Source organism: Cervus elaphus, chromosome 32 (assembly GCF_910594005.1).
Source record: "Cervus elaphus chromosome 32, mCerEla1.1, whole genome shotgun sequence".
Lineage (NCBI taxonomy): Eukaryota > Metazoa > Chordata > Mammalia > Artiodactyla > Cervidae > Cervus > Cervus elaphus.
The window spans coordinates 28,494,425-28,638,603 of NC_057846.1; the positions used below are offsets into that span (position 1 = coordinate 28,494,425).

At 38.1% G+C, this 144,179-nt stretch overlaps 1 protein-coding gene and 1 long non-coding RNA gene across 3 annotated transcripts; one reads left to right on the top strand and one right to left on the bottom strand.

Annotated features, from left to right (window-relative positions):
• The first annotated feature begins 39,209 nt into the window (after positions 1 to 39,209).
• Positions 39,210 to 115,380, top strand: MSR1 (macrophage scavenger receptor 1). Of its 2 annotated transcripts, XM_043893853.1 has the most exons (10): positions 39,210 to 39,338; positions 47,932 to 48,038; positions 49,078 to 49,191; positions 55,036 to 55,445; positions 61,838 to 62,024; positions 65,622 to 65,702; positions 68,444 to 68,533; positions 74,702 to 74,755; positions 101,396 to 101,584; positions 114,599 to 115,380. In XM_043893853.1, exons 2-10 carry the CDS (start codon positions 47,936 to 47,938, stop codon positions 114,730 to 114,732), a joined length of 1,362 nt encoding a protein of 453 aa, XP_043749788.1. In that variant the 5' UTR covers positions 39,210 to 39,338; positions 47,932 to 47,935; the 3' UTR covers positions 114,733 to 115,380. The 2 variants fall into 2 exon arrangements, with proteins under 2 accessions (XP_043749788.1, XP_043749789.1); XM_043893854.1 differs by lacking the exons at positions 101,396 to 101,584; positions 114,599 to 115,380 and adding an exon at positions 78,817 to 79,879.
• On the bottom strand, positions 60,196 to 115,804 carry LOC122688047. Its single transcript, XR_006339315.1, has 4 exons — positions 115,615 to 115,804; positions 96,015 to 96,166; positions 68,437 to 68,556; positions 60,196 to 60,439 (listed from the first exon to the last, which is right to left on the bottom strand). It is a non-coding gene; the product is annotated as an uncharacterized LOC122688047 (long non-coding RNA).
• Positions 115,805 to 144,179: the final 28,375 nt, after the last annotated feature.

The window sequence follows — 144,179 nt, forward strand, 5'->3', positions numbered from 1 at the left end:
TGAACTGAACTGATATCCCCACTGGACATTTTTCATCATTAGTAACAGGATTTCATATTAATGTCTATAAGACTGAAAGGTACAATTGGGCAAATGTGTTGTTCAGTCACTAAGTCGTGTGCCACCTCTTTGCAACACCATGGACTGCAGCGCACCAGGCTTTCCTGTCCTTCACTTTCTCCTAGAGTTTCCTCAAACTCATGTCTGATGAGTCAGTGGTGCCATCCAACCATCTCATCCTCTGTCTCCCCTTTCTCCTCCTGCCCTCAATCTTTCCCAACATCAGGGTCTTTTCCAGTGAGCTGATTCAAGTGGCTAAAGTATTGAAGCTTCAGCTTCAGCATCAGTCCTTCCAATCAGTACTCATGGTTGGTTTCCTTTAAGGAAGGACTGGTTTGCTCTCCTTGCAGTTCAAGGGACATATAGTTTAATTTCTTTCCCTGGAAAATTTGGTGCTTCCCACCAAGTTTGAATGTCTTCTTCTGTGTAATGCAGTGTACTGTGACATTACAGAGGAATGCTAAGTACCATGGGGAGACTGAAACAAATATGGTGCTGCTAATATCAGCAATGCTGAAGTCCATGTTTATCCTTTTATCTCCGAGGTGTTTACAGTCTGCAGATGTAAATGTACATTTTATCCTATGGGTAGAATTTAATGCTATTGAAATGGATTCTATAAAGTTAGAAAATTATAAAAAGCAGGGCTTGAGAAACTTGAAATTGAGATACTAGATAAAAGATGAACTGGAAAAGGAGACCAGTAAAAGGGGACCAAGATTACTGATGAAACCTCAGAGAATACAGAATCACAGAAGTCAGTGGTCATGTTAAAAGCAGTAAACTGTGTGAAATATTCTAAATTATAAGTCTAATAATGATTGGAGCTTTTGGATAGGATTTGTGGTAGGTAGGCCATTGGTGACACTGACAGGAAGTGCTTTGGTGAACACTGAGGACAAAATCAGACTGGAGTGGGCTTCAGTGTGAGTTGTAGGTGAGAAGGTAGAAGGTGTGCTTGTGCCTTCAACTCTTTTGAGTAGAGTCTCAATTGAAGCAGAAAGCAGGGACATGACAGCAAAGAATGCAGAGTTAAGAAGAGCTTCCAATTTCATTGCAACAGTCAACAAACCTGAGTTAAGTGATTCTGTGGTCCAGGTCCTCTTCCAAGTAATGGGACCACAACACTGCCCAAGACTGAGAAAACCTGGCTTCTCATGGAGCTAACATCCCAGTGGTGGAAGACAGAAAATATTCTCGATAATTAAGTATAATGTCTAATGTATTACCTGGTGATAAATACTAATGAGAAAAATAAAGCAGAAAATCAGAGATGGGCTATATAAAATGACAGGTGAAATTGGAGACAGGTCTCACTGAGAAACAGGGCTTTTGAGTAAAAAAGACCTAAAGGGAACGAGAGAGCTACCTTGTGACTTTTCAAGAAGGGCATCTCAGTGAGAAGGAAATTCATGTACAAAGTCTCGGAAGTGAGAGCGTGTCTGATGCCTTCCACCTACAGAAGTAAAAGCTGCTGTAGCCAAATGAGGAAGAATAAAACTAGAGAAAATCAGACAGATACCAAGGTAGGGAACACACACATTCTAGCATCCCGGGGAGTCACTGTGGAGAATGTGTCATTTACTCTGAGACAGGCAGACACTGGGGAAAGGACAGGCCAAGACTCACGTTTTAACAGGATCCCAGTGACTGTGGTGCTGTGAACACTCTCTGGAGCCAAGGCAGAAGTCAGAAGATCGGTCGGGAGCCTATTTCAATAACTGAGGAGAGGATATGGTGCCAAGATCAGTGCAGTGCCTGCTGGGTTCGTCCTGACTTGTGATAGAATTCTGTGTTTCTTTTTAAGGAAGAGCAGATAGGATTTGCTCATGGAGCAGATGAGGCTTTAGCTGGGAAAGGAGGAGTCGAAGGTGAGCAGAAGTTTTGAACATCAGAAAGGGAAAGAATTGATTGCTATTAAATGAGATGTGGATGGCTGAGAGCAGCAAAGTTCTGAAAGAGAACAGGGAAAGGATGTCCCTTAGACATGCATGTGGAGACACCAGTTAGACTGTTACAGGACATGCAGAACAGACCGGAAGTTCAGGAGAGACATAAGAGCTGCAGGTATAAATGGAGGAGTTATCAAGTTATAGATGAGAAGCAATGAGATTGGATGAAATCTCTTAGGGGATCACCGTACATAGGAAAGGAAAGAGCTCGGTAACTGAGACTAGGGTTACAGACTTAGAGGTTAACACATGAGAAGGAAATAGGAAATGAGTCAATAGGAATAACCAAAAAAGTAAGAAGAAACCTAGGTGATAGGATACCCTGTGAAGGAGGTATGTCAAAAGGGCCAGAAGATCAATTTTTCCAAATGTTGCCACATTAGATAAGATAGAGACCCCCTGAAAAGTTCAGTCAGTGTTAATTAAGTGCAGCAGAAAAAAGTCAACATGGCAAGGAGATGAAGAGAGCCTGAGAAGTCAGGGCTGGGAAGACCTCTTCTAGAGCAGCTGTCAGAGAGTCCTCATGTGGAGTGAAGCCTGAGTGAGGGAAAGGAACCAGGCCTACAAAGATGCGGGAGAAACGCAACTCGGACAGAGGGATGTAAAGAAATGTGGCCAGAATTGGCTTGGCAAACTCAGGGAATGGTAAAAAGCCTTATGGCTAGAGTAGTCTTAGTGGCAACAACCAGGGTAAAGGGAAACACCACCGGAATGGATTGTGTGGATATTATTGACCTGATTTATAACTAGGAATATGTCTCCACTGCAGCGAGAGGCCACTGAAGACTTTTAAGTAGGGAAATAATATGCACAGCAGAGACTCTAAGGGCAAAAAAAGAAGGGAAGGAGTTCCATAGTCTCATTTTTAGAAGGGAATATTGGTTAGTGACAACAAATCCCGATTTGTAAGGAATTTTCCTGGTTTATCCATGTTATCCCAGAAAAATTACTGATATTTTCCACATTGGATGGTAAAGTTTCTGGTCTTTCTAATATCAGTTCATATAGTAGCAAAATTTTCTAAAATATTTGTTAAAACATCATGACACAAAGTATTTTCTTTTCCTTCTATTTTGCAAATGATAGAGAATAATTCTGATGAGAATGACTGAGGCATCACTCCACCCAAATAGCACATGAGGCTTCTTACTGGACTCCTTCCTTGTTTCCACTCCAGGATTTGATGAATTGTATTATTTCACATTAGGTTGAGAATTATGATCCTGTTCTAAACCTGCTTCAAGAAATTATCCAAATGGATTGTAAATCATCTTTTTATTATCCCCCCAGTTGCTGCTGAATTGTTTAGATAGGAAAGAGGTTATCAAACTCTTTTATTAACTTGGACAAAAGTGGAAAAGCAATAAAACGCCCAGAAAATTGCCACACAGGGGCAATAAAGTTGTGATAAAAGTGACTAGGATTTTGTTATTCATATTTGCTGTTTGGCATCCAGTGCTTAGAAAGAGAGAAGGGGGCCTTATTTTATGGTCAATAAATTATTCAAAGCCTTTGGGTTGTAAAGTTAAGGCAGTTGAAATACTAAGTATTCTTTCTGGTCTGTTCTTTCCTGCTTTCCTTCATTACTATGTAGCTAGGCTTTATTTAAAATGGAATCTGAGAAGGAAAAACAAAGCATGAGGCAGCTTACTTCCTCCAGAACAATGAAAGGCAACAAAACTGTAGCATTAAAATGTAAAGTATTTAAAAACCTCAGAAATCCAATCCAACTGAAGTTTTCTAGGAACCAAGCCACATGCTCTCTCTTGGCAGTTTTAAATGTTTTGCTACCGCAGTCAATGCGACATAACTTTTCTTCTGAGTTTTTAATATTTTATTTTTATTGTTACAAAGAGTCTAAAGTATAAACCTCATTGATGTAGGGTCTAAAACACAAGTTATATGGAAATAAACTGTGAACATAATTGTAAACAAAAGGAAAAAAATGTAAATATCCCAGCTTACACATTCAGCAACTAACCCTTGGGTTTTCTTGGAAATGTTTTATTCCCACTTTTGATCTGTGGGCACCACCATTTGGCTTCTTCCCTGTAGGTTTTGTGGTAAGTTAGCATTAAGAAAATCACTGACAGTCCACAGTTCCTTTTGGAGATGTCAACGTGAAGTAGAAATTACTTTCCCGAAACTTTTTTTTTCAATCAGGTCGTTGCCCTCATTAAACAAACAGACAAACAAGCAACCAAATAATCTCAATAATACAGTTATCCACAATGTAAAACCTCTCAGCACATGGTATATTGTACACATGTTATTTCACAGACCAGTCATTCTGTCTTTAGCTTCTACCATGAGCCCCACAATCAACTCTCAGTTCAGAGTCAGGCATTTTGCATAATTCATACTTCTGCTCATTTTATTTCTCTTCTGATGCTTTGTTTTTAAGACCATATTAAGTGCCTTCCTTTCTTTGAAGCTTTCTGTGACTGTGACCCCCTGGGAAGGAGAATCTCTCTCCCTGCCATTTTCCGTGGCACCCAGTTTGAGGGTGGCGGTGCTAAGCTGTTTTGAGCACTCTTCCTGGGTGGGTGGCTTCAGCCTTGTGACGGTGTTAATCCTCAGGGCCACACTGTGTGGAGTAGATGTTGTTTCTGCCTCCTTGCGCTTAAAGCCACTGAGACTCAGAGACAGACAGGGAGCATTCATGAAGTGAAGCACAGCCCTTGGGAGGGACACCCATCATTCACTGCCCGTTTTGACTGGTCCCACACCCATACCATCCCCTGCCCGATAGGGATGGCATGATAGTAGTCCTACCCTCTCATCTTTTATTATGGTTATTTTTCCAGTCACTTCGGTAGGCTCACTTGATGTTTGTGAGTATAAAGAAGGAGGCTCATGTATTTATGTCTGTAATGTTTAAAGTTCTAAATTACCTCAATGTCCAGCCTCAGTTTCACCCCAGGGCCCGGCAGCCAGCTCAGCTGGAGTGGCCCTCATCTCCTGCAGCCTAAAGCGGAAGGGCTGAATTCCACCATCCCTCCCCTCCTGCAGCCCTGTGACCTCTAAGCCTCCGAGGAGGGCTGGCCAAAGGCGAGCCTGGCCCAGGACCAGACCTGCCTGAACCCCCGTGGGGACCTGAGTGATGGGTGGCTTTCTCTCCCTAAAACGTCCCTTTTTATTTATTTATTTATTTATTTATTTATTTTTTTGTGTGTTCCCCATCCTGAACTCCCCTCCCACCTCCCTCCCCACCCCATCCCTCTGGGTCGTCCCAGTGCACCAGCCCTGAGAACCTTGTCTCATGCATCGAACCAATGGATAAGAAAGCTGTGGTATGTATACACAATGGAATATTACTCAGCCATTAAAAAGAATACATTTGAATCAGTTCTAATGAGGTGGATGAAACTGGAGCCTATTATACAGAGTGAAGTAAGCCAGAAAGAAAAACTTCCCTTCTTAAACCAGTTTTCCAGCAATTCTAAATGCCTCCACTTGGGCAGAGGGGAAGGTGGGTGCATGCTCATCTGCAGAACTGGTCTGCTTAGACGCTGTGCTGGGTGATTTGGAGAGGCTAGCCATGGAGAGCATCATCACACTGTCCCCAGGCCATGCTCCCCGCACGCCGGGGTGTACCCTCTTTTTTCAGGTACTCTTGGCTGTATCCTCTTGCCTGGGGGATGCACTTCTGCCTCTGCAGTTACCCTTGGTTCACTATACTGCTAAACTTCCATGTCACTTTCTCATAAGATCAAATCAGGGGAAAAAGTAAAAGTCCTTGGGTTTCAATGTTTCAGGAGGATGTGACTGGGCCTGAGGGTGGCACCGTCCTCAGCTGGACACTGGTAGCAAGCACTGGGCTTTAGTCATCTTTTTATAGTCCTCGGAAAAATTAGGAAATGCGTGCTTGCTTGCTAAATGAATTTTAATGAGATAAAATATGTTTTCTATTGGATCATCATTAATGAAGAAGCTGTATTATCCTTGGGGACCCATAACATAGCAGATGTATAATTTCAGCGATGTGCACTAGTCAATTAAAAATTCACATGCTGCTGTTTCTGATTCATAGGCTCTGGAAATTCATGGTGTATTGGGGTCATTTTCCACCTTTTTTTTCTATTTCTTTCCTTTTGTGTATTTTACCAGTGAGTGTTCACGGGCACTGCTCAAACAATGATTCCATATCTCCATAGATATTAGTCCTTGTGCAACCCAGAGACATATGTAAGACTGCTGTGCCTTTAAAAACTATTTGTTTTTAAACATACAGTTCCATGGACTTGTCACCCCTTTCCCTTGTAACCCAGAAATTCATTCATTTCTTCTGAGCACTTGTGAGTTAGCCAGTGAGGGCACAGTAGTGCATAGGTTTTTGAGCTGATCTCCATCATTACATTTTCCCCCCTTACAATCCATTCTCTCAGAACAGCCAAAATGGGGTTTTAAAAACATAAATCAGAAAATGTCATTTCTATAGTTAAACCCTCAAGCAGCTCTTGAATGCACTAGTCTAGGCTCTGGGCCAACATTTGCCAGGGTCCCTCCTGATCTCTGGTCCATTTAAGGCTCTGCTACGTAAGTTACCATTTGATTACCACTCTGCAGACACCCAGGGCTTTCTACTCTAATACACCACATCTGTGCCTACCACAGGGCCTTTGCATGTGAGGCTCTCCATGTCAGCTGTAAAGTTATCTCCTCAGAGACATAATAATGGATCCACCTTTCAAAAGCTGCTCTCTGCCCACACCTTGGTACCTTCAGTATTTGGTGGCATGGTCTATATTCTACACCAGCAACTATTGATGCGTGACAGTATCTTACTTATTTACAAATAATTTTATGTAAGTGCCTAGAAGTTTCTTCTACACCTACCTTATTTCTAATTCCAAACAAGGGGCTCTGTAGCCACAAAGCCATGGAATCTGCCACTGCACTTGCTTAATAAATCAATGGTGGGTTATTGTCACATGGAAATGATGGGAAGGATCCTTCTACAAGGTTATGCTATGACTCCCCTCCATAATTTCAGAAAATGACATTTTATTTTATGACTAAAATGTTAATCATAGCATGATTAAATGTTACATGATTTCAGTTCTTTTTTCAGTTAAGTAACTTGCAATCTTTTTTTCCCCTTGTAGTTCTTGTTGTTTGCTGTCTTTGTCTTGAGACGTTAAATGCTTCTTTAGTTATTTCTTGAGGATATTACGTGTACATGTTTAAAATATATATATGTTTTAATATATTCCATATATATGTTTTAAAAATTATCTAAACTTTTCATGTATATGTTTTAAAAATTATTTTAGGTATAACTCAATGTATGTTTGAAATATCATTACTTTCCAAAATGCAAAGCAGCATGCTGGAGATCTTTAGTATACATTTAGTGTTATCTGTTATGGCTTATTAAGAATATATTTCCTGAGGGAAGGTGGCAGGAATACTCAAAGACACATTACGTGCCTAGATTATAAAAGCAAAAATAATTTTACTGGTTTCCTCAGGAGGATGTTGCATTTTGAACTCAGTTGCCCTTGGTTATGTACTTTTTTTCTTTATATTGTCTTTAATTTATAGAACATTATTTTCTTCCTCCAAATTCTTTAAATATTTGTAAAGAATTACTCATGAGTAATCCATATCTTCCAATCTAAACATGTTTCTGAATTTCTTTTTGAATACTGGCCTTCATATCTTAGAGAAATGTGTCAAAAGTAAAATATTTTAAAAGCATTGAAATACTTGGTAGCTTTATCTTTAAAAACTGTGTCTGAGAGCTGATGAAAAAAATTCTAAACAGCAAGCAATGCATCATTTCAAACCTCCAGGTAAATTTTCATATGGGCTGTGATATTAGTTAGCTAAGGTTGTGACAACAAGATCCCACAAACAGGATGGCTTAAACAAGAGACTGGTTGTCTCACGGTGCTGGCGTGGACAAGCCCCGAATCAAGACATTGCAGGGTTGGTTCCCCCTGAGGACTGTGAGGGAAGGGTCAGTTGCAAATGTTTGGCTTGTAAATGGCTGTCCCTTACTCCTATCTTGTCACATTATCTTCCCTGTACCTATTTTTAACTCCAAATTTCCCCTTTTACTAAAGACACCAGCTCAGACGGTAAAGAAGCAGCCTGTAATGCCGGAGACCTAGGGTCAATCCCTGGGTCGGGAAGATCCCCTGGAGAAGGAAATGGCAACCCACTCCAGTATTCTTGCCTGGAGAGTTTCATGAACAGAGGAGCCTGGTAGGGTCCATGGGGTCACAAAGAGTCGGACATGATTGAGTGACTAACACACACACCAGTCATCCTGGACTGGAGCCTGCCTGAAGAACCTTGTGTTAACTTGATTAACTCTGTAAATACCCATCTCCAAGTAAGGTCACACTCTGAGTTACTGGGCATTAGGACTTACATGTGAATTTGGGGCTACACGAGTCAACCCATAACATCAGCCTGTTACAAAAATCTATTTTTTAACATCAACTGACTTTCCTTATATTTCTCACATGATTGTGCTGTTGGGTTCACCAAAAGTTTTGTGTAAGTTTTTCCATTAGATGTTATAGAAAATCCTGAATGAACTTCTTGGCCAACCCAGTATTTTAAAAATATCTCAAATTGATTTATACTTTATGTCTTACATAGATGCAGTGTGAAAATAGAAACAAAATTCCTGCTAACACACTGACTTCTTCTATTCGTTCTGCACAAAAAGATCCTTTGTTGAAATAAGAAGCAATCTGACATGAAGGGTTCAGTCAGTGAGAAGCTGTCCTCTTCATTCCCCAGGTCGTCCCACTCCATTACCCTCTATCTGATCCTGTGTTATCTTGTTGGTTTTAATGTAGGAGCTTTCCTATCTACATGAACAATGAAATTTCATTTGCTAACTAAATCTTGTAAAATTCTGCTATCAGTGACATAGTACATGTGTGAAGATTTGGTATCTGAATCCTTTAAAAATCAGTTCGTGGGATTTTTTTGTTTGATTTTGTTGGGTTTTTTGGCTGCTATGCGCAACATGCAGGACCTTAGTTAGTTCCCTGCGTGTTCAGCGCATGCTCAGTCCCGTCAGTCGTGTTCAATTCTTTGCAACCGCATGGCGTGTAACCCGCCAGGCAAGAAGACTGGAGTGGGTTGCCATTTCCTCCTCCAGGAAATCAAATCTACGTCTTCCCAACCCAGGAATCAAATCTACGTCTCTGTATCTCCTCATTGCAGGTGGCTTCTTTACCGCTGAGCTACCAGGGAAGCCCTTGACCAGGAATTAAACTCTTGTCCCTTGCGGTGGAAGCTTGGAGACTTAACCACTGGATTGTCAGGAAAGTCCTGGGTTTTGTTTGGTTTCATTTTTCAATCAAAAATTGAAAAGTTAAATTTATTAGAAGGTAGAGTCAAGAGCAATTGCTATTCGCCAAAGTCATATGACACTCTTTTCATGTTTTAACTCTTTCACAGAAGGGCTTACTGAAAACAATTTAACTTGATTAGCATTGTATTACTTTATGTTTTGTAGATTACATATATTAGTTTATATATAAAATATTTATTCTTTTCTGTAAGTTTCATCCTCCTTCAACATTTTACAATCAGTTTATAGTTTAAGGGCATTATTTTGGTCTCTATTCTCTGTCAGGGAAGCCTGGCAGGCTGCAGTCCATGGGGTCGCAGAGTTGGACACAAATGAGCAACTGAACAACAACAATTCTCTAAGAACCTTCGATGCTTTTTTTAATCTGAATTTAAGTTTTATATTTCCATACTGTATTGCAAGTGACTTAAATTTTATTTCAAAATGAAAAAGATGATATTAATGATGAAAGTTCACCCTACAAATAAAAGGAATTAGTTCAGTTGAGTTTAGTCGGTCAGTCATGTCTGACTCTATAAGACCCCATGGACTGCAGCACGCCAGGCCTCCCTGTCCATCGCTAACTCCCAGAGTTTACTCAAACTCATGTCCATTGGCTCGGTGATGCCATCTAGCCATCTCATCCTCTGTCATCCCCTTCTCCTGTGTTCAATCTTTCAAGCATCAGGGTTTCGTCAAATGAGTCAGTTCTTCACATCAGGTGGCCAAAGTATCGGAGCTTCAGCTTCAGCATCAGTCCTGCCAATGAATATTCAGGACTGATCTCCTTTAGGATGGACTGGTTGGATCTCGTTGCAGTTCAAGGGACTCTCAAGAGTCTTCTCCAACACCACAGTTCAAAAGCATCAATTCTTCAGTGCTCAGCTTTCTTTATAGTCCAACTCTCATATCCAAACATGACCACTGGAAAAACCATAGCTTTGACAAGATGAACCTTTGTTGGCAAAGTAATGTCTCTGCTTTTTAATATGTTGTCTAGGTTGGTCATAGCTTTTCTTCCAAGGAGCAAGTGTCTTTTAATTTCATGGCTGCAGTCACCATCTGCAGTGATTTTGGAGCCCAAAAATATTAAGTTCTCTCACTGTTACCATTGTTTCCCTATCTATTTGCCATGAAGTGATGAGACTGGATGCCATGATCTTAGATTTCAGAATGCTGAGCTTTAAGCCAACTTTTTCACTCTCCTCTTTCACTTTCATTAAGAGGCTCTTTAGTTCTTCTTCACTTTCTGCCATAAGGGTGGTGTCATCTGTATACCTGAGGTCACTGTTATTTCTCCCGAAAATCTTGATTCCATCCTCATCCAGTCTAGCATTTCTCATGATGTATTCTGCATATAAGTTAAATACGCAGGGTGACAATATGCAGCCTTGATGTATTCCTCTTGCTTGTTGTTCCATGTCCAGTTCTAACTGTTGCTTCCTGACCTGCATACAAATTTCTCAAGAGGCAGTCAGGTGGTCAGGTATGCCCATGTCTTTAAGAATTTTCCAGAGTTTGTTGTGATCCACACAGTCAAAGGCTTTGGCATAGTCAATAAAGCAGAAGTAGATGTTCTTCTGGAACTTTCTTGCTTTTTCAATGATCCAGTGGATGTTGGCAATTTGGTCTCTGATTCCTCTGACTTTTCTAATTCCAGCTTGAATATCTGGAAATTCATGGTTCACGTACTGTTGAAGCCTGGCTTGGAGAATTCTGAGCATTTCTTTGTTAGCATGTGAGATGAGTGCAATTGTGTGGTAGTTTGAGCATTCTTTGGCATTGCCTTTCTTTGGGATTGGTATGAAAAGTGACCTTTTCCAGTCCTGTGGCCACTGCTGAATTTTCCAAATTTGCTGGCATATTGAGTGCAGCACTTTCACAGCATCATCTTTTAGGATTTGAAATAGCTCAACCTGAATTCTATCACTTCCACTAGCTTTGTTCATAGTGATGCTTCCTAAGGCCCACTTGACTTCACATTCCAGGATGTCTGGCTCTAGGTGAGTGATCACACCATTGTGATTATCTGGGTTGTGAAGATCTTTTCTGTATAGTTCTTCTGTGTATTCTTGCCACCTCTTCTTAATATCTTCTGCTTCTGTTAGGTTCATACCATTTCTGTCCTTTATTGTGCCCATCTTTGCATGAAATATTCCCTTGGTATCTCTAGTTTTCTTGAAGAGATCTCTAGTCTTTCCTATTCTGTTGTTTTCCTCTATTTCTTTGCATTGATCGCTGAAGAAGGCTTTCCTATCTCTCCTGCTATTCTTTGGAACTCTGCATTCAGATGGGTACATCTTTCCTTTTCTCCTTTGCCTTCTGCTTCTCTTCTATTCACAACTATCTGTAAGAACTCCTCAGACAACCATTTTTCCTTTTTGCATTTCTTTTTCTTGGGGGATGGTCTTAATCCCTGCCTCCTGTACAGTGTTACAAACCTCTATCCATAGTTGTTCAGGCACTCTGTCTAACAGATCTAATCCCTTGAATCTATTTCTCACTTCCACTGTATAATCATAAGGGATTTGATTTAGGCCATACCTGAATGGTCTAGTGGTTTTCCCTACTTTCAATTTAAGTCTGAATTTGGCAATAAGGAATTCATGATCTGAGCCACAGTCAGCTCCTGGTCTTGTTTTTGCTGACTCTGTAGAGCTTCTCCATCTTTTACTGCAAAGAATATAATCAGTCTGATTTTGATATTGACCATCTGGTGATGTCCATGTGTTGTCTTCTCTTGTGTTGTTGGAAGAGGGTGTTTGCTATGACCAGTGCGTTCTCTTGGGAAAACTCTATTAGCCTTTGCCCTGCTTCATTCTGTACTCCAAGGCCAAATTTTCCTGTTACTCCAAGTATTTCTTCTACAACCCAGAGGCAAATACTGTAAATATTTTGATGAATATAATTTCAGATATTATTATCTATTTATCTATCATCTCTCTCTAGCTATACATCCTGAAAATCATAATCACTAAGAATAAACATTTACAACCAGGCTTTTTTTCCCTAACAAAATGCCATGAAAAAGTTTGGATGTCAATAAATATAGAAACATACATATATATATGTGTGTGTGTGTGTATTAGATATATATCTTTATTTTAGTAATTGCTACATATATATATATATAGGTACATATATGTAGGCATATGTATGTACTAGAGGCATATGTCATAATATTAACAATTGAATAATTTAGTTTTTTATTATGTCACTCATGAAATGTATAATAACTATGCAATAATGTATATGATAAAGTATAAGTAATAATAAGAAGATTTCCTTGCCCCACACAACCTTTAAAAATAGATTTTTTTTTTCCATTTGTTTTTATTAGTTGGAGGCTAATTACTTTACATTATTGTAGTGGTTTTTGCCATACATTGACATGAAAACTTGGAAGCAACCAAGTTTCCTTCAATACATAAAAGAAAAAACAACTGTGGTACATTCATGCAATGGAATATTATTCAATGATAAAAATAAATGAGTTCTTAGGTCACAAGAAAATGCAGAGGAACTTTACAGACGTATTGCTAAGCGAATGTCACCAATCTGAAAAGGCTTTGTTTTGTGTGATTCTAACTGTGTGACATTCTGGAAAAGGCAAAACTATGGAGACATTAAAAAGAGCAATGGTTGCCAGAAGGTGTGGGCAGGAGGAGGGATGAATAGGTGGAACAGAGGGGATTTCTAGGGCATTAAAACTATTGTGTTCACTATGCAGTGTGTGACACTGTAATGATGGATATGTTTCTGTGTTCATTGTCAAAACTTCCAGAATGTGAGACACAAAAGAGTGAACCTTAATGTAAACCGTGAACTTTAGTTAATAATAGTGTATCGATATTGGCTAGTCAGTTCTAACAAATATACCATGCTAATGTAAGATGTTAATAATCAGAAAAAACTGGGGGAGAGGTGAAGGGAAGGGACTCATAGGAAATCTCAGTACTTTCTGCTCAGTATTTATGAACCTAGACGCTGTTCTAAATGATAAATCTATGAATGAAAAAAAGTCAAGTGTATCACCCGTGTTTCTGAAACTCTCTGATGTTCCCCTAGATTGCACATTGAAATTTACCCATTCATGAGTCTGGATTTTGAGTTAATAATTCATCTGTTTTCCTTCATGTTTTTGCCAGTATCCTCCAAAATAAAATATGTATTTTTTTCCAGTTTTAAAATTTTCATAAATGTAACCTAATTATATGTATTCATCTAGAATTAGTATTTTTTTCTCAACATGTTCCTGAAATTCATTTATGTTGATTAGCTCATGTTTATTCAATTTCTCTTCTTATAGTAAACCTTTAAATCAATAGATCTAATTTATTTGTTCATCCTGCTGTAGTTGGATATTTGGATCTTTATTTGGATTTTTTTGCTTGTTATTTTCTGCTATAATACACAATGCTGTTATTGATAACCTTAATGCAGGCTTCTTCCTTGTCTGTATGTTGTCAAGTTTTGCATGATTACAAGCAAGTTAGGGTTAGAATATTTGGAAATGAAATGGTTCTTTGAAATAATATATTTCATTGAAGGGTACAAGTAATTAGCATTTTTGTCTTGCTTTTTCTGTTTTATAAATGGTACAAAAGTTACAGAAATGTGATAATAAGCAGTTTATAATTATAAAAATGTGAACATGAGTCAGAAGTGACGAATGTATAAGGTGGTTATCCTACACTGGATTGGGGCAGTTCTCTGCTTATCTTTGGAGATACTTAGAATTCCTGGCACTGCTTCCTAGCCAAAATTAGGATGAGATGCTCTGATTAGTGATTGATGATGTGCTGTGTAAAGTTCAAACCTATCCTTCAGATACCAGGGGCAAGCCTTTTTGCATTATTTCAGGATATATGGAATGATGCCTTAGCCCTTATTTTACCAGTTTTACAGCCTGGCTTGGCTATGTGACCAGTGGGTCAGAAAAGATCTCCTGGGCAACTTTGCCTCACTGCAGCTGAGATTCCCAAGGCTTGTCTCCGAAGAGGAACCACCTCCTGGGTTCCCAAGACAGGCCTCCGGGGGCTGCACCTGAAAATCCCTCTGATCCAGTGCTGTCTGTGCTCACTTTCTCCTCTTCTCCTCTGTCCTGTGTCTTTATTAAAAGCTGCGTGACTCTGTGTGCACTGAGAGGTCCATGTTTGTTCCCAAGTGTTATCAATGACGCATTTCAGCTTTATCTCTAGGAAATTTGTGTTTTCACTACAGACAAATCTATCAATGCTTTTCTGGTTTCTGATTTGGCTAGTATTAATAATAGCTAACACTTACTGAATGCTTATTATTTGTCAGACACTGTTCTAGATACTTCTAAAAATATTAATTCATTGCTCCTCAAAATAACCTTGCATGCAGGTTTACAAAAAAAAAGTGGTTTATTCTTTCCAGTTTTCACAAGAGGAAGCTGAAGTGATGAAATCCAAGGAATTGATTTTTTCCAGGTCATTTTTATTAATTAAGATATGAACCACTGCAGTCAGGTCTGAAAGTCTATGTAGTGCCCATCCATTCTCTGCTGCCTAATATACTTTTAGGTTAGAAAGCTGTTTCTCAACCCCAGATTATAAAACTATTGGTATATATATATTTTGTCCTGTCCTCATTTCTTCCATACTCAATTATTTGTAGTTTCTTAAAGATTTTATATTTTCTACCATCGCCTTAGTTTAAGTCTCTCTCTATAAACAGAAAACCTTTTTCTGTTCCACAATCTCCTTTCATTTAATTCCACTTGTTAGGACGCTCCCCTCCCCACAGCAGTCTGAGTTCAGTGTCCCCGTGAAATGTCCCAGTGACGAACTCTGCACTCTTGTGCTATAAGGACTCTTCATGCAAGGATTTTCATCTTTGTTTCCTAACATGCACTTGTTTTCCTGGTGTGTATTTTAACCTCAAAATGGAAGCTTTGACATCAGAATTATGCCTTAATGTCTGCATCTTCAGGGTTCAACACAATTTCTGAGATGCAGTAGTTGTTGAAGAAATATGTGTTAACTAAATAAATATGCCAAGGTTTATATTTTTGTTTAAAATAATTCTAGCCTTTTGACAAGTTTTTGCTGTCCGGCTTTATCATTTGGTCATTTACTTTCTCTGCCTTCAAATCAAATACCACTGGTTTACTTCGGGTTTTCTTTATGGGAACATCAAGCACTGAACCATCAACACTCACTTTACTTTTTTGTGAAACAAATGGACTATGCATTACTATATAAAACTAATTATCCTAGGAACCTCCCAGGCAATCCAGTGGTTAAGACTTCACCTTCCAATGCAGGTTGCTTGGGTGTGATCCCTGGTTGGGGAGCTAAAAGCCCAGATGCCTTGTGGCCAAAAAACCAAAACATGAAATAGAAGCAGTGTTGTGACAAATTCAATAAAGACTTTAAAAATTATCCTAAAACCTGAGGTAAAATATAGCAGAATATAAATTGATGTTTAATATGTATTAAAATTATAACTTTTTGAGTCTATGTTGGAGGGAATGCTGAGTTTCCTGTTCTTTTCTGAACTCTCAAATGTATCTTTTTTAGCTCATTCCAAGAATATGCACTATGAATTTCCTAAAGAATATTGTCAATTATCTCTTCTTTAAGAAAGGTGAAATGAGAATTTCAGTGAATATAATTAGGTTCATTTATTAAGTATGCTTGAGTTAGAGTGCTAGGTCTTGAATTAATGAGTTGAAGACAACTTTGGACTGGTTTTAATCCATCAAAAAGCCAAAGCAATTTTAATCTGGTTTAAGAGTCAATAAAGCAGTGAGATTTTAGACCCTGCATCTTATATAACATCCTTGTAGTAGATGGGCCATTAAACATGGAGTAGTACTAGGACTGCAGTTCTTAGCTTACCATTCCTTTTGTCTGGATATGACCCAGTCCTACCCCACTTCTAATGGAAGCCACAAACAGCCAAGTCATATCCATGAGGAGCCCATTAGTATCACATTTATCGCCATTCTCTTCTGGGTCAATAGGAGGAAATACTTAGATTATAAGAGTTTCCTGCCCTACTCCTGGTGGGAGAGCAGTGCCATCTCTTATTCTTTGTACTCATAGGAGACCCCTCTGCTTTTTATCTCTCCTTATTTATTTTTTAATCTTGATGTTTTTCTTGTTAAGTATGTAACTCCTATAGGAACCATACTTAGCCATTGGTAACTTCATTTGAAAAACATTTCTCACTTCTTAGAATCCCTTTTATTCTCTTTTCCTAAGACTCAGTGTCTGCCCTGACATTGATGAGGCTTCCCTGGAGGTACACATCTGAGTTTTTCTAGCTGGATTGGGATGCCTGCTATCTCTTTTGGGATGGAGACAGTCACATCATTAAATATCCCTGTTCATGGTCTCTAGCAGCGATGGAACTGTTTCCCTCAATAAATACAGGATCCTGTGACACAGCTTAACTATTACCTGCAAAACTTCCATGTTAGAATTGGATTTCTTTCCTTCTATGATCCCATGTGCTTTTGTCATTAATCCCTTCTTCTGAAATATTTCTAAAGTTTAGAACTCTGCTGGTTTCACTTTACACTCATTTCCTCCCATCTCTCAGTGAATCACTCTTTCAAGAGCACTTCTCCCTGCCAGAGGTCCAGGTCTTTGACTCTTGGTCTCTCTTTGCAACTCAACCACCCAAGTTGTCTCCTAGCACCATTATCAAAACAGTGAGGTTACGCTCATATCCAGAGCCTCAGGGCAACTAGGAGAAGGCAATGGCACCCCACTGCAGTGCTCTTGCCTGGAAAATCCCATGGACGGAGGAGCCTGGTAGGCTACGGTCCATGGGATCTTGAAGTGTCGGACAAGACTGAACGACTTCACTTTCATTTTTCACTTTCATGCATTGGAGAAGGAAATGGCAGCCCACTCCAGTGTTCTTTCCTGGAGAATCCCAGGGGCAGGGGAGCCTGGTGGGCTGCCGTCTATGGGGTCACACAGAGTCGGACACGACTGGAGCGACTTAGCAGCAGCAGCAGCAGAGCAACTAAGGAAATCCTCCTTATAAGCTCCTTCCCGTTATTCCTCTGCTTTCTGTGCTCCTCTGGCCTCATCAGCAGCCACATGATTTTCTGGAGTGGCTCAGGGTGTTCCTTGGACTCACGCACTTCTGGATAGAGGAATTGTAAGAAGTCTTTTTCTCTTGTCGGGTCATCACTCTTTAGTGCCCCTCAAGGGGTATCTCAAAGCGTGGGTCTAGGGAAAATGCCATTACCTAGGAAAGGGCCTAGTTTCACACCAGCTGAGAGCTGAATTTACTTGTTCAAATATGTTTCTCTGTGACTTTACCAGCCTTTGGCCTCATGTACAAGCCGAGAGCCTCATTCTTCATTGCATTTTGGATCTAAGATGTGAATACAAGGGAAGCTTCTCTAAAATCCCCACAGCAATTCAGAATTTAATGATTTGTAGTAAGGTTTTGGAGCCACCAGTCCCCGTTCTTTACAAATTCCACAACTTTTAAAGATTCTTCTGCTTCGGGTTAAGCCATCTGTGCTTCACTCTGCACTTTAGCCAGACAACTTAGCCCCTGCAGCAGGTCAGCTCATCTTGTAGTTTCCTGTCTCTCATCCTTCACGGTCTTGTGTGCTGTCTTAGGTCTATTATCTGAAAATTGTTTTTGTTTTTATCTAGTTTTACAGTTATTTGGGGACAGAGGAGAAATTTAGTCCCTGTTACTCCATCATGACTGGAAGCAGAAGTTCTGTTTATTTTCCATCTTAGTAAAAGAAGAAACAAGAGAAACTTAAATTTTACATCTGTATTTAATATTCATATTGAAACTGGCAGTTTCATTTCGTTCTTCTGTCACATGCTGCATCAGGGGTTATCTTGAGATAAAACTGTTTCTTATTGCAAGGGGGTTGGTAGGGGCCTTATTTCCTTTGCAGAGTATTGCAATTAATGTATATAATTAAGCATACAGGGAGTTTCTGTTATCTAGCTTTAATGACAATGAATGGCCAAGTATTCTAAAATATTCACCAAGACAAACTGTATGTTGAAGATTTTTCAGGGAAAAAGAATAATAAGAAAATTGTTTTGTTGTCATGTCTACACTAAATATGAACTCTTCATCAGCTCCATTATGAGGCTGAAACCTTGATGACCTAATCTAAAGTGAGAAGTTATCAAAAAATAAATTAAATTAATGAGTGTTCTGAAGTGTAAAATCGCACTTATTATTGTGAAAAAATAAATTGAATTGTGAATGAATTCCATGTTTGAGATATTAGCTAATAATGCAGTGAAAACTTCTTGATTAGCTAGATATTTAAAAGAGTATAACAAAGAGGCCATTGAAACAGAACAAGAGCTCTGTAGCAAACCTGTTATACATCGAGGGTCATTTGGCGACATAGACTGTACTGTGGTGCTGTTGGGAAAAGAGTATCTTTTAAATAAATGCTACTAGGTTAATTAGATATCTGCACGGAAATGGCCAAATCAGATCAGTTCAGTTCAGTCACTCAGTCGTGTCCAACTCTCTGCGACCCCATGGACCGCAGCACGCCAGGCCTCCCTGTCCATCACCAGCTCCCGAAGCTTGCTCAAACTCATGTCCATTGAGTCAGTGATGCCATCCAACCATCTCATCCCCTGTCGTCCCCTTCTCCTCCTGCCTTCAATCTTTCCCAGCATCAGGGTCTTTTCCAGTGAGTCAGTTCTTTGCATCAGGTGGCCAAGTCCGATCCCTATTACACAAAACACAACTATCAGTGCCAGCTGTATTATGCAGCTAATATTGAAATAAATAGTAAAGCTTTTAGGAGAAAGCATAAGAGAATATCCTGAAGACCTCGATAAAGGCAGAGAGATTTCTTCATAAAGCTACAAAGAGTTAAAAGAAAGAAAAGCTAACTACTATCCTCAAAGATATTTTCTATATATGTTTGACAAAGGACTTATATAAAACACAGAAAATTTCCTATAAGTCAAAAAGACAAAGTATCAACCCAGTAGAAAAATGGACTAAAACCTCAAACAGCATTTCATAAATGAGGATATCCAAAAGCTGATAAACATATAAAATCGTGCTCAAATTGATTAGTCATCAGAGAAAGGTAAACTAAAGTCACATATATAACAGAGTGGCTAATACGAAAAAAGCAGAAAATACAAAATTTAATAAGAAAATACCAAATTTAATAAGAAAGGAAAGCATCTGAAAACTAATTTCTTGATAGCATGGGTGTAAATTGGTATAAATACTTTGAAAAAATTGCTCATCATTATCTGTTAAATTTGAATATTTGCATACTCTGTTATCTATAAATTTCACATTTGTATTCATGAAAAAGTATTAATGTTAAAAGATATTTTTATATAGTGGGAACATACTGAAATACACATATAATGGTCTTTATAGCAATATTGTTTATATTGACCCTAAATCAAAGTCTAAAAGTCAATTTAAAGAAAAATATACAATAGTTCAAATGATTCATAAAGAACTTAATAGAAATACTAAGGATAAGTTATATTACACCACAAATGTACAATCTGTTAGCCTCAGTAAGAAAGCCAATAAAAATATCTATAGTAAGAAATTCATAAAATCAAGCTATTAACTTTGAATTCTAGCATTCTTTTGAAAGTCTTTGATGCATTTTATTTTCTTGCTCTCTTCAAGTCAAGAGCTGAATAAACATTAATAAAATTTACCTCTAATAACGAACAAAACAGTAACTGTTTACACCGTAGCTATTTCAAAAGTAAGAAAGGAAGTAGAGAATTGTTTCTTACCCAAATTATTGGGCCATTCTAGATAGGGCAGAGTAAAACCCAACCCCAAGGTCAATTTAAATTTTAACGGCCTCAGGATGAATCTATACAAATGTAGAATATGAGTAGAGTACATATCTGTATCTACCATTTAGACACTTCAAGCATATGCATACTTTTTGTTCTATTTCCTACTGAGTTATGAAAATAATGTATTTAAGGACAGCATTTCATGCACTTACTGAATCTCCAGTTTTTCAATGTATTCAACTGTGGTGCAATCTGTGAAATATTAGAACATAGGTATATGTTCTTAGGAAGAAGTGCATAGACTGGGAATGGAAAGCTATTGATATTATTGAATTTGGTGTTCAAATAACCAAGGGAATCTTTCCAAGAATTAGAGATTGATCATGAATGCAAAAGTTATTTTTTCTCATCCATTTCTTGTATATATGAAGCCATAAAGACTTGATGTGAGTATTAATATATACTTTCTTCATAGTAAGGTAAGTAAAGACAATTGTTTTGGGAATAAAATCTCGATGTAGATACAGATACAGGTTTTGTGTGATTTAGAATAAAATTTTTATGTTTTTTATTTCTTTTTTTCTATTTTGGTTTATTACAGGATATTGAATATAGTTCCCTGTGCCTACAGTAGGGCCTTATTTTTTATCCGTTCTGCATGTAATAGCTTGCATCTGCTAGTCCCACACTCTCAATCCAGCCCTCTAACTTGGCAACCACATGTCTGTTCTCTATGGTGAAAGTGAAAGTGAATGTTGATCAGTCACGTCCGACCCTTTGTGACCCCATGAACTATAGCCCACCAGGATGCTCTGTCCATGGAATTCTCCAGGCTAGAATACCGGAGTGGGTAGCTTCCCTTTTCCAGAGCATCTTCCCAACCCAGGGATTGCACATTGCAGGCAGCTTCTTTACCATCTGAGCTTTCAGGGAAGCCCTTTACCCTGTAGAACATATTCTCTATGTTTGTGAATGTTTTTCTGTTTTGTAGATAAGTTTGTGTCATAGTTCAGATTCCACATATAAGTAATATCATATGGTATTTGTCTTCCTGACTTACTTCATCTAGTATGATAATCTCTAAGTGCAAAATAAATTTTTATTTTTAATTTTTAAATTGTCACATTAAAATGCAGTTGTGGTGTTTTCAAAATACTGAATCATGAAAAGCTACAAATAAGCCAAAAGTCAAGTGTTTTACTTCCATCCCAAACTTTTATGTAGACTTGGCCTCATTGTTTATTTTGAGATTCAAGATCCATCCTGGTACATACACATATATATTTATATAAGGCTCTGTGTGAGTATGCATCAACACTTTAATATGGTGACTAATTATTCATAAAGTTAAAAACTTTTTTAAAGTTTTCATGTAGTAATTCTTTTTCATGATGTAATTCTCATTCTTCATCAAGGTGGAAACTTTCTTATTTATACCTTGCAGCTGCCATGTAAGAGTTCTAAATTTAATGTTATAGTTTAGTCCTTACCAATATTTCAAGATACAGTTTCTTAATTGGCACAATGTATTGCTGTCACATTTCTAGACTGACACTTAGTCCCACACAATTATAGCCAATTACAGTAAAACCTGTTGAAGCTCATCTTGCAATCTTCTGTAAAGAAGGGGGATAATGAGGGAAGAAGACACTCTGTCCTCTGGTTCTTTGAAAATTTCCATCCATCTGGGTTCTTATTTACTGGAGGAAGAAATAACTTAGCTTGTTGCCCCCTGAGTGACCACCTAAGATTGAGTACAATTATTTTTTGATCCATTCTTTCAAACATTTCTCATTAACATTTACTCTGGATTGTGCATAAAGAAAGGTGAACGGTTAGAAAGATATGGGGAGGATAGCTGATGGTCTGCCGTGCACCTCGAGACAACGGTCTTCCCTAGCTCAGCAAGAGAGGAGCCAGTTGCCACAGGCCAGATAAAAGTACACCGAGGATTTGAAGCAGTCGGAGAGGATGGCATGGTAGGTCTTGTCTGGTGAGGGACAGTTTCATCTTGATAGATGGCTTGTGATCATTCTCATTCAGTCTTTAATTTCTGCTTTACTTCAGGCAGAGGATTAAAATGTGCACATACCGGGAACAATTTAATGCCATTTACTTCATTTTAGTTGCCGTCTCCCACTTCCCATGTCCAGGGAACATCTGATACACTCATGTGCAAGCACACTCATGTGCAAGCAGTTTTTTGTTTGCATTTGTTTTAGTTTTAATTTTTGACTGATCCTAGGAAGAGACCTGGGAAGATGAAAAAAAATGGAAGGAGTTAAGACAGCACAAGGATCTTTTATCAAGTTGACCAACATTATGGGTGACTTGTGCTCAAGTCCATACCTGAAGAGACTTAATTAAACATGACTCAGAGTAGCCCATCTGAAGACAGGAAGAAGAGCATAATCCTCCAGTTTCTGCCCCTTTGGTCAAGGATAACCCTACTTCTTCAAACAACAACTCTCAAGGTTTTAGGTAACCTTGATATCAGAGTGACATTGTCAGCAAAAACTCTGGGATAGAAAACAAGAGGTACGTGGTAAGAGCTCTGGGCACACATGTGGCATGTCCAGTGTGTGGGTGAAGCCCACCGTGAACTGGATGCTTCAGTAGCAGCCAGAGCAAAAATTGGAGCTCAGACTGTGCACGGATGCAAAAGAGATGTCTAATGGAAAGCTTAGATGATGTACAATAAAGCATTACCCTTAATTGTGTACCTCTCTAGTGAAGAGAAGCCTGCTAGAATATTGTTTGAACTTAATACGATTTTGTCAATGTGCACATTAGGGTGGAGGAAGCAATGGGAAGGGAAGAAGCCCTATTTCCAGCTCATGGTTTTCCAAAAATGTACCTTGTTATTTTCCAGAATGATTTCTAGACTAATTTAAATATCCAAACTGAGGTTTATAATGTTGAATAAATAAGATAGTGACATGTGCCTTTGTTTTTCTAGAAATGTAGACATAATGCTGCATGCACATGTTTAGAAATTATAATAAATTTCAAAACAGAAATGTTAAGCCAGTTATAAATTAAAAAAAGCCACATATCCAGTCTATCAGAATTTATTTTCAAATTTTAATGAGGGTATAAGGAATGTGCAGCGAACCAGAGACTCAGATTACAGAAATGCTAAAAAGAGCATTTACAATTCTGTGACATAAAAGCAGACTAGGGACAAAGCAATCTCAGAGTCTAGGGAATTAAATCTTGACTTGTCTTTTAATCTTTGTGCACACATCTGCAAAATGCAGGGCAAATGCTATCCTGGTACCATGGGAAACTGTCAATATTGATATTGCTTATAGATAAACGGAACTTACAATGTGAAAACAGACTAAGCAAACCAACTTAACTATGTCAAAGAATTCCAGTTAAATCATTTTTGAGAACTACTGTATTTGAATATTCACCATGCCTTTGATTAAATGTGTCATTAAATGTATATCAATTTAATTTAATTATGTTATTTTATTTTTAAAATGGTGTGTTTGTATTTAGTTTCTTGATCACCCTCTTTCAGATCACAACTTATAAAATGGCATTAGCTAACTTATAAGCCAGGCTTCAACAGTGTGTGAACCAAGAACTTCAGATGTTCAAGCTGGTTTTAGAAAAGGCAGAGGAACCAGAGATCAAATTATCAATGTCCTTTGGATCATAGGAAAAGCAAAGGAATTCCAGAAAAACATCTACTTGTGTTCATAGACTATACTAAAACCTTTGACTGTGTGGATCACAACAGACAGTGGAAATTTTAAAGAGATGGGTATATCAGACCACCTTACCTGCCTCCTGAGAAATCTGTTATGCAGGTCAAGAACCAACAGTTAGAACCGGACTTGGAACAACAGACTGGTTACAAATTGGGAAGGGGTACATCAAGTTGTATACTGTCACCCTGCTTATTTAACTTATATACACGGTACATCATGTGAATTGCTGGGCTGGATGAAGCACAAGCTGGAATCAAGATTGCCGGAAGAAATGTCAGTAATCTCAGATATGCAGATGACACTACCCTTATGGCAAAATACAAAGAGGAACTTAAGAGTCTCTTGATGAAAGTGAAAGAGAAGAGAGAAAAAGATGGTTTAAAACTTAACATTCAAAAAACAAAGATCATGGCATCCAGTCACATCTCTTCATGGCAAATAGATGGGAAACAATGGAAACAGTGAGAGACTTTATTTTCTTGAGCTCCAAAATCACTGCAGATGGTGACTGCAGCCATGAAATTAAAAGATGCTTGCTCCTTGGAAGAAAAGCTATGCAAACCTAGACAGTCTCTGCAATTAAAAAGGAGAGACAATGCTTCTCTGACAAAGGTCTGTCTAGTCAAAGTTATGTTTTTGACAGTAGTCTTCTATGGATGTGAGAGTTGGGCGATAAAGAAAGCTGAGTGCCGAAGAATTGATGGTTTTGAACTGTGGTGTTGGAGAAGATTCTTGAGAGTCCCTTGGACTGCAAGGAGATCAAACCAGTCCATCCTAAAGGAAATCGGTCCTGAATATTCGTTGGAACAACTGATGCTGAAACTCCAATACTTTGGCCACCTGATGCGAAGAGCAGACTCATTTGAAAAGACCCTGATGGTGGGAAAGATTAAAGGCAGGAGAAGAAGGGGATGACAGAGGATGAGATAGTTGGACGACATCACCGACTCAATGGACATGAGTTTGAGCAAGCTCCAGGAGATGGTGAAGGATAAGAAAACCTGGCATGCTGCAGTCCATGGAGTCGCAAAGAGTTGGAGATGACTGAGCGACTGAACAACAACTTTTAACAGATCCTCAATAAACATATTTTTGAAATATTGACAGTGTCAAAGAAGTTGACATCTTCAAAAAATTATAGCAAATACACATTTCATGGGTCCCAAAATAGACACAAAAATTAAATATAATGACATCATAGCAAGAATTACTGTAATAATACTGATCATCATTGATATTATAGCAATACCAATGAATACTTAAGATTATCTGCTTTGTGAAAGCATAGCTATAAATGTAATAAATTTTAACAACAAATGTCAGAGATAACTTTTTCTTTCATCCATTTTTCTAGGTGAGGAAGACTGTAGCACACTCTGGTTAAATACCTTACCACAGTCACGTAGCTAGTAAGAGGAGATCCAGAATTTGAAGCCAGATAGTGTTGCTTCAGAATCTTTGATTTTTTTCCCCATGATGTTAAAATGCTAGATTTCATAAGCCAATCAACCATTATGGAATACATAATGAGAATCTTTCCAGTCATTTTAAGATTTAAATCTTTCATTTAAATTGCTGAATTATCAAGGACAAAAATAATCCTGTCAGGAGAGAAGAAATAAGAGAATAGAAAATATAACATTCCATATTGTTTATATCAAAGTGTATATCTCAGTTGAATTTACTGGGTGAAAAAGCATGCCAATGTTAAAAATGAGTTAGAGATATAAAATTTTGCGAATCAGTTAATATTTTCTTAGAGATTACTCTTTTAAAAATAAGTATTATAATATTAAGAAGATTTGATGTTGGCTTCACATTTTCCAATTTTAACATTTTAATTTACTGTAAACAATATGCTTACAGGGGACATACTACATGCGAAGCACTGTTATCTATGCTTAAAAAATATGAACTTACTCAGTTCTAAAGGATCTTTTTGAAAATCAGCTTATTGACGAAAAACTGAGATAAAATGACTTGCCTCATGTCATGGTTAGCAAGTTTAGAGGCAGTTTTCAAAATCTTGGAAGGCTTTCTTGTGTCCATACTTTATCTTCCATGTTCTTTCAATAAGGATCTTGCACATAATAACAAATAAATCATTAAAAATAAAAATATTGAGTTCCTGTTTCCAGGAACAGTGAAAATTCTATCATGTCTTTCTTAAATAAATAGTGCCATGCTTCTTTATTGAATAGCATTTTATTAGCTGATTTATATTCTATCTTTGAAGGCCTCATTTTACTCATTTTTTTGTTTTCTCCTATGTTGTATGAATATAGCAAGTTATTTGGATGCAAAGAGCTTATTTTGAGACATAAATAAAATAATTCCAGTAACCAATTTTCTAGCAATTCTCCTTAATCTGCCTCAGCTAATAAATATTTTAAAATGTAAGAAATACGATGCTTTTGGTATAGGTTTTGGAGACAGGCTGGAATATTTGCTATGCCAGTGTGTACCACAGTAAAAACAAAATGAAATGAATGAGTAAACAAACAGAATCTCTTCGATATGATGTGAAAACAGCCAGGGAAGGCTGTTCCCTTTGGTTAAATCAATGCAGTGTGAAGTCTGTGTAAATTTGTTGTAAGCATTATGACAGATGGGAAAGAACTCATTTAAATTTCAAAAACTCTTGCCTTGCAAAGGAATTTTCTTAGGATAATTTGTATTCATATCTAAATAGCAGGTGCCTCAAGACTAAGGATTGTGGTTGCCATTTATATTACAGGTTACGGGAGCTCCTTTTCTTTATTTTTCTGAATCATCCTCTATCTTTGAACTATTATTCAGAAGATGGTGTTGCTTTTTGTCCTTTCTTCACTTTGATGATAAAAAGTTACCAATTCCTTTCATGCTCATTATCACGTTCATTGTTTTTCTTGTGTGTGTTCAATCACTCAGTCGTGTCTGACTCTTTGCAACTCCATGGACTATAGCCCACCAGGCTCCTCTGTTCATGGGGATTCTCCAGGCAAGAATACTGGAGTGGGTTGCCATGCCCTCCTCCAGGGGATCCTCCCAACCTAGGGACTGAACCCAGGTCTCCCGTATTACAGGTGGATTCTCTACCAACTTGGGTGCTTTTTGGATGATGTCCTGTCCTGTAGAGAGCTGCTAACTCCGTCAGAATCTGTTCAGGTATCTGAGCCATATTAACAATGTTCTAACAATTGTCTTCATCATAGATGTGGTAAATTAGATCAGGTGGAATGAGAGAGACCCAAATTCAATCCCTGGTTCGGGAAGATCCCCTGGAGATGTAAATGGCAACCCACTGCAGTATTCTTGCCTGGAGAATTCCATGGACACAGGAGTCTGGCGGGCTACAGTCCTTAGGGTCGCAGAGTCAGACACGACTGAGAGACTAACACACCTGGTAAATTAAAGAGTTTACCTTAAAGTCACCAAGGATTGAGTACATATTTTTAAATAGGTCATTACTACAGATCACAAAGGCTATTTTCTATTGTGTTACATATCCCTACTACAAATCTGAATGATAAATAGACCCTCGGGGAGTGTGAGCAGCAAGGGACAACCATGTAAAGAAGCAAAAGGGCAGCCATGTGCAAGTCAAGAAGAGAGGCCTCAGGAAAAACCAGACCTGCTGACGCCCTGATCTTGGGCTTCAGCCTCCGAACTGTAAAAAGTACATTTCTGTTGTTTAAGCCACCCGTTCCTTTCAGTGTGGTGTTTTAATATGGCAGCTCTAACAAACAGATAGTCCTGGGTTAGTTTTCTACTGCTGCACTGACGCATCAACACAAATTCACTGGCTTTAAAAGAATGCAAATGTATTTTCTTACAGTTCTCTAGGTTCCCTGGATCTTGCTGTTCTAACAATAAATTGTCAACTGAGCTGCCTTACTTTCTCAACCTTTTAAGGGAAAAAAAATCTGTTCTTGCCTTTCACAGCCTCTAGAGGGCACTCACAGGCTTTAGCCTATGGCCATTTTTCCTTCAACATCAAAACTGGAAACTGTATCTCTTTGTCCTTTCTTCCATCATCACTCCCTCTGACCTTCTTCTGCCTCCCTCCTCTACTTTTATGGATCGTGGTTATTACCTTGGACCCACTCAGATAAATCCAGAATAATCTCCCTATATTGTCAGCTGATGAGCAACCTTAAATCCATGTGCAGTCTTAATTCTCCTTTGCCGTGAAACATAACATTCTTCTGGGAATAAGGATGGTGGATAGCTTTCTGGGGGAGAGGATTTTTTGCCGACCATAGTCCTATCACCAGGCATTGTTTATTCTTAAAAAGCAGTGGGTTTGTTTTTTTGTTTTTTTACTATCACTGTTCAGGAGATGGGTATGATATTGAAATCTCTACAATAGTGAGGGTTAAGTTTCTGCCTAGCAGGCCCAGACATTTTCTGCTTATATAGGTCAAGTAGCCCTTTAAGAGGCTACTCAGCATTCCCAGGTCATAAGTATTTATTTCATTTCTAGACATTTAGCATAAAGAACTAACTCTCTTTCGCTTCACAAATCTCCTGCTGGGCTGCCCTTTTGTCACACCTCATCGGAAGCCAGAGATGTGTCTCATAACTCTCAGTCCAAAAAGTCAGTGCTGGGCAAAGTAGAAGGGTAGAGAAAGTGGAGAGTGGATCTGGAGTAGTAAATGAGGAAAAATTAAGCTCACCAACTCTCACCATCAAATCCATCATCAACTCCCACTAAATTTGCCTTTTAATATCTCTCTCCACTCCTCCCCTTGACCACTGACGTCCTCCAAGCCAGATGGTTTCATCAGTTTTCCCTGACACCACTGTAATAATTTCCTAACCAGTCGACTTGTGCTCAACCACACTTCTCTCCTCCACATGGCAGACAACTTATAAAATCAAGCTGTGTCTCATTCATCCCACTTCCAAATCATTAATGTCTTTCTGCTGCTCTGAAGATAAACTCCTCAATCCACAGCTTCCTACCTAACGCTCAGCTTTAGCTGAAACCTTGCTTACCACATCTAGAATGTTTTAACCCAGCCACGCTGGCGTCACTCTGGTCGTTGATGTTCTTGTGTTCCTGTGTTTTTTCAGGCATTTGGATGCATTGTTTTTTCCACCCCAGCTGTTCTTCCTCCCTTTTCAGCAATTCAGGTTCCATTCCCTCTTTGGATGGTAAGTGTTCCTTTCTGAGTTGTCAGACTGTGTAGGCGTCCACTATTGCTTTCTGCCTCCCTACATTCTTTTTTTACACAGTAGTCTTTTCTGTGTCCCACAGGAGGTGCCAGGAACTAAATTGCTCAGAATCACCTTTACTGTGTGATTCTTGGTGAGAGCTGGCTAAGGAGTAGTGCTTTCAAGAGAGTTGGAAGTTAAAAAAGAGAGCCCTTTATTCTCTGAAAGCAAATGCGGGGAGATCAAACAGCAAAGACAGAGCTTGGCTTTGATGCCTTTTGGAAACTATCAGTAGCTTCTGAACACATTATGGGAGAAAATGGAGATGTGTAGATGAGTAATTATGTGTGTTCATGGAAGCTGTGTCCAAGTGGAAAGAACATCATAGAATACAGGTTCTAGAGCATATTCTGTCACTGACCAAGTGACCCTAGATAAATTTTTTGAAGAGTTTTTATTCTCTCATTTTCAAAGAGGTTTTTGTTGGTGTTTTTTTTTAGCCATGAGTAGGAAAAACTATGGCACATGTGAAGTTGCTATAACGTGAGTGATACTCAGTTTGCCTCAGTCCTCTTAGCTGTGGTAGAAAGGTCTGTTCTGCTTTTGAGCCCCTAGGCTGACATCTTGTAATGATTCCAGGAGGTTTCTGGATAAGAATTTGTTTAATGAGGAAATTCCCTAGTGATCCAGTAGTTATGACTCTATGGTGTCACTGTTTAGGGTCTAGGTTTGATACCTTGTCAGGAACTGAATTCCTGCTTAATGAAGTTTATTCAGGCTTAAATAAATTGACATTTTTTACCACTTTAAAACTTATTTAAACTTAGATGAGTCTGTCACTCTAATTTTGAAACCAAACTTCCCTAAACTCAGGGCTTTCATGTTTTAAAAATATCACTTAAAAATGATCTCACATTCATTTTTTTCTTAACTGGCATTTTGTGTCTCCTTAATAAGACATGAGTCATGAGGAAGGGGTGATTTGTTAATATTGCTTGAGGGTAATTGGTCACTAGGATTTTGTGCATACTCTATCCCCCGCCCCACCCACCACCTCACTAACTATCCTAGGAATCCATGACTTTTAGGGCCTGGCACACACTTCGTTGATTTTTAACATGTCTTTTGTTGAAAAGTGGAGTTGGTCAAGACAGGTTTAGGAACTGAGGTAAATAGGCATATTGGTATGAAATTTTATGATTACCTGGCTAAGAGTTGGGCTGTGTTTAATACTTGCTGGAGCTGAGCTGTCAGAGGCTAAAATTTCTTCTAGTGTCCTTGCTTTTGTCTCCTCTGGTTTTGGGATTTCCCTACAAACTTCCCTGAAAAAAAGAACTTTTCAGGGTCGGTCAGCTGTGAAAGTAAAAAAGTGAAACTGTTAGTCGCTCAGTTGTGTCCAACTCTGTGAGACTCCATGTACTGTAGCCCACCAGGCTCCTCTGTCCGAGGGATTCCCAGGCAAGGATACTGGAGTGTGTTGTCTTTCCCTTCTCCAGGGGATCTTCCGACCCCTGGAAACCACCAGGGAAGCCCTTTGCCCTGGAGAGGAAGCCTTTATTCTGGAGAGGAAGGCTTTATTATGGAGAATGCTCTAGGGGCATTTTATTTTTTATTTTTATTTTTCCATTTATTTTTATTAGTTGGAGGCTAATTACTTTGCAGTATTGTAGTGGGTTTTGTCATACATTGACATGAATCAGCCATGGATTTACATGTGTTCCCCATCCCGATTCCCCCTCCCACCTCCCTCTCCACCCGATCCCTCTGGGTCTCCCCAGCGCACCAGGGACATTTTAAAATGGTTTCTTTCCTCTCCCTCTGCCACAGGCACCAGGTATTTTTCTTGGCTCTTCCCTGTGAGAACCTGGTGGGGTTTCTGAGGATAAAGCCCCCTAAGACTGCAGCCCCAGAAGTTTCCCTCTCACACTGGCCCTCCCTCAGCTCTCCAGCCATTCATTCAAATTACCACTTACAGGTTCTTGCCAGTTTCTGATTCTAGAGGCTTCTGCTCCAGGTAAGCTAAACCCAGCTGTGAGTTCTTTGGGTTCCCTCTCTCAAGTTTGTCCTGAGACCTCAAGGCTCTGCTGTCTCCAGGAAACGTCATTGATTTTCAGTTTGTTCAGGTTATTCTTTTCTTACTGTAGGGACGTGTGAGCTCTTTAGATATCTGCCCTTTCTTTTAAAAACTGTATGGCTTTTAAAACAATATGGTAAAAGTGCATTGTTTCTCCAAGGGAAATAAGTATTTTAGTCTCTTTATCTCACTGAGTGTTGATATTTTATTATATGTTAAAACATAGAAACATAAATTTAGACCTAAATTCCGTAGGTCTATAGTTCTTAACCATTTTTTGATTACAAATATATTTTATATATATAATGCATTTGTAAATTACATTAAACCGTACAAAAATACTAAAACTTTAATCAGCTGTATCACTTTAGGGTCATGTGATCAAACCAGAACAGTTTTGATAGGCTTCACAGAAGGAAGATATAATTGGTTTTGATGCTTCACTTGTCTGTTTATGTATTTTAACTTCAGTAATACTTCTGCAGAAAAGTTATGTTCAGTATAGAGTTATATAAAATGATACAGTTACCATAAAAATTCTTCCTTTTCCCTCTTTATGATCATCAAACAAAAGCTCTGCTAGGATGTAATTTTTCAGCATTGATTTTGATGAGGTTCTTTTGATAATTCTTTAAGGCATTATATTCACATGGAGAGATGTGTCCAATGCAATGTTATTAAAACTTTTAATTATTAAAAGAATAAGTAGATAGTAAACATTACTATCTAATTATTATTTTGAGTCAAGAATAGGAAAAATGTTATCTTTGTGCAAATTTATCACATAAATATATGGTTCAGTTCAGTTCAGTTCAGTTCAGCCACTAAGTCCTGTCCGACTCTTTGCGACCCCATGAATCGCAGCACACCAGGCCTCCCTGTTCTTCACAAACTCCCGGAGTCTACTCAAACTCATGTCCATCGAGTTGGTGATGCCACCCAGCCATCTCATCCTCTGTCATCCCCTTTTCCTCCTGCCCCCAATCCCTCCCAGCATTAGGGTCTTTTCCAATGAGTCAACTTTTCTCATGAGGTGGCCAAAGTATTGGAGTTTCAGCTTCAACATCAGTCCTTCCAATGAACACTCAGGACTGATCTCCTTTAGGATGGATCTCCTTGTAGTCCAAGGGACTCTCAAGAGTCTTCTCCAACACCACAGTTCAAAAACATCAATTCTTCGGTGCTCAGCTTTCTTCACAGTCCAACTCTCACATCCATACATGACCACTGGAAAAACCATAGCCTTGACTAGACAGACCTTTGTTGGCAAAGTAATGTCTCTGCTTTTTAATATGCTATCTAGGTTGTTCATAACTTTCCATCCAAGGAGTAAGCGTCTTTTAATTTCATGGCTGCATTCACCATCTGCAGTGATTTTGGTATCATGAACCTTATAACTAATGACCTGTTGCAGTTTTAGACATACAAATGTGTCACTTTATGAATATAAAATATGTCTTCCTTTGAATTCAGCTTGCATTCCTCTAACACAATGAACTCTATGAGACTCAAGTAAGTTCTTTCAACCCATTTATTTAATTTTGAAACTGTATTTGAATATTAGGCATAATGTTATAATAGTCTTTGTGCTAGACACATATTCCATAAACAACAAAAATGAAGTCAAAGAATCCCATGGCAGTAACTGATGAGAAGGCAGCTATTCTGATGACCTGGAATTTGTCCATTGTTTGTAGTTTGTTTTCAAAATAACATTTATCATAAAGGTGACTGATAATACATACACTGATCTCAAACTGAGAAAAATGTATATTTTTGCTGAGTTTTGAAATCAGGTTAATTGGGTATGACTGCCAGCTCTGATGACTCATATCTCTTATGATCTTGACAGATTTACTCAATATATAAGCCTCAATTTCTTAATCAGGAAAAAGACCTGACAAAGTTGCTGTGAATTCAAATGACTCAGTGGATGAAAAGATCCCCACTTTTCTTTCAGTGAACCATTAGTTTGACCTAAACATTTTCTCCATGTTCCCTGGTAAGGTATCTTACATATATTAAGCCCTAATAGATAATATTATGGAATATAATACATTATATGATACCCTGTACACACTTGCAGAGATTTTTTTTTTTTGTTTTAAATGAATGACTAGATTGACTGAAGAATGTGGTAATATCAAATAGAGAAGTGGTTACTATTGCTAAAGTAAAGATGTATCCCAAACAATATTAATAGAGACATCCTAGAAATATAGCCCACTTTAAAAGAAATGAATTTTATTAGGAAGAATTTTAGAAAGTTGGTGTCTTAGATTGTTTTTTACTGAGTCTGACTTCTCTGATCACATAGTACTGACAGGGGTATCCAAATTTAGCAATAGATTAAGGAATTTTTAAACTCTAGACTTTTTAAAAGATCTCAAAAGGACCATAGTCTATAATAAGATGTATATAGAAGCAGTCCCTTCATGGGTCACAGCCTTGTGGCTAAGGGATTACTCAATGAATCTATGAGCCATGTCACACAGGGCTCGACACTCACAGGCAAATCTGGCTTTGTCTCTTGTGGGGCCACTTCTCCTTTCTTCTTGGTCCTGGTGTGGACAGGGTTTTGTTTGTTCAAGTAGGGATAGGCTGACAAGATCGCCCTTCACCCCTCAGAGACACTCTGTCCCGACCCCTTGCATTGGAGTCTCATCTCACACTCTAGCACTCATCTCACAAGCTAGCAAAATAATGCTCAAAATTCTCCAAGTCAGGCTTCAGCAGTAGGTGAACTGAGAACTTCCAGATATTCAAGCTGGATTTAGGAAAGACAGAGGAACCAGATATCAAATTGCCAGCATCCATTGGATCATAGAAAAAGCCAGTGAATTCCAGAAGAATATCAGCATTATTGACTATGCTAAAACCTTTGACTGTGTGGCTCACAACAGAGTGGAAAATTCTTGAAGAATTCTCTGTGGAATATTCTTGAAGAGATGGGAATACCAGACCACCTTACCTACCTCCTGAGAAATCTGTATGCAGGTCAAGAAGCAAAAGTCAGAACCAGACATGGAACAATGGACTAGTTCAAAATTGGGAAAGGAGTACATCAAGGCTGCATATTGTCACCTTGCTTATTTAACTTAAATGTAGAATATATCATGTGAAATGCTGGATTGGATGAAGCACAAGCTGGAATCAAGAAAAATTATCAATAACCTTAGATATGCAGATGACACCACCCTTATGGCAGAAAGTGAAGAGGAACTAAAGAGCCTCTTGATGAAAGTGAAAGAGGAGAGTGGAAAAGCTGGCTTAAAACTTAACATTCAGAAAACTAAGGTCATGGCATCTGGTCCTATCACTTCATGGCACATAAATGGAGAAACAAAGGAAACAGTGACAGAATTTATTTTCTTGGGCTCCAGAATCACTCCAGATGACGACTGCAGCCATGAAATTAAAAGACGCTTGCTCCTTGAAGAAAAGCTATGACCAACCTAGACAGCATATTAAAAAGCAGAGACATTACTTTGCCAACAAAGGTCCATCTAGTCAAAGCTATGGTTTTTCCAGTAGTCACATATGGATGTGAGAGTTGGACCATAAAGAAACCTGAGCACCAAAGAATTGATGCTTTTGAACTGTGGTGTTGGAGAAGACTCTTGAGAGTCCCTTGGATTGCAAGGAGATCAAACGAGTTGATCCTATAGGAAATCAGTCCTGAATATTCATTCGAAGGACTGATGCTGAAACTAAAGCTCCAATACTTTGGTCACCTGATGTGAAGAACTGACTCATTGGAAAAGACCCTGATGCTGGGAAAGGTTGAAGGCAGGAGGAGAAGGGGATAACAGAGGATGAGATGGTTGGATGGCATCACCAACTCGATGGACATGAGTTTGAGTAAACTTCTGAAGTTGGTGATGGACAAGGAAGCCTGGCGTGCTGCAGTCAATGGGGTCTCTAAGAGTTGGACACGACTAAGCGACAGAACTGACACAGGGCTACCTAAGATGATGGGTCCTAGTGAAGAGTCCTAACAAAACATGGTCCACAGAAGGAGGACATGGCAACCCACTCCAGTATGCCATAGAGAACCCCACGGATGAACAGTGTGAAAAGACACAAAGATGTGACTACAGAAGATGAAGTCTTCCCAGGTAGGAAGGTGTCCAATATGCTACTGGGTAAGAGTGGAGGGCAATTACTGATAGCTTCAGATAGAATGTAGCAGCTGGGCCAAAGCAGAAATGACACTCAATTGTGAATGTGTCTAGTGGTGAAAGTAAAATCTGGTGCTGTCAAGAACAGTATTGTATAAGAACCTGGAGTGTTAGGTCCTTGAATCAAGGTAAATTTGATGTGGTCATGCAGGAGATGGCAAGATTGAGCATTGACATCATAGGAATCAGTGAACTAAAATTGATGGAATGGATGAATTTAACTCAGATGACCATTATATCTACTATTGTGGACAAGAATTCCTTAGAAGAAATGGAGTAGTCCTCATAGTCTACAAGAGAGTCCAAAATGCAGTACTTGGATTCAATCTCAAAAATGACAAAATGATCTTGATTCATTTCCAAGGCAAACCATTCAACATCACAGTAATCCAAGTAGATGCCCCAACCACTAATATCAAAGAAACTGAAGTTGACTGGTTCTTTGAAGACCTACAAGACCTTTTAGAACTAATACCAAAAAAGATATCCTTTTTCATCATAGAGATTAGAATGCAAAAGCAGGAAGTCAGAGATACCTAGAATAATAGGCAAATTTGGCTTTTGAGCCAAATGAAACAGGGCAAAGGCTAACAGAGTTTTGTCAAGAGAACACACTGGTCATACCAAACAGCCTTTTCCAACAACACAAGAAATAACTCTACATATGGGCATCACCAAATGGTCACTACCAAAATCAGATTTATTAAGTTCTTTGCAGCCAATTATGGATAAGCTGTATACCACAAGCAGAAACAAGACCTGGAGCTGACTGTGGCTCAGATCATCAGCTCCTTATTGCAAAATTCAGGCTAAAATTGAAGAAAGTGGGGAAAACCACTAGGCCATTCAGGTATGACCTAAATCAAATCCCCTATGATTATACAGTGGAGGTGATGAATAGCTTTAAGGGATTAGCCCTGGTAGGCAGAGTGCCTGAACAGAAGTTTGTAACATTGTACAGGAGGCAGTGACCAAAACCATCCCAAGGAAAAGAAATGCAAGAAGACAAAGCTGTCATCTGAGAAAGCTTTATAAATAGCTGAGGAAAGAAGAGAAGTGAAAAGCAGGAGAGAAAGAGAAAAATAAATCCAACTGAATGCAGAGTTCCAGAAAATAGCAAGGAGAGATAAGAAGGCCTTCTTAAATGAGCAATGCAAAGAAATAGAGGAAAACAATAGAATGAGAAAGACTAGAGAGCTCTTTAAAAAAAACAATTGGAGATACCAAGGGCATATTTCATGCAAAGATGGACATGATGAAGGAGAGAAACAGTAAGGACCTAACAGAAAAAGAAGAGATTAAGAATAGGTGGCAAGAATATATAGAAGAAATAAGCAAAAAAGTCTTAATGACCTGGATAACCACAATGGTGTTGTCACTAACCTAGAGTCAGACATCCTGGAGTGTAAAGTCAAGTGGACTTTAGGAAGCATTACTATGAACAAAGCTAGTGAGAGTGATAGAATTCCAGCTGAGCTATTTCCAATCCTCAAAGATGATGCTGTTAAAGTACTGCTCTCAATATGCCAGCAACTTTGGAAACTCAGCAGTGGCCACCGGACTGGAAAAGATCAGTTCTCATTCTAATCCCAAAGAAGGGCAATGTCAAAGAATGTACAAACTACACTGCAATTGTGCTCATTTCACATGCTAGCAAAGTTACGGTCAGAATCCTTCAAGCTAGGCTTCAACAGTATGTGAACTGAGAACTTCCAGATGTGCAAGCTGGATTTAGTAAAGAAAGAACCAGAAATCAAATTGCCAGCATCTGAAATGTATAGAGAGATTATAGAGAAAACAAGAGAATTCTAGAACAACATCTACTTCTGCTTCATTTGCTGCACTAAACCTTTGGCTGTGTGGATCACAACAAACTGTGATCTTAAAATTCTTAGAGATGGGAATACCAGACCACCTTACCTGTCTCCTGAGAAACCTGTATGCAGGTCAAGAAAGCAACAGTTAGAATTGGATGTTGAACAATGGACTTGTTCAAACTTGGGAAAGGAGTACGTCAAAGCTGTATGTTGTCACCATGCTTATTTAACATATTCTGTTTACATCATGTGAAATGCCAGGCTAGATGAATCACATGCTGGAATCAAGATTGCTGGGAGAAATATCAGCAACTTCAGATATGCAGATAATACCACTTTTATGGCAGAAAGTGAAGAGGAACTAAAGAGCCTTATGATGAGGATGAAAGAAGAGAGTGAAAAGGCTGACTTGAAACTCAGCATTCAAAAAACTAAGATCACGACATCCAGTCCTACCACTTCATGGAAGATAGAAAGGGAAAAGGTGGAAATATGACAGCTTTTATTTTCTTGGGCTCCAAAATCACTATGGACAGTGACTGAAACCATGAAATTAAAAGACGCTTGCTCCTCGGAAGGAAAGCTATGGCAAAATGAAACAACATACTAAAAAGCAGAGACATCACTTTGCCAACAAAGGTCCGTATAGTGAAAGCTATGTTTTTCCAGTAGTCTTGTACAAATGTGAGAGTTGGACCATAAAGAAAGCTGAGCGCCAAAGAGTTGATGCTTTCAAACTGTGATGCTGGAGCAGACTCTTGAGAGTCCTTGGACAGCAAGGAGATCAAACCAGTCAATCCTAAAGGAAATCAACCCTGAATATTCATTGAGAGAACTCATGCTGAAGCTGAAACTCCAATATTTTGACTGAAACTCCAATATTTCCAGTGAGTTTGGAAAATACCCTGATGCTGTGAAAGATTGAAGACAAGAGGAGAAGGGGGTGGTAGAGGATGAGATGGTTAGATAGCATCACTGACTTAATGGGCATGAATTTGAGCAAACTCCAGGAGATAGTGGAGGAAAGAACAGCCTGGTGTGCTTCAGTCCATGGGATTGCAAAGAGTTGGACATGACTTAACGACTGGACAACAAAAACATATAGAAGCAGATAAAAAGAAAATACAGTGAGTTCTGGTGTTAGTCTCCAGTTCTTCTTCTAGAATCTGGTGACCTAGTGTGGTCACAGAGTAGCCTTCATGTTGGTCTAGCCTGGGTTGATGTCTGTGATCCTACTCTTGGCTCAAGCTGCCTGGTCAGCATTTGTGCTGCCAGCTTCATTGCCTGTTACTATTGCTATTACACTGCTACTTTCTTTTCTGCTTTCTTTTTTCAAGCACTGTGCACTATTCCTGGGTTCTCTCTCCCAGGCGTTAGTGTTCTGTGGTGCCAGTGGGCCTGGCAAGGACATTTTGACCATCTCTTGATAGAAGGTAGGGTCCCTCTCTCTTTGAGCACCACGAAGTGCCCATGAAATATAAACTAAACACTTGTCCCCAAAAGAATCAGATCTAAAAATTAGCTCATTAGTGTATTTTTTTTTACATGTCCTATTGGAACTGGAATGTGATTAAATAAATGAGATTAAAGAAAATGTAAAACTCTGACAGGTGTGAAAGATGAAAGTCAGTCCTTTGTTCTGATCCCATGCCCTCTATTATACTTCTCAGGAAATAAATAACTTTTAGATGCTCAAAGGGATCTACAGAAATTGCTAACATCACTATAGACAGAGCTGAAGTGAGCAGTAAGGGATTGCTGGTTTTACTTGGTGGGTATCCTTTCCTTCTCTGCTTTGTGTTTGAAACTAGTGATAAGGGATCTAGGGAAAAGGATTAAGAAAAACAAACCACCTAAACATTGAGTCTTCCCTCAAGGTTATACAGTATGAAAGAGACCATGAGTATTAGTGGAAGATATTGAGATTAATAGAAGATTAATAATAATGAGAATATTATAGAAAGCAGACCTATCTTACAAAATGGAAAAGATTAATCTTCCATATGTTATGTATGCTGTTACAGTAACCCCATTTGTTTTTCATTTGACTTCTCTTTTTCTTTTGTAATGTCTTAGATGGAAAGAGGAATGAGTTATCTGACAAATTTAGATTCTGCAAACTTGTGCACTGAGGAGAGTACTATTGAAATACACTGTTAAGAAAGATTTTCAACATACAAATGTGTCATTTCCTTTCTTCTTGTGCCGTGCTGAAATATTATGTGATAAAGGTTTTAGGTTTCAATTGTTACAAGAGGGAAGTGGATAAATCAGTGCTGCCGTCTTTCGGACATATGGTAAAAGAAGTTTTACTTGTGTTTTTTCCCAAATTGCTTCTATTGAATATATGGGTCTACTCTGTGTATTTTTGTGTGTCTAAATGTGTGTGTGTGTGTATGTGATATGAGAGAGCTGTTTACATATGTGATCAGTAATTTTTGGTACAATTTTTTATCCTATCACTAATAACTAGGTTTGATTGTTTTTTGTAATAAATAGAGATTTCTGCTAGGTTTTCTGAGGGTGAAAAATAAATATATGTGCACAAATGTATATGAAATACATATATAATATATATTTTGTAAGTTGAATTAGCAAGAAATTTTGGGCATATAAATGTGCATATTTTGTTGCAAATTATTGGCTTTACTCAGTGTGATTAAATATATCTTAGTCTAACCTTAATTTTTACATAATACTTTTGACTTTAATACTTTTATTATCTCTATTGCTCATATAGCAAGTATTGGTTGGGCATCTACTGTGTGCACTTTCCTGAACTAGATGTAAAGAAGGGATATAAAAAATAAAAGTCTTTGTCTTTAGGAAAATCAAGATCTAAGGCAAATTGGCATAATATAATTTGGGCACCGTAAGTGGTGTGCAAGTGCTATATGTAACTACTATGAGAATACAGGAGGGGCCAAAATTACTTAAAGAGGAAAAGAAGAATCTTCATGGAGCTGTTAGAATTTATATTCACCTCGAAGAATCGTTAAGATTTACATGGCATAAAATGTGACTAGCATTCTCATTAGCCGTGTGAAAATAGTGATAGAAAAGTCATAAAACTGAGATTATAAATATTTTACACAGGTATTAGGAGCTTTTTTTCTGGTCATACACTGCCTACCTTCAGGTCCCAACTCCCCCACTCCTTAGTTGTGTAACATTAACTGGATACTTAAAAGTTTTAGGTCTTGGTTTCCCAACTTGCAAAATTGAGAACATACCTCATGGTGCTGTTGTGAGAATAAAATAAGAAAACTTCATATTAAAAAAAAGTCATGGTTTAAAATAATGGTGATTCATTTATTTGTGGTTGTCTGCCAAACAATTTATAAAAATTATTTTTAATCCTCGTAATAATTTTAAAATTCATATTATAACCACATATATCTGTGTGTATATAAATATATATCTGATATATCATTTAACTCTCACTAAAATCTAAATGATTCTAAAATAAACATTGTTACTGAGCAGTGGTGAATTTGGTTTAAAACATAAGTGACTAGAATCTCTGTAAATGTGTACAATCTTTTTAAAGAGAAGTCAGACAGTGGATACTAAGAAGTCTGAGATAGTATTCCTGTTATCTGATAGTTCAACATATAATGAATTAGCCTAAAGAAACATTTAGGCTAAAAAGAAGAAACCTAAGTAATGCAAATATTTCCAGCAGCAGCATCTGTATCAGTAAAACGTTGCCCATCAAAGAACAGGGAACATATCTTTTTTTGAAGAATTGTAGCAAAATGGCTGCATAAATAAGGTACATATATTCAGTGAATTATTATGTGGCCCATCATTTTAAACTTAAAAAAATAATTTCAAGTATAGAGATACTGATATGAATTTAAGGGGAATACATGAAACTAGATGATAATATACATTATAGTATCAATTTGTAATGTGGATACACTCAATTTTTTTCTTATATTGGGGTGATGGAATGGTAGAAATTTTGTCCCAACTTGTCTTCAATAGTGTTAGAATATTTTTATAATAAGAACAGGAATAAAGAAAAGTATGTTTCCAAACACAATAATACTGAATCTCTTTCATTAAGGTTTTCCTGTTGTAGCTTCTATAAACTTTTCACCCTCTTCATGAAGAGCTGATACTGCAGAGAGGCGTTTCACTTCTCATGAGAATGCGCTTTTAATAGATTACATACACTCAGAAGATTTTGCAGTTCTTTGTCAGTGCATTGACATTTGACAGGAAACCATAGCATTATGTGAGGTTACTTTTTCTTTTAACTCTGGAGAAAACAGTTAAAGCCTCATTTGGATTTTGTGACTTGTCCGCTGGCTTCTAACAAACCCTCACATGTGTAAGTTTTCTAACATTCCTAAACAAACAGCACTGATAGAGTAAGGAACTGGAGGAATCAAGTAAGTCTAACGAATCCCTCCGAGGCAAAAGTGGGAACATCAGGGGTGAGATTTTTTTGTTTCAGTTTCCTGTTAACACGGGATTCAGAGAAAAACCTTTCATTTCCCAATAGATAGCAGAACAGTTTTTTGCATTTCTGCATTTCACTAATGCAAACTTTCCTTGAAGCATGACTCCAGGTATAAAATCCAGTCATCTTGCAAACTATTTTGTCTTTCATTTATTTGTGGAATTTCTCCTGATGTTCTTATGTACATGATGAACACCTACTAAGTGACAGGAACTCTCTATTCATTGAACCAAAGAGATAAAAACCCCTGAATCATGACTCTAGCTTGTGTGAGCAGAGACAAACAATAGACAAGATAAATAAGGGAAATGTATTTCATGTTGGATGGTGATAAGTTGGTTGGGGGGTGGGTCAAGGCAAGAAGGAGAAGAGGAAGTGAAAGAGGTAGGTTGCCATTTCAGATCTGATGCTGGAGAACAGTCTGTCTGAGTGAATGAGATGGGAAGGTATTTATAGGATTTGAGCAGAGTGATACAATCTGACTTACTTTAAAAAAAATAATTTATTTTAATTGGAGGCTAATTACTTTACAATATTGTAGTGGTTTTTGCCATACATTGACATGAGTCAGCCATGGGTGTACATGTGTCCCCCATCCTGAACCCCCTCTCACCTCCCTCCCCATCCCATCCCTCTGGGTCATCCCAGTGCACCAGCCCCGAGCACCCTGTATCATGCATAGAACCTGGACTGGTGATCCATTTCACATATGGTAGTATACATCTTTCAATGCTATTCTCTCAAATCATCCCACCCTCGCCTTCTCCCATAGAGTCCAAATGTCTATTTACATCTGGTTCTCTTTTGCTGTCTTGCATGTAGGGTCATCGTTACCATCTTTCTAAATTCCATATATATGCATTAATATACTGTATTGGTGTTTTTCTTTCTCACTTACTTCACTCTGTATAATGGGCTCCAGTTTCATCCACCTCATTAGAACAGATTCAAATGCATTCTTTTTAATAGCTGAGTAATATTCCATTGTTTATATGTACCACAGCTTTCTTATCCATTCATCTGCCAATGGACATCTAAGTTGCTTCCATGTCCTAGCTATTGTAAACAGTGCTGCAATGAACATTGGGGTACACATGTCTCTTTCAGTTCTGGTTTCCTCAGTGTGTATGCCCAGCAGTGGGATTGCTGGGTCATATGGCAGTTCTATTTCCAGTTTTTTAAAGAATCTCCACACTGTTCTCCATAGTGGCTGTACTAGTCTGCATTCCCACCAACAGTGTAAGAGGGTTCCCTATTCTCCATATTCTCTCCAGCATTTATTGTTTGTACACTTTTTGATACCAGCCATTCTGACTGGCATGAGATGGTACCTCACTGTGATTTTGATGTGTTTTTCTGATAATGAGTGTTGTTGAGCATCTTTTCATGTGTTTGTTAGCCATCTGTATGTATTCTTTGGAGAAATGTCTGTTTAGTTCTTTGGCCCATTTTTTGATTGGGTCATTTATTTTTCTGGAATTGAGCTGCATGAGCTGCTTGTATATTTTTGAGATTAATTCTTTGTCAGTTGCTTTGTTTCCTATTATTTTCCCCCATTCTGAAGGCTGTCTTTGCACCTTGCTTATAGTTTCCTTCATTGTGCAAAAACTTTTAAGTTTAATTAAGTCCCATTTTTTAATTTTTGCTTTTATTTCCACTACTCTGGGAGGTGGTCATAGAGAATCCTGCTGTGATTTATGTCAGAGAGTGTTTTGCCTATGTTTTCCTCTAGGAGTTTTATAGTTTCTGGTCTGATATTTAGATCTTTAATCCATTTTGAGTTTATTTTTGTGTATGGTGTTAGAAAGTGTTCTAGTTTCATTCTTTTACAAGTGGTCGACCAGTTTTCCCAGCACCACTTGTTAAAGAGTTTGTCTTTTCTCCATTGTATATTCTTGCCTCCTTTATCAGAGATAAGGTGTCCATAGGTACATGGATTTATCTCTGGGCTTTCTATTTTGTTCCTTTGATCTATATTTCTGTCTTTGTGCCAGTACCATACTGTCTTGATGACTGTAGCTTTGTAGTATAGTCTGAAGTCAGGTTGATTCCTCCAGTTCCATTTTTCATTCTCAAGATTGCTTTGGCTATTAGAATTTTTTTTTTTTTATTTCCACACAAATTGTGAAATTATTTGTTCTAGTTCTCTGAAAAATACAGTTGATAGTTTGATAGAGATTGCATTGAATCTATAGACTGCTTTGGGTAGTATACTCATTTTCACTATATTGATTCTTCTGATCCATGAACATGGTATATTTCTCCATCTATTTGTGTCCTCTTTGATTTCTTTCATCAGTGTTTTCTAGTTTTCTATATATAGGCCTTTTGTTTCTTTAGGTGGATTTATTCCTAAGTATTTTATTCTTTTCATTGCAAAGGTGGATGGAATTGTTTCCTTAATTTCTCTTTCTGTTTTCTCATTGTTAGTGTATAGGATTGCAAGGGGTTTCTGTGTGTTAATTTTATATCCTGCAACTTTACTATATTTGTTGATTAGCTCTAGTAATTTTCTGGTGGTGTCTTTAGGGTTTTCTATGAAGAGGATCATGTCATCTGCAAACAGTGAGAGTTTTACTTCTTATTTTCCAATATGGATTCCTTTTATTTCTTTTTCTCCTCTGATTGCTGTGGCTAATACTTCCAAAACTATGTTGAATTGTAGTGGTGAGAATGGGCACCCTGGGCTTTTTCCTGACTTTAGGGGGAATGCTTTCAGTTTTTCACCATTGAGGATGTTTGCTGTGAGTTTATCAAATATGGCTTTTATTATGTTGAGGTATGTTCCTTCCATGCCTGCTTCCTGGAGGGTTTTTATCATAAATGGATGTTGAGTTTTGTCAAAGGCTTTCTCTGCCTCTATTGAGATAATTATATGATTTTTATCTTTCAATTTGTTAATGTGGTGTATCACATTGATTGATTTGTAAATATTGAAGAATCCTTGCATCCCTGGGATAAAGCCCACTTGGTCATGATGGCAATCTGACTTACTTTTGAAGAGGACCATTCTAGAAGCTGTGTGGAAGATAAAATGGAAGGATTAACATGAAGCTGAGTGACCTATGGAAAAGTGAAAGTGAAAGTCACTCAGTCGTGTCTGACTCTTTGCGACTCCATGGACTATACAGTCCATGGAATTCTCCAAGCCAGGATACTGGAGTGGGTAGCCTTTCCCTTCTCCATGGGATCTTCCCAACCCAGGCATCAAACCCAGGTCTCACACATTGTAGGTAGATTCTTTACCAGTTGAGTCACCAGGGAAGCCCAAGAATACTGGATTTTCTCAACCCAGGAATTGAACTGGAGTCTCCTGCATTGCAGGTGGATTCTTTACCAACTGAGCTATCAGGGAAGCCAGAGAGACCTATTGGGAGCTATTAAATTAGCCCAGGATTGTAATAACAAATAGATGATATAAATGGGTGGCATGCCAACATCAGAAACCCTGGAAGAAGAAAAGTTAGGTTGATGTGGAAAGTACCCCATTGTAGGTAGCTGTATTTATATATATATATATATGTATATATATATATAAATCTGATTCTGAGACATGAGATCTGAGCTGGGTATATTGGCTTAGTCTGCATGTAGGTAGTAGTTCATGCCATTCAAGCCATGGAAATAAATGAGCTTCTCAGGACAATTTTGGAGACTGAGAACAAAAGAAAGTAGTAATAGTAAATGCCAGCAATCTTATGGCAGCATCATCTATGATTAATTTCATCTTTTTTTTTCAATGCAAAAAAGTATACTTCATGATTAACCAACCCTTGTTATTAGCCACTCCAGAGAACAAACAAAACCCACAGTTCACCAGCCCAGAGGGGATTATTTTTCATTCATCGCTCCACTCAACAGACTTTAGTGTTCATCTCACTTTCAGCTCTCTGTACCTCTGTTGTCCACATATGGTTATTTAATCTAATCCACTTGTAGACATTTATTAGAGGGTTTTCTTTTTCAAAGATTTTAAATTTGCCCAAAGAAATCATAGTTTGAAATCCAGTAATCTAAAAGATGTATATTTTCATCTAAAGCCCATAAAAGATAGATTGAAGTGTAGAGGCCTAAAGAGAAACAAAACTGAACTTAGTCTCTGTAGTAGTGCCCAAATATTCAACAAGTATATATTAAGTGTAGTCTATACTCCAGATTGCTTTAGGCTCTGGCAATATAATATTGAACAAAACTAGACATGGTCCCACTTCTGTAGCTCACAGTCTAGCGAGATTTATCAGATTTAAAATTTTCAAAATTTTGCAAAAATATATTTTACAAAGATATTCCCATTTAGAAGACTGAGTAATATAAGGATGTTTCCTTTGTATGTAAGTGAAAATGGAGTCATAATATCTCAGCTTTTGGGACCAGAACCAGAGTCAAACATATTGAGAAGGGACCTGTGAGCAGACTGACAGGAAAATATTTCTAGCTGCATAGCAGGGATACCTAAATATACACTTGGTTGTCGAGTTGTTAAGACTCCCGGCTTCCAATGCAGGGAACATAGGTCTGTTCCCTAATCAGAGAGCTAAGATCCTGCATGCCATGGGATGCAGCAAAAAAAAAAAAAAAGTAGACTTTGTGAGCCCGTCCTTTATAAAGTGAGTTCAAATGTTAAAAGCTTTGCCAGAGTCCCAATGCTTTGGACTGTATTTTTAAAAAGAATTTAGCTGTTTCATTGTCATCTCATTTTTGAAAGTTATATTTTTGATTTGTTTCCCATGGCGAGTAAAAAACTGTCATCCAAATCAAATAATAGAGTGAATTAAAAAGGGGGGAATGGCAGGAGAGTCTGGGTCTGAATTAATCAGTTTGGTTTCCTATAATAGTCAGTGTTCCCCGATAATTGTTTATTTAGTTTCACCTCTGCCTAAGAAAAGGGGATGTCGTTCTAACTTCCCCCTCTACCAGCTTCCTCCACAGTGACTGAAGTGTTTAAAGAATACACTCCTTGGTTAGATCGACCGGACTTACAAAAAACTAAAACTGATTTACAGAATGATATATGTACAAGTTGCAAAATAAAATAACTCCTTGGAAATATTTTTTAAAAAATATATTGGCAGGAATTGCCACATCCTTATTTTCAGTACCTCTTCCCAAAGCATGATGAACATTTGCATATGAATGATTGTCCATTTTCTGGAGGAGATAAAGAGTTCAGTGTCTTGAAGCTGCCAGGGCACACAGTTGCAACTTCAGCTGTGCTAAATCCATAACTCAGCATTAGAGAAAATAAACAATGATAAGAAGATGTTGGGTTTATGCTAAACTTATCAATCAAATGAACTGAACTGCTTCCAAGAAAAGGTCATTGTTTCTTTTGACAAATGTTCTTAAAGTTGTGGTCCTCAGACTGGCAGGAGCAGCATCACTAGAAAACTTGTCTGAATTGCAGATTGTTGTTGTTTAGTCTCTAAGTCCTGTCCAACCCTTCTGTGACCCCGTGGACTGCCAGACGGGAATGCTAGAGTGGACTGCCATTTCCTCCTCCAGAGGATCTTCCCTGATTGGGGATTGAACCCCACGTCTCTTGCCTTGGCAGGCAGATTCTTTACCACTGAACCACCAGGGAAGCCTGCAGGTTGTTGATCCCTTCCCTAAACATCAGAAATTTCATAGGTAGGGACCATCAGTCTGTTTTAAAGTAAGCCTTGTAAATGATTCTGATGCATCTTGAAGAGACATAGCTATAGATTGGGTCATAAAACATGTATGTGTATGCTCAGTCGTGCCCAGCTCTTTGCAATTGTGTTTTAAAAGGTACAAGCACATATTTGAGGTGCTGGCAATGTATATAGTGAGGGAAGCCTTGATAGGAAAATATATAAGAATTTTTTTTTTTAAGAGAAAGAATGGAAAAAGAAAGGGAAATAAAAAAACTAAGTTTTTCCTGTGGCTCTTTATCTTGTGACTGGACTTTGTTTTGTTTCTAAAGGGATAAACACATGCCTTGACAGAAGAAAATTTGGCTCATAAAGCTGTGATAAATGATCACGGGAAATATTTGTTTCAAATTTTCAGCTACTACTTGTTCTGAGGGAAATTCTTTTTAACTTTTTAGCTAAACAGTTGTTTTCTGCCAGTTGGGAATTTTTCCTTTTTCAGCTAAAGAGAGCAAAGTTACCTCTCACTCTAAAAAAACCCACATATCTACAATCACAAGTGTACATTTGTACATGGAAAAATTCATGAGTGGGTTCCATATAAGTCTGTCTTTTAATGTTAAAATGAAAATTCATGGGTAGTTATAATATGTTGGCATATGTAGGACAGAGATGTAAATTTTATTAATTGTACTTGTTCCCTGGCTAAAATTGGATTTCACATTGTAAATTTCAATGTGAAACATGATGCCAAAGGGCCCTAGCAATTCCGTGTGTAATTATCATGTTTTTCCATGTGTTTGATAGAAGTATGGCACAGTGGGATGACTTTCCTGATCAGCAGGAGGACACTGACAGCTGTACAGAGTCTGTGAAGTTCGATGCTCGCTCAATGACAGCTTTGCTTCCTCCCAGTAAGTAGAACAAGGGAGGGTGCTCATGGACATTGTCCTTGGAGTTAGTGAGACTGTGTAAAAGTATGGTCATGGGACTTACTCTATCTGCTTGGCTGGATCTCAGTCTTTTTAAAATTTTCTTTACCTAAGTTTTTCCTCCTTTTTCTGTTCAATTCCTCATAGAACATTATTGAACAATATCTAAAATTTCATTTTAATTTGCAATCTGAAAACAAAATTTCCTTCTTTTTTGCTAAACAACAAAAGCAATGGCCATAGGAAAGAATGTTTTAATGGATGTTTTATTCACTTAACTAGAGAAACATCTTCTTCTGCTAGTAAGATTCCCTCTATATCGAGATAGCTTTTGTACAATTAGCATCTCAACATATGAATTGCTGGTTCATATAAAGAAATAATACTAAAATATTGGTGTATTTTGAAATATCCAGAGGACGGGCTTTACTGATCCATTCCAAAGTTTAATCAAAGTGTGAATTTTGTTATTTCTTTTTTTTCAACTTGTATTCAAATCATAAGAGGCCTCCAAATACAAAACTATTGAGGTAGAATGAGAAAAGAAAATTTGCATAATTACCATCAAAAGTAATGTTTTTCTTGTCTCACTTAAAATCTGAAAAAATATATATAATTATTAATATATAACTGCTTGAGGAACTTTATTTTCATCCAGAATGTTCACATTCCCATGTGAAACAGAAGAATAAAATTTATGTTTGTGTGTGTTTTGGTATGGTATCAGTATTAAAATTTACCAATGAATGCATCCAATGAGACAAGTACAGCTTGGAGAAGATAGTAACTTTGTCCTGGATGTTTAGTTAGTGGATAAATCAAATGTCCACAGCGATTTCTATATTGACTTCTCCTTTTGGCTGTCCCTTTTACTTTCTGCTGAATAAATGAGAACCTATTTCTTGGTTCCTTTTTTATTCCAGTAGGTTTGATACTAACCATATAATTGGAGATTTTTGAAAGTTTTAATTAAGTAAGATGAGTAAGTTCTCTAACAGGAGGTTGGACTTTTGTTTTTTAGGTCCTAAAAATGGCCCAACTCTTCAAGAGAGGATGAAGTCTTATAAAGCTGCACTGATCACCCTTTATCTCATTGTGTTTGTAGTTCTCGTGCCCATCATTGGCATAGTGGCAGGTACAGTACTCTAGTTCTGAAACTCAGCAACTCATCTAGTAAATTATTTACCGCAGAAGCAGAAAGAAGTATTCAGTCTTTGGTATATGGCAAATTCGTAAGAATTTGAACTTCAGATCAAAAAATGTTCCTCAAATTTATTTCATGAAAAAAACAGATTCTGCAAAGTTATTGCATAAAAAACCTATAAATAAATAGCATAGAAAATGGAACTTTAAGATAAAAATATGAATATGTAAAGGGAAGGTGGAAAGAATTGACCATTTCAGCAATGTTATCATCTGGAGTCCTAGGAAGTTCTAATGGTGCATCATACATTTCATGGTAAGCATTCTAGTTGCAAATGTGAAGATATAAACCTGATTGTTCATATCAGCGATGCCTAAAATATAAAAACAAGCCAGTTGTTCTGGAAAAATACTTTTATTCCTAGTATTGAGAGCAGAAAGAAGTATCCCTACAAGTCTTCAGAGGAAACCTCAGAAACTAATGACCTGTCCCTCAGCAATATTTGTCCTTTATATGGTCACATATTTCATGAGGGTTTTATTTAAAACCTCTCTAAAAATAAACTGATAGCATCCTTTCAAACAAACAAACAAACAAAAAAATAGAACACTTTGCTTGGGTCCTACATGATGTTTTTTAGGTATGTATTTGTCTTGAAGAGTTTGGCTGGAATTAGGGATACATTTAAAGAGTTTATACAGGGGTGGATAGCTTGCATGTAACTCAAGCAAATTTATAAACATTATTTCCCTCAGGACCATTTTTGAGGGATTTGATTGACATTTGAATTTATTTGCCTTGTAGCTCCCTTTTTCTCTGGGAGTGACAAAATGTCTAGACATATACTTGAATAAGAGATAGGCTGGGAGGAAGATGTGTTTTTGTGTGCATACTAATCAGCTTAACAAGGAAATGCTCCTAATATAAGGCCATACCTCCTCTGTCAAAAGGATATTCCAAGATAGAACCAAAATTGTACTAAGGAAGAAATGATAATGAAAGCAACAATGACTGTAATATTTTTATAACATTTTTGAGCATTTACTCTGTTCAGGCCCTGGGCTATACATTTTCCACAGATTATCTTAAGACACTGCACAGTTACCCTTGGACAGACATATGCTTACCCTTATCATCCACAAAAGAAAACTGTTCAGTGATGGAATTGAAGTTCCTACCATGACTCCTGACTCCTGTCCTTTGTGGTCTACTATCTCCCAGTTCATTCAGGTGTTTAGGACAAAATATGATTGGCCACTAAAAAATTAGCTTGTTGTAACATTAGCCAGGAAAATATTTTCCATATGTAAAAGTCAAATACTATTTTGGATGTCAAAAACAATAATCAACCACAACCAATCAACCAATCAAACGAACCACAACCATTTAAGTAAAAGAATCTGATGTGTCTGTCATTAAACAACAACTTCCTGATAAACCAGGTTATCTATGTGTTGTTTACGTTTATGCTTACCAGTTTCAAGTGCTTAACTGAAAGATGCATTATTGTTTGGGATCATTAGCTGTCAGCCAGTTAGAATTTGCATAATTTCATCACTTTTATGGGGCTTCCTTGGTGGTTCAGCTGGTAAAGTATCCACCTACAACGAAGAAGACCCCGGTTTGATTGCTGGGTTGGGAAGATCCATTGGGGAAGGAATAGGCTATCCACTCCAGTATTCTTGGACTTCCCTGGTGGCTCAGCAGGTAAAGAATCTGCCTGCAATGTGGAAGGCCTGGGTTCGATCCTGGGGTTGGGAAGATCCTCTGGAGAAGGGGGTGACTACCCACTCCAGTATTCTGGCCTGGAGAATTCCATGGATTGTATGTAGTCCATGGGGTTGCAAAGAGTTGGACACGACTGAGTGCCTCACCTTCATCACTTTTATGTAAACCATGGCCTGCAGAACCAGCCTCCAGGAATGCAACTTCTTTCTACTCGGCCCAGGCACAATGTGAACTGAAGTTTGAAAATATCAGGGTTCTAACCAGGTTCAAAATCTGTGGGCTGTTAGAAAATGCTACCAAGTCAACACACTTGTTCTAGGGTTGACAATGATTGACCTGAAGTAGTTTGTTTCCTTAGACTGTAGCATGTACTATTAATACCGACAAAAAGCTAAACGTGTTCAAATCTTGCAAGTTCACATTAGCACCCCAATTCACCAGAATTTAGATCTCCTGTGTTTATCATACTTGAATAATAAACAATTGACTATCCATTTACAGCTGTAAGTTGTAGGTCAGAATTTTTCCAAAAGAAAGCTGAAATGCAATACATTAACTCTACATAATATAAAAAATTTCAAATGTAGAGAAAATATATCCCTGAAATGATAGAAATTATTCTGTTTTGGCAAATATAAATCAGTAGATGAAATAAAATGTTGTGCATGAAAGCTAAAGTGTCTTATGTATTGAAAAATATTTCTTAATTATAGTCTTCTCCACAAGCTACCTTTTTTCCAAGAAGCTACTACATTTCTGTTACAGTATAACAGTATATAGTAATGTCTCTGAAGAATAAGATAAGGTTAAGCCTAAGGTTAATGTATACAAATTGCTGACAAACGGAAGATCCTTGAGCTCAAAATAATACAAATTTTTGGTAGAAGAAGGTATTGCCAACATGGAAGAGTATATGTGATCTGTAAGGTCAAATATAACTCTCTCCCTATTGTACAAGTCATAAAATTTGTCTCCTTTCAAATGTAAGATAGAAAAGTCACAAAATACCATCTCTCTGATGATAATGAAAGAAATGAACATTTGAAAATATGAACTCTAGCATTCCATACCTAGATTTGTGGTACTCGTATTTGTATCATCTGTATCATAGTTAAACGTTTTTAAAGAAAGTAAGGATTAAATTAGGTTTCACTCAGGATTTGGGAAAACAAACAATATTGCATTTTTAAATCTATAAGCAAAAAGTAGCCTTTAGTATCAGCTCATGTTGAACTTGATATTGAAGAGAAATCTTTGGTCACATGAAATTTTATCAAATCAAGTCTTCCCTTTCTACACTATGAAGAGATTTTGCTTTATCCCTATGAAATAAAAAGAATTTCTAGTGAAAGTAAAAATTATATGGTTGAGTAATTAAATCAATATGCCTATTAAGATAAGTACAGATACTATCTTTCTCATGGAGCACCCAACTTCATCCCAATTTTTTATATTACATAATATTAACTCCCCCTTGTATTAGTATTGGGCATGCAGATATTGAATCCAAAATATTAATAATAATTAAAAAATGAAAAGTATCAAATGTGCATTATGTGCCAGGGAAAGATCTGAGCACTTTACATATATCAGTTCATTTAATTATTTAAACACTAACTAGTAGTATCCCATTTATAAGGTAGTGAAATGATAGCCTGATTAATTTGCTCAAGGGCACAGTTTATGAAGGAAAGAACAAGAATGGCTAATCTAGGCAGTTCCCGTCTAGAGCCTGAATTATTAACTGCTATCTGAAAAAGCAGTAATCATTATAAGAGAAAAATTTAAGGGCTAACTTGGAAATAATTTTGCAAATATTGTTAGTTAGGGTTTCTGATTGTTAAAGTCAAATTCCATTCCCAGTCAGTTTGCTATTCCCAGAGTTGCTTGAGCAGTACTTTATATATAGTAGGTACTCAATAAATAAATCATGGAACTGGCAAATGCATAAATGAAGCTGTCAACCCCAAACTTGCTCTCTACACTTAATTTAATAAATGTTATGAGATCTAACTAAGAAAAATACTATTTTGTCCAAATTATTGATAAAATAATGTACACTCAATATGGCCTCTGTCTGTTGTGGATTGTATCAAAACATAGTCACATATTTTACTAATTCAAATAAGCTAATTTTAAAGAGACTATAACTAGGAACATATAATATGATTTTTTTTAATTGTGATTTAATTGAATATGTAGTTTAATGCTTAATAAGAGCTACAATGACAGGTGTCATCAAACACCTTCTTTAAGTGACGGTGTTGAAGACTCTGTAACTAAGATAATAACTTTCAAAGATAAGGCACTTTTATTTGAGTAGTTTTCATATGTGCCATCTGTGTGCTACGGGATTTACATGCCTTATCTCATTCATTCTCAGCACCACTATAAGACAGTTATTACTTTTAGGTCTTTGGGGAAGCCTAATTAAGAAGAAGAAAAATAACTTGCTCAGAGTAACCTAGTTAGTAACTAAGGAGTGGGACTAGATTCCAGAATTGGGCAGCTTGTTCCTACATAAACACCAAGCTCTCATTTGTATAACAGGTACCCTGAGCTTAGGGTGGAATTGAGAGCTTTTCTTTTTTTTTTTTTAATTCAGGGCTTTTCATGTGTTACCTCAGTTAAGTCTCAAAAACCTGTAAAGCTAATAAATAACTATTGCCATATCACTTTAAAGAAAATTGACAGGTCAGTTATTGCTGTTTATATAGATATACTTTTAAACCATACAAAGTTACTCTTTACTGCTCAATAATGGCCAAATATGTAAAGTCTTATGTATTCAAATTAATATGGATAAAAGACTGATATATATGTAGATAAAAGGTACAAATCATATAGATATATACAGAGAGAGATGAAACAATAAAATCTTAACCATCATTAACTAGGAATAAAATGGTGCTTAACATTTTCTTCATGGTGTACAATTATGTATTATTTTTATCGGCAAAAGTAATATTTATACTTTTCATTTTTGAAACTATAAACATATTGCTCTAGATCCTTTCAGAAGGATAATTAGCTTATTTAGAGAACATATGCCCATTTGTAAATATATATCAGCAGCTCTCTATGCCCCAAACACCATTTAATAGAATTTTTATATTCAGGAAATAATTGCTCATAAGATGGTTCATCGAAGTGTTGAATATATTAGTAGAAATAGAAGCAATATATAGGGGTTTTGTTAAATCTGGCAAAACCACACATAGAATACAATGTGGTTATTCAAATTGTTTTGTAAAACAATATTAAATAATATGCAAGGGTCTTTATGATAGATGCTAATTGAAAGTTAGTTTCCAAATTATATATAAGCTCTTGATTGTATAATAATAATATGATAGTGGACTCAGAAATCTAATATGCATATACTAAAATGTTAGCACTTAATTCTGCACCATGAGATTAATGGTAAATTATTTTCATTACTCATATTTTCTAAATTTTCCTCTACAAATATATATTTTAGAGGAGTCTTGAAAGAACAGTATTTTTTTAAGTTAAAAAACTTTTATCCAATTTTCTGCTTTACCAACAATAAATTAGATCTGCAGAAACTGAAAGTGATAACTCTCTGGTAGCTTAGTGATAGCATAAGGAAGATGAGCCAACAATTTATTCATACAATGGATAACACTAATATTTCTACTTTTGCTACATATTGTTTTTGTCACATCATCATTTATCTTCATAATAGCTAACATATTCAACATGTTTACTGCAGACACTGTGTTAAGCATTATCTCATCTTATCCTAACAGCACACCTGAGGACCAGGATACAGTGCACTTCATAATCTGTAGCATTTACTCTTGCTCTCATAGCCAGATGTGGCGACCCAGAAGATTCATCTAAGCAGCAAGTCAGAAAGAATGACTTAACCGTGGAATAAATTCTAATGTAAAATAGGAAAAGGAGACTGTTTCCCTCCCAGCACTCTGCCTACTTTGGTTCATACTTTGTATGTTTAAAACAAACACCTGATTTAGGATAGCATTCAGAATGTTAGCTTAGGATGAAGTGATGTGGAATGGAACAGTGGATGCATTTAAGGATACAGGGCATGACTCTCTTTATTTTTACTTAAATATGCAGCTCAGCTCCTGAGATGGGAAATGAAGAATTGCACAGTTGGTTCAGTTAATGCAGATGTATCTCCAAGTCTGGAAGGCAGAGGAAATGGCAGTGAAGATGAAATGAGATTTCGAGAAGTCGTGATGGAACGCATGAGCAACATGGAAAAGAGAATCCAGTATCTTTCAGACAATGAAGCCAATCTCCTAGATTCTAAGAATTTCCAGAATTTCAGCATAACAACTGATCAGAGATTTAACGATGTTCTTTTCCAGCTAAATTCCTTACTTTCCTCCATCCAGGGACATGAGAATATCATAGGTGATATCTCCAAGTCATTAGTAGGTCTGAACACCACATTACTTGATTTGCAGCTCAGTATTGAAACACTGACTGGCAGAGTCCAGGAGCATGCATTTAAACAACAAGAGGTAAGAGTTTTTGTACTGGAAAGTCATATGCTGGGAGTGAATCCATCTGTAACCTATCTCCTCCGATAGTCCAGGGCAGAGATGAAGTTGCGAAACTGTTTTCACATCATTCTACTTAACCTGATATCTCTTGCAGTCTCACCAGAAAGTTCCAAATGGATTTACCTACTGCCTGTTCCAAATTCCCAGCCAAAGAGGGAGTTTTGTTTGTTTTTCATCAAATATAGACTCTGTTAGCATGTTTTAATTTTATAAATACTTTCAGAATGCCTCTTGAGATTCTCTAAACCCATTAGAATTGGTATATTATCTTAGCATATTTGGACAGATAGACACAGTTTTTGCAAATTTTAAAAGAAACCCAGAATTTCTCCATCATGAAAAGAATGAAAACCTTATTTACATGGGTAAATTGTAAAATCTAAATTTTAAAATAGTTTGTCACTCCCAAGAAGTATTGCTAAATTTTTATGTGTATAGATAACTATAAGTAAAGAATTAGAGTTTGAATAATGCATCAACATCTTGTTTCCATCACAGGATCAAACACAAGAGAGCAAGACATCTTCTAGACCACTTGCTAGCCAAAGTATTTTTGCAAAGGCCCAGATGTGACTCTTAGACTTTGGGAACCACATGGTCTCTTTTGCAATTTCTCAACTCTACCACTAGTCATACACAGTAGGTAGACACATGAGTGAAAATGTGATCCAATAAGTCTTTCTTTACAAAAATAGACTTTGACCCATGGATCATAATTTTTCTCAGCTTTGCCTTAAACTATTCTGTGGCCAGCCCTCTGGGTTACTTTGTATTGAGGAGAAAGAAATTAAGAAGCAAGTTGTTTAGTTCAGAACTGGATTTTTTTGTTGTTAGGTAATTATAATTGTTCAATTTGTGAAAAAAATAAGCTCATGGATAAAGCTTTATTACTTGTGTGAAAAAATTAATCTTCATATTACATGCCCTAAGATCATAATGTGAAATGTGTAAAATTTCCACCATTAGCTCAGTAAGGCTGCCATCTTTGTAGTATATTTTACTTAAATGGACCACATCTTAATGATGTTGTTTGCTATATAGATACAGTGTTATGCAGTGGTGATGAATTTTTTAAATGGATGTCTCTTTTAGAGAGCAAAGAAAAGCCTCTGAAGTTTTAACATCATGTGAAAACCAACTAAATTATTGACTAGAGAACAGATTAAACAGGTTAAGAAAGCACATTTTTATATTTATTGTAAGATGCAATCACTGAGAGGACAATGACATTGCTGTTTAAATATAGAAATTCCATCGGTGAACCTCATCCCAATGCCAGCCTTGATAGTCCGTGTTGTATCCCTGTCACATCTTCCAAATACTGACTGTTACTCTCTCCCCCGTGGTTAATAAGTATCTAAGCATATGCAAATGTTATTGGAACATCAAGCACTCAGGCTATGGAGGGTTTAGAAAGAGTGCACAAATAAGAAAGTGTCCACAGGGATGAGAACCTTGAGAGACAGAGGAAAATAAAATATCAGCTTTGGGACTAGAAACTGATTAAATATGAGGGAAAGAGGACAGGAGAAGAAATATTACTTTGTGTGCAAACAAGATTCACTACTCTAAAACCTGACTGTGTTTTACACAGTTTACTGTTGTGTTCTACAACAAACTTTGCAAACAAACTTTGTGTGCAAACAAGATTCACTACTCTAAAACCTGACTGTGTTTACACAGTTTACTGTTGTGTTCTACAACAAACAGTAGAAAATTCTTAAAGAGATGGAAACACCAGACCCCTCACCTGCCTCCTGAGAAATCTGTATGCAGGTCAAGAAGCAACAGTTAGAACTGGACATGGAACAATGGACTGGTTCCAAATTGAGGACAGAGTACATCAAGGCTGTATATTGTCACCCTGCTTATTTAACTTCTATGCAGAGTACAACATGCGAAATGCTGGGCTGGATGAAGCCCAAGCTGGAATCAAGATTGCCAGGAGAAATACCAATAACCGCAAAATATGCAGATGACACCAGCCTTATGGCAGAAAGCTAAGAGGAACTAAAGAACCTCTTGATGAAAGTGAAAGAGGAGAGTTAAAAAGTTGGCTTAAAACTCAATATTCAGAAAAATAAGATCATGACACCTGGTCCCATCACTTCATAGCAAATAGATGGGGAAACAATGGAAACAGTGACAGACTATTTCCTTTGGCTCTAAAATCACTGCAGATGGTGACTGCAGCCATGAAATTAAAAGACGCTTGCTCCTTGGAGGAAAAGCTATGGCCAACCTAGCTGCAGCTGCTGCTGCTAAGTTGCTTCAGTCATGTCTGACTCTGTGCGACCCCATAGACGGCAGCCCACCAGGCTCCCCCATCTCTGGGATTCTCCAGGCAAGAACACAGGAGTGGGTTGCCGTTTCCTTCTCCAATGCATGAAAGTGAAAAGTGAAAGTGAAGTCGCTCAGTCGTGTCCGACTCTTAGCGATCCCATAGACTGCAGTCTACCAGGCTCCTCCGTCCATGGGATTTTCCAGGCAAGAGTACTGGAGTGGGTTGCCATTGCCTTCTCCATTGGCCAACCTAGACAGCATATTAAAAAGCAGAGATATTACTTTTGCTGACAAAGGTCCATCTAGCCAAAGCTATGGTTTTTCCAGTAGTCATGTATGGATGTGAGAGTTCAACCATAAAGAAAGCTGAGAACTGAAGAATTGTTGCTTTTGAACTGTGGTGTTGGAGAAGACTCTTGAAAGTCTCTTGGACTGCAAGGAGATCCAACCAGTCCATCTTAAAGGAAATCAGTCCTGAATATTCATCGAAAGGACTAATGCTGAAGCTGAAGCTCCAATACTTTGTCCACCTGATGTGACGAGCCGACTCATTGGAGAAGACCCTGATGCTGGGACATATTGAAGGCAGGAAGAGAAGGGGACAACAGTGGATGAGATGGTTGGATGGTATCACTCACTCGGGAGTTGGTAATAAACAGGAAGCCTAGCGTGCTACAGTTTATGGGGTCACAAGTAGTCAGATACGACTGAGCAACTGAACTAAACTGAAGATCAGAGGGGCAGTGAAACAGGGTGAGAAGAAAAAGAAGACAGACACAATGAAAGAATAAGAATTTACTTGATATTGGTAATGTCCCCAAGTCCTCAGAGATTATAGATTATATATGAACTGGCTCAGCTGGTAAAGAATCCACCTGCAAAGGGGGAGACCTGGGTTTGATCCCTGGGTTGGGAATATCCCCTGGAGAAGGGAACAATTACCCACTCCAGTATTCTGGTCTGGAGAATTCAGTCCATGGGATCACAAAGAGTCGGACACGACTGAGCAACTTCCATTTTCATCATTTTCATAAACCCACATAAATGAAGATTTAAAACCAAATTGGAAACCATTTGGAAGATAGTAGAAGTGCTGAACATGTTTGAAATGATACATGTGTGTGTGCTTAGAGCTGTGTCTGGCTCTTTGCGACCCCATGGACTGTAGCCCTCCAGGCTTCTCTGTCTGTGGGGATTCTCCAGGATCCTCCAGGATTCTCCAGGAGTAGGTCGCCTTGCCCTTCTCCAGGGGATCTTCCCAACTCAAGGACTGAACCGAGGTCTCCCACATTGCAGGCAGATTCTTTACCGTCTGAGCCACCAGGATGCCTGGAAATGATATGTAATAGAAGCAGTCGGAATCTGGTAATAATTGATCATTGAGTTGGAATAGATTGCACTTCCGTTTTGGAAGTGGTCCCAGCATTAGAGATGGAGGTACAAGGGAAAGGAGGTACTTGCAAGGTTAATTTTTTTAAAGCCGTTTTTTGTAAGACAGTAGTCATTTGCAGAGATTTGAAATCTAGGTCAGTGCTAGTGTGTGTGTGTGCATGTGTGCTTGCTCACTGAAAATAGTATTTGCAATCTTGTTCCCATCGCTTAAAACAGTTAGATTCATCTTTGAATCTTTAGCCCAATGCAGGAATAAGTAAATTAAATAAATGCCTCAATCAGTAATTGTTTGAATAAAAGGCTTATAAGTAATACCAGCGTAATGTTTATCAAGGATAGACCAAGCATTAATTTGAAAGAAAGAAGAATACTGACTAAATAAAAGAGAGAGATGGGATTTATTATCTCTGTTTTACATAGACAGGACTGTAAGAATGCAAAGTTAAATGCTTGTTTCTAGCAGAGCCACTGGTGGTAGATGGACAGTGTGTGGGGTTACTGTATAGCAGCAGTCCCCAGCCGTTTTAGTTCCAGGGGTGGTTTTGTGGGAAACAATTTTCCCTTGGATAGGGGGTGATGGAATTGGTTTCAGGATGATTCTTTTATTGTGCACTTTATTTCTATTATTATTACATCAGTTCCACCTCAGACTGTCAGGCATTAGATGCTGTCAGCTGGGGACTCTTGCTATACAGGACTTTTAAAGATATATCAAATGAACTTTCTCTCTTCCCAATAAAACCTATTTCAAGTAAAGTGTGGTTAATATGAGCACTGTATAGAGTTTTCAAAGAAGGGGGAAAAGGCAGCCTCAGCTTTAGGTATGAAAAACATGGGTGACTCCTAAGGTTTAGGGAGCAAGGTCACCAACTAGTCCCTTGACCTTTTCTCTGTGGATATCAGGAACTCCCTGACAGCTGGAGCAATCTGCAGCCACATCAATGATGTCGAGCATATTTATCATGTCCTTATGCTCTATAAAACATCCATGTTCATTATTTCATGTATATATGTACCATATTGTACAGAAAAGACTAAACGGGGAGGGAGGCAGCAGAGGGTAGAGACATCTTAATCTAGAACAAGATTTTGGATGAGGGAAGGCAGGCACAGTCAGAGTGATAAAAACCGACGTCTCTCTATTTGAGTGCGGTACTCTTGTACAGGCAGATCTGGGTATACTTGCATTTCTTTCCAAAGGCTTTAGGTGACACTTTTGACCCTCTTATTTCAACTTGTCCAGTCCAGTCAAGGGAGGTGAAATTTTCTTTTCATACCTGGATTAAGGAACAGTACACCACTGATTTATTTCTTTGTGCAATTGGGAAATGAGAATTTATTAGCAATTAAACATAGAAGTCATTAGAAAAGTATAAATTATACCATGAAGACAGAGGACACAAGGTAAGTAGAACAGAGAAATAGAAAAGGCTACCAAGATAGATGAGAAAGTTAGGTACCCTGGAAAGAGAAAGCCTAGCTCCCAAAGGAAAACCCAGGAAATGACTTGAAAGGAAAAGTAATAAAAAAAAATATTGTCTAAAACTTTACAACTGGAGACTTAACCTCATCACAATTTGAAAAGCAAATAGAACAAGATTTTATTGTGTCTACTCTTACTCTGAAAAATTAAATGCATTGATGATACCTAGGGTTTGAGTGCAAAAAGTAGGCATTCAGATACATTAAGTAAGAGTTTTGTAAAAAAATGGTCCTGTGTATTTATAGGGTGGTATGGCAGTGGTGAACAAAAATTTTTATATTTAGTCCCTTTGATCAGATCCACTTCCAGGAAACTGTACTATAAAAGTACTTGTATAAATATGTAGATACATATAAAATTGTGTTCATTGCAGCATTATTTATGTGCATCTCAAAACTCTTTATCAGTAGGAATCAAATTATGAAACATACAATATAATTCTACTAAATTATAGCAAATAAAGCAGTATCTAAATATTTTAATAGGTAAATATTCTTAATATATTATTGAGTGAAAAATAAAGTCATCATCCAGAACATGATGCCATCTCTTTCGTTCATATTCTTCAGATATGCGTGCATATGTGTAAATGCCCACAATCTATATGTACATTTGAAAACATAAAATAATGAAATCTCAAATACAGAGGCAAAACATGTGAACATAAGATATTGTTAACATGCTAGTTGAGATTTTATCAAATCTGAAAAGCTATCCTTAATGTTCATTACCACTGAGAATTATGACATTAAGCTTTGCTATTGCTGTAAAACAATTTAGTATACAAATCTATTGAGTTTATAGAATTGGAATTACTCAAGTACAGTATAAAGAGTTTAACTTCAAATGAATTTAAAACCATATGCCAAGTTTTAAATTTTATTTTAGTTTTAGCGTTTTGACATGTAGATATTTAGGAATAGAAGCATGTCTAAGATATATATAATATATATATTTAACCTTTTTTTTTCTGGCAGAGTGTAGAAATAAGCCATTCAGTTAAAAGAGGAAATGCTTCAAAACCAAAGAATTACTGTTTTAAAGTTGTTCTCTAATTTCCATATTCTTGTTCCATAATATTATTGTAATATTATCCATTTTAAAAAAATCTGACTTGTAGGGCTTCTTAAACTTATATATCTGATAATTGTGTGTGTAACAGAAATTGCAGATGTTGGCTTGTGTTTCACAGGAGATGCGTAAATTAGAGGAGCGTGTATACAATGCATCAGCAGAAATTAAGTCTCTAGATGAAAAACAAGTGCATTTGGAACAGGAAATAAAAGGGGAAGTGAAACTGTTGAATAATATCACTAATGATCTGAGGCTGAAGGATTGGGAACATTCTCAGACATTGAAAAATATCACTTTATTCCAAGGTAAAGTATCTTCTCATTCCTCCAGAAAATTATATACTAGGATGTAGTGATACATGTAGAAATTTGGTATTGGGAATTCTATAGTTTTCGAACAGTTTTGGAGCATATATTTATTACAAATATCCAGAGGAAGGAGTCTTGGGGTCTTTTCAGATGTGTTAAGGTAACTGTCTTCTGCTGTATCTAAAACTGATAACCAATAGGGACCTACTTTATAGCACAGGGGACTCCGCTCAGTGTTATGTGGCAGATTGCATGGAGGGGAGTTGGGGAGAGAGTGTATACACGTGTGTGTGTGGCTGAGTCCCCTCACTGTTCACCTGAAACCATCACAACACTGTTAATCAGCTATCAGTTCAGTTCAATTCAGTCACTCAGTCATGTCTGACTCTTTGCGACCCCATGGACTGCAGCACGCCAGCTTCCCTGTCCATCACCAACTCCCTGAGTTTACTCAAACTCATGTCCATTGAGTCGTGATGTCATCCAACCATCTCATCCTGTCATCCCCTTCTCCTCCTGCCTTCAATCTTTCCCAGCATCAGAGTCTTTTCCAATGAGTCAGTTCTTCACATCAGGTGGCCAAAGTGTTGGGAGTTTCAGCTTCAGCATCAGTCCTTCCAATGAGTATTCAGGACTGATTTCCTTCAGGATGGACCGATTTGATCTCCTTGCAGTCCAAGAGACTCTTAAGAGTCTTCTCCAACACCACAGTTCAAAAGTATCAATTTTTCGGTTCTCAGCTTTTTTTATAGTCCAACTCTCACATCCATACATGACTATTGGAAAAACCATAGCTTTGACTAGATGGGCCTTTGTTGGCATACTAATGTCTCTGCTTTTTAAAATGCTGTCTAGGTTGGTCACAGCTTTTCTTCCAACGGGCAAGTGTCTTTTAATTTCATGGCTGCAGTCACTATCTGCAGTGATTTTTGGAGCCCAAGAAAATAAAGTCTGTCACTATTTCCATTGTTTCCCGTCTGTTTGCCATAAAGTGATGGGACTGAGTACCATGATCTTAGTTTTTTGAATATTGAGTTATTAAAGAAATGGTGAAAACTCTTAATCTCAGAGGCTAAGAGTCCACAGTTAGTCTGTGTCCCTTGTTTCTTGTCTCACACTGTATAGTTTTTCCTGAGATGTCTGTCTTGGTTTAGGGCCCTGTCACTGAATCACAGCCTTTGCGTATGCACTCTTTTTTTCAAAATTCATCCTGGAGTACTGTAGATTTGCTTCCCTTCAATTTGCTCAGCAAAATTCAAGCTGCAAATTGAGTCTTTCTGGCCTACTTTCCTGCTCTCTCGTCACTGTGCAGAGATGAATGAACTGTAGCCATGTTCACATTTGTGGGGTTAAAACCCCTTCGTTGGGAAGAAGTACTTGCTGCAGGAATAGGAGGGTGCATGGGTTCCCATTGACATAGAACCAGGACATCGCTTGTGGACACCTAAAAATATGTTTCCTACATTAAGCTATAGTTTACAAGAACTTGCTAGTTGTTGCTACAGCTATTTAATGCCCAGTGGTATGTAATTTATGTGATGATTATATTTTAAAAAAAGCAAAGAGGCAAAAAAATACACAACACAAATAGAAAATATAAATGTTAGTGGTTATTCTCTTAAGATGATAGAATTATGAATTAGATTTTCCTCATTTTGTCTAGGCTTTTACCCTTCCTATAAAATGTAGAGTTATTATTGTAATGAAAATGCAATAAAACATTAAAGCCTAGTGGTGTATATGAAGGAAAATGGACAATGTGCCATTGAAATGGAAAATGTGCCACGGCTATTTGGAAAATTAAGTTATCAGGGAAGGAAGGTCCTAAAACCCAATTTGGACCTTGCAAAATCAGAAACAGTTCAGGAAAATGAAGAAAAGCAGGGGAAAGTGTTTCAAAAGAAGCAAAGAAAATGGACAGAATATACTTACTCGTGAGATTATCTTTATTTATGTAGCCCCTTCTTAGAATTTTTCAGGTCTTATATCTTCCCACCTGATCACAATTTGTAAACGAGTGCTGTTTAACCAGTGACGCTAACTATGACTATGTATTGTCCTTGGATTACGTGGCTAAACCATGGAAGTTGAAAAATGCTTCTTTTAAAACATTGCCTTGTAATTATTCTGTGATATATCCAGGTTCATTTCTTCCTCTTGGAATTAAAAAAAAAAAAGCATTTGCTAAGTGTTCTGCTTTAAAGGAAGAGATTAATACTTGTCCTACGGCACTCTATAAAGAAGAGGGACATAATGCCATCTGTTTCTTGGACACAGAAAATTCAAGTGGCTTAATCAGTGTTGATCAGCCTCGTGGGGGACACATGGCAATTATTGCCATGCCAAGCAGTCAAAATTTCCCCTGCAACCTCCATCTTATTTTATAACATCTATATCCATCTTGGGATTCTACTTAATATTATACTTGAAAAGTTATTCCTTTACTCATTTTCACTTTACTGTCTTTCCCCACATCTCTCCCACTTATCCAGAATTCTCGTTCTTCTCATTCTACCTATTCTTCAACGTCCACTCCAGTCCTACCTCCTCAATCGAGCCTTTTCGCCCACTGCTCCTTGTGCTGATGTGCATCTCTCTAACAAATACCCAAGGGTATCATTTTCAACAATACGGTTTTTGGTTATCTACTTCGTGTGGGTTTCTGTTTCTTTTGACAGTACCACACATGACTCTACTTGTGCATTTCCCACAGAACATCTAACTTAATATAGTGAAATCTGCCTGGTGGTGAGGTAACAGGGAGATGTTCCCAGAAACTTAATCATCAACCTTCTGGTTCCAATGAATCCGGCGTCTCCGTGCTAGTGGTCTGCACATAGTCAGCACCCTCCACCTCCATGAGCGGCTTGGTGTCTGCAGATCAACTCAGACATGTGTCAGATCCTTACATGTATTGTTGGGGGGGAACTAGGACTCTGAACTTGAAGCTACCTTGCTGGACTACTGCTTTCTGTCTGCACCCCCTCACTTGTCTCATTGTTAGCTGCTTGTGCCTGCTGACTGGGGCTCAAGGAAGGCCTAGGAAACTAAAGACTTTTCTCTACAAACAAGAAACAGGGGACCTGGAAAGCATTGGGCTGGATAAGTCCCAAAGATCCTGCTTGATTTAAATCCCCCTTTTCTTTGATGCTCCTCAATCCTGAGGGGAGCATGGGTAAGACAAAAGGGGTATAAAATATTGGGTAGAGAGGTTAATCATAAATTCGGCAGGGGAACTCAGTTTTAGGGGCGCTGGGTTTCATTCCCAGTAGGTACACAATACTAATGTGGACTTGTCCTGTCATTGACTCAGTGTCTCTCTCTGCCGCCAGGATCTGAGAACGCAGAGCAGTGCTCAGCACACATAAGTATTTAATCCGTAATCAGGCTGTCTGGTTTAGGGCTATCTTTTTGTACTACTCAATGGCTGGCTACACTGCTTCCATCCAGGATGGTCAGTCTCGTTCATTCTGTGTAACTGTGCAACAAACAAAAGGCTTTGGATTTACCTATGTAACTGTCTTGACAGGTGACAAATTTATTTTATCTTTGCTTTAAAACTAAGATCAGTAATTGTCATTTATTTTTTTAAAGGTCCTCCTGGACCTCCAGGAGAAAAAGGAGATAGAGGCCCTGCTGGAGACATTGGTCTACCAGGCATCCCAGGTCCAATAGGTATGGTAATAGTAACTACTTCATTATGTACCACAGAGCTGAGTAGTATACAGCCATGTATGAGGAGGAGGGTTGAGATATTTGATTGGTTCTCTGTGAGGTGTGTGTGCGTGTGTGTGTGTGCATGTGTGTGTGAGTGTGTGTGTGTGTATTGAGGGCATATTAAGTGTTCGGGTAGCTTCATCACCTCTATGTTCAGAATGGTAAGCACTGATTCTTCATTTTTGAAGAACATTAACAACATGAGGTTGTTTGTTAATTCTAGGGAGGGCTGTCTATATCACTGACTGCACACAGTATTTGGCAGAACTAGTTTGAAGTCACAGGTGAAGGAAAATATGAAAACTATCTTCACGTTGAGTATATTTACAAGTCATCTGGTTTTCAAGATACAAAAAAAAATGAGTCAAAGGTGAATTGGATCATATTCCTTATATGGTCCTTAACTGAACATACCTGCTTAAACCTCTGCAGTTTCAATATAAATATTGACTAGAATACGGATGAGTTTTACCTTTGCTGTCAGTTACTCTCTGTATCTTACTTGGAGCAAAATGTTTCAAATTACTTTCTTCAGTCTATTTTGTAATCTTGAAAGCAATATTTTGAAAGAAGATAATAGAATACAGGAAAAGAGAAAGATCATGAACTTTCTTTGCTCTCAAAAAAATAAAGAAGATAATAACAAGAACATGATCACCCTGTTATTCTTGGCTCAAAATCAAATACCTGTATGACTTTTGAAGGTGGGGAGTACATTGCACAGTCTAATTACAACTAGAATGGTTTGTTCTGCCCTCTCCCAAAATACCTAAATACTAAGGATTTCATCTTATTTTTCTGTCTTTTGATTATATAAAATGTCCTTCTTTCTGATCAATGTATCGACCAGCCCAGCTTACATCAGAAAAACAGTTTTTAAAAATGAAAAGCATGAATTTGACACAAGCCTGCCCTTTATATCATAGAGCTTAAAAAGCTAGTATATAACGTTTACAGTTTTTTAAAAATTTTTTAAATTCCTTTAAAGAAAAAAAAAATTTATGTATAAGGTGAATTGTTGCTGTGCGTTTGAATGTAATACCAGTTAAGAGCCTTTATTCAGAAAAGTCTTTCCACTTGACTAGCACATGGCAGATCTTAGCAATGGTGTGTTAATGTCATGAGCAGGGAAGTAACCAGTGTTATATTATCTGCCAGAGTGGCTATTGTCAAAGGTCTGTCAGCTCCTCTGTTACAAATTGCAATTGTCAAAGCTTTATAACTCAACCATAAAAGTTCAGTCTGGGCTACAACTTGCTGTCCAAAGCTTCATCTTGGGAACATCTTTTGCAGCTGTTTCAGAACTATGGATGTATGAAATAGAAAGAGGGATTTAAAAGTTTCAGCTTTTGTTAATACAATAAACAGATAACATTGCAAAGCTGCTTCAATTCTTTAAGTGAGGCTTTAGTCTGTGGCTATTGGTACTGCTCGTGTATGGTACAAACAAGCATTATCTGGCCCCTCTAAAGAGAAGCAGATTTCACTGTGGGAGTGATAAACTGACTCTCTTAGATTATTAGGTTGCCATTTGATTTGGTGCACTGCAGCAAAAGTATTCAAGTTATAAGGCATCTCTCCTACCTAATTGCTGCATTCTGTTTTGTTCTTTGCCACATTGCCTATTTGTCTCATGTGTAGAACTAGAATCAGGAGCTTAAAAGTATATAATGGACTGTCTTGATAATTCTACTTTCTGATTTAAGCAGGTTTATTAAAACCCCACATATACATGCAGTTAAGCCCAGTAAACTCAGCTTGACACTCAACCACGATATGAAAGTCTGAGAAAAATAAGTGTTTATCCTAATGTTCAGTTGCTAAGTTGTGTCCAACTCTTTGCAACCCCATGGACTGCAGCCCTCCAGGCGCATCTATCTGTGGCATTTCCCAGGCAAGGATATTGGAGTCCATTATTTATCTTAGTAGTTTTAAATAATCAATATAGTAAATATATTATAATTGTTACTTATACTGGGGTGGATATTATGTGGATAAACTGTGCTTTATCTTAAATGATATAATAAAAAATAATTTCAGTGTGCTATTTCCTTGGTAGTATGTCAGGGAGAATGACCTATGACTTTTTACTTTAAAATTTATTAAAAAAATTTTTTTACTGAATACTTTCCCTGTGCCTGGGAGACACATGTACACACACAGTTACATTATTGTTTGGGATTAAAATGGAGTAGGTATAAACAAGAGCATGCAAGACAGAGTAATATATTCCTTCACTAGTACCTAGTTTTTTTTTTTAATAAGTATTCTTTCATATTTCCCATTGCTTGAGTTGTGATTTTTCTGGGACAAATGTTAAAAATCCAATGTTTAGCTTACATTTCAAAGTTATCACTTCAGCCACAGCAAAATCCTGCCATTTGAAGATTCCTGATTAGACTACATAAAACTTCTAATTAAAGCTTTAAGATTTGTTTCCTCGTGTGTTTTTATTTCTATTAACAATATGTTACCTATTGAATATCTGCTGTGTATGCACTAATGTTTTTCCACTTACTGTTGATTTTATCTATCAATTTCTGCACATGAAATTTTAGGAAAGACATTATTCCTCCATTTGGAGATTCACCTCTTTCATATCCATTAGTGAAATTAGATTGCTTCATTATTTTCTCAAATTGTTATGAAAAATGAACTATTACTAGTGTGTTTTTTTTCCCCCTTCATTTACCATGTAGGTCCTCCAGGTCTTAAAGGTGATCGGGGGCTCTTTGGTTTTCCTGGAAGTCGAGGATTCCCAGGACCAGTGGGGAAGACCGGGAAGCCAGGTATTCTGATAATGCAATTCTCTCTATAGAACATGAAAATAAACACCAGATCGTTGATATTCCTTTCAACTTCTTAGATCACAAAAACAATGGTTATCATGGTATGGACAGTAGCAGTTACATGAAGTTTATTTTGTGATCTGAAACATTTTGAAATTGATTTCTGACCATGTGAGCAAGGCTTCTATTTACTAAAGGAAAACAGTTTAATATAAAACCACAAAGAGGATCTATCAACTTCACACCACTGTAAATCACCATCTATCATAGAATAAAGAGTGGAAGACTGGCAAAGAAAACAAAAAAGCAAAATACTAGCCAAATAACCAATATTAATAAACAATATTAACCCCCCTTTAACCAAAACCTTCAAATCCTCTTAAGTTATAATTAGCAAAACACAGGTAGACCTGAAATCCTATCCTTTGTAAGATAATTTGCCTCCTACTGTATCAGTTCAGTTCAGTCGCTCAGTCATGTCCGACTCTTGCGACCCCATGAACCACAGCACGCCAGGCCTCCCTGTCCATCACCAGCTCCCGGAGTTTACCCAAACCCATGTCCTTTGAGTTGGTGATGCCATCCAACCATCTCATCCTCTCTCGTCCTGTTCTCCTCCTGCCCTCAATCTTTCCCAGCATCAGGGTCTTTTCCAATGAGTCAGCTCTTCTCATCAGGTGGCCAAAGTACTGGAGTTTCAGCTTCAACATCAGTCCTTCCAATGAACACCCAGGCCTGATCTCCTTTCGGATGGACTGGTTGGATCTCCTTGCAGTCCCGGGGACTCTCAAGAGTCTTCTCCAACAACACAGTTCAAGGGCATCAATTCTTCTGCACTCAGCTTTCCTTATAGTCCAGCTCTCACATCCATACATGACCACTGGAAAAACCATAGCCTTGACTAGACAGAACTTTGTTGACAAAGTAATATCTCTGCTTTTTAATATGCTGTCTAGGTTGGTCATAACTTTCCTTCCAAGGAGTAAGCGTCTTTTAATTTAATGGCTGCAGTCACCATCTGCAGTGATTTTGGAGCCCAGAAAAATAAAAGTCAGCCACTGTTTCCACTGTTTCCCCATCTATTTCCCATGAAGTGATGGGACCAGATGCCATGATCTTAGTTTTCTGAATGTTGAGCTTTAAGCCAACTTTTTGACTCTCCTCCTTCACTTTCATCAAGAGGCTCTTTAGTTCTTCTTCACTTTCTGCCATAAGGGTGGTGTCATCTGCATATCTGAGGTTATTGATATTTCTCCTGGCAATCTTGATTCCAGCTTGTGCTTCCTCCAGCCCAGCATTTCTCATGGTGTACTCTGAATATAAGTTATATAAGCATGGTGACAATATACAGCCTTGACATACTCCTTTTCCTATTTGGAACCAGTCTGTTGTTCCATGTCCAGTTCTAACGGTTGCTTCCTGACCTGCATACAGCCTTCTCAAGAGGCAGGTCAGGTAGTCTGGTAGTCCCATCTCTTTCAGAGTATTCCACAGTTTGTTGTGATTCACACAGTCAAAGGCTTTGGCATAATCAGTAAAGCAGAGATAAATGCTTTTCTGGAACTCTCTTGCTTTTTCGATGATCTAGCGGATGTTATTTTATTAGTACCTAATAATGGACATGCTCGGGCCTGTTACAATTTGCATACACTATGATATTATTTCTACTCCTTATGCCAGTAGCCTAAGTTTGAATTGTGAACTTTGCACAGAAATTTTAGAAGGGAACAGGGGCAGAAAAATGCAGAAGCAATTAGCTATATTGCCAAGTGGTAAGTAATAAACATTTGTACAGTCGGACAGAAGTAATGGGAGCTGGAAGCTGTGGAAGTAGGAAGTAGAGTGATTAATTCCATACAGCAGGACAAGGTGTTATTGAAAGTTCTGTGGGAGCTGGCCTAAAGATGCTTAGAATTCCATTTTTGTCTGTGGTTTTCAGGCTTCAGCAGGCATTAGAATCACCTGTAGGGCCCTGTTAAAAGAACTTACTGGGTTCCTGGGCTCCAACTCCAGAGTTTCTAATACAGTAGGTTAAGAATTGGATTCCCCCAAGAATGTTTACTCTACACAAATTTCCAGGTAATAGTGATGGCGCTGATCCAGGGATCACAGTTTGAGAACCCCATTTCCAGTAAAGAAATGTGGAGAAACAGTAACTCTGTACAGAGGTAATAAATCCCTGACCAAAGATATTCTCAGGATATCCCTTGCTTATTAAAAGATTCAAATTTGCTAGAAATGTGAGCAGCAGTGCCTGGTACTAGTTAAGTTATACTTCAGATTAAAACACTAAATGAGTCCTTCCATACAAGAGTCCAAAGAGTAATAAAATTAGAAATAAAATCTGCTAATTGTCATCTTCTAAATAATGACAGCCTGGACTATCTGAGTGATGTCAAAGCATTATCAGATTTCCAAGCAAACAGGTTTTAAAAAAAGCAACCCTATTTATTTTCTCCTATTTTCTCTCCTGCTCTCCTTTTCTTCCCCACCCTGCCCTCTTTCTTCCACATGTATTAAGTCCCCTCCTCCCATATATATAAACATATACACACACAAGGGACAATGCTTGGTACAAGGGAATGAGAAGTAATTAAGATACAGTCCTTAACTGATAAAATATACACATATAAGCAGAAAAAGGGAAGACTTTCTTCTTGATCCATCCCAGGTTTATAGAGCATTTATCATCCCAACAGGTTTACTGAAGAGAGCTTGGAAGATTTAATTGATGTGTAACCTTACATATATTTAAAATCCCTAAAGGAGTCTTAATAGAACCTGTTTAAATGAACTAGATTTTCCAGCAATGTAAATAATTTACTTCTCTTGGAATCCATTCAAAGTCTGATTCTAAGAATGAGTTATGGTCTTTCTTAGGAGTGTCTAAAGCTATAGACCATAGCAAATTCATTTATTTATTTGACAAACAATTATGAAACACTTTCTCTGTGCCATTCATGGAGATATTTATAGATAGTCAAATATATGGGTTTGGAACTCAGAGGAGAAGCCAGAGGTAAAAAGACAAAGTTGTAGTCAAGCTCATATAAATGTTCACTGAGGTCAGTGAATTTTAATAATTGTTGATTTTAATAGTATTTCATGGGTAGGCAGTGAGAAGAGAAGGGGCCCAGGATAAAGGCTGAAGTGGTTCCAGAAGTACAGACAGAGCAGAAAGAACAAAGGAGCCCGAGTGAGGAGGAGAGCCCAGACAAGGTGATGTGGAAAAGGCAGACAGTTGCACAAGTCGGTCAAGTAAGATGCGGCCCACAGAAAGCTCTTTGCACTTGCTGCTATGAGGAGGTTGCCTTTATTAGAGCAGTTTTGGTGGGGTTGGGTGGAAGCCAGACAAGGGAAGGCCCAGAGGTAGCTGGTGGTGGGGACCGTAGACGGGGGTAGAGAGGTCTGGCTCTGCCGAGGGGGAGGAGCAGCTCCGTTCTTTCATTTGATTTTGTGTTTTCTTTGGAAGTTAATTTGAATACTATTTAAAGGCTGATGGCCAGATGAAATACAGGAGTTGCTGAAGATACAGAGGAAGCAAAGGTGAAAAAGACTGTGAAACGTTAGGAAGAAGGTTGAAGGTGAAGAATCCAGGAGACAGGAAGAAGCACTAGGCTGAGGAGGGAGGGTGTCACATCTGAATGGATGTGGAAAGACTCTGGCTGAGCTGAGCGTGCCTGCGTGTGAAAACGGGAACCCAGCACCCGGCTCACGGCAGGGGTCTGAAAATGCCTGACATCATAATGATGTCGGTGAAAATAGCTCCTCTGATCTTAGGATTTAGAGTGGCAGTATGTTACATACCATCTACGTCTTATTTTTCAGTGACTGTCAGAAATATTAGTTCTTTATTTTTGATGGAAGAGTGACATGTCTGACAGGAGGTGGTTAACTCCAGATTTTGACAAAGTTGTTGGGCTCATTTTTAGTCTAAGGCATCTCTTCATAAAGGAGGAAGGAACCCCTGTTCTCTAGAAAGGGTGTTTTTCATGTGTTCAGGAGTGAAAAAAGATTTCCAAATGCTGTTTGTGAGGAAATCTCTGGATCATGCTAAAATGACATAAAACATTTGTTTTTATTTATAAGAAGAAAAGTGGGTCATTGGCTCAGATCTTTGGTTTAATCTGTTCTGTTGTTTAAATACTGAAGACAAATTGCAGTGTGAAAAGACTTTCAAGAATAATTTTACAACTATTTTCTAATTGTGAAAATAGTGCTAGAATGATAAAATTGTTTATTATCTTCTCTGAAAAGAATTAGAACTGACCAATTACACCATTTTAAACCCCTATCCCCAATTTTTGTTTAATATCTTAGATTTTTCCTCTTGAGGAAATCTAAAACTTTGTTATTATATCTCATAAAAGCCTACCATCAAAAAAAAATAGAAATGGCTTTTGGTACTTTGTGCAAGATTAGTGATTCTTGTCAATTTAATATTACCTGAAATGACTGAATCATAAGTAAAAAGTGAATTTAATGATGTACATTGCAACCATAGATATAAAACAATTAGATATAGATAAAACCATAGATATAAAACAATTCTTTATCATACTCTGATAAAGAATGGTTGGTATTTCATGAAATCTTCACAATAAAATTTTAATTTGAAATTTTAATTTTTAATAAAATCACACATTATTTTGTATTTTTTAAAATGTAGTAAATTGGGGATCAAAAAAAAAATCTTCTCTAAAAGTCAAATAAGGACAAGTGTTCAAAAACAAAGCCTAGATGAAGCAAAGTAAACTAGAGGAGAAAACAGACAAAAAAATAAAATCCAAAATAAAGAGTAAAACAAAAATTAAGTTTAAAATAATTGTACCATAAAAAAGTGAACTGAAATGAAAATATCCTCTCTGATTCACTGAGAATAAGATCATGGAGACCATTCTAGCTAAGTGATGTTGTACAACAAATAATGAGAGCTACCATCTCTCATACGCATCTCTTATGGGCAAGGCCTTTTATAAACATGGTTGCTAATTTTCAAGGCAACTCTGCAATAGAAAGTATTGTTTTTTTTTCATTTTAAAGAAGAATAAACTTTAGCTCAGAAAGGTTTAAAGACCTGTTCTGAGCCACATACCTAATAAGTGGCCAAGCAAAATAATTCAACACAAGTGATTTTAAAATGATTGTTATTATCCCAAAGCTCATGAGTTTTTGAACTCTGCTTTCTGAGTTCTTGGATGAAAAGAGAGCAGTCCTTGGTGTTATTGGAGGAAATCAAGAATGTTAATAAAGATTTTGACTTAGAGATAGAAGGCACTGTGATCAGTCATGCATTTTATACCAGGAAGGTTATTATTTGCAAGACAGTCAACTGAGGACCCTTGGAAGGAGAATCAATAAGCAAGAGCAGCACCCCTCTCATGAGACGGGATTGTCCCTCGTGAAGTCTCTTGTTGGTGCTAAGAACTGATCCTCTGGATCTACCTTTCCGAATGGAACCATGGGTGGAATAGCAATCCATTAGCAAAGAGCAGGGTCTTAGCAATGTTTCCATAAGTATCTGAAGCCCTAAACCTTACTAGAATACCTTTTGTACCACACCTTTAACTATGTGAAAGAAACTTCTCGAAGCCAAAATGTCTCGAAGCCTAGAGGTTTAGACACCCCCTCAAACCTTCCCAGCTTTCCCCAGGACTGAGGTAATCAGGATCTCAGCTCTCCCAGAAGTTCATTCACAGCTCAGTCTTTGCGAGGTTCCACACAAAAGAAAAAAGAACTAGAAAGTAAGATAGAAAAATTGTAATGGGAATGGAAAATCAAGGTTTGGGAGGAGATGGAGGATACTAGAGTTTCTGGGGAAGGGAGGAAGGCACAGAGAAAAAGGATAGACAAGAGCATGCATAAGCCCCAAACAAACTGCTTACTCCTCAGTTTTGCTTACTTTAGGAAAATGGAACATTTAATGCCCTGGTAAGGAATCTGAGATAATGTATGTAAAGGACCTACCCATAAAATGCCAAGTTCGTAATAGCCTTCTAAAATGATAGCTGTCATCATCATCGTTATCATCATCACCAACATTATTATGTCTGAGCATCTGTAAGTTGTTATACATTGATGTTCTAGATAACCTTGTCAAGCTCTGTCTCCTTTTAGGGCAAGCATTTTGAATTGCCTACTAATTTTTTTTCCTTTTTTTTTTTAAAGGAATTAATGGACAAAAAGGCCAGAAGGGAGAAAAAGGGAGTGGGAGCATGCAAAGTAAGTTTATAATTTCTTGGTTTTTTTTCCTGTGCACCTTGGTAATAAACAAGCTTGTGACAGTGGTGGGCTGCTCTTGAGGTAAAGGTCGAGAACTTCAGTGTTGATCCATAGATGCTCTGAAAGTCAGCCACAGTTTTCTACAAGTAAACTGTGCTAATTGGAATAAAGCAAATAGATTAAATTACACAGCTCTAAATCTCATTACCCATTTGTATTTAGTTTTTGTGATGAGCGTAATTTTCTAAAAATTTCACACTGAAAATTGCTCAATTTTCAAGCCAATTTCAATCTGCTGAAGGAAAATCAAGCTTATGAATAGAAACAATTACAGCCTCCTTACCTACTAACCGAAATAACCGAAATGTTACATATAGGAATTTGCACAATCTAAGAATGCTGACAGACTAATTCTGTGACAGCTGGGGTTTTTTTGTGTTTTGTTTTGATAAAAACTTGACAAGTGATATTCAATATCCCAGACCTTCGAAACTGCAATAGCATAGATTTCACAACAGGACTCTCTGTGAATGGAATGGTGATCTTATATTCCAGTGTAGAGAATCTGTAAATTGGACCTTGAAAACTAAATATTAGATGACTTATCTTTATAAGTCAACACTTGTATGTCTAGTCTGAACCTACCAGATATAATGAAAAACTTTTGAAAGTGAATGAGGAATTCACATTTGACTTCTCAGAAACCAATGTGTTCCTTCTCTGTGCTCACACTAGGCGCTGCATGTAATGTGTATATGTGTGTGTGTGCCTGTGAGAATAGGTGATACCCACAGAGATGATCATAATCTTTACCCATCAGGAGCCTGATTGAGACAGATTTTGGCAAATCCTGTCATGGAACCATAGAAATCTAGCAGTTCTCCATTGTAATTATTGTTTTAAAAATGCAGTACTAATTTTTCTGTCTTATTAAAAATAATTATTTTAGCCTAATAATGTGTGTGGATGCCACATTTAGGCAACTTAGGGTCACCATTGTGAATGCCAGTCATTTAAGTGTGGTATAACCACATGATGCTTTCTACAGTCATTTCCATAATTGCTTCATTGTTGAACTGTGTGTGCCCTTAAATTGAACAATACTGAGTATTATTTATCCTCAAAGTGCTTTAATGTGAGTCAGTGATTATTAGTGTTGTTGTTATTGTATTGAGGGCTTCTCAGGTGGCTCAGTGGTAAAGAATCCGCCTGCCAATGCAGGAGATTCAGGAGACATGGGTTTGATCCCTGAGTCGGGAGGATTCCCCGGAGAAGGAAATGGTAACCCACTCCAGTATTCTTGCCAAGATAATCTCATGGACAGAGGAGCCTGACAGGCTACAGTCCATGGCTAGGAAAAAGTCTCCTTTGTGTCCATTTATTATTTGATGTGATCACTTTGATCAGCTGTTTACTTTGTATTCCATTTCTTCCCCTTTCCCCCGTCACCCACTTATTTTCACTGAGCTCCTGTGTAATTCTTCTCTATCTGCATGTTTATCTCAAAATTTATCTCTTCCTTTGGTGGTGGTTTAGTCACTAAGTCATGTCTGACTCTTGTGATCCCAAGGACCATAGCCTGCCAGGCTCCTCTGTTCATGGGAATCTCCATCTTTGGTTCTTTATCTCCTTCTTGTCTTTTCTTAAGACATTCTCTGAGTTTCTTAACCTTGACTTTGGCCAAGCTTGGCAAATAAGGGAAACCTTTATTTTGCAGCCTGTTTAACCAAGCACTCACATTTTCTTTTGTTACCTGAGGCTTTCAAATGCTTTGAACATTTTTTGTTTTCAGATGTGTTCGGAAATGTTTTCAGTTACAGGTATTTTCAAGGCTGTTTTGAAGTTTATGTGCTTGCTTTATTTGAAGAAGTGTTAAGAGGAATTTCCATGTATAAATGTGTGTGCATAGCCTCCAGATTCCTCTCCATGTATTCTCCCATGGAGAGTATATAATTCCATAATGCTTCAAAAACACACAAAGAATCATATCCAGAAATATCTACACAGTGTATTCTGTCTTCTTATTTAAGTTAGCGTACCAATCATCTGCCATGGCAATACTTATGGTACTTTTTTCTCTCTCAGTGGCTACACACTATTCCATTAATATAGTGCTGCCCTAATTAGCATAATATATCATTCAATTCCCTAATGATGAACACTTGATGATTTTTGTTTCCTTTAGCTTGGCTTTAAGAAACAATGCTACTTTCAGCACTCTCTTACATGATCTTTTGGGAATGTTTTTTAATAGAGAATTTGCTAGAAGTATAATCAATAATTCAAAGGTGACATGCATTTTACAATTTGGTGGATTCTTGCAAATGGCTCCTAAAAGGTTGCACCAATTTATTCTGTATGAAAGTGCCTTATTCCCCACATCTTCAATTAATTCTAATATATGAAAATTGATGTTGAATTAATTTGCTATAATTTTTAAAAATATTTTAAGTGTGAATTAAATATAAAGAAAATAATAAATGACTTCCTGTTTTGTTTGTGGGGTGGGGTTCAGCTTTTTTTAAATTAAGTTTTATTTGAATATAGTTGATTTGGCTTCCCATGTGGCACTAGTGGTAAAGAACCCACCTGCTTTTGTAGGGCACATAAGAGACTCGGGTTCAATCCCTAGATTGGGAAGATCCCCCAGAGTAGGGCATGGCAACCCACTCCAGTATTCTTGCCTGGAGAATCCCATGGACAGAGGAGCCTGGTGGGCTACAGTCTATAGGGTCGCAGAGTTGGACACAACTGAAGCGACTTAGCACACACACACACATAGTCAATTTATAGTGTTGTGTTAGTTTTTGCTATGCAGCAGAGTGAATCCACTCTTTTTTAGATTCTATTCCTTTATAGATCATTACAGAGTATTAAGTAGGACTCCTTGTGCTATACAGTAGGTCCTTGTTAGTTATCTATTTTACATTTAGTGGAGTGTAAATGAAAATCCCAATCTCCCAAGTTATCCCGCCCCCCCTTCCTCCTTAGTAACTTTTTTCTTTTTTAATTTTTTTTTTCTGTATCCGTGACTCTGTTTCCATTTTGCATGTAGGTTCATTTGTACCATTCTTTTAGATTCCACATATAATCAGTATCTTATGGTATTTGTCTTTTTGTGTCTGACTCACTTCATTTAGTATGACAATTTCTAGGTCCAACCATGTTGCTGCAAACAGCATTACTTCATTCTTTTTTATGGCTGAGTAGTTTTCCACACCACATCTTCTTTATCCATTCCTCTGTTGATGGACATTTAGGTTGCTTCCATGTCCTGGCTACTGTAAATAGTACTGCGGTGAGCACTGTGGTACATGTGTCTTTTCCAATTATGGCTTTCTCAGGATGTATGCCCAGGAGTGGGAATGCCGAATCCCATGGTAGTTCTATTTTTAGTTTTTTAAGGAACCTCCATACTGTTCTTAGTAGTGGCTATACCAATTCATATTCTCACCAACAGTGTAGGAGGTTTCTCTTTTCTCTACAGCCTTGCAAGCATTTATCATTTTTTAATGATGGCCATTCTGACCTGTGTGAGGTGATACCTCATTGTAGTTTTGATTTGCAGTACTCTGATAATTAGAGATGTTGAGCATCTTTTCATGTGCCTCTTGGCCATGTGTGTATCTTCTTTGAAGAAATGTTTATTTAGATCTTCCACCCATTTATTGATTGGACTGTTTGTTTCCTTGATATTGAGCCCCATGGGTTGTTTGTATATTTTGGAAATGAATCCCTTGTCGGTCACCTTGCAAATATTTTCTCCCATTATGTGGGTTGTCTTTTCATTTTGTTTATGATTTCCTTTGCTATGCCAAAGCTTATAAGTTTAATTAGCTCCTATTTGCTTATTTTTGTTTTTATTCTCATTACTCTAGGAGGTAGGTCAAAAAAAGATCTTGCTGTGATATTTGTCAGAGAGTGTTCTATGTTTTCCTCTAAGATTTTTATAGTATCTGGTTTTACATTTAGGCCTTTAATCCATGTTGCATTTATTTTTGTGCATGGTGCTGGAGCATGTTCTAATTTCATTCTTATTTCCTCTTTCATATATGTGTCAGGACCAGCGTAACTCCCTGATCATATTAGGGCAGGCCCCTTTGAAGATCAGGTGGGTTGGGCGGGACACCCCGTGCTACCATCTCATTAAAAGGCCCTTCATCTCTGGACAAGTCATCAGCACAACTGACTCCAGGATCCCCTTGTGGCTCCTCCAAACGACCTTGGTTCCCACGTGGTGTCAGCTTCCGCATGCCTTCCTCTCCTGGTCCTTTGGTGCTGTTGGGGCCTCTGCTCCCCTGCTCATACCTGTCCGCTCTCCAGCACCTCTCCATGACCACTGTCCCTGAGCTGGGATGCCTCCATGTATTGACTTGCAGACTGCTCTCTCCTACCCTCCTCAGAGCCAGGCCAAGATCACTCTGCCACCCTCTCATCTAGTGTCTCCTGAATCCGTTGGCTCCCAGGAGAAATCTCATGGTAACAGATTATATGTGAGTTCTTTACCTTCAAACATAGCAGTCTCAACCAGAGATAGCAATGCCATAAAGGAATCCATTTGTTTGTTCAGCATATGTTTACCATATACCTCCTAGAGCTAGACTTAACAGCTAATAAGATAGCTGTTGTCTCTGGCCTTCCAGAACTAATTGTCCCTGAAATACATAGACATGGACAGAAGCATTTATACATTAGAGCAGGGCTAGATGGGGGAAGGAACTGGGCTCCGTGGGTGTTCAGAGGGGATCAAGAGTCTTCAATTCCTTGGAATTTTAAAAAGGTAAATTGACTTTGATTTGCTTAGTTTACCTTCTTGTCTTCTTATTCTCCAGTTTATGGCATATGTTTTTCAAGTTTTATCATGAAATCAAGTGGAACTGGGGCAGTTCCTTCAACATTTTTGAGCCAAAAAATCAGAATTTGTTGCCTTAAATTATCTGGCTCTTTCAAGCAAGAATATTTTGATCATAAAAAAAATAATGCTGAAAAAAATGCTGAAACTGTTTTATTCTATAAAGCTTTTTTCACCAGCCTGCTGCATTTAATATCCTTGGTAAAAGCACATGTAAAAACAAAGTTTCTAAGTGTGTTAGTTATGTTACTCAATAAAAACTATAAAGAAAAGCATTTTTTTAAGGAATTCTTTGTACTTTAAATATCCTGTATAGAGCCTGGAGCAAAAGAAATATTTCAGTAGAACTGGAGATATTTTTTGTAGGTAAAAAAGCTGAAAATGAGAAAGGAGAAAAAGTAGGAAAAGACAAACTACAAAAAAGGAAGCTGTGGGATTTCTTGTTCATTTTGAATGTCTGTCTCTCTCTATGAATCAGCAGATGGAATTTTCTCACCTGTCCTTCCCTTCAAGTTTTAACACATATAGTCCCAGGATTCAGGATATTAAGGTTCTAGGAGAATTCTCAGTTGCATCCCTATGTGTCTCCCCACTTTCATTCCCTCGCCTGTGAAATGGGCATTGTATCACTCACCTCACAGGTTTGTCGTGAGAGTCACATAAGATACTCCGTGTATGTAGATGCTCTGTAAAATCATGAGGCGCTTAATACTCGTAAGGCATAGTTCCCGGTGGGTCTCTCTAACCTGGAGCTATTCTTTCTCACTGGTCCAATGCAGACATTTAAATCCACAATCAGAACACAAATGTGTGCCAAATGAAAATGCAAGAAGCCAAATAAGTGCCATGGACAAAAAGAGAGATGCTGGAGACTTGGATGAGATTTTATATTAGACAGAGCAACGCAAGTGTGACCAGATCACAAATCAGTGAGTTTGTCTGAGCCGAGGAAGAGAGCGTAAGTTATAAATAAAAGGAGCGGCTAAACTGAGTGCCCACCAGAGGCCAGAAGCTGTCAACACAGGTCACAACCAAATGTCAGGCTAATAAAACAGGAGTTCCAGGCTCTGAGGAACAGAAGATGAGCCCTGGAGGACGACACTGCTGACGAGAAAGCTCCAGGAAAGGTTGAAACAAATTAGAGCTGTCAGTGGTACTCTGGGTTTATGCCGGCTGGACACTAAGGTCTCCAGGAGAAGAGGGGCAGGGAGCAATCAGACCACCCATCCTCAATGCTAGCAAACTAGCAACATTGAGGAGTCAATTATTGCAGACGTCTCAAGATGAGTCGGATCTCTGTGCCTGTGGTTTCATTGGATGGGGTGTCCTACCTTGTTCCGTGCTGGGGGCCAGGCGATGGCTGGGAGCCATCTTCCCTTCCAGCAGGACTCGGTCCCTGGGACACCATGCTAGGGGATTCAGTTCACAAGCTATCTGACTCTCCAGGCTGCAAAGAACTTCTTAAGTGTGTGAAATACTAACCTGAACTTTCCACATTAGGGCAGAAGGGCTTTTTCTCTAGACAAGAGTAGATGCTGAATGTCTAGTTCAGATGGACACATGACACCCGATTTAATAACATACTAAAGAGAAAATAAGTCTGCATCAAGTTCTAATGCTTGTCCTAATAGTTTGCTATGTTCTCATCCTAACCTCAACGTGTATGTGTTTCAGGCAAATGGAATTCCTGCTATACAATTAAATACTCTGCATGATGCTCTGTCCTAAACATACCAAGTACTAATGTCCGTGTTTTCTGCTGTGCATTCTGCCCAATAAGACTATATACAGTGAAACTCATACCATGATATGAAATATCAGTATGTCTTTCATTTGATTACTACTGAGGACTCAGCACACCCTTGAATGAATCTTGGTCTTTCTGAAAGCAATCAGCTGACCAAAGTCAAGGCTTCTTCTCCAACCACAAAATAATTGTAATAATGAGCATTTGGAGAATATTTTCTCAGCACCAGGGGCTTTAATACATTATCTCATCTGATCTTCAGAAGAGCCTTTGAGGTAAGTCTTATCATCAGTCCCATTTTATAGATTAGAAACTGAAGCTCACCTCTAATAAGTGGTACAACAGAAACGCAAAACCTGGTGTGTTGATCTCCAAAGTTCCTATTTGTTTCCATCCAACACTCCCACACTAGTTTTCTATATTTTTATACATAAATACCAAGAATATATCATATGGAGGGTGTGGAGAGAGGGAGAAAGAAGGGAGAGAAAGAGATTTGTAATGAGCAATTTGATTATCTAGGATGGGCCTAATCATTTGAAGACCTTATGGAAGAAAAAGTTCTTAGAACATGAATTCCACTAGGTCAGATTCCAAGAAAGCATTCTCGTTTAATCTCTGTTTATGTTTCTTCCTTCATATCCTGTTTCAGCCACTGCCTCCAGTCTCTCCCTAAAGAATATTAACTCAGAAATATAGTCTTTCTGGAATGCTCACCAAGCTTCCATTACCTTGCTGAGAGCTACTCATGTATGCCAGGGGAAGAAGCTACCTGTTAATATTCAATCTTTATTTCAGTAACTGGCTCCATTTGAACACTTTTTTTTCCCAATTATGTTGCTGCTTGGATGTCCCATTTCTTTCATCATGTCTCTTGTTTAACTGCTCACTGTCCTTTCCTCAGTGGCCCAGCTGGGCTTCAGCAGAGCAGTGTCCCCGAACAGTGATGGCTCCATGTAACTTACATAAACACTGATCATTCTCAACAGTTATGTGGTGTTTTCAGCTTTATATGATTCCACAGATGGTTGCTAAAAACACATAGTGTTCCATTAAGAAGCAATAGATGTGTTCCTTAATAGTGTGTATAACTAATATGTCTTGTAAATTGAAATAGAGATTTAAATCAGTAATGAGTCTAGGGCTTAGCACTGGTCCTGTTTAGGACCTATCCCAGCTGTTTCACAGCTTGACTCTCAGCAGAGATACTGAGAAGGAAACAACAACAACAAAAAATCAATACAGTTCCAGCCGGGTCTTTTGCATCAGCAAAGCTTGTAATTCACCCAGGTATGTGCCAGAGTTCAGATGGAGCAGAGAGACCCAACATGCCCCTTCCCATGTCTCCACAAGCTTGGAGGCACCAATGGCTTTCCTTCCTTCTTCAGAGAACCGGGTCCTGGCTTCCTGTTCTGCAGTAAACATCATCTTACACTAATCCAAGATTGTTTCTTTTGTGAGCGCACTGAGTCCTAACCACTGGACCACCAGGGAATTCCCAGGTCACAACGGATCATTTGCCCCCTTAACCTGGTTCTCTGGCCACTGTGCTCCCTACAGTGCAAATCTCAAGATCAGATTCCTTAGAACAGCCAGAGGAGTTACTTGCTTGCACATGAAGTGTCCCGGAAATATCTCCCACTGTGGCTTACCCTGCAGGACGCTTCCTGGGTGCTCCGGTTACCCTCACCCCCGTTTCTGCTGTGTTCTCACTTACATCCTGCTTAATCCACTGCAAAGTAAGAACTTTTAAGTTGTAACAGATTTACTCAGTATCATCTGAGTTTACTACCATTTATTTTGATGCAACACATTCTCAATCTTTTAGTTATTGAACTATGGGTGTTCACTGTCATCATGGTTAATTTTGTTAAGTCACTAATTTCCAGTGCAACCAAGTGTCTACTACCCAGCTATTCCGCAGTCCTCAAATCCGGGGTGGGGTTGGGGGTCAGTCCTTTAATTCTGAAATAAAATTGTAATAAATTGTTTGAGCACCACCCTCATATCCTAAGGCAATTCCAGTGCCTCCTGTCTAAAGCAGTTTGATGAAAATATGAAAAAAATATATTCCCTTCATCTCCTCTTTCAAACCCCTGCAACAACTGTGATAGTGGGTTTAATAGGGTTTCTAGCAATTCCTTTTCTCCTGAAACCTCAGAATGTGCCTTTATTTGGAAGTAGGGTCTTTGCAGGTGTAGTTAGGCTAAGATGAGGATTCTGGATTCTGGTGGGCCCTGAAGCCAGTGATGGACATCTTGATAAGAAAAGAATGCCACAGAGACACAGTAAAGACCACGTGGAGACAGAGGCAAGGATTAAAGTGATCTGGTCACAAGCCAGAGAATGTAAGACTTGCTGGAGCCATAAGAAGCTGAGACAAAGAAGGATTTCTCCCCAGAAATCCTTCAAAGAAATTTCTTCAAAGAAAACAAGGCCCTGCCACCATCTTGATTTCAGACTTCTGATGTCCAGTACTGCGAGAATAAAGTTCTGTGGTTTTAAGCCGCACAGTTTGTGACCATTTACTATAGTTGCCTGAGGAAACTCACACCCACACATCTTTGTTGTTGCTTCCCCCCATATCGTTCATTCCAACAGTGAGCACCACATGTCTCCCTTCATTTGAGAATGTTCCCTAGTTCTCCCTGGGGATGTAAGAGAATTTTACTGAAGAATCACACCTAACAGGAAATGTTAGCAGAAGAGTCTACAACTTCAAGCTGAACCTTGAACTTGACTGTGTTGAAAACCAGCTAGATTAGACACAAAATTTTCCTCACTGGCTGCTATCCTCAGACTCTCCCCTGCAACCAAAAAACTTTACACACCCTTGCTCAGCTGGGATCTTCTTCCTCCGGTTTCTCCCCTTTACTTTGTTTTGGGATTTCCAGAATACTTGTTTCTTTCAACTTCCAGAGAAGATTCAAAATATGTTAAATTATTTTTCCAAGAAGTTCAACATATTTCTCCAGACATCTGATAGCCATTGTAAAAGAAAAAATCCGTCAATCAAAGGAAGAAATGGAAAATTTCATTAGAGCCAAATTTGAGGATGATAGCTTGGGAAGAGCATCTCAGAGAGCTCCATTGGAAGTCAAGGCCCAGTTGCAAAAGTTTTTGAGACAGAGGACTGTGCATCAAATGATGGTATTATTGACATTTTACATAATCCAGATCTTCAGGTCATCGTGCTAGGTCATGTGACCCCTTACAAGCTCTAGAGGGAACGTTATCTTTAAGGAGCTGTCTTGATGCTAGGACACTGTTCCTCTTTACAGCTGAGCAGGTATTTCTGCTGATGGGTGAGGTCTGGTTGATGCATAATGCAGATATACAATGAACAGTGGGGGCAGAAGAGGCCAAAGGGCAGAAAAAAATTTATGTTTAAATTTTTTGATCTTGCCATAAAACAGAAATTCTATTTCACACCAGATTGTGCCTTTCATAGCTAAATACATCACTAGACTAATTATCTTAAAAAAAGAAAATCAGGTCCCTTTCCAGAGGAATTTTGTTATATTACTAGGACTTCTGGGTTAACTTGCAACTAGACTTTTACAAAAATTTTTTTGCTATATTTGGAACTCAAATACAATAATTACCATTGGGTAATAAATTTAACCCTAAATCATAATTCCACTAAATGATTTAAAGTAAATAAAGCATGACAGTAAGGCAAGCAATATGATAATAATTGAAATAACTACACTCCTCAAGTCATTTTAACCTCCGTTCTTTTCTTCCACTCAAGTAGCAGTGCTGGACACATGCAGAGATGCCTCAGAGTTCGCATTCTTCTTGACTTTTCTTTTAAAAATTAAAATTTTGAAAGCTGGAGCTTATTGCAGGAAAGAAAGTGGAGTGCAAGAAGATGGTCCCGTCTCAGGTCTCAGGCGAGTCCCTGCGACGGTGCCTAGGATGGGTTCTTGGCTTCCCTCAGGGAAGAATTCAAGAGTCATAGTAAAGTAAAGACGGCTTATTCAGGAAGACACACACTTCATAGATAAAGTCTGGGCCATCTCAGAAGGTAAGAGGCCCCAAAATACAGGGTGGTTAGTTTTTATAGGCTAATAAGTGGGAGGATTATTCCAACTATTTTGGGGATGGAGTGAAGATTTCCAGGAATTGGGTCACTGCCCTCTTGTCTGTTTATGGCTGGGCTTAGAACTGTCTTGGTGTCTGCAGGTGAGTCATTTAGCTTTCCTATGTATTATAGTAAGTATATAATGAGGCTGAAGGTCTAGTGGAAGTTCACTTGTCCACTGTTTTGAACCTAGTTGGTGCTAACCAGTCTATTCTGTGCCTGCAACATCTCTGTCATTCTTTTAAAGGTTGTGCCCTGCCCTCTTCCTGTCCTATGTTTGGTAGATTCATATTTTTTCCTAACTTTCTGGAAAAGACTTACATATGAAGCACTTCTATAATTTATTTTGGGCTCATGGATGGCTCCATCAGCAGCCCTATGAACATGAGACTTAAAATAGATTTCTTTAAATAAAATAGATTTCAAATATAAAGACAGGAAGAAAGAAAAGTTACAACAAATAGCTGATACATAATCATGTTTACACCACTTGCATTTCAGAGGTGTTGTCCTTTTACCATACTGACTGCATGTATTTACTTTAAGAAATATGTTAACTTGCACAGTTGAAGTCCCATTTATGCTTGCCTGTCTTGTTTTTCTAGGTTAAACTTCCATTTACATGCTTGGTTCCATTCATGCTTCTGTATATTTACTACATATGTATGTTTGCATAAATGGTAGATGGTATTATTTTCTGTTTTATATAAATAACATTATACAAGATCTCTCATTCTAAGCTTGTTATTTTTCTCAGTTTTATGAATCTCGGCTTTATTTGAGTAATAGACCCCTTAAAACAGTAAGGACATTAGTGAATATCTGGCCACCACTTATTTTAGTTAATCCTAATTTTAAAAATAATATAATTTCAGAAAATAAGAAAAATGTTTTATATTCAATTCCTATCCCCTATAGAAAATTACTATCAATATTCTTGGATACTTCCTTCTAGTCTTTTTAAATATCAACTTTTTGGCATAGTAAAATAAAATATTAATATAGTCACTTAATTTTATATTACCATTTTTTTCATTTTCTACATGATTCCTTTGACAATTACGTTTAATGCCTCTAAAACTATCCTTCTAGTGTATATACTATAATTAATTTAGCTATTCCTCTATTCCAGATATTTAATGTAGTTGTTTTACTTCTTCCTTTAAAAATAAGCCTTCAATAAACAAACAAACAAGTAAACCAAAAAACCAACAATGGCCACTGAACTTGGTAACTTGCACTAATTTGAAGTTATTTTCTCAGATTAAAAAACCTTCTTCTGTAAATTACCTGCTCATTATTTTTTGTTTGATACCTTATGATTATAGATATACGAATGAGCTATTTGTATAATAAGTATTTCACATATTGTTTTTATCTTTCTTATAGACTTTTAATAATATATAGAAATTATCAGTACTCTACTCTTCCTTCTAACCCTAGGAAATAAGTATGGTAAGACTGCTTTTAGAAAATTAAACCACAGTGAATGAGAGCAGAGATATGTAAAATCCCCTAACCTGATGAAATATATTAACATATAGAAAGAAAAATGTGTTAAGCAAAAGAGCATGGGCCAATCCCAGAGGCAAAATCTCACTGCTCTGCCTCATTGTAAATTAATAAATTAATTAAACGAATAATTCACTGATTATGATTTGACTTCTTGCACAGATTGCCCACAGAGAGAAAATGGCCTTGTCAAGTAGTTAAAAATATTCCTGTTTTTTGAGGCAATTACATTTCTAGTTGTAAATTGCATTGACATTTAGTCCCAAGATTCTGTTTAACATTAGTCTGCCACTAAGAGATAAATCCGCTAAACCTAAAAATCAGGCTTTGGAATTTGTGAGGCTTCTGATCAAACCCTCCCACCAGACCATTCCACATTAGAGGGCTCTTAGTGGACAACCATGGAGATTTTTTTCCTGTAATAGGACTCTTTTTTTTTTAATCAACCTTCTCTGCGCAATTTTCTTTACTGCTTCTGCACATAGAAACAACATTCTCTCTAGAGATGGATGACATACTAAATTCTATTCCTTTCAGTGTTTGGTATTTTAAACATTTGCCAATTTAATCCACTCAGGTCATAGAGATCACATATCAAGAGTAACTCAAAATTCATTCATTCATTTATACCATCATGCTTCATCAAGTGAAATTTGGTCAGGTATGGAAAAGATAACTGGAAGGATTTCAGTATGGGGGCGAAAATAAACCAGTTTCCGGTGCTTTGTAGGTCAGCAGTGCTGGGCTCTCAGGTAGCTCAAAGAATAAACACTCTGCCTGCAATTTGAGAGACCTGGGTTCGATCCGTGGGTGGGGAAGATCCCATGGAGAGGGAAATGGCAACCCACTCCAGTGTTCTTGCCTGGAGAATCCCTTGGACAGAGGAGCCTGGTGGGCTACAGTCCATGGGTGGCAGAGTCAGACAAGATGAGCGACTAACACTTTCAGTGCTGTCCAAGCTTGAGAAGGGTGTCTATCAAAATTGGGCGCTGAGGGTGAAGAAATGGGAGGTGTTGGTGGGGGCTGCGAGGAGGAGAGGGTATGGGGGATCGAGGGACCAAAGCCCCAGGAATAAAGGAGGGAAGGCTTATTTGGAAATGTGAGTAATTATGTAACTGAAGAAAAGGGAGCAAGAAGGGAGGGGCAAAGAGGTTTTCAAAGCGTTAAACTGGAAACGTAAGTAGAGGTTAATTATAGCCTTACATCCAAGGTAAGAGAAAACCAAGTAAGACGGTAGGCAGGGCGAGAGGGAATCAAAGGGCAGACAGACTGAAACCACAATCACAGAAAACTAGCCAATCTGATCACATGGACCACAGCCTTGTCTAACTCAATGAAACTAAGCCATGCCATGTGGGGTCACCCAAGACAGTCGGGTCATGGTGGAGAGGTCTGACAGAATGTGGTCCACTGGAGAAGGGAATGGCAAACCACTTCAGTATTCTTGCCTAAGAACTCCATGAACAGTATGAAAGGGCAAAAAGATAGGACACTGAAAGATGAACTCCCCAGGTCAGTAGGTGCCCAATATGCTACTGGAGATCAGTGGAGAAATAACTCCAGAAAGAATGAAGGGATGGAGCCAAAGCAAAAACAACACCCAGTTGTGGATGGGACTGGTGCCGATGATGTAAAGAGCAATATTGCATAGGAACCTGGAATGTTAGGTCCATGAATCAGGGGTCATGTGGCAGGTTTTTCCCTACTGAAATCTGCTATCATACTAGTCTTGTGTTTTCAATTATATCAGGGGTTGCCAAGCTTTTTCAGAAAACAACCAGCTAGTAAATATTTTTGATTTGCTTGCCAGAAGGTCTCTGTTAGACTATTTAACTCTGCTGTGTAGCCTGAAAGCAAACCTACATCATATGTAAACTAACAGGCATGGATGCGTTCCACTAAAGCTTTCAGTTGAGTTGAGTTAGGTCTCACAGTCATGTTCGCTTCTTTGCAACCCTATGGACTGCAGCACACCAGGCTTCCCTGTCCATCACCAACTACTGAACTTGCACAAACTCCTGTTCATCAAGTCAGTGATGCCATCCAACCAACTCATCCTCTGTTATCCCCTTCTCCTCCTACCTTCAATCTTTCACAGCATCAGGGTCTTTCCCAGTGAGTCAGCTCTTCGCAATCAGGTGGCCAAAGTATTGCAGTTTCAGCTTCAGAATCAGTCCTTCCAATGAATAATCAGGACTGATTTCCTTTAGGATGGACTGGTTGGATCTCCTTGGAGTCCAAAGGACTCTCAAGAGTCTTTTCCAACAACACAGTTCAAAAGCGTCAATTCTTCAGCACTCAGCTTTCTTTATAGTCCAACTCTCACATCCATACACGACTACTGGAAAAACCATAGCTTTGACTAGATGGACCTTTGTTGGCAAAGTAATATCTCTGCTTTTTCATATGTTTTCTAGGTTGGTCATAGCTTTTCTTCCAAGGTGCAAGTGTCTTTTAATTATAGGGTTGCCATCACCATCTGCAGTGATTTTGGAGCCCAAGAAAATAAATTCTCTCACTGTTTCCATTGTTTCCCCATCTATTTGCCATGAAGTGATGGGACTAGATGCCATGATTTTAGTTTTCTGAATGTTGAGTTTTAAGCCAGCTTTTTATTCTCCTCTTTCACTTTCATCAAGAGGCTCTTTAGTTCTTCTTTGTTTTCTGCCATAAGGGTGGTGTCATCTGCATATCTGAGGTTGTTGATATTTCTCCTGGCAATCTTGATTCCAGCTTGTGCTTCCTCCAGCCTGGCATTTCTCATGATGTACTCTGCATATAAGTTAAATAAGCCAGGTGACAATATGCAGCCTTGACATACTCCTTTCCCAATTTGGAACCAGTCTGTTGTTCCATGTCTGGTTCTAACTGTTGGCTCTTGACCTGCATTTCTCAGAAGACAGGTAAGGTGGTCTGGTGTTCCAGTCTCTGGAATTTTCCACCATTTGTTGTGATCCACACAGTCAAAGGCTTTGGTGTAGTCAATAAAACAGAAGTAGGTGTTTTTCTGGAACTCTCCTCCTTTTTCTATGATCCAACAGATGTGGGCAATTTGATCTCTGGTCCCTCTGCCTTTTCTAAATCCAGCTTGAACACCTGGAAGTTCTTGATTCACATATTGTTGAAGCTGTGCTTGGAGAATTTTAAGGTTTATTTAGTAAATAAACTAAAGCTTTATTTACAAAATAAACAGAAAGCTAGGATTGGCTTAAGGGCCATATTTTACTCATTACTGGTCTCATGAGCCTCTTCAAGATCCATCATGTTTGGAAATAACAAAAGTCACATATATTCCTTCTGAAACCATATGGTAGGTTTTGTCTGTCTGCAAAAGTTCAACCTATTGGGCTGAAAGCTCCTCTTTGAGAAGGTTAAGTGTTAAATAGGAAAATAGTTAAAAAATTAATAAGTAAGGTGTTTAATAGTATGATAATATATTCAAGTACTCACCTTAAAATGTAAATCTCAAAATTTTCAAAACTTGTAAAAGTAAAAACTTCAGATTTATATTTCACTTTGAAGAATAAACCCAAACTGCGTACCTCAGATTGGAACTTGAACCCATGTGCTAGGATTTGAACCCTGCCAAAACCCACCGTACCTGGTTTCAGGACCTAAGGAAGCTCAGGTTCTTGATGTATCAAGGCAGAAAGAATTTAGTGAGTGACAAAGTGATAGGTAAGAAGTGGATTTACTCAGATTCAGAGATAAGCACATACCACAGACAGAGTGTGGGCCATCACAGACCACAAGTTCCTATATGAAGTGTGGCCTGTTTAGTTTTTATAGGCTGGCAACTTCATATGCTACTGAGTGAGAAGATTTGTTGGTGGTCTCTGAGCAGAAAAAACCATTGCAATCATTTGGGTCTTTTGCATATTTTTCTGGGTGTGTTCAGCCTACTTGGCCATATCCCTATTTTTAAAAACTAATAAGCGAATTGGAGCAAATGATTCACTGAAGTCTGAGGCCCAGCAGTTGCTTTCTGAATTTTGTGCCTGATGTCTGGGGCAGACTGGGCTATGAAATACATAGCTAAGGGGGCCTGTCCCTCAGGGGAGGAGGGATTCATATTTGTATACTTCCTAAAAGTCTCCAACACTTTGGCAGCTGATGCGAAGAACTGACTCATTGGAAAAGACCCTGATGCTTAGAAAGATTGAAGGCAGGAGGAGAAGGGGATGACAGAGGATGAGATGGTTGGATGGCCTCACCAACTCGATGGATTTGAATCTGAGGAAGCTTCAGGAACTGGTGATGAACAGGGAAGCCTGGTGTGCTACAGTCCAAGGGGTCGCAAACAATTGGACACAACTGAGCAACTAAACTGAGCTGAACTGAACTAAAAGTCTCCTAAAAGTGTAGAGTTCTGACAAAACATGGTCCACTGAAGAAGGGAATGGTAAACCACTTCGGTACTTTTGCCTTGAGAACCCCATAAACAGTATGATAAGGAAAAAAAAAAAAAAATAGGACACTGAACTCCCCAGGTTGGTAGGTGCCCAATACGCTACTGGAGAACAGTGGAAAAATAACTCCAGAAAGAAAGAAGACAGGGAGCCAAAGAAAAAACAAGACCCAGCAGTAGATGTGACTGGCGATGGAATAAGTCCCATGAGGTAAAGAGCAATATTGCATAGGAACCTGGAATGTTAGGTCCATGAATCAAGGTAAATTGGAAGTGAGCAAACAGGAGATGGCAAGAGTGAACATCGACATTTTAGGAATCAGTGAGCTATAATGGAATCAGTGAACTAAATGGGAATGGGTGAATTTAACTCAGATGACCATTATATCTACTACTGTGGGCAAGAATCCCTTAGAAGAAATGGAGTAGCCCTCATAGTCAACAAAAAAGTCCAAAATGCAGTACTTGGTTGCAGTCTCAAAAACGACGGAATGATCTCTGTTCATTTTCAAAGCAAACCATTCAATATCTCAGTAACCCAAGTCTATGCCCTGAACAGTAATGCTGAAGAAGCTGAAGTTCTATGAGGACCTACAAGAGCTTCTAGAACTAACACCCAAAAAAGATGTCCTTTTCGTTATAGGGGACTGGAATGCAAAAGTAGGAAGTCAAGAGCTATCTGGAGTAACAGGCAAATTTGGCCTTGGAGTACGGAATGAAGCTGGGCAAAGGTAATAGAGTTTTGCCAAGAGAACTCACTGGTCATAGCAAATACACTCTTCCAACAACACAAAAGAAGCCTCTACACATGGACATCACCTGATTGTCAATACCGAAATCAGATTGACTATATTATTTGCAGTTGAAGATGGAGAAGCTCCTTAAAGTCAGCAAAAACAAGACCAGGAGCTGACTGTGGCTCAGATCATGAACTCCTTATTGCCAAATTCAGACTTAAATTGAAGAAAGTAGGTTAAACGACTAGACCATTAAGCTATGATCTAAATCCAATTCCTTATGATTATTCACTGGAAGTGACAAATAGATTCAAGGGATTAGATCTGATAGAGTGCCTGAAGAACTATGGACAGAGGTTCATGATACTGTGCAGGGGCACTGATCAAGACCATCCCCATGGAAAAGAAATGCAAAAAGGCAAAATTGTTGTCTGAGGACACCTTACAAATAGCTGAGAAAAGAAGAGAAGTGAAAAGCAAAGGAGAAAAGGAAAGATATACCCATTTGAATGCAGAGTTCCAAAGAATAGCATGGAGAGATAAGAAAGCCTTCCTCAGCAATCAATGCAAAGAAATGGAGGAAAACAATAGAATGGGGAAGACTAGAGATCTCATCAGGAAAATTAGAGATACCAAGGGAACGTTTCATGCAAAGATGGGCACAATAAAGGAAAGAAACACTGTGGATCTAACAGAAGCAGAAGATATTAAGAAGAGGTGGCAAGAATACACAGAAGAACTGTACAAAAAAGATCTTTGTGACTCAGATAATCACAATGGTGTGATCACTCACCTAGAGCCAGACATCCTGGAATGTGAAGTCAAGTGGGCCTGAGGAAGCATCACTATGATCAAAGTGAGTGGAGGTGATGGAATTCCAGTTGAGCTATTTCAAATCCTAAAAGATGATGCTGTGAAAGTGCTGCACTCAATATACCAGCAAATTTGGAAAACTCATCAGTGGCCGCAGGACTGGAAAAGGTCAGTTTTCATTCCAGTCCCAAAGAAGGCAATGCCAAAGAATGTTCAAACTACCGCACAATTACACTCATTTCACACACTAGGAGAGTAATGCTTAAAATTCTCCAAGTCAGGCTTCAACAGTACATGAACCGTGAACTTCCAGATATTCAAACTGGATTTAGAAAAGGCAAAGGAATCAGAAATCAAATTGCAAACATCTTTTGGATCAACAAAAAAGCAAGAGATTTCCAGAAAAACATCTACTTCTGCTTTATTGACTATGTCAAAGCCTTTGACTGTGTTAATTACAACAAACTGTGGAATACTCGGAAAGAGATGGGAATACCAGACCACCTGACCTGCCTCTTGAGAAACCTATATGCAGGTCAGGAAGCAACAGTTAGAACTGGACATGAAACAACAGACTGGTTCCAAATAGGAAAAGGAGTACGTCAAGGCTGTATATTGTCACCCTGCTTATTTAACTTATATGCAGAGTACATCATGAGAAACGCTGGGCTGGAGGAAGCACAAGCTGGAATCAAGATTGCCAGGAGAAATATCAATAACCTCAGATATGCAGATGACACCATCCTTATGGCAGAAAGTGGAGAAGAACTAAAGAGCTTCTTGATGAAAGTGAAAGAGGAGAGTGAAAAAGTTGGCTTAAAACTCAACATTCAGAAAACTAAGATCATGTCATCTGGTCCCATCACTTCATGGCAAATAGATGAGGAAACAATGGAAACAATGAGAGACTTTATTTTCTTGGGCTCCAAAATCACTGCAGATGGTAACTGCAGCCATGAAATTAAAAGACACTTACTCCTTGGAAGGAACGTTATGACCAACCTAGACAGCATATTAACAAGCAGAGACATTACTTTGTCCACAAAGGTCCGTTTTGTCAAGGCTATGGTTTTTCCAGTAGTCATGTATGGATGTGAGAGTTGGACTATAAAGAAAGCTGTGCACAGAAGAATTGACACTTTTGAACTGTGGTGTTGGAGAAGACTCTTGAGAGTCCCTTGGACTGCAAGGAGATCCAATCAGTCCATCCTGGAGGAGATCAGTCCTGGATGTTCATTGGAAAGACTGATGTTGAAGCTGAAACTGCAATACTTTGGCCACCTGATTGCGAAGAGCTGACTCATTTGAAAAGACCCTGATGCTCGGAAAGATTGAGAGTGGGAGGAGAAGGGGATGACAGAGGATAAGATGGTTGGGTGGTATCGCCGACTCAGTGCACATGAGTTTGGGTAAACTCTGGGAGTTGGTGATGGACAGGGAGGCCTGGCATCCTGCGGTTCATGGGGCTGCAAATAGTTGGACATGACTGAGTGACTGAACTGAACTGAACTGCTCCTTGGAAGAAAAGCTATGAGAAACCTAGATAGCATATTAAAAAACAGAGACATTACTTTGCCAGCAAAGACCCATCTAGTCAAAGCCATGGTTTTCCAGTAGTCATGTGTGGATGTGAGAGTTGGACTATAAAGAAAGCTGAGCACCGAAGAATTGATGATTTTGAACTGTGGTGTTGCAGAAGACTCTTGAAGAGTCCCTTGGACTGCAAGGAGATTCAACCAGTCCATCCTAAAGGAATTCGGTCGTGAATATTCATTGGAAGGACTGATTCTGAAGCTGAAACTGCAATACTTTGGCCACCTGATGTGAAGAGTTGACTCATTTGAAAAGACCCTAATGCTGGGAAAGATTGAAGGCGGGAGGAGAAGGGGACCACAGAAGATGAGATGGTTGGATGGCATCCCTGACATCCTGGACATGAGTTTGTGTAAGCTCCAGGAGTTGGTGATGGACAGGGAAGCCTGCCATGCTGCAGTCCATGGGATTGTAAAGACTTGGACATGACTGAGTGACTGAACTGAACTGAAAAGTGTCCACTAATCTCCTTTCAAAGACTGCAGGATTTTCTGCACAAATGTGGCATGGTTAGTTTTATAGGCTGGTAATTTCATATGCTAATGAACTTTCCAACTATTTTTCGGAAGGGGTGGAATTTTCCAGGAAATCGGTCACCACCCACTTCTTAGTCTTTTGACAATGACTTGCAACTGTCATGGTGCCTCTGGGTGTGACATTTCGCTTCCTGATGATCAAGGTCTAATCAAGTCAACTTTGTCTGCCATCTCGAAGCTATTTGATTCTCATCGGTTTATGTTGTGTCCTTGATCTATGTCTGATAGATAAGTTGGTAAAGAATCTGCTTGCAGTGCAGGAAACCCCAGTTTGATTTCTGGGTCAGGAAGATCTGCTGGAGAAGGGATAGGCTGCCAACTCCAATATCCTTGGGCTTCCCTTGTGGCCCAGCTGGTAAAGAATCTGCCTACAAGGTGGGAGACCTGAGTTGAATCCCTGGTTTGGGAAGATCCCCTTGAGAAGGAAAAGGCTACCCACTGTAGTATTCTGGGCTGGAGAAGTCCATGGACTCTATTGTCCGTGGGGTCACAAAGAGTCAGACACAACTGAATGAGTTTTACTGGGCTATGTCATTCTTTCAAAAGTTGTGCCGTGCCCTTTTCCCTCCTGTTACAAAACAAAGCTTCATAATAACCTCAAAAATACTTGAGTCTTGAGGGCAGGATACATGCTCTATTCAAATAATTCATAGAACCAAAGAAAATGCCTGGCACAGAGAAGTTGTGTTTAGATGTGTTTAAGTAAAAGAGAAAATATCATGTACTCTTTCTTAACAGTTGGAGAATTTGGTCCTAGAGGTTAACCTGTCTAATAGCTCACATGAACAGAGTCAGAGGAAGAGGGAGAATCCAGATTATCTAACTCTTGCATTTTTGATTTCAGTTATACTCTACAGTCAGGGATATGAAAAAGAACACAAGGCTAAACATATAGTACAATTATTAATCATAAATACACCAAGGTTATTAAAGTGTTTTATGAGCTGGACTTACTGTCTTTGCTCAAAACTCACCTTCCACAGGAAATGCCCCTCTCCTTCCCCCATTCCAAGAATGCCATGTGAACACAACTGACCATGTCTTTGGCCCAAGCTGTTGAGTCCATAGATGGGAATCTCACCCAAACTAGGCCATCAGAGGACTTCCCTGGCTATTTTAGAACTGTCTGTAAGAAAGAGAATGTAAAATATAAATTTGAGAGTTGATAACAGGCATGTTTACTGAAGAGCAAAGATATCCAGCTGGCAATTAAAGAAAAGAATGAAGCAACATAACAGAGACTCTTGGATAACAGTTGGCAAGAGTCCTGAGCAGGTTCAAGTCTTGGTTTAGCTGGTCCAGGTGCCTGACTACTCTCGCATCACTGAGTTCTGAGAGAATCCTGTGGTCTTTGACACGGGGAGTTCTTCCCATTTTGATTTGTGTTTCTGTTTTTAGCCAATTACAAAGTAATAACTAATACAGAGGGTCATGTAGTGGCCACCTAGTGTTTATCTATGTGTCTGTGATTTGACTCTAGAAAAAAAATCTACGTTTAATAAAGTTAAGAAGGGAATTAAGATAGTGACCCAGAAAAAAAAAAATCATAAAAGTTACTCTTCTGAAATCTTAAGTACAAGGCAAAAGTTTCCCAATGGGGGAAAAAAAAATCTGTTTGACTAATTATATTAGTGTGATGCTAAGGCATTATTTACATCCACATTCATGGAAAATTCTGATCTACCATCTTATAGAGAAACATGCTGTGACTGAGGCTCTTCAAAATGATAAAATGAACTTTTCTCCAAAACAGAGTAGTTGCATGTATGATACTGACACTTGAATGAATCTATTGACCTGCTTCTTTTCATTCTATTAGTTCAGAGATGACCAGGGATCATCAAAGTGTGATCAGCTACCAGCAATTGATTTATAACTCAAAATATTTAAGTCAGAGATAAGCATAGGCATGTCCAGACATATTTGGCACTAAGGAATTAAATCTCCCTTAAAATCCTACAAGCACAGGGAATTTGGAAGAAATCTACAAGCCATTCTTTTTGAAATAAATGAGGTCAAAGGATTGAATACAAGCATCAATAGTTGCTTCTTATATAACATGCTTTCTCTTTAAAATGTATAATGTGATCTTTAGGTTAGTGGTTATAGAAGTATGGAACCTAATAGTATTAGCATCATTGGGAACTTGTATTTTTTTTTATTTTTTTAATGTGGACCACTTTTTAAGGACTTTATTGCATTGTTACAATGTTACTTCTGTATTATGGTTTTGTTTTGTTTGTTTTGTTTCTTTGGACCACAAGGCATGTGGGATCTTAGCTGCCCAAACACAGATCGAACCCACACCCCCTGCACGGGAAAAGGAGGTCTTAACCACTGGACCAGCAGGGAAGTCCCTGGGAACTTGTGAAAAGCACAGATTCTTGGGTTCTGCTCAAAACCTACTGCATCAGAAACTCTGGGTGTGAGACCAACAGTCTTTGAGCCCCCTCTTCATATTTATATATTGAAACCCTAGTGTGATGGCATTTGGAGGTAGACGTTTAAGGAGCTAATTAGGTTTAAGTGAGGTCAGGAGAGTAGGGTCCCTGACATGGGATTCAGTTCAGTTGCTCAGTTGTGTCTGACACTTTGCAATTCCATGGACTGCAGCACACCAGGCTTCCCTGTCCATCACCAACTCCTAGAGTTTGCTCAAACTCATGTCCATTGAGTCGGTGATGCCATCCAACCATGTCATCCTCTGTTGTCCCCTTCTCCTCCCAACTTCACTCTTTCCCAGCATCAAGGTCTTTTCAAATGAGTCAGTTCTTCACACCAGATGGGCAAAGTATTGGATCTTCAGCTTCAGCATCTGTCCTTCCAATGAATATTCAGGACTGAGCTCCTTTAGGATTGACTGGTTAGATCTCCTTGCAGTCCAAGGGACTCTCAAGAGTCTTCTCCAAACCACAGTTCAAAAGCATCAATTCTTTGGCACTCAGCTTTCTTTATGGTCCAACTCTCACATTCATACATGACTACTGGAAAAACCATAACTTTGACTAGATGGACCTTTGTATGCTGTCTAGGTTTGTCATAGCTTTTCTTCCAAGAAGCAAGCTGCTTTTAATTTCATGGCCACAGTCACCATCCACAGTGATTTTGGAGCCCCCAAAATAAAGTCTCTCACTGTTTCCATTGCTTTCCCACCTGTTTGCCAAGAAGTGATGGGATCAGATGCCATGATCTTAGTTTTCTGAATGTTGAGTTTTAAACCAGCTTTTTAATTCTCATGTTTCACCTTCATCGAGAGGCTCTTTAGTTACTCTTTGCTTTCTGCCATATGGGTGGTATCATCTGCATATTTGAGGTTATTGATATTTCAGCTTGATTCCAGCTTGTGCTTCATCCAGTCCAGCAATTCGCATGATATTCTCTGCATAGAAGTTAAATAAGCAGGCTGACAATACAGCCTTGACATACTCCTTTCCCAATCTGGAACCAGTCCCTTGTTCCATGTCTGGTTCTAACTGTTGCTTCTTGACCATACAGATTTCTCGGGAGGCAGGTTAGGTGGTCTGGCATTCCCGTCTCTTGAAGAATTTTCCACAGTTTGTTGTGATCCACAGTCAAAGGCTTTAGCGTAGCGAAGCAGATGTAGATGTTTTTATGGAACTCTCTTGGTTTTTCGATGATCTAACAGATATTTGCAATTTGATGTCTGGTTCCTCTGCATTTTCTAAATCCAGGTTGAACATCTGGAAATTCTTGGTTCATGTACAGTTGAAGCCTGGCTTAGAGAATTTTAAGCATTACTTTGCTAGAGTGTGAGACGAATGCCGTTGTGTGATAGTTTGAACCTTCTTTGGCATTGCCCTTCACTGTGACTGGAATGAAAACTGACCTTTTCCAGTCCTGTGGCCACTGCTGAGTTTTCCAAATTTGCTAGCATACTGAGTACAGCACTTTCACAACATCATCTTTTAGGGTTTGAAATAGCTCGACTGGAATTCCATCACCTCCACTAGCTTTGTTCATAGTGATGCTTCCTAAGGCTCACTTGACTTTGTACATCAGGATGTTGGCTCTAGGCGAGTGATCACACCATTGTCATCATCTGGGTCATTAACATCTTTTTAGTGTAGTTTTTTCTGTATTCTTGCCACCTCTTCTTAATATATTCTGCTTCTGTTAGGTCCATACCATTTCTGTCCTTTATTGTGTCCATCTTTGCATGAAATGTTCCCTTGGTATCTCTAATTTTCCTGAAGAGATCTCTAGTCTTTCCCATTCTACTGTTTTCCTCTATTAGTGGCCTTGCAAGAAGAGACCAGAGAGCTGTTCTCTACCTCTTTTTTTGCATGAACATACTCTGAGGAAAGGCCACCTGCGCACAGCAGACATGAGGCAGCTGGCTATAAGAAGTTGGCTAAACCCCATCCTGCATCTGCCAACACCTTGTTTTTTGGACTTTCCAGCTTCCAGAACTGTGAGAAATTAATATTGTTTAACCCATTCAGTCCATGGTGTATTTGTTGTAGCAGTCTGAGCTAAGACAAACTAAAGTTTGAGAACCACTGATCCAGGACAAGCCAGGCTCCTTAATGGCATTTTCGGAGCTGTAAGAGGGGAAAGAACCCACAATGAGAATACTTCTGTACACTTATTTGGGCAATAAGGCAAGCTCATAGAATCACGTGTTTGAATGTGACATCTATTTTTTTCATAGAATCATGGTAAACATGTTGTGCTTAGGTATTTCTGACTTGTGTAAAATTTAAACACTTGGGAGTGGCACTAGTTACTATTACATGACTCTAGTATTTTAAAACCTTACACAATCTGCTCCTGGATCATTTCCTATTTTCTTAGACACTTACAGTGAACAATTGGGTTACCCAGTAATTGGAAGTTTGATTACTGCAATAGCAAGCTATTTTCCTTTTTAAAAATGTTTTTAATGCTTATAACTCATGTTTATTAAGTGAAAAAGGGCTTATGCACCTGGGCATTATTGCATGAATTCATTATTTAGCACTGAATAACATTTTGGAAGAATCAAGAAAATAATTGTAATACTACCTTTAATTTGTTTGCTTTTCCTGTTTCTGAGTGGCTCAGTCAGGCTTGTAGGAAATGGCTTATTTTCCTTTACACTTTGTTAGATTACTGTTCAAACAAAATTTAATGAAATTAGAAAAAAAAGTTACTTTTTCTTTAGGTAACTGAGTTCTGAAAACCCATAATCTAAAACTCCATTTTCACATTACACAGATACTTTTGTAGCAACAGTCACATTGTGCTTTTTTATAATGTGATGTTCTTCAAACTTGTATTTGAAAAGATATATTTAAGTAGCATTGTGTTTAATTCATTGGCTTTTTTAATTATTAGAGAATATTGTTATTTTTATTTAGCACTAAATACATTTTAAAAGTTATTTTCTGTCTTTTCTGTTTTCTCATTTTTAGCCAAATATTCTTAAACAAATACTTACGAGAATAGTATAGGTTATTTAAAGAAATTTTCTAACTGTGAAACTTTTTGTAATACTAATTATCCACTTTATTTACCTGTTCTTAGGTTTGAAATGTATATGTTGCTTTTAAAGAAGGCAAAGAGACACTTTTATTGCTGCACATGATCAAGATTTTATAAAAGTTTACAGCATGTATGACAATTCTGATTACTTAAGCATTGCAGAGCAAAATTACTTTTACTATTATAGACATGGTGTATTTCTTCCCAAAGTTTATTTCTTTAGCAATTTCTCAAAATAAACAAAAATTGTCTAATTCCTATCTCATTAATCCTTTTACAAAACAAGAAAAACACTTTGGGATAAAATCCAGGGACCTTGTAACAAGGAAGAGCCTTGCTATTTCTAGATCAGTGTTTTCACTATAGTTATTTTGTTTATCTTGGTGAAGAATGGGATATTTGGTCTATTTTTATGTTTATGATATTATAAAACATCATAAAATCTCTATAACATTGAGAGACTTGTAGCTGTTAAATTTTAAAGTTACTGGAAGATCGGGATGGGGAATACGTGTAAATCTATGGCTGATTCATATCAATGTATGACAAAACCCACTGAAATGTTGTGAAGTAATTAGCCTCCAACTAATAAAAAATTAAAAAAAAATAAAAAAAAATAAAGTTACTGGAAGAGATTCACAAGAAAGAAGAGATTTCTTCTTCAGATTTGACCACTATGTACAGTGTTTGCAACTAAAGTCTTTACCAATAGGTGGGGCTAGAAAGTTTAATATTTATTACAATAATTGAATTTAACTGGAAAAATGTGGGGTTTTTTTAAGAAAAAGCATTATAAAGCAGTATGTACATATATATATATGTATATATATATATAGTCTATATAATTAAACCCTGCTTATTTCTGTTACAGGACTCTCTAATACAGTCCGATTGGTGGGTGGCAGTGGCCCTCACGAAGGCAGAGTGGAGATTTTCCACGAAGGCCAGTGGGGTACGGTGTGTGACGACCGCTGGGAACTGCGTGGAGGACTGGTCGTCTGTAGGAGTTTGGGATACAAAGGTGTTCAAAGTGTGCATAAGGGAGCTTATTTTGGAAAAGGTAAATTTTTTTTAATGAAATGTAAGCATTCTCCAATAGATATAATCGAGTAGAGTCAGGAACATATAGAATAGGAAGCAGAATTTTTTTTACAGGCCTTTCCTAGAAAGTAGGAATGAAAGGAGATTTAAGGGAAAGACATATGCTCTCAGACACCTTTTAATGTCTACATTTCCTTTGGATTCAATTGATTAGTTGGAGAATGTAACACAGAGGAAATGCGGGAAATGATTGGCAAAGCAGAACAACAGGAAGCAGTCAGTTATAGACCAGGCCTGACTTCCTGGGACACTCACTGACCTCTCTGGGTCTTGTGGGCATCTGGGCAATGCCTTGTGCTCCCCCATTCTCTCTTCTTTGGAACTGAGGGTGGGGGCAGGGTACAGGCTTCTGCATTTACCTCCCAGTCACCCCTTCCTTATAGTCGCTCAGTCATGTCCAACTCTCTGCAAACTCTTGGACTGTAGCCCGCCAGGCCCCTCTGTCCATGGAATTCTCCAGGCAAGAATACTGGTGTGGGTTGCCATTTCCTTCTTCAGAAAAGGCAGTGGAAACCCTGAAAGAGAAAGGGGCAACTCTACGGGCTCTCTATGCCTGCTGGTTATGACTTCTCCTCTAAGGAATGTGATGGGAAATAGGGACTGGAAAGCTTACTTTCCCCTCTATATGAGGTTGAAATGAATAATTCTTTTGCTGCATGTAAATTTGTGCATTTTCATCTGGATGGCTCGGTAACATGTTTTATGAATGTATTAAAAGAGTGTGGGAGAAAATTTGCAGGGGACAAAATATTTGAAAGTTTACCCATGATATTTTTACTCATTTTTTCCCCCTACATAGGCATCTTATATTAGGTTTTATGTATGATTAAACATATATAAGTGCTTCAGTTCTGAAGGACAGATTAAGTAGCCATGTATAGATAAACTAGAATTTTATAGTCAGTATTTCTTGTTTATGATTCTTCTGTCTGTATGTGATAAGTAACTAGTATCTCTGAAGCTGATGGTGACTAAAAAAAGAGAGAAAGATCTGACCACCTTGATATTGCATTAGTTATTCTTCTAGAGAGGTATTGGCAATAGAGATTGTATGCAGACTTATAGACATAACATAGCAGCATTACCAGGTATGCGATACAGGGATCCCTGGCGTGATGCAGGCCATGGGTCACAAAGAGTTGGACACGCCTGGGCAACTGAACAGTTACCAGATAATCTTATGTATGATAATAAAATAGTGGAGTATGTCAAATTATTATATCAAAAGACTAAACAGGATAGACTTCTTAAATTAATGATATATATTCATGAAACATATTGTTAATCCTCTGTCCATGGGAGTCTCCAGGCAAGAATACTGGAGTGGGTTGCCATTTCGTCCTCCAGGAGATCTTCCCAAGCCAGGGATCGAACCCACATCTCTTATGTCTCCCGCATTGGCAGGCAGATCCTTTACTGCTAGCGTCACCTGGGAAGCCAGTGTTTAGTACTATTATGCTACAACTTACTGAGTAATAATTCTGTCATGCATTGTGCTAAACACATAAATAGTGTTAATAATAGATCACAATTATATCCTTTATTCCTTTACCTAAATGAATTTATTATATCAGATTTAAGAGATGAATTTTAGCAGGAATCCAGGTTCTAAAGTCTTTAGAGACCAGAAGGATAATTAAATTCATAGAGAGGCTAAACACAAGATTGAAAGAAAGTGGTGATAGGGAAAATTTCTATTCTGTTTTGTTCAAGCCCCTGGCCACCAGTTTTTAATTTGTGTGTTAAAGCTTGGAATAGAAGAAACAAAGGAAATAGAAAATACCCATAAGTTGCCACCACCAAATAGATTGTTGGAATTTCCGAATTTTTCCCTTTACACTACACTTTCAGAACTTCCTCAGCTTGAAAACTGTCAGACCAAAATCATTCATGAACCTGTAAATTTACCTCCAAGTGAAATGTTTTAAATATCGATAAGCTAGATTTTTTTTTCCCCCAGAGAAGGGAAAAAGAAAAAAATCCCCAACTATTCATCACTAGAAAATCAAATGAATCAGCTAATTGTTTAGGAAGACTAATCTTCCAATCTGAGTTTCTATAATGTTCTTTTCAGAGAGATTCCATTTCTATGGTAACTAAGATCTGTAACATGAAAGGCCATTTATATAAAATACATAAGTGTATAAAAAACATTTCAAATATAAACTGTAGGAGGAAACAGAATTAGACGTTATACCCCAGCTCTATTCCTTTTCTGAATATGGAGCCTTGCCATAAATTTCAAAGCTGTTTTCCCATTGAGGTTCAAGCCGACAGTCAACACACAACTGAAGACTGTAATTTTAATTTCCATTAACTTGAAGGCCTAGTTTCACAAGCAAAATACTCTTCCCCCCTTCCCCTCAGATTTTATTCATTCTTACTTATTTCTTTAGGGATTTCTAATCTAAAGCACTAGGGATTTCTAGTCTAAAACACTGGTAAGAAAGGAATAAAATAAATATTCTGAAATACTAACCAAAAAAAAGGTTATTATTAAAATAGGAAACAATAGAATTTAGTCTCATGTGAAATGATTCCTTTGGCTATATGGAAACAATCATCTCAATTTTTTTCCAGATAACTGACTAGTTCTCTAAAATGAGCATCTATTTTCAGTGAGGCCATGTATTTACAGTAAAATTAAAATTAAAAGATGCTTGCTCCTTGGAAGAAAAGCTATAACAAACCTAGACAGCATATTCCAAAGCAGAGACATTACTTTCCCGAAAAAGGTCTGTCTAGTCAAAGCTATATTTTTTCCAGTGGTCATATATGGATGTGAGAGTTGGACTATAAAGAAAGCTGAGTGCCAAAGAATGGCTGCTTTTGAACTGTGGTGTTGGAGAAGACTCTTGAGAGTCCCTTGGACTGTAAGGAGATCCAACCAGTCCATCCTAAAGGAAATCAGTCCTGAATGTTCATTGGAAGGACTGAATCTGAAGCTGAAACTCCAATACTTTGACCACCTGATGTGAAGAACTAACTCATTAGAAAAGACCCTAATGCAGGAGGAGAAGGGGATGACAGAGGATGAGATGGTTGGATGACATCACTGATTTGATGGACATGAGTTTGAGTAAGCTCTGGGAGTTGGTGGTGGACAGGGAGGCCTAGCGTGCTGCAGTCCATGGGGTTGCAAAGAGTCAGACACAACTGAGTGACTGAACTGAACTGATATATTTATGATAGCTGGAGATTCTATACATTAGAGTTTTATTATAATAAAACAGCGAGGAATGTTAGATTTTTTGTTTTTCCGCTCTTATTTTTAAGTGCTTCTGAATTGAACCGGAAAGACCAAAAAGTTTTATAAACTAAGGGGAGCCAAGTTGAAACCTTAGCTTTAATACTTAATGTCTCAGACTTTGTTTCCTTTCCAACAAAATTAGACTATCAATAACAACCTGGCAGATTTGTTTTGTATCTGTATAGCCATAGTTATGGTTTTTCTAGTAGTCATGAGTGGATGTGAGAGTTGGATCATAAAGAAGACTGAGTGGCAAAGAATTGATGCTTTCGGACTGTGACGTTGGAGAAGACTCTTGAGAGTCCCTTGGACTGCAGGGAGATCAAACCAGTCAATCCTAAAGGAAATCAGTTCTGAATATTCATTGGAAGGACTGATGCTGAAGAAGCGTTCTTCACCTGATGTGAAGAACCAGCTCACTGGAAGAGACCCTGATGCTGGAAAACATTGAAGGCAAGAGGGGAAGGGGATGACATGGGATGAGATGGTTGGGCCGCATCACCGACTCAATGGACATAAGTTTGAGCAAACTTCAGGAGATGGTAAAGGACAGAGGAACCCAGAGTGCTGCCGTCCACAGGGTTGCAAAGAGTTGGACATGGTGGAGCAACTGAACAGCAAATATTTGTTTTGAATCTGAAAAGAAGTGGCATCTAGAAAGTGCCCAGTATGAAGCCGCACTCACATCATTGCTCCCGAGTGACAAGATCACAGGGAGCAGGGCCACTAACTGTATAGTTACATATTTACCATCCTCTTTGAAAGGTGAAGGTCACTAAGTCGTGACCAACTCTTTGCGACCCCATGGACTGTAGCCTGCCAGGCTCCTCTGTCCATGGAATTCTCCAGGCAAGAATACTGGAGTGGGTAGCTGTTCCCTTCTCCAGGGGATCTTCTCAACCCAGGTATCAAACCCAGGTCTCCTGCATTGCAGGCAGATTCTTTACTGTCTGAGCCACCAGGAAAGCTGAAAGTTGAAGGTAGAGAAGTCAGATTGGTATTACATCGTAGAGTGACATTCATGATGTTCCAAGAGTGGAAAAGTTGAATGTGGTTTCCTGCAGTACGGAGGTGTGACTTAAGAATGTTCTGTGTAACCTTCTCTCCTAAGGTCCCCGCTCTGCTGCACATGCACACCCAGCACTGTTTCAGCTCTCTGTAGACTTCAGCCCCAAACAATGGAAGAATGATGATAAAAATTTTTAAGCAGTAAAGCAAGGTGGGCTGGGAGAAAAATAGAACTGAGGCGATTTGTTCTGAAGAAACAGAATCTGAAAAATGAACTTCATGATCTGCTTCAGTGTACATTGTCTTTTAAGAAACAGGTTTACAACATAAACTGATTCTGGATTAGTCATGACAAACCACCATTTCAGGTGAAGCTGTTTAAACTCTTCATTTTTCCATTTTAAATTTACAGTTTTACTCAGGAGGTAAAGGAGAAAGCAACTTTGACTGCAAAAGAGAAGCAGGCAAGGAAACTTAGAAGTATGAGTGGGGAGGTGTAGAGCAGAGATGAGGAGGAAGGTGCATTAAAGTTTTAATTATATGTCATTCTCATAGGGAAGTAAGAAGAATCAGATTAATGCTATATGGTACATTATTATCAAAATTGAAACAAGAAGACGAAAGTTTAAATTTATCTCCTTTGTATAATTCTCCTGTTAAAGAAAGAATACCATTTTCTGGACACAGTCTCCCACAGTCTCCCCCTCTCCTTTTTTTTTTTTTTCCTTCTCATTTTAAAATAGCAAACCTGGCTTGTTAGAGATAATCCTTATTAGCTTTCAGAACAACTAGTGTTGCAAGTAAAAGGATTCATAGGAACAAAGCTTAAAGCTCACTCCTTTAAATGGGTTCTTTCAACTGGATGCGGCTTTTGCATCAAGTGGAATGTTCTTTCTTTTTCCTGAGGAGACAAAAAGGTTAAATTAAAGAAGCACTGAGAAGCTTCTGGTGCTTTCTGTTGCATGGAGCAAGGAGGAGAGAGGGAGCCTCTTCTCTCCCAGTGGGCTCCCTGTAGCAAACCTGGATGAGCTTTATCAGGGGACGGCGGTAGTCCGGGAGTTTGTTCCAGGCATGTCTGAGCCTGTAGGCTGATGCAGGAAGTAAGAAGCTGCTCTGGAGCAGCCATCTCATCTTCTCCTAAATTTAAGGGAGTTGGTGCTGAAGCTCCAAATGTAAAAGCAGAAACGGAAGAAAATTCTAAACATAAATGCTCTCTTTTGTACACTACCCCTTTCACGTTCCATATTCAATTTTCCGAGTGGAATTTTAAGAATTATAAAACTAAACTGAAGGAGATCAAAAATAAAACTCTGCATCTCTGAATTATCCCTTAATGATTGGGAGTAAAAACAATCTCAAAGATAAATAAAATACATCAATAGGTCAGAACTGCCAATTCTTACATACTGATCCCTGTGCATTGAAAGTTTTCAAATATAAATGTTTATGTGTGAGGTATTATGGAAACTGATATAGAACCGGGCTTCCTGGTGGCTCAGATAGTAAAGAATCTGCCTGCAATGCAGGAGACCTGGGTTCGAGCCCTAGGTCAGGAAGAGCCTCTGGAGAAAGGGAATGGCTACCCAGTCCAGTATTCTTGCCTGAAGAATAATATGGACCTAGGAGCCTGGCAGATTCAACTGAGCTACTAACACTATCACTTTCACTTTCATAGAGCCTAATAGAGTTCGTAACATGTCTGTTCTGTTGCTCATCTAACAAATACTAAGTATGAAATAATATTGTTTATCAAGTGTTTACTATGCAATCTCATTTAGTGCTCACAGTGCTTATGAGAAAGGTATTATAGCCCCATTCTTTCCAGAAAACTAAGTAAATCTGACAGAACTGTCACAAAACACCCAAATTTACATAGCTGTTATGGTGGTTGTGAGGCAGGGGTCAACCTTCATCCCTTACCTTGTCTCTCCACTGGACAGAATGTCCTTTTAAGTTCTTTAACCTTAAAAACTTCATTTCTAAAGAGCTTGCTTCTTCAGAATCTTAGAATTGTAAAGGTAAATGAAATCTTAGATCTATTTCAGCCCCACCCCTCTCTTCTGCATATATAATAAGACAGAGAAAATAAGTAGCTTCTCCAGAACCAAAAAACTAAAATCTAGAACAATAATCTAAGTTTACCCATTCTCTAGTCTGATTCCCACTTCATTTTTAACATTGCCCCCCCCCACCCCCTAAAAAAAGAAAAAGCATAATGCTTTTCTCAAAGAAGAAACTGTTGACAACGCACTTCCCAACTAGAAGTCTAAAAAGTGATGTAAATACATGTCACCCAGCCTTGACTGGATGTAATTAAAATTCATTCAGAGGCTTTAACCATTAGTGATTTTTTGCTTCTTCACTTATCTTACCCAGCAGATAATGTCAAAACTTACCATGTCACTGTGTATCTGGCTACTGTCTGAAATATGATTACTTTTTTAAAATAAAAGCAGTGGTTACGAAAGATTAAAGAAACTCAAGTCCCTCAAAAAAATATCAATATTTGTCTTGTTTTAAAGAGGAATTAAGAGGAAATGGTATCATCTGTCAAGCACACTGTTAAGCATCGCAAACCAAGCTCACAAAATTCCAGAAGCCATAGATGGCAGTTTTTGTCGTCTGCTTTTGGAAACACAAAATCAGTTTTTGCTTCCTATGCAGCTTTCACATTGTAAAGGAAATTGTAGATATATAGATGTTTAGGTAGATAGGGAAATAGACGATAAACAGGTAGGATTAGAGAATAAAACCATCCCTAAAATACATACATCAATTTTTCATGGTTTCCACTAGTAGAAAGGATTGCTCAGAGGCAAAAAATAACAAGGACAGCAGCAACGACAAAAGTCCTTCAGTAACTGTCGTTACCTACAGAAATAAAAACAGATCTGTTTTTTAATCTTTGAAGTGCATATGAAGATAAAATTTTATGAATTTTATTCTACCCTTGGCATTAATTTTTAATGCAGAAAACAGTTTGGAAGGAGATGGGAAATAAGTATTAAACAAATTTATCCTTTGTGTTGATAGTCCTGAATATATTAATATAAAAATAAAATAGCAAATACTTGAAAATAATTTTTATAACTCTATTTGGGCTTCTCTATAGTCAGTGAATAGCACCAAGTTTTAAATGTCACCATGTTCTGTTCCTTGCCTCTATTTTCTCTGTTATTTTGAGAAAATCATACATCCTCCCTGAGTCTCAATTTATTTATCAGTGAAATGGAAACAATTGCCAATATTTTACAAAGTTATTAGAAGTAAATTTGTAAAATTATATATGAAAAGACCCAGTATGTTCACTGTACCTGAGTCTTTTCGGTTTAGTGTAACACAAGAGTTACTAAATTACATAACATATTTATCACATCTATGTGCCCTCGGTGGGAAAAGCGTTGTAATATGAGGTAAGCGGGAGCTTCCCAGGTGGCGCTAGTAGTAGAGAACCCACCTGCCAATGCAGGAGGCTTAAGAGACGTGGGTTTGATCCCTGGGTCGGGAAGATCCCCTGGAGGAAGGCATGGCAACCCACTCCAGTATTCTTGCCTGGAGAATCCCATGGACAGAGGAGCCTGAGGGACTTTGGTCCATGGGGTTATACAGAGTCAGACACGACTGAAGCAATTTATCATGCGTGCATGAGTTAAGCGTTCTAACTACAGGAATCAGCTTTGCCACTAATTATCTAGGTGACCTCAGTTGCTGCATTCACCTAAAACAAAGGTCTTCACTAGAAAGTCAGTCCAAGAGAGGATGGATTCTGATTTTGTTTACTCAAATAGGCACTGCAAGATTTGTTAAATGACAGAATCTAATAATGCAAGGGAGACTTCCCAGGTGGCACAGTGGTAAAGAATCTGCCTGCCAATACAGGAGACATAAGAGATGAGAGTTTGATCCCCGGGTCGGGAAGATCCCCTGGAGGAGGGCATGGCAACCCATTCCAGTATCCTTGCCTGGGGAATCCCATGGTCAGAGGAGCCTGGAGGGCCACAGTCCATGGGCTGCAAAGAGTCGGGCACGGCTGAGTACACAAACGCAGACAGCGATGCAAGGGCTTGCAGTAAACCTCTGATGAAAGGCCCTGGAAGTGGGCAAACCCGGGGCGGGAACACTGGTTCCATCAGGCACTAGCTGTATGACCTAGGGCAAAGCGACTTCTTCTCTCTGTCTTTCACTTTCCATAACAGTATCATGACCCCGAAATAGCATTTATTTACTTTTTAAGATTGTTTGAGAATTTAGTAAGGTAACAGCTCAAAAGTACTTTGAATATTTTCTGCCACACAATAAATCCTTAAAACAGTGGGCTTACATGTTCATTCTTATTTTTTACTGCACCTTTGTCATTCTAATATTCATGAATTTCCCTACTATGGTATCTAGAAACTTAGGCTTACATGGCAGCACATGGACTGAATAGTATCTGTCTTGAGTTGCCCCTGTGGGATGGCCCTTCTGGTCACTTTAGCTATTGAGAGGATCCTCATGCTTAATTCTCTTTTCCTGGATTGCAAAAATTCTGCACTGCTGAGATATAAATCTGGTGACAAGATCTAGAAATTGTAGAATGAAAGCATCACAGTTCCCAGGGTGAAGAGGCCATGAAACCATGCTGTTCTCATGCTCTCGATCACTACAAAACCAAAAGTTTCACTTATGCTTATTTATATAAGTTATAATAAATAACAACTCTTTCAAAAAAGATCTTCACAATCCAGATAATCTCGATGGTATGATCACTCACCTAGAGCCAGACATCCTGGAATGTGAAGTCAAGTGGGCCTTAGAAAGCATCACTACGAACAAAGTTAGTGGAGGTGATGGAATTCTAACTGAGCTATTTCAGATCCTAAAAGATGATGCTGTGAAAGTGCTGCACTCAATACGCCAGCAAATTTGGAAAGCTTAGCAGTGGCCACAGGACTGGAAAAGGACAGTTTTCATTCCAATCCCAAAGAAAAGCAATGCCAAAGAATGCTCAAACTACTGCATAATTGCGCTCATCTCATACACTAGTAAAGTAATGCTCAAAATTCTCCAAGCCAGGCTTCAAAAGTACATGAACCATGAACTTCCAGATATTCAAGCTGGATTTAGAAAAGGCAGAGGAACCAGAGATCAAATTTCCAACATTGATTGGATCATTGAAAAAGCAAGAGAGTTCCAGAAAAACATCTATTTCTCCTTTATTGACTATGCCAAAGCCTTTGGCTGTGTGGATTATGACAAAGTCTGGAAAATTCTTAAAGCGATGGGAATACTGGACCACTGACCTGCCTTTTGAGAACTCTGTATGCAGGTCAGGAAGCAATAGTTAGAAGTGGACATGGAACAAGAGACTGGTCCCAAATTGGGAAAGGAGTGCGTCAAGGCTGTATATTGTCACCCTGCTTATTTAACTTCTATGCAGAGGACATCATGAGAAATGCTGGGCTGGAGGAAGCACAAGCTGGAATCAAGATTACCAGGAAAAATATAAGTAACCTCAGATATGCAGATGACACCACTCTTATGGCAGAAAATGAAGAAGAACTAAAGAGCCTCTTGATGAAAGTGAAAGAGGAGAGTGAAAAAGTTGGCTTAAAGTGCAATATTCAGAATACTAAGATCATGGCATCTGGTCCCATCACTTCATGGCAAATAGGTGGGGAAACAATGGAAACAATGACAGACTTTAATTTTTTGGGCTCCAAAATCACTGCAGATGGTGACTGCAGCCATGAAATTAAAAGATGCTTGCTCCTTGGAAGAAAAGTTATGACCAACCTAGACAGCATATTAAAAAGTACAGACATTACTTTGTTGTCAAAGCTATGGTTTTTCCAGTAGTCATGTATGAAAGTGAGAGATGGACTATATAAAAAGCTGAGTGCCAAAGAATTGATGCTTTTGAACTGTGGTGTTGAAGAAGACTCTTGAAAGTCCCTTGGACTGTAAGGAGATCCAACCAGTCTATCCTAAAAGAAATCAGTCCTGAATATTCATTGGAAGGGCTGATGTTGAAGTTGAAACTCCAATACTTTGGCCACCTGATGTGAAGAACTGACTCATTGGAAAAGACCCTGATGCTGGGAAAGATTGAAGGTGGGAAGAGAGGTGGACGACTGAGGATGAGATGGTTGGATGTCATCACTGACTCAATGGATGTGAGTTTGAGTAAACTCTGGGAGTTGGTGATGGACAGGGAGGCCTGGCATGCTCCAGTCCATAGGGTTGCAAAAAGTTGGACAGGACTGAGTGACTGAACTGAACCGTAATAAATAAATGTAATAAATACAATCTGTAAATGCCCCACTGTTTTGACTCCCTTCCACGTTAGCAGGAAAATCGTTTTATTATTTAATAGTCCAGTTATTTGCCTATCTTGTTGAGTAGCTCTTTGGGGAAGTTTCCCAAAAGTTTAGATAGTCTTTATATATTTAAAATAAATGCACACACACACAAACATGCTCATACACACAATTACTCACAAACACCAAAGGGACCACAATATACCTAGTAAGAACAATTTAGAAACCAAAGATTATTACTGGCTAGGCTTCTGATTTTAAGACCATATTCCTCTAATCTTTTCCTTTTTATCTGCCTTAAAATTTCAAATTGAAAGGCTTATTACTCTTACAAACATTTCATAAAATAATTGAGCTCTCCAAGTTACTATTCTTCTAGTTGATCAGCCCAGGAAAACTTTTGCTTGTCTAATAGAGACATTATTTGGATACTAATGATTTAATTACTATTATGTGAAATGACAAATATACTATTCCCAATTACTTTGATAATGTAAACCTAAATATTATTAGTGCTTGTCTTTATTTGGATATTTCTAGTGAAGGCGCAAATTATTCAAAAATTAAATAAGTGCACCTATTTATTTTATATATGGAACTTACAATTTCCTAATTCTAAAAGTAAATAAAAACATGAGTCTTTACAGAAAATATCTATGTAAACATCCTATTAAGTGCTCCTTTAGCTTATAGATTTTTTTTCTTCTTCAGTCCATCTTCAACATTTCTGCCAGACTTAAAATTCTGAAATATAGTTCTAATGATATTATTTTTTTTGGTGACTTATACAATCCAATAATGTTTATAGCATGGTCCTATCTTCCTATCCAACCTTCCCAAAGAGTCCTCCTCCCCTCATTAATACACTCTGTTACAGACGCCAGAAGACCATTCACTGTTTTAATACATCATACATTTTCATGATGCCCCCACTATATGGAATGACATCTTTTCAACACATGGAAAACCTTCATTCATTTTTTAAGCTTTTGTCAAATATTATCCACATCGCAATTACAAAATTTCCAGTATCTGTTAATTTAGTTGTATATTATAGGCACATGCTACTATACAAGTATGCACATTAGTCATGCACATATTATTAACTTTTATTTAACTCACAGATTATTTGAAAAATCAGTTAAGAGTAATGGAATTATATGTGCCATTTTATATTCCTTTGTAAAAAACAAATCTTCATTTAGCTTTTAGAGCTACACAGAGGTATGTTTCTAGGTTTTGAGTTTGCTTCTAAACATGCTTTATATAGTTCTTGTGACTGAAAGAGAACCCTTTAACATCATATTGATCCAAATGGAAAAAGTGCATTATTGATTATGCTTACAGTATTAAGATATTTATTTACCATCCACAGTTTTGCAAAGGTGTTTATTGGAATTTCGCTGCTAAATCATCAGTTTCTTAATGACATGAAATGTTCTTGAAAATTCATCAGGAGGTTTGCAATATTTTATGTTTAACAAAACCAAATGAAATCATTCATGTAGAAGTTTTTCAAAGAGTCTGTTCCCAAGTGCCTTAAGTATGAAAGAAAAAACTGTTATATCTGATACACTTAAAAAATCTTTAGAGAATATCAGAAAAACATTGCCAAACATTCATTTTAAAGTTATCTTTTCTTGCCATGAATTCCTTAAAAAAAATGTTGTTTTCTTATTCACTGATAAAATAATGTTCTTATCTTGAAAGTAGCAGTTAAGTTTGTTTAGTTAATTATCTTCTAGGTAGCCTATGCTGACAGCCTGTTTTTCCTTCTAATGTGTCTGAGGAAGATTTCAGACAAAGAGTATAAGTGTTACCTCTGCCATTTTCTTGTTTGCTTGTGTTTGCAATTAATAATCTGTAGTCTTCTTGCAGGATAGTTTGTAAGCCCTTTGCTGATCGTGTTAGTCTTAGTTTAATTAAAAATAGATAACATACCTGGTAAATCAGACACATGCAAACTGCAACACAGGAAGCTAAGAAAAGAACTGCAGAATCGCATATGTTCTAGATATACGTCCTACCAGATATGTTTAGATCATTAAGTTATAGCATATATCCATTGTTAGTAAAGCTTATTTCCTTCCTTATTTTTAAAAATAAAATTAATTTATTAAATCCTTGGAGAAAATCAATAGTTCTTTAGTCTATGATTTCGTAAAAATATGTATGAAGAGCTAAACTTCATGACAGCTCTTATTACTTAGTATTTTTGTCATTTACACACTGACAGAAAATAAAATTTTCTGGGGCGCTGAGTTAATTTTTGAATCTTAATACAGAGCACAGAGCTTGTATGTGGATAATGAGCAACATATTTTTTTGTTTAATTAGTGAATAAATTAATGACTGTTCCACACAAACATAAACACTAAACTATACTTATTAATACAGTTGTATCTGATTTTTGCAGGTACAGGTCCAATATGGCTGAATGAAGTATTTTGTTTTGGGAAAGAGTCATCCATTGAAGAGTGCAGAATTAGACAGTGGGGTGTGAGAGTCTGTTCGCACGACGAAGATGCTGGGGTCACTTGCACTACATAACACATCATATTTTCATTCACATTTTTTAAACTGTTACAAAGTGATTTTTTTCTTTGCTTCACTAAAATCAGCTTAATTAATATTTAAGAAATTAAGAATTTGTCCACAGAAAAGGAATATTTAAAAATCACTGGATAAACATGTAAGATAGCTTCATATTTGCTTCAAATACCTATATCAGGACCATTTCAAGTTCTCTAGGTTTTTAAATGGCATCTTCTAATATAATGACATATATTGAATTGCATATATTGAAGTTTAAGGCTTCTGGATTACAAATGCCAGTGATAATGGAAACACATCCCAATCACTGGCTACAATTTGTATCTTCACTACAGGATCACATTTTTTGCCTTCTTTGTAATCTATTTAGTTGATTTTAATGTAATTACTTTTTGAATAATGAGAGGGTTGGAAAGTTTTCTTTTGTGCCAAGTTGGCAAAATCTCCAAACCATACATGTTTCTAAAGGAAGAATCTTAGCTCAAGATTTCTGTGCAGTAACTTAGCAATTAGATAGCAATGTTCATGATATGTTTTGGCCATGATGAGAAACTCATCAGGTTTTACCTGCTCAAATATTGACAAAGTCATTACTAACATGACTAATCACATGGTCATTAATAATAACATGATTATTTGACATGGTCAAGTGTTGACAGTTTTGTTGTTTTTATTTTTTCTTTTATACTGAACCATTAAGTTAGTTGAAAGCAAGACATATGAGAAAAAGCAAAGGCCCACCATCACTATATGTGTCCATATAATTAGCAGATCAAAAATGTCATTTTATAACATAGAGCTCAGCTTGCTATACATTTTAAACTGAGTAATTTGTTACAATTCTAGGACTGTGTTTAAAAGGTAAGTATATCTACTTACTCGGTTTTAATTAACAGCATGCAAATGTCCTGCCTGCAGAAGGAAGTTTCAGTGACCCATCTCTGTAGTCTTTCATTAAGAGTCAATATTTACAACCCAGAGAGAGAGAGAGGTAATCTTCACCACTAAAGGGTTGATGACCCTGAGAAGCCAGAATAGTGCCAAGTTCATCCAATAACTCAGTGACTGTGCCCTGCTGTCTGGATGTACAGGTAGAAAGACTAGCAATTTCTGTTGAAATTCAGCTTAATCTCAGTCCCGAGAAACATAATTTTCAAGTTTTCCAAGCCCAACTCAGAGAAACATGTGATTAGAAAACCACTAGTACAGGATGGCCCTACTATTCTTTCTTTAATGATGATAAGCAAAAGCGTGGTCTTAGCATTTTTTCATATCCTAAAGTCTTCACAAACAGTATCCAGATAATAGACTTAGTGCCCTCTCACTTGCAAAGGCAAAAATGTTATGTTGGAATTGGAACTACTGGAAATGATCTGCTGAAAATGTACTTTATCACAGTACATTCTTCTAATTGATGTACATAGGTGATTTACTCCAATAGTGTAGTTTTGTAATTAAGTGTTGAAGGAGCCCCTCAGCATAGAACCAGTCTGCAGATACTGAAAGAGGTGGGTTTTGCTGTTACTGTTGCTTTTCTTTGGGTATGTTTGGGTTTCTTTTGTAGAGGTTTGTTTGTTGTTTTAGCTCCTAGCATTCAAAAACACTAGCTGAACAAAAGCTAAGGAACAGAGGCTTTAGTGACTACCCACAAGAAATAGGCTTTGCAAAACTGTTCAGGGAAGTAATAAGAAAAATAGACTTCTACAGCCTTAAACAAACAAACAAAAAACCCAGCAAGTCACTGGGAAGGGGGAGAATCTACTTTTCAGAGGTACCACATTATAATATTCAAATATCCAGTGTTCAACAACAACAGCAAAAAAAATCACAAGGTGTATAAAGAAACAGAAAAGTGTGATTTAGTGAAAGGAACAGTATGACCTTTGACAGCAAGGTCACTGAGGAAGTTTCAGTGTTGTGATATTTGACAAAAACTTTAAAACAACTGTTTAAATATGCTAAAAAAAAAAAGACTAAGAGTTAAAGAAAACTGAAAACAGTGTACTAACAAAATCAGAATATCAGTAAAAAGAGTTAAAAAAAAAAAAAGGACAAATTTTGGATTTGAAAAGTACAACTATTAAAGTGAAAAATTCATTCAAGGGATTTAATAGTACATTTAAACAAAATAAAGAATTAGCTAAAGAAAAGTAAAAGTATGGTGTAGGGTGCATGTAAGTACTACATGTAAGTACATGTAGGGTGCCCAAAACATGCATTATGGGAGTCTCAGAAATAGCAGAGAATGAGGGAGAGAGAGAGAGAGGAAGGGAGGAAGGGAGAAAGAAAAGAAGAAGGATGTCTGAAGAAATAGCATGCAAAAGCTCTCAGATTTGATGGATGAGATGGACATGTATATATATGTATATGCACCCAAGGAACTCAAAATTATCCAAGCAGGATGGATTCAAAGATACCCATGCAAAGACACATCATAATAAACTGTCAGAAGATAAAAGAGAATCCTGAAAGCAGCAAGGGGTAGCAACTTGTCATATACAAAGGATCCTCGGTAAGATTAACAGCCAGTTTCTCATCAGAAACCATGAGGTCAGAAGACAAGGTTTAAAGTGCGGAAAAGAAGAAAAAATAAACAACTGTTAACCAAGAATTCTCGTCTGGCAAAACTGTCTCTTCAAAAAATGGGGGAGAAAGGAAGACATTCCCAGATAAACAAAAATGAAGGTAGTTTCTTACTATTGAACCTGCCCTGTAAGAAATACTGAAGAGGAGTGCTTCAGGAGGTTGAAATGAAAGAATACTAGAAATTAACTCAAAGCCATAAGAAGAAATAAAATAGCAGGGGCAGGAAAGTAGTTTCTTCTTTAAAAAAAAAAAAAAAAGAAATTCTACTAGTCACTGACAGTTATACTACAAACTTTGAATTTCTTACAATAAACATGCATTATTTATATAGCCAGATTTTTTAAAATTGAAAAACAATAATTTTAGAAATTATCTAGTTTCTTTACTTTTTTCCCCTGATAATACAGTTGCAGCACAGTAATAGAGAGTAACTTTGTTGGAGATGACCGAGCTCTTTAGAGAGAAGTCACACCAAGTGAGTCAGCTAGATGTATACATGCGTCCTCTCTTTTTTGGATTTCCTTCCCCTTTAGGTCACCATAGGGCATTGAGTTTAGAGTTCCCTTTGCTAGTATACAGTAGGTTCTCATTAGTCATCTATTTTATACATTCCAGTGTATATATGTCAATCCCAATCTCCCAATTCATCCCAACCCCTCATTCCCTCCTTATCCGTACATTTGTTCCCTGTTTCTGAGTCTCTCTTCCTGCTTTGCAAATAAGTTCATCTATATCATTGTTCTAGATTTCACATATATGAGTTAATATATTTGTTTTTCTCTTTCTGACTTACTTTGCTCTATATGACAGTCTCTGGATCCATCCATGTCTCTGCAAATGGCACGATTTTGTCCCTTTTCATGACTGAGTAATATTTCACTGTATATAAGTGTGTGTGTATATATATATATACCACATCTTCTTTGTCCATTTCTCTGTTGACGGGCATTGAGGTTGCTTCCATGTCATGACTATTGTAAACAGTGCTGTAATGAACATGGTGGTGCATGTATCTTTATGAATTATGATTTTCTCCAGGTATATGCCCAGGAATGGATTGCTGGGTCATATGGTAGTTCTATTTTTAGTTTATAAGGAACCTTCATACTGTTCTCCATAATGATTGTACCAGGTTACAGTCCCACCAACAGTATAAGAGGTTTCCCTTTTCCCCACACTCTCTCCAGCATGTATTATTTGTAGATTTTTTGATGATGTCCATTCTGACTGGTATGAGGTGATGCCTCATTGTAGTTTTGATTTGCATTTCTCTAAAAATCGGTCATGTTGAGAATCTTTCATGTGTTTGTTGGCCATCTGTATGTTTTGGGGGAAATGCCTGCTTGTTTAGCTCTTTCACCCATTTTTTTTTTTTTTTTTTTTGAGCTACACAAGCTGTTTGTGTATTTCAGAGATTAATCCCTTGTCAGTTGCTTCATTTGCATATATTTTCTCCCATTCTAAGGGTTGTCTTTCTGTCGTGTTTATGGTTTCCTTTGCTGGGTACCAAGGGCATTTTTGCATGGGGTTGAGAAGCTGAGAGTCCAGCAGCAGCGTGGGCCTTCTTATGCTCGGGAAGTTGCAGAGGGGGCCGCAGGGCACCGACAAAGCTCCACGGGTGGTCTGCGTTGCTGCTGGCCGGCCAGGTTTGCAGGGTGGAGCTTGTAGCTCCTGCACTTTCCCCTGGAGCCTTGTTCAGTTTCTCTTCTGCTTGAGCCAGGTACACATTGAGCTCTGTGTTGAATTAACCACTTTGTCCTGCACACCACCTGGCTTATCAGAGCTGGAGGAGTGAGAAATAAATGCCGGTTCCAGCTCATCTCTGTGAGTTCCATTTTGTCTCTCCCAGTTCATGTCCATCCTCTTACTCCTAAAGAGCCCCCTCCTGACTTCAGACCCAGGACCAAACAGGAACACAGCAGACTTGCCTGGAAAACTTAGTCAGCAGCCACAATCCACAGTTACATGAGATTGAATCTCCTCAAGGGTACAAAGGAACAGTTACTCTGGATTTAGAGACGGTGGACTTAGGCAGAAAAGGGAACAGGAAAATAGAGGACATTGAATAATTGTAGCTGTGGGCTCCATATTTAGATTCTCTTCTAGTTTGTAAAGCTTACAGGTAAAACAAGGAATTATTTTGAACTGCTTTGGCTGTGGAACATGTTTTCTGAAGGCAATACCGTTTTGAGCCTGAAACTCATAAGTCCAGGTTTTAAAAGTGTTACATAATTTATGAAACTATTGTGCCATAGGTTTTTCTACAGAAATGTCAAGTACACAGAGAATTGTTAAAAGGGAAATTACTATATTATTTTTAACAACTCTAGAGTTGAGTGTAACCCAAAAGCTCTTTGGGGGTTCCCTGAATGAAAAATTTTAGAGTTACATGCCTAGGGTAATTTTATGGAGAAAAGAAAAAAAAAAAAAAAGAGATTGAAATACATTTGTTAATCATCCATTAAGCACCTCCCTAGGGCCAAGTAAGTTCAATCAAACCTACTGGAAAACATTTCAATTTTTTTTCAAAAAATGTCTTTGCTATCTCATGCTTACATCACTTCCCTGAAAATACTGATAAAATTAATGACATAAATTGCTCATGTATTTTCTTTTACTTAATTGCATAAAATTGTCCTCCTCTAAAAGTTGAGCAGCAGAAGAAAGTGAAAACACAGCTGTTCTGAATTAGGGCCTATTAAAGAAGTTGAGGCTTGCTGAGTTCAAGAACTAATAAGACATATCCAGGTCAGCTGCCAGGGTGACTACGGGGTCAAAGGGATAAGCTGAGAGCTGAGTATGAAAAGAAAGGGAGCCCGGAAGGGAGGGCTCCCTGGCCGGGTGGGTGGATGGGTGGGTAGAAGGAAGAGAAGAAGGAAAGAAGAGAGACCCCAGGAAGCAAGTCAGCTCATCACCACTTCATTATACACCGAACCTTCTGAGTTAGAAGGTAAGTTGCTTTATGATATTTTTACAGATCGTGCGCTGAAGAAATGAGGTAGCAATAATTATTTTTATCTCCATATTCAGATTCTAAAGTCGACTTGCTACCTAAAAACAGAGCTTCACTCCACATTGCAAGTAGTAAGGAAATCAAGAAATTCAAGGGAGCGTTTTCACATACTCCCCACTAGTGGCTGTGTCCTCCAGTTATCACGGGGTGGGGGTGGGGAGCGGGGAGCAGGGGAATCAGCTGTCAACTTAGGTTCATGGTATGACACCAAAACAAGCACTTCCCATGCTAGAACACCATTTGTTGTATTTTTTATTTTTAAAGTAGAATTACAGTATATCATCTTTTACTCCTTAACGCTGAGAAACCATGTCACATTAAGATGAAGGAGAAATGAATAACATTCTCTGTAGATTATGCACTTCTTATAGGGATGAAAAACTTGAGCAGTTCATTATTATTTATCAAGGGCTTTCTCCACCAACAAGGCCTTTCATTTTCTCGGTTTCGGGAAGCCTTGTGATGTGGTCACGGGGCTGGAAGGGGAAGCCTCAGTTTCTCCTCTCACTCTGCCCCCATTTGTTTAGCCTCTAAATCCTCAAACCCCAGCATGGAAAATGGGAGTGATTGCACGTGATTTTTCTAAGACTCAGGGTGTTGTGCTTGTGAGTTGACATGAACATGAATTATGGACAGAAGTGATCTAGGTATGGTGAATAGTTACCAGCCCTCGCTTGTTTGATGGTGTTAATATTAGTAAAGAACTGGAATGATTTTGAAGTTGCTCTTGTGTTTTTAGACTTTTGTCCTTTCATTTGGACATGACCTTGAGACCCTCACACATCACAGCATCATTGGGGTTAATAATTTGACAGTGCTTGGTACATTTAAATAGAAAGTTTACCGTGTAACTAGAACTTTGAGTTTACTCAGATCTTTCCAGAGAAATGCTATGGGAATGAGTTTAGTCTAACTTGGAAAAAGAATTATCTGGAAAACTGAAAAACATAAATAATAAGGGGTATATTTGCAAGGCTTGCCTCTCGTAGAAGCTACTCTAGGCTTGCATAGGAATCCAGAGAAAGATGAGAGAGACAAAAGAAATTTTCAGACACTGGTGTGGAGCCACAGCAGAAATCTCAGCTGGAGAAACCAGAACACTCCCCAGGTGAATCTGCTTCCCTCTGCCTTCCAAAATGCCAGTCCCTTCACTGAGTGGGTTGCTTTCTTGACATCAGTTTGCACTTATCTCCACTGTTTCTTTCCTTTCTTCTCTCACCCTTGAAAAGGCCTGGGGTTTCATTGAAAAGCTGTTAGATGAACACTGGCCTGTCCTAGAGAAGGCCTGCCAAGGTCTTAATCCAAACCACTTACTCATTAAATGAGTCAGCCAGCATCTGACACAGCACAGAACCATCTGAGTCAGGCTGTGGAAAGTTACAGAGATGGAGGAAAACAGGAAAGAAAGGAGGAAGAAACTCGGGCCCTTCTTGAAAAGTGGCTATATTCTAAAGAAGGAAAATGTGGTTTGGCACAGAGGTTCTTATAAGCAGGGCCATAAACGGGTTAGAATTTTAACAACCTGAGTAGAACCTGAAGAACCGAAAACAAATCAGTTCCTAGAGGAACTCCAACTTAGGAGTCTAATTGGATTTAAGAGGCACGTGGGACCCACTGTAAAACTGTAGAAAGGCAAGCTGTCCTATCGAATGATGATGGTGGCTAGAGAGCTGGTTGTCTGTAGGCTTGATGAGCTGATGATGCAAAATACCAAGCATCTGTTTAGCTCAATAATGGGCTCCTTCAAACTGAAAGCAACGCTGCTGTCTGCTACTCCAAGCCAGAGAGTAGCTCCCAAAATCTGGACTGGAGTTGCAGGAAAACTCTAGCAAGTAGTGTGAAATTAAACTGAGTAATGACACTTTTTATGCTTTACATTCATTCATCTTTAAGCTATGTACACCTCAATTCCTACTTTATTGAGTCACTATTGTAATAATATTAGACTCTGATATGAAAATCTAGATATGCTGTGTAAATGTTTTAATAACATTTAAATCAGCATGATTATTATCGCTGTCTAGGGAGAGAAGGTAAGAGAGGTAGAGAAAAGTTGTTTCTATTTTATTCCTAGGGATTGATTTTTGCCTTGGTATAACTGAGTATAGAATTATACATGTGTGTAGGGTGAATATTTAATTTATGATATAAGTTCAGGCATTTTGGCATAATTGCTTTGCTTTATTGTATAACCCACGTTTTGACATTGCCAGGTGCCATCATCATTAGTAATAGAGATTCTGCTTTAATTTCCATATTTGTTTCATAAATGCCTTAAGCAAGACCCATCTTTGGCATGAAAGAGGCATAGCGCTGTGTGGCAAGTTTTAGGGAAAGAATTTTTGGCACAGACCTTGATGGCCGGGTTCCTACCTCACTTATAAATCCCTCCTGCTCTTTAGGTTTGATGATCAAATGTGAGTTTGGAGCTGGTTCCCACATGCAAGTTTAAACTCTGCAAACATCAATCCATAACTGTTGATTTTCTCATGTGTATATGGAGATAATAAAACTACTTACATGCTTGTGTTAAAATCATTAAAATAATATGAGAAGCAACTGTGAGAGTAGTTTTAAAAGATGGATATTATATAGATCATTATAAAAGAAGGATTCCTCGACGTCAAAAAGCAATACTGAAGGGGACTTTATTAAAAGCTTGAATAACAGGGACAAAGGACAGAGTTCTATATATCTTCTATCATTCTTGGCTGTCGAAATTCTAGCTTCCCACCCCTAGAGTCTCAGACTTTTAGGATATGAAAGTAAACAGTAAGATGCTAATTTGAAAAATTCATTATTTTGAAGCATTATAATTAGTATCTGTTAATGGTATCGTTATTTTAGATTAAAATATGTATTTTCTGAATATATGTATTTCTAAATGCCAAATGCATACTGAATTACAAACTAGGAAGATAAGATGAGTAGAGAATTTTCTCTTGCTTTTGTTGTCTGAAACTGAAAACTCCAGTAAAATTAAATCCGTACGTTAAACAAATTGATTTCCCTCCCCACCAGCAGAGGGAAGAGATGGGTCTCTCCCAGGTTTATTAGAGGGAACCAATCAGAACTGATACCTCACCTGGTCAACCTGGAATTCCCGTTTTCGCTTCTTCTGAGTTAAATTTAGGGTTCATCTTAGTGTTTCAGGGGTACATTTCTTTTTAAATATTTATTTATTTTTATTTGGCTGTGCACGTGAGGTCTTCTATCTTCGTTGCTGCAGAACTCTTAGTTGTGGCGTATGGGATCTAGTCCCCTGACCAGGGATCAAACCCAGGGCCCCTGTATTGGGAGTGCAGAGTCTTAGCCCCTGGACCACCAGGGAAGTCCCAAGAGTATGTTTCTTTTTCTGCATTGCCTCATTATGGACACCATTCTAATTTCTTTATGCCCAAGATAATGGAAAAGGCCTGAAGATTCAACGAAGCAGATACAATTTCCAATACTATTAACAATTCAGAACCAAACAAGTTAAGTGCCTGTGTTGTGAAACCCCACCTTTGAGAGCATCTCATTGGACGGCGTTACTTCGTCTTTGCTCCTCAGAAACGCACCTCTTTTCTCAACTCTTTTCATTCTTCTTAGCCTCTAACCCAGCATCCAATGCCCATTACTTGCTTGTGCATCACAGATCTTCATTTTACTTTTTTTAAAGTATGTATGTCCCTGACTAAAGTATCTTACTTTTCCTCCCATAGATCTACCTATAAATATTGACCTAGCAGAGCCATCCTTCTCTCTAAGAGGACATCTTACATGCTGCTAAAACAATTATTTTCCCTCATCTTTTAGGTCAGTTTCAAAGCAAGAATAGCACTACACATTTTCTAAGAACTCAAACTAGGCAAGCATTTATCTAGGTACTATGGGGCAAACAAAGTGAATAAAATGCAGTCAATAAATAAGAAGTGGACAGGAAGAATCACCACATTTATAGATGGATTGAGCTTATTATTTATAATTTGTGGAAGGCTATAGCAAACAAACAGTACCTGTTACATAATGACTCAGCCTGACTGGCTATTAAAATAAGACCCAACACATTAGAAACCCAGCTCCTACCAGCTGGTGTGATCTCAGATAACAAGCACAGCCATAATCCTGGTATCCACTTTTTTCCTGAGAATGCTGGGTGTCCTTGTGCCTCTAATAAGAGGCTTTTTTTGTTGCTTCTGTTATCAATACATAAGCTGGCCAAATGACCGGATGTTTTCTTCAGTGCCCGGTTATCAAAGGGGTTCCCTGCTAGCCTGGAGGACTAAGGGGACCCTGCCCTGCTCAGACCCCTGTGGTCTTACCATCCCATTTGGTCCATGTCAGCTGACACTCCCTTTTAGTCCAGCCTGGTCTTCTAGTTCATTAAATTCTATTGTATCCCTACTTATTTCAATATAATTAATATAAGAGAGTCCCAGAAAATGACAACCCCATCCATCCTCATTTCTGGTTCTGTGACACTCTTTGGACCCAACTAAAACATCAGCCCTCTACATATCCTAGTCGGCATTTGGAAAAGACGGAGCTCTCCACCCATTCCCATTTGGTGTCTCTTATACACCAAACTCATTGATCCTGTAGTATCTCTCCAGCTATCATTTGAAAACAGCCCAACTCTTGTATCACTTTATTCTGCTGGCCACATCATTCATAATACCACAGTCCAGTGCTTCTCAACAATGCTCCATTTAGAAGCTAATGTTCAAGCACAGAATTCTTAATAGACCATAAAAAGATATTTATTCATGTAAAGTATCACTCATTGCTTTCCCATCATATTCGTTATGTAAGTGCTGTGTTGATGTCTCTGTGCAGTAATAATTTCATTTTTGAACTTTGAAATAAGCCTTTAAATGACTTAAGCATCTCCTTAGCTGAGGCATAACCTTCCCAGAGTGTTGATGCCAGCACATATTCAACATTTTCTGACTTCTCACAGCTTATTTTCATAAATTAAAGCTAACAGAAAGCAATTTACAACCTAAATAGCAGACAGAAAATGTAATAAATTAGATTAAACATTTTCTGTAGCTGAGTATTTTCTCAACTAGATTCTTCACTGTCTGAGTCACCAGGAAAGCCAGCTATATTTATTATTTAATAATAAATCTGGCATCTCAGTGGTAAAGAATCCACCTGTCAGTGCAGGAGACATAGGAGGCATGGGTTGGATCCTTGGGTCGGGAAGATCCCCTGCAGGAGGAAATGGCAACCCACTCCAGTATTCTCGCCTGGGGAATTCCTTGGACAGAGGAGCCTAGCGGACTACAGTCCAAGAGGTCACAAAGACCCAAACACGACTGACTGACTAAGCACACATTATTTAATAATAAATCTGGCATCTCAGAATCAGTAGATTCTGTAGAATGGAAATAGAAGGGATTAGAAATAAAAAGAAATGTTATATAGGAAAAAAAAACCACTTGATTTCTCAGCCTTTGTAACTTCTGAGGATTTATCAATAGAGCACAGTAGTAGGAGATGAAGAGAGGTAGCATCCCACTCTTCCCCAGGATATAGTGAGACCTAGGGCAGTCCATGGGGTCGCGAAGAGTCGGACACGACTGAAGCGACTTAGCAGGGGAGCCTGACTCAGAGTTGCCAAGGTTTAGTTACACATTTTGCACAGAAGCATCTACAAAGATGCACCTGGCTTAGAGGTGGAGCAGAGATAGGGGACTGAGGTGCATAGCAGATAGGTGGAAATGCACCATGGAAAGGGCACAGAGTCTGAAGTCCCAGAAACCTGGGTTCAAATGCCAACTACATTTTACAAGTTGATGAGTGTGTAACTCTAGGCAAAGCCCTCAATCTTCCTTAGACTCATCGTCTTATCTCTGTCATGAGAATTATTATAAAGAACCATGGTCATCTTCTAGCTCAATGGAATCTGCACTGAACGTTATGCACTATAGTCTGACCTAGTCTTTGGAAGAGCAGACCAACAATTTGCTCATAAATAATAGGATTGAGGCTTCCGGCCCAAAGGGGAAGCAGGGAGGAAACGAGAAAAGGATAAGGTCTGTTGAAACTCAACCTGATATTAACAATGGAATGAAAACAGATGACTCTGGGCCACCCAGGAGCCTGCAAAGTTGGGGCAGAATCCAAGTGGGATGAGCTTAAATGCCCCAAGGAGGGCGCACAATTTGTGGTCTTAGCATTCAGCCCCAGGACACGAAGAGCCGCGGAGCTCTGCAGCCAGGGGCCCTGGAATCACGGTGCTCACAGCAGCTAAGAGTTGGCACGGCTGCTGTGTCCCAGCCGCAACTCATAGAGGAGCAGCTGAATTCTGAGAAACTTTTCTTTTCTGCCTGGAGGTTGTTTCAGAACATCCTGCCTCAAGGTTAGATTGGTTCTCAAGCTAACAGCTGTTTTGTCAGCAGAAAGAGGAGAGGACTCATTCTTGCCTTCCCTCCTGGCTTTATAAATACACTCGTCCACTCTTTCTCCACCAAGCCCTTAGCAAATGGTTTTTGTTACCGAAGGGCCAGTTGTTAGGAATGCCTCCTGGGCTGTTTCCGGCAATGGTTTCTTGTCTAGGTAGCTGTGTGTTGTTGAAGTACCATCTCCCTTCCAAGTCTGAGATGGAGCCACAGGACCCGTCTCACTGTAACAGAATCTCCAGAGACTGAGAGGCTGAGAAGCCCAGGCTGGATCGAGAACTCTGCTTTCTCAGGTGTGAAGAACCAGGTTCATGTGTCACCCCTGAGCTCAGCTGCTTTGCGATTCCACTCACCTTGCTCCTTAGTCCCCTCCTGCAGTCAGGGGTCAGGAAGCCTCCTATTTTTCCCTTTATTATCCATGCAGCCTCAGTCTTAGCTCTAAGAGGGTGGTAGAAGATGGTCAATGTGGTTCCATAGGAAGCTGAACATGGTTATAAAAGGAACTCCTGCTGCTGCTTCTCCTACATCTTTTAGATAGGAAATAGCATGAATTAGGCAAATCTTCAAAGATATATGCCCATCCCTGTGTGCAGTGTCTCTACCACAATTGCAATTAAAAAGTATGATTTTAAAATCTTAACTGTTCATTTAAAGTCTCATAAATGTCTGGAAATAACTTTGAAAGAAAATTATAAAATTCTTTGAAAGCCACTGAGTGTGGTGACTTTGGGTGCTCTAAGGGGCAGGTACTAATGTGTAATTGTCAATAAAAATAAATTTATGAGGGAAAACATCTGGAGGATAAAAGGGAAAGAGAGTAGGAGAGCCTTAGACTGTGATGAAGGTTTGATACTTGGGTGAGAAATGAGAGAAGGAAGGAGAGCTGAGTAGGACAGTCTAAGACCACAAAGCAGTTCTGCTAAGCCAATGGGGAAGCCCTGAGTCAGAGGAGATGTGATTAAGCAGGACTGGGCCTGCATTAGTACCCTATGTGCTCCATCATCAGTTGGGAGCAACCTTGAACAAGTTCAACCTGCCCTGAACTTGGTGGCAGATCCAGAGAGATGGCAAGCAGGACCTTCATGCACTCCGCTGTCTACAGCAAGAGATGGGAGAAGTGCATTTCCTTGGTCGCTACATGAAAGCTGCAGATAAGGAGTAAAAGATTCTGTCTTCGTGAATATGAAGTTTGAATTTTATTAAAATTTCCCAATTCTTCCCCAATTGACTGAGAGTCAACACAACTCCAATTAAAATGGCAAGGAATTTTAAGATTTGGTTGTTTTTCAGTAGAACTTGACAGGAAAATTTTGTGGAGGAAACAAAGTGGGGGAAAAAGACACCCTTGGAGAAAAAAGAACTGGGTAGGAAATTTTGCTTCTCCAAGTCTCAGTTATCCTCATAATACACTAAGAAATGATGGTGTTGATTTTGGAATAGACAAAATAGCACAATGAGGTAGGATTTAGAGCCCAGAGTACACTAACATATGTGGAAGTGTGATATGTGATGGAAAGTTGGAAAATATATTCTCTATTACACTATGCAAATGAGTCATCCATGTACAATAAAAAAAAATGAAATTCATTCCTGACTTACACCAACTACAAAAATTAATTCCTAGTTAATTAAGGATCTAAATGTTTAGTCATTGATGACATTCTAAAAGGGAAATAGCTCTTAAATGGACAAAAAATATAGGCTATAATGAAAAGATTGATAAATCTTACTATTTTAAGAAAAACTTTATAAGTATATAAATATATAAAACAGAGAAAGAAAAGCCAAAAACTGAGATAAAATATTTGCAATGCACATAGTCATAAAAATGGTTTCCATGAAACTTTAGAGCATCTAAAATCAAATTTAGAAAAATATAGACTCAGTAGAAAAGTGGACCAAAAATAGAAACAGCAACTAACAAAGCAAACTGAACCGTGATAAGATATCATTTAACTTTTGGGAAATATTTAGAAGCTGAACAGTTGCAAGTACTGGTCAGAGTGCAGACAAAGAATTCTCAGAAGGTTCTAATGGGAATTGAAGTTATAACAGTCTATTTGTAGAGCAAATTTTCATTGTCTAGTAAATTTTAGAATATGCATTCCTTATAATCATCTATTACACTTTAGGTTTTTAAATATTAAAAAGGTATTACAGCATCATTCATAGTAACATTGAAAACAATTGATATAGAAATTTTTTTTTTAATTGTGGGCAGAATTTAAACACAATTCCATGATACTGTGTTAAACAATCCTTTCCTGCCCCAGAGTTAAATAAAACTGCGCCATGTAACCATGGTCCTATGTTAAGCAATACTGAGGAAAAAGCAAAATAAGTTAGCTTGCTGCAAGAAATACTTGCTCCTGGAGATAAGCCTATGAACCATCTGAAATAGCCTTCCTTACAAACTAATAATTCTATCATCTCAAGACCATCAGATTCACCAAGATTCTCTTCAAAACCCTTGCTCCGAAGATAATGCTATATATCCTGCTCAATCTCAAACTGTTTCCTTTCTTGCAAGACCCACCTTAAAATCACCCAGCCCAGTTCCTAAAACTCTGTAAATATTCTCCCTGGCTTTCTCACTTCTGAAACACTTCTAAAATTGTCAATATTGTTTCTGCTTTACTGCAGTAACTGTAATAAACTTTACTTGATTAGCAAGTTTTTCTGGCAGTCTTTTAGGCAGTCAACAGTAGTAGATTTAAACAATGAATATACTATAAAAAGAAGAGAGAGCTCTATAACTATACATACCAATATGAATAAATCTCACAAACACTGAACTTAAAAACAGTAACAATAAAATAAAAACCTATAGATATAGTTTAGCTCTTTCTAAGCAAAATTTAAATAAATGCAAATCAAGTTAAATTATTTAAGGATACATACAAATGTGTTCAAAGTTGAGAATTATAGACGATATGGACCAAATTCAGAGTGTGGAGAATGGAGAGAGAGAGATAGGCTTGCAGTTTGAAAATGTTTGAACTGTATTTATTATGTTTTAGCTTACTTGAATTAAAGTGGTGGCCTCATAGGTATTCATCATAGTGTCATTTGAACTTTTTTGCAATTTTCATTATTTCACTATTTTAAAGGAAAAAGAACTGTAGGGCACAATACTTCATGGTAATTGTTTTCAGAAAGAGGGAATGATAGCATCAAATGCTGCAGAGTATTCAGAAATGAAAATTAACAAGTGTCCTCTGGATTCAAGGACCTGGCAAATTCTCATTGACTCGGGATCAGGAGAGTGGGTGGTAGCAATGGAGATTGAGAAGAGGTAGGAAATTGTGGAGGTGGAGATGGGGAAAATGGACAACATTTATGAAGGAGATCCTGACTCCTTCTGAAGTCAGCTGAACTGGTGTCAGATGGTCTGTGTTTTTTTTTTGTTTGTTTGTTTTACATAGTCACTAAGTCATGTCTGACTCCTTGCGACCCCATAGACTGCAGCACACCAGGCTTCCCCATCCTTGACTACCCCCCAGAGTTTGCTCAAATTCATGTTCAATGAGTCAGTGATGCTATCCAAAATTTCATCCTCTGCTACTTCCATCAGCTTTTGCTTTCAATCTTTCCCAGCATCAGAGTCTTTTCCAATGATTTGGCTCTTCACACCGGGCAGCCAAAGTTTTGGAACTTCAGCTTCAGCATCTGTCCTTCCAATGAATATTCAGGGTTGATTTCCTTTAGGATTGACTGTTTTGATCTCCTTGAAGTCCAAGGGACTCTCAAGAGTCTTCTCCAGTACCACAGTTGGAAAGCATCAATTGTTCAGTGCTCAACCTTCTTTATGGTCCAACTTTCACATTCGTACATGACTACTGGAAAAACCATAGCTTTGACTATACGGACATTTGTCAGCAAAGTTATATCTCTGCCTTGTAATAAACTGTCTAGGTTTGTCATAACTTTTCTTCCAAAGACCAAATTACTTTTAATTTCATGGCTACAGTCACCATCTGCAGTGGTTTTGGAACACCAGAAAATAAAAACTGTCATGGAAAACTGTTTTCCACTTTTCACCCTTATATTCACCATGAGGTGATGGGACCAGATGCCATGATCTTAGATTTTTGAATTTGAGTTTTGAGCCAGCTTAAGAAGGTCTGGACACAGTTTAAAAGCGAACCTATTATGAAGGAGTCATGAACACAGCTTTTCCTTGTGTTCATCCATGTCACACTTGAAACCAACAGACGTTGTCATTAGGCCTCTGCTAAGAAGCAGCAAAAGCATACCAAGTATTTCTAGTCATGCGTTTTGCATTTTTAGAGATGACTGAGTATGGGCCACTTTCCAAGTGAAAAAGAGCCAGAAAAGGTCAACAGGGTGGGTTCGGTGGAGTAAATTTACGTAAGGGTTTCCAATTGTTGGCTCAGCTGCAGGGGGAGAGGAGGCTGAGGAGAGCTGGAGGCATAGATCCAGGAGTCAGGGAAGAGACAAGAGAAAAACTGGAGCAATAAACTAGCGTGAGGAGTGAGGATTAGGGAAAGCCTTCCTCAATTTGCAATTACTGACCCATGAGAACACAGTTAATACTTCCTTTGCCTCCAATAAAAACGCTCACAATTAAAAACGCATTATCTGTGCATAGCACATTGTAAAACTATGCGCTCACTTCTTGAAGCAGCCAAGCTCGAGTATTTAACTAAATGCTTACAAAAAATGTTAATCCGGTGGCAATAACGTCCAGAAAATGCTGTATACCAAGTGAAGTCAGAAACAAATGATTGCAAATGAAGGTTAAACAGAACATAATGCTCCAGTATGAAGAATACTCAGTGATCTGTATCTCAGAGGAATGGTTAGGATCTAGACTTACAGAGCATCTTAATGAAGGAACAAGACATTTGTAAACAAGCAACAAGGCAAAGGAAAAGGGCTTTGCCTTTCAAGAATAGAAGATATTTTAATACATTGGATTTTTTAAAAACTTTCCCTATTTTATTATTGTGCTTGAAAATTTCTGTTTCCTTAAACATGTCCTTAGAAAATAAACTATGTATAGTTTGATTTTTACTAAGTACAACCATTAATAAACTTTTTCTTAGGACAAATAGCTTTCTTCTGATAAATAGCATTCTATTCTTTTCCAAATAAGCTAGATATCCATATTATTGCTTATGTTTAAGTATGATGGCTTCAGTCTTCCCAGTATTACCAGAAGTACAAAGCTTTGCATAAGACAAACATGTGACTTAAGTGTATACCTTTGTAAATCAAAATTTTAAAGTAAGAAGTTAAACACATGCACTCACACATGTATTTAATATACGGCCATAAATTATTCTCTGTAGAAAGTCTAAGCTGATGGTAAGGAAAAGAATGCATTTAACTAGTTACAAATAAGGTGAGGACTGAAACAGTGACAAGAGAAAAAAATGACATTGAATACTATGGGAGAGCCATTTGTCACCTGTGGGGCTGAGCATCCTGAGAAGATGGGTAGGAATATCCCTCCAAGAGATGGGGAAGCAAGGATGGTCTGACAGCTGGGACTGATGGGCCAGGCTTCTCACATTCATTTCTTCTGTCACAGCCACACTCAGGTGAACAAGGAGAACTTTTATCAGGCCACCCAGGATAAATGGGTCTCTCAGACCACCTGCCCCTCAGAATTTCCTGAGGAGACCACACACTATCTTTCATCTGCCTGCCCATCAGGAACATGCTTGGACCCAAGTGCAATCCATATAAGAGTACGTCTCTTTTCACCCACGAGCAATCAAAAAGCCTATTCCCCCCACCGCCACCACCCCCCCCGCCCCCCACCCTTCCTTTCCATTACCTTTTTGTTCTCCAGGTAAAATTTGGTGAGAAGACAGGAGGAGAAAATGATATTTTTGTAGAAATCCTCTGCTTTGTTTTAGGATGATTCTTAGGGAAATGCCTGCACGACATTATCTTTTGTTGACAGGCAATCTAATAGAAGGTTCAAACACCAAGCTTGATAAATGGCAACCAAAAAAGGCCATTTTTTGAACTTCAGAATTAGATTAAAAGAAAAAAAAAAAAACACAGGTCAAAGCCTAGGCTACATGCTTTCAAAAAATGTGGAAGCGTGAGGCACAGTGAAAAGGGCCCTTCTCTGCAGACTTCATTTAGCAGGCGGTGCCCCTTCACATTGCCTCTAAGGGGCACACAGCCTCGGGGGGATAAAAGCTGCCTTGAGTGGGTGCTGCAGGAGTGATTGTGTGTGGACTGTAAACTCCGCTGACTCTGCTTGGTAGAATGAAAACGAGAGTACTAGTCAAGTGGCTTGGACGTCGCTGCTCCACGGGGCAAAGTGAGACCCGCGGGGAAAGAGAAAACCATTCCTGCTGTGCCAAAAGTACAAAGGAACGAGGAGTAGCCTGACATGGTGACTTCACAGAGCTGCCCTGTGCCAAGCGCTTTCTCAGGGGAACATCCCTCCCCAGGAGATGGGATTAGTTTTCTTTCATCACGTTGTCAGTTATTTTCTTCCAGGAGGCAATTTATGGTTTAAAACTTTGAAGCTGTCAATACTTTCTTTTTACTTATTTATGCATTTTTACTGAGATGTATTTGACATAAAACATATTGTTTTCAGATATACAGCATAGTGATTTGGTATTTGCGTGTGTATTTAAATAAGTCACCAGAAGTCTGATTACCATACATAGTCATAGATTTTTCTCCTGTGATGGAAGCTTTTAAGATCTACTCTCGGCAACTTTCAAATATATGCTAGAGCATTATTAATTGTAATCACCATACTCTATATTATATTCCTATGACTTTAATTCTATAACTGTAAATTTGTACATTTTGACTTCCTTTACCCATTTTGCCCAACCTTCACCCCACACCTCTGGCAACCACCAGTCTATTATCTGAATCTGTGACTTATTTCTTTTTTTTTTCCTTCAGATTCCACATACAAGTGAGATCATATGGTATTTTTCTTTCTCTGTCTGACATATTTTACTTAGCATAATGCCCCAAATGTGAAACTGTGTTGTCATAAATGACAAGGTTTCTTTTTCATGGCTGAATGATATTCCATTCCATTTAAACCACATCTTCTTTATTTATTCATCCATTGATGGACATATAGGTTGCTTACATATCCTGGCTATGTAAATAATGCTACACTGGACATTAGGGTGCAGATAGCTATCTTTTCAATTTAGTGTTTTTGTTTTCTTTGAATATGTATCCAGAAGTGGAATTTCTGGACTGTATGGTAGAACTATTTTTAATATTTTGTGGAAGTTCTATATTGTTTTCCATAGTGGAAATGGGAAGTAAATTGGTACTTTCCTGCCAGCAGTGCGTTAGGGTTCCCTATTCTCCATATCTTCTCCAATACTTGTTAACCCTTCTCTTTTTGATAATAGTCATTCCAGCAGGTGTGAAGTGATATCTCATTGTGGTTTTGATTTGCATTTCCCTGATGATTGGTGATGTTGAGCATCTTTTTGTGTGTCTGTTGGCTGTCAGTATGTCGTCTTTGGAAAAATGCCCATTCAGATCTAATGCCCATTTTTAAATTGACTTTCTGTTTTTTTCCTCTTGAGTTGCATGAGTTTGTTTAATATTTTAGACATTAACCCCTTATTGGATATATGATTTGCAAATATTTTCTCCCATTCAGTAGGTTGCCTTTTCACTTTATTGATGATAAAGTGAATCCTTTGCTCTGCAGAAATTTTTTAGTGTACTGTATTTCCACTTCCTGTTGATAGATTTAATTGACTTGTCTCTATATATCACATTTTTAATTGAGAAATTATCTCTATAGGGACAAATTCTGCTAGACCGAAAACATATTCAATTCTATTTTTTTGAATTAAAATATATAAATGCTTTAGCTAAAACATTTTCACATGTACTTTTTTTTGCTTCTTTCAGCTTTCTACTTTAAACATTTTTGTAAGGTAAAAATAGTTTCTATTTGATACTTTTAAAAATATTCTATGTACTTTGCTGCTATTGCTGCTAAGTCACTTGAGTCATGTCCAACTCTGTGCGACCCCATAGACGGCAGCCCACCAGGCTCCCCCGTCCCTGGGATTCTCCAAACAAGAACACTGGAGTGGGTTGCCATTTCCTTCTCCAATGCATGAAAGTGAAAAGTGAAGTCGCTCAGTCGTGTCCAACTCTTAGCGACCTCGTGGACTGCAGCCTACCAGGCTCCTCCGTCCATGGGATTTTCCAGGCAAGAGTACTGGAGTGGGGTGCCATTGCCTTAATCCCACAACATAAACACTCGAGGAGAATGTTAAACACCACAGGCTCAGTGAAATCTTAAAGCTTCACCTTGCCATAAACTCTTTATATCTAAGTCAATTAGTGACAATATTGGCTGCTGCCCCAGATGTAAGAAATGGTGGTGTTCAATATTTGGTTTATAAGTAGTTTTGCCTACTTAAAATCTCTTTGTCTTCTTAGCATGTTGGTTTGTACATGGGACGACTTGACACATCTTTGGAAATTAAATGGAAGACATGAGTGAATTACTTCTGAAATTCAATTTTTAGCACAATATCAATTCATATGGGTTTAAAATTGTGGATAAGAATTGGATATCTTTCCTTTGCTGACAATTTCTTAAATTCTGGAAGCTTATTGCTCTTTTAAATGCTGCTTTGTTCCTGAAAATTTTAATTTTTCCTCACTTTAGATTTGCAAATATTTAAGCTGGGAATAAGGTCCAGAGTAATGGAACCCGTCCTGGAAATGTTGTGCAGTTTGAGAATCCAATCTCTTTCTTCAAAGGAGCTATTGAAGGAGCTGACATTTACCTGACTGGTTTGAATAGGACTGAATTATTTTTCCTCCTTGTATATATTGAAAAGCAAGTTTTCTTTATTCCTATGGATTAGAAATATTGTCATTATTTAAAAATATCTTTTTTGTTGTTGTTTTGACTTTTCTCTCAGGATAACATCAGCTCATTTGCAATATACATTTTGTTTCATCTGTGTAGTTTTCCTATTTCTCTGATGTCCCTGACTGATTTCTAAGGCATTATTTATAATTTATGAGTTCTAGTTTTGTGGCTCTAGGGTTAAGGTGATGAATTTTTCCTTACTATGACAAGTTCCTTCAGAAAGAACGTTTTGTTGGCATCTACTCTCTAAATGATCAAAGATCATGTTTCTATTTCCTCAAGTCTGTTTTTAAACTTAACTCCTTTCCTAAAAAAGTCAGTCTCAAACTCTTTGAGGTTTTTTGCCAGAATGAATTGTTTTCTTTTGTCTCTTTTATTCTTTGGAGGCTCTTCTGTTCTGTTTTAAATAATAGCCTCACTCACTTACCTGTGTTTCTATTTTTCTTTTTTATGTTTTATTTATTTAAAAAAATCTTTATTAGAGTGTAGTTGATTTACAATGTTGCATTAGCAAAGTGTATCGGTTATACATATGTCTACTTTTTTTTAAAAGATTCTTTTCCTACATTGGCCTTTACAGAGTATTGATCAGAGTTTCCTGTGCTACACAGTAGGTCCTTATTAGTTATCTATTTTATATATAGTAGTGTGTATATGTCAACCCCAACCTCCCCGTTTATTCCCCTCCCTTACCTCTGATAACTATAAGTTTGTTTTTTTACATCTGTGACACTCCTCAGTCCTTGGGATTCTGCAGGGGAGAACACTGGAGTGGGTTGCTATTTCCTTCTCTAGTAAATAAGTTCTTTGTACCCTTTTTTAAGATTCCACATATAAGTGATATCATATGATATTTGTCTTTCTCTGTCCAACTTACTTCATTCAGTGTCAGAATCTCTAAGTCCATCCATGTTGTTGGAAATTCTGCCTATTTTTCTTCATTGCATTATATCCCCTAGAGGAGGGCATGGCAATGCACTCCATTATTCTTTCCTGGAGAATCCCGTGGACTGAAGAGCCGGGTGGGCTACAGTCCATAGGGTTGCACAGAGTCAGACACGACTGAGCGATTGAGCACACATGCATAGGTAACTTTAATGCAGATGACTCCCATTTATGAATTGGAAAATATGATTTATATCTCGGTCTACTTTCCCATTATTTGGTGGAGTAATTGGGCTCCTCCTCTTTCATGTAAAGCTGAAAATTCTCAAAGCAAATGAGAATATGAGCTCCAAAAGAAAGAAAGGTAGTAAGCAAATCTACTTTTCTGAGTTGTATATTAAAGGTACTGAAAGAGTAGAGGCAAATTTCTCATCAAAATATTTAATCCTGGTGGAACATTTAAAAAGTATTAGTAGAATATGCTGAGAAGCATAGGAAATTTTCTGGGGGTTTGGGAAGCTAGAAATGAATGGTATACATTTCATGCTTTCTGGGAGTTAATAGTTTACTTGGGGTCAGAAAACTTATGACACAATAATTTGGACAGGTAGACAAGGAAATAAGAGGTAATGTAAGGTCATACTTGATTAAGAGACAAGTGGGGAGAGCCATTACAATTCTCAGTCCAGAGAATAGAAGGGAGTTTATTATAAGAATCAGAGCCTTGATCCTATTGCATTATTACTTTTAAAATCTCTCAAATAATAGTGCAAACTTTCCTATAGGTCAAAAAGGGTTTTGTTTTTTTTTTTAATACAGATATTGAAGCCAACAGTTCATACATACTATATACACATGTGTATATAGTGTAAACACATAAGTGCTCATCCCCATTTAGAGCTAACCCTGAGTGTAACTGCCCAAGTGCCTGGTGATCAGGAGTGAGTAACTGCTCACTGCTGGGATGTCAGATGCAGGAGGCGAGGAAGTGTCAACACAAGGAAGAAAATGGAAAGTGAAATTTAAACTAGTAGCTAACATCACAGATTATTAAATAAATGATAAAATAGCAGGGTTTGAGATAGAGGTTGTCAGTAAGTGTAAACCATTTTGACTGCATTTTTTGTTTTTACAATTTTCTGCAATTTTCCTTTTTTTGTGCTAAAGCTGTCAAAAAAGATGACCACAATTTTGTATGAGATGTTCCACAATTTTCTTGTGGCGTTCATTAGCACTCCATGGCAAATATTTTGAGCTGCCCACATGTGCACTGGAAAATGGATCACAATCACAACAAAATAACTGAACTCAAGAAGCAAAGCCACTTTGGGTGTTAGGAAGAATGCACTGAACGAATACCTTTATTCTGATATTACATTGAATCCTGTCTAACCCTGACATTTTAGATTTTGATAAATGGGATGCATTCAAAATACGTGCTGAAGGGACTGGACTTGGGTTTTGAGAAACTCCTAGATAGAGACTCCAGAAAAGCTGTGAGTGAATCGGCACAGACCAGGCATCTCCTCCTTGAGCAGAGCGGGGTCCCACAGCCCTCCTGGGGAGGGTCCAGGGAAACCATTAGCAGTCTGCCAGCAAAACATGCTCCTGGGTTCACAGTTTCAGGCTATTTGCTTATGAAATTACTTGGAAAATTATAAATTTTTTGCTTGTTTATAAATTTCTTTGAAGAGTCTATAATCCAGTCATATGAAAAAGTGATTACTTTTTTAAAAGTAGAATAAGCCACTCTATTTACTACTTTGAAAATCCTTAAAGGAGTGAATTGCCTACAAGATAAAATTCTTAGAGCCTACCATGGAATTTAAAAAGATGTGGTATATACACACAAAGGAATAAAATGAAATAAATACATTTATTTTTTATAAATGAATAAAATAAAATGAAAAAATGCCATTTGCAGCAACATGGATAGACTTAGAGATTATCATACTAAGTGAAGTAAGAGAAAGAGAAATATCATATGATATTGCTTACATGTGAAGCTTAAAAAATGATATAAATGAACTTGTTTACAAAACAGAAAGAGACTCACAGACACAGAAGACAAACATGATTACCAAAGGAAGAAGGTGTGGAGGGATGAATTACTTTAGGATTAAAATATACACACTACATATAAGAGATAACCAAGCAGGACCTACTGGATAGCACTGGGAACTACAGTTAAACATCTTGTAATAACCTATAGTGGAAAAGAATCTGAAAAAGATTTACATACAGCTGAATCACTTTGCTGTATACTTGAAACTATCACATTATAAATGATATTTCAATGAAAAAAATTAAAAGCAGGAAAAATAACATCTAGCTTCACAGCTAATGCTTCCCCTACTACATACACTGCCACTTCCTTTCTGGCATGAATTTGTGCTCGCTTCTCATGGCTCTACCAACATCTCATGCATCTTTATATGTTTCTACACGTCTTTATTTTCCCCTCTGCTTAGAATGGCCTCCTCATTTCTTTGATAGACTCTTAAAATGTTAGAAATTGAAAACCCCTTCAATTCTTTCGTCCTACCCTTTGCCCCTTCACGGAACTGTCCCTTTGTTTCTCCGGGTTTTCCCTCAGTACCTGGTACATGGTCTACTGCTGCGGTGTTGTTAGTTTGAATTGTTCGGTACTTGAAGGGACAAGACAGCATATTAAAAAGACAGAGACATTAGACAGCATAGACAACCTAGACAGCATATTAAAAAGCAGAGACATTACTTTGCCAACAAAGGTCCATCTAGTCAAAGCTATGGTTTTTCCAGTAGTCATGTATAGATGTGAGATTTGGACCACAAAGAAGGCTGAGCACAAAAGAATTGATCCTTTTGAACTGTGGTGTTAGAGAAGACTCTTAAGAGTCCCTTGGACTATAAGGAGATCAAACCAGTCAATCCTAAAGGAAATCAGTCCTGAATATTCATTGGAAGGATTGATGCAGAAGCTGAAACTCCAATACTTTGACCACCTGCTGTGAAGAATTGACTCTGGATTGGAAAAGACCCTGATGCTGGAAAAGATTGAAGGCAGGAGGAGAAGGGGACGACAGAAGATGAGATGGTTGGATGGCATCACCGACTTGATGGACATGAGTTTGAGCAAGGCCCAGGAGTTGGTGATGGACAGGGAAGCCTGACGTGCTGCAGTCCATGGGGTCACAAAGAGTCAGACACAACTGAGCAACTGAACTGAACTGAAGGGACTAATTAGTTAAGCTTTGGTCAGCACTGACCTATTTTTATTGGAATAGGAAATGAAAATCAGTCAACTGTCATCACCTAGAGGTAAAGAGAAAAGGTCAATTTATCTGATCCTGGAAGAAATTTCTTGAGAAACATCCTAAGAACATGTATCTGTGGCCATCATGGAAGGACTAAGATGTTTATTCTAAGCTAGCTATTTTACTGACAAGCATAGAATGATGATGATGGAAATAATAGGGCATGGAAAAGAGGGAGAAGAGAAAAAAAAAAAAAGCAAAGGTATTTTACCCTAATGTATCCACTTCTACATATTAAATTGAAAGTCCCTTAGTCATGTCTGACTCTTTGCAAAGCCATGGGCTGTAGCCTGCCAGTCTCCTTTGTCCATGGAATTTTCTAGGCAAGAATACTGGAGTGGGTAACCATTCTCTTCTCAAAGGGATCTTCCCAATGCAGGGCTTGAACCCAGGTTCCTCGCATTGCAGTCAGGTTCTTTACTGTCTGAACCACCAGGGCAGCCCTCTACATGTTAAGTCTATTTAAAATACCTCTCATAACAAACATGCATTGGCCCATCAGGAATAAAAAATAGGTCAGTTGCAGCACCCATTTGGAGAGATGCAAACAATTTGGGGTGGTGTCATAGATTCCAAAGTTCTCTTGTATTTCAGTATTTTTTTATTATTTATTTTAGTTGCCTTGGTGGGGACATTTTTGTGTCACATTGAGGAAATATATTTCTATCAGTACAGATGGTTACTTACAGATAAATTTTGTTAAACTGGCTTTAATTTTTATCTCTTTCTAACCTGGAGCCCCCTTCTCAGTATTTACCTACTATATAAAGGAGACATATTTCATAAATCTTGATTTTTCCAGACTGTGCACTTTTTTATTTAACCTTCTATCTGTGATTAATGGAGTAGCTTAGTCCTGCCTCCTGTAGTGGGTCTAGTCCTCTTTGCCCACTACATCGAAGTGTAATACATTTTGTTCAACTGAGATGAGACTTAAGAGGGGGAAAAAATGAAAGCAGAGTTATGTGCTTATTTTCTTTCCATTGTTCATCTCTTTTTTCAGTCTTTCAGTCAATTGGGTTGAGAACAGGAAAGACAGAGCCAGCGGATAAAAGAAGAGAAGCTTGACAAGCAATCTGAAATTATAGGAAGGCAGGGAATTACTTCTCAAACACCTTGCTGCAATTTTCTGCTTGACCAATGCAAACTTCTGTTTAGAAGTATATTTAGAGAACCACATTTTCTTTCTAACATTTTCAAATAGCTGTCTTCTTTAAAGACGCCAATAGTTAACGACTGGTTCTATAAACTGTAATCACTTATGACTGTCTTTGGAATCACTGTTAGTTCAGCATTGGCAGAAGGTTGCAGACAATTCCCAGAGATCAAACAAAACCACTAGCTCCAGTATTTTTTTTATTAAGCTTCTATGGATGTCTCTAAATTCAGTTGTCTCTTCTTTGTGACAGAGATGCCAACTATTTCTACCAAATTATACTGTGAAAAACTTGCTCCACACTGGCAAGGTCTCTGTGGGAATTCATTATTTTAACAACAAACTCATTTTGAAAGTTATGATCTGGAATGAACTTGCAGGCTCTTTCATTAGAATTCAGTTATATGGAGTGTGTACTTAAAATTATTTTAATTTCTTCCTTCCTTCCTTTATGATTAAAAATATATATATACTCATTCAATCCTGATGATAGTTACTCTGTTCTTTTCCCAACTTAAACAAAAATATGACTGAGCTGAACTTAGTCCTCAGATTGGCTGCAAGTCTAGCATTTCCAGAATTTCTGCTTTGTCAGTACCCACTCTCTTCCCCGTTAACTTAAAGCAAACAAACAAGTAACAATATGAAGACAATTCTGTATGTTGGAGAAGGTTTTACAATTTTTAATATAAAAGAAAAACAGAGAAGCCAAGGCAAATCAGTGTGTGGCAGTGAGAAATCTCCAAATTTATTATTCACAGCGGGGAGGGGAGAGGTAAAGTTAGGCTGACTAGTTTATATCATCAAATAATCCAAGTTTCTCATTTTGTCAGTGCCAACTGCCTCTTCAAACAAATGGAAATTGATGGACTTGAATTCCATCTTGTTCATTTCCATATCCTCTCCTTCAGGATGCTAGCATCCCTTGAAATGGTCTAAAGGAGCACAGAGGGTGGTACAGAGGGCAGAGTGTTACCAAACCACAAAACTAGATCATTAGACCCAGAATTAATGGGCTTTCTGGCCTCCCATGGAGGTCTTAAAACCCCCCGGAGTTGAATTGAATGGGTTCGTTGCACATTTCTTCTTGCCTATAGCACAGATAAAGGCAGGATGAAAAATAATTCCTCTTGATACAACATTAACAGCAAGAGGACCTAGTGGAGTGGTGGGTGCTCAGGGGAAAACCCTGCTTCTTGTTAATAGTGACTGACTTATTAGGGACTTGAAATGAGGGGTAGATGAATAAATTAATGACTGAGGCATTGAGCAGGAAAAAGAATTGTATTCCTTCTTTGCACAGCCTCTTACTAGCTGTGAATGTGAACATGCCATCTCACTCTTGAAAGTCAGTTTACTCATTGATGAAGTAGCAACAGAGGAGTTATGGCTGTTTAACCTTTATTCTGAGCTTCACATGACAGAATGAATGTGAAAGCACTTTTTAATTTAACCTGTTACTACCAGAACTTAAAAAATGATGCACCATTTTCCTAAAGACCTGTTTACATGATTTATACGTAGTCTTTCCTTCATGATCCTTTCATTTATCTTGAGCCCTCCAGCCAAGCTGAATTGGTTTGGTCCTTAATGGACCCATATTAAAGCTCTAGTAAAGCCTGCTCCTAATTTGCATATAGGTCTTTTAGACTTCGCTTGATGCACCGATTTCTCAGAATGTTGATGTACCTGTCTCATCTCCCACTGCTCTGTTCTTTAAAGTCTGCACATTATATTGACTCTAAACTCTTTGCAAATCTTTAACAAATAGCTTTTGATCCTGCTAACTGCAGATCTTCCCTGTATCCTTGCCGTCAACTCTGATTCAAGTCTCAGACTTCTTTTCATAATATAATCTTGCACGAGCCGCTACCTGCTGCATTAATGCCCACAAATGGGGCCCTGGGATGTCCAGTCTCTCTATGCTAATCCTATTGCAGAAGAGAACATCAAGTCACAGATCCAGCCCCACTTCGATCTGGGTTGGCTGAATTGGAAAGCTTTAGACTTTTTTTTTTTAATATTTTAAAAATATGTATCTACAAACTTTAAAATATGAACAAAAATGTACACAAAATAGCTAATTGTATACCTTACTTCCCCTAATATTTTTGTTTATCTCTGTACTCTTCCAGTATTTCTCTTCAAATAGACACAAATAAAATGCTAGACACATATTATTTGTCCACATTTTCACATGAGAGTCACATACTCCATACTTATCTTCCCCATAAGTTATTACTCAGCAAGATATACCTACTAGTTTATAACCATCAGTATATAGATAGCCTCCAAAGTATTTTCAACTGCTTGACTCTGCAGTTTCTGAAAAATACAAGTTAAACTCTCAAAGAATGTTTTGATGCATTTATATCCCCCTGATATCTGTCAGATGTTGTCTTTCTTTAATTTTTAAATTTTTAAAATTTATTAGAGAATAGTTGCTTTACAATGTTGTGTTAGTTTCTACTGTATAGCAAAGCGAATCAGCAGCATGTACACATATATCCCCCTTTTTTAGATTTCCTTCCCTTTTAGGTAACCACAGAACATTGAGTTGAGTTTCTGTGCTATGCAGCTGTTATTGTTGTTCAGTCACTCACTCATGTCTGACTCTGTGACCCCATGGACTGCAGCACGCCAGGCTTCCCTGTCCTTCACCATCTCCTGGAGTTTGCTCAGACTCATGTTCATTGAGTCAGTGATTCCATCCAACTATCTCATCCTCTGCCATCCCCTTCTCCTGCCCTCAATCTTTCCCAGCATCGGGGTCTTTTCCAATGAGTCAGTTCTTAACGTCAGATGGCCAAAGTATTCGAGTGTCAGCTTCAGTATCAGTCCTTTCAACGAATATTCAGGATTGATTTTCTTTAGGATTGACTGGTTTGATCTTCTTGCTATCCAAGGGATTCTCAAGAGTCTTATCCAACACCACGGTTCAAAAGCATCAATTCTTCGGTGCTCAGACTTCTATATGGTCCATCTCTCATATTCATACATGACTACTGGAAAAGCCTTAGCTTTGACTATACAGATTTTTGTCGGCAAAGTAATGTCTCTGCTATTTAATACACTGTCTAGGTTTATCATTGTTTTTCTTCCAAGGAGCAAGTGTCTTTTAATTTCATGGCTGCACTCACCATTCACAGTGATTTTGGAGCCCAAGAAAATATGGGCTGTCACAGTTTACATTTTTTCCCCATCTATTTGGGACTGGATGCCATGATCTTAGTTTTTTGAATAT

Coding starts and splice junctions, on each gene's coding strand:
- MSR1 (XM_043893853.1), top strand. CDS start 47,936: ATGGCACAGTGGGATGACTTTCCTGATCAGCAGGAGGACACTGACAGC. Junction 62,025..65,621: donor AAATATCACTTTATTCCAAG/GTAAAGTATCTT, acceptor ATTTTTTTAAAG/GTCCTCCTGGACCTCCAGGA. Junction 65,703..68,443: donor AGGCATCCCAGGTCCAATAG/GTATGGTAATAG, acceptor TTTACCATGTAG/GTCCTCCAGGTCTTAAAGGT.